This window comes from Nipponia nippon, unplaced genomic scaffold, assembly GCF_047370975.1.
Source record: "Nipponia nippon isolate SJK-2023a ecotype South Korea unplaced genomic scaffold, ASM4737097v1 scaffold_14, whole genome shotgun sequence".
In the NCBI taxonomy this organism is placed as follows: domain Eukaryota; kingdom Metazoa; phylum Chordata; class Aves; order Pelecaniformes; family Threskiornithidae; genus Nipponia; species Nipponia nippon.
Window position 1 is genome coordinate 11,612,914 of NW_028262330.1, and position 142,429 is coordinate 11,755,342.

The window sequence follows — 142,429 nt, forward strand, 5'->3', positions numbered from 1 at the left end:
GGAGCTGCGGCAGAGGAAGCGCTCCATAAATCACCGCACAAAGAGGCTGTGTTCAGGGAAGCATCCATAATCATGTTAAATAATTACGGGGGGAAAAAGTTGACCAAGTGAGAATAGGAGGGCTGCGGGGTCAGTGCTGGAGGGCAGAGACGGGAGGGAGAGCTTTGAGGGCAGGCTGGAGGATGAGGGCGGCGGAGGGATGGGAGGGCTCAGGGGATGGGTAATGGATGCAAAAGAAGAAGTGTTGCTAGACACTGGCAGCAGGCTGAGACCACTCCAGCCAAGTCCTGAATGGATCTAAATATACAGCCACTAACCATATCCCAGCTCCAACACATTTGGGGAAAATCCAGCCCTCAGCACCCCTGTGCTTCGGAGTTTGGCAGGGGAGATCTGTAGTGGATAGTTTTATTCAAAGCCCAGTCCTAGTGGTGGTGGTGTTATAACATGTGTTTTAATTAACCTGATTAAAAAGTAGCAATGAAACCTGCTCAAATCACATGTGATTTGAGGCTCTTCTTCTAGTCTTGAACAGGGTTGAAGTGGGCAGCTTTGGAGCCCTCCCATCCAGGACAGGTTATCTGACGTTATTTGTATCATCACATAAAAACATAAAAAGATGGAAAAAAAATTGCTACTCACCTCAGTTCTTGCTGAATGTCAGCAATAAAATGAATGTGGATGTGGTTCATCTTATTTAGTTAATAAAAAGAGACTAAGCAGCCAAGGTAGAAAAGAAAATGAAAGCAATGATTTGCATCAGGGCTGTTCGATGTACAGCGCCAGGGTCGCTTGCCCATACTGCTTCCTCCATGCAGATTATGCAGGATAATTAATTGCATGTTGCTAAGAAACTTTGCCACTTTGCTGATTGACTTGAGTTTGTCATGAGGATGCCTGATGCTCCCTGCAAGGTATTGGCCCTTGACATGGACTTGCAGTCACCAATGCTGGATTTGCTTCAGGTGCCTTCCTTGTTCATTAACAGATTCCAGCCAAGAGGATGAGAAGGGACTGGAGCATCTTTCGCTGACTTTGAGGTGACCCCAAGAGCCTGGGTCTCCGCAAAGAACTATGCTTGCTCCCACTCGTTTCATCTTCATGTGTCTACACCTGGGCACTCCCTGGTTGAGTCATTCTTGAATGAGCTGACTTGTTAATTTTGACAGACTAAAGCCTCTTGCTACTTGTCAGCCACTATGGTCTGAAGAAAACCTTCCCTGCATGAATTAATGCAACGCTGACCAAAGTCGTCAAGCCAGAATTAACTAATTAGCTGGCACTCAGTGATGGCTGTAGCAGCTGGCTTTCCCAAGTGTGGTCAGCATGCTAGCACCTGCCTTATCTATATGTGCAAAGGCCGTGTTGGTGCCAGAAGAAAGAGGGCTTCAGGACCGCAGCTGAAGAGCAGCAACACCAGCGTGCCCCGGAGCGGAGCACTGCTGCAGGCTTTGTAAGGAGACCTGGCTGGCACCCCGGCCAGGGAGATCTGCTTGACACCCTGGTCAAGGACAGCTGGTTGACACCCCGGCCATTCTTACCTGGATCTGCAGCGGGGCCAAGCCCAGTCCAAACCCCCCTGTGCGCCCAGGGGCCCGGGACGCACGGCTCGGAGCTGCCACCGCCCGGCTGCACCCAAGAGCCATGGCGGGGACAGGGGCTGCAAGCAACCCAGCCGCTCCCAGGCACCAATGGGTTTTATTCCTAACATAATTTTTCAATTTACAAGGCAGTAAATGAAAGAGGAAGATGAGATTTGCTCAGCGCATTTTTCAGAAGTATTTACTGCTGAGAGCACTAGAAAAGCCATTTAAACAATTGCTTTTATGATACAACACACATTAAAGAAACTTCCCTAATATTTTTTTCACCCCTCTGCCACTTTGTACCATACTGCTGCCGTTCTGTTCAGCTAGCTGGTTTATTGGCTGCCTTGATTTTAATTGGGCTGTAGCCCCAGGGTGCACTGAAAATTTTGACTTTCATTTAGCTCAAAGTGTACTTACAGCTGATCGGGCAGAATTGCTGGGTCCTGCCTTAATGTCTTCTGTCATCTTGTGAGCTGCAAGAGCCGCAGGTGGGGAATGGAGGACTCGATGTGGGTGATGTACCTCCAGCCCAAGTGCTGGTCCCCACATCCCTCGTGGAGCTGGGTTCCTGGGCTGGGATTTAGAGGACGGTCACCTTGGCCATTTGATGTAATTAGGGGCAGACTGAGGCCTGGAAAGTTCAGGCTGGTGTTTAGGAAAGGCTTTTTCACTAGGAGGGGAGTGTCAGGGATTATCCACACTTGGAGGCTTTCAAGGCTTGGCTAAACAAAGCCCAGCCCAAGTCTAGCATTGGTGATGGTCCCACCTTGAGCAGGAGACAAGTCTAGCATTGGTGATGGTCCCACCTTGAGCTCCAGAAACCTCTGGAGCTCCCAGCACTGTTATTATTAATTATTTGTACTTTAACCCAGCCGTTCCCAGTAGGCAGTAAGAGATGCCTGGGGCAGGGGGCAGCCCTCCATACTGTTCAGGCAAGGGCTGGGAGCTGTGTCCCATCACCCACCGGCCGCCCACGGGGATGGGCGATGGTCCCACCCCAGGGGACATCACTTCAGCCCTGTCCCTATTGTCACCCAGTGGGACACCCTGACCATGCGCCTTAAAAATCTCAGCCCCCCCAGGCAGAGAGCGGGCCGTCGGGGTGCAGAGGGGAGGGGGTCCCTGCAGAGGTCTGCTCCCCTCCCGCCGTGCCGCCTGCAGCCACCGGGCGGCGGCCGCCGACCGCGATCGGGGCCGGGGCTGGAGCCGGAGCCGGAGCCTGGGTCCCACCCCCCGCATCCCGCCTGCATCCCTGGCACCGGAGAGGCCCAGGTTGACTGAATTAAGGCAGAAAACGTCAAAGGAGCCCGTTCGAGGTCCTGCGAAAGGGACCTTGGTGGAGGGGCCAGGCGCAGCTGCCAGGTTTTGCCCAGCAGCTCCCGTCCCCACAGGCCACCGAGGTGCGGGGCATGTTTGACGGTGTGGGACACTGAGGTGCTGGAGCGTGTCCAAATGAGGACAACGAGGCTGGGGCAGGGTCTGGAGCACAAGGCTGGGGAGGAGCAGCTGGGGGTGCTCAGCCTGGAGAAGAGGAGGCTGAGGGGAGCCCTCATCACTCTCTGCAACTGCCTGAAAGGAGGCTGGAGCCGGGGGGGGTCGGTCTCTTCTCCCCAGGAACAAGCGATGGGACGAGAGGGAACGGCCTCAAGCTGCGCCAGGGCAGGGTTAGGTTGGGTATTAGGGAAAACTTCTTCCCTGAAAGGGCTGTCAGGCCCTGGCCCAGGCTGCCCAGGGCAGGGGCTGAGTCCCCATCCCTGGGGGTATTTAAAAGCCGGGGAGATGTGGTGTTCAGGGCCATGGTTTAGTGGTGGGCTTGGCAGTGCTGGGTTAACGGTTGGACTCGATGATCTTAAAGGTCTTTTCCAACCTAAACGATTCTATAATTCTATGTTTGCCACCATGGTTGAGAGCCAGGGTAACAGGATCTGGCATTTTCCAACCCAGTGGAGTCAACCTAAGTGAGACAGTTTGGGGCAGGGGGAACAGGGACATCAACTCTGATGCAAATCAGTGGCAGTTCCCCTTTGGACCCTTTCCAAAAGGGATTCAAACCTTTGCACTGTTTCCACTTCAAAAGTTACCTTGCTCTGCATGCTTTCAAAAATGCATTCCCCAAACAAAGCAGCTATGCAACACAGATGTTGATAGGAACTGATGCCGCTCACTTGTTTACACCTTGAACAGATGAAGAGCACCATGCTGGGAGGTAAAAATGAAGCAGTCAGCTTTTTTGTGCCTTCTGAGATACTGACCCAAAGTGAGAAAGAGCATCTTTAATTTTCTCACAGGAGGGGAAAAACCACCTGTGTTCCTACCTGCTCCTCAGAAGGGAAATATTTGTCCCCTTTGCCAGGTACGCGGTGCCAAGCCCGGCAGGATCCAGGATGGCCATGCAGCCGAGGAGGTGCGAGGCAGCTCCTGCTCCTTTCCTTTGGGATGTGGCTGGGTTGAGGGCTTTGGGATCTGGCCTGATGTTAATAACTGGCCTCAACACGTGGCATTGCAAAAGCCATTGTGTTTCTGCCAGCACCAGTTGCTACATCAGCTCGGATATGTAATAGCCAAATGAATGAGCGAACGGAAGTGTGAACGCTTCCGTGCCAGCCATTAAGGCTGCACATACTGCGCACAATGTGCTAATCCCCCCGGCCGTAATTGCACCCCCACCCCCAGGCCCTGGGTGTTTTGGCGCACAGGACTGAAAGGCTTCTGCTGTTTGTGCTGGGTGGCAGAGCCGGCCAGATCCCCCCGGGCAGCTGGTGCTGACCTAAACCGTCCCTGCTCAGGAGACTGGGAGGGGGTAAGCGTAGTCCTGCCAGCTGCTGTCTGGCTGCTGTCTTTGGGGAGCTGGTGGTCACATCATGGGAGCATCTTAGGACAGAGGCAGAAAGATCAGCACTCACCAGCACTACGGCACGGGGCCTTGAGCTCAGTTCCTGGCCCTGGCACTAAATCCGGTGCAGTCTTACCCCTCCAGCAGGTACATCTGCCAGACAGACAGCCCAGCGAACCCAGAGCCTCTCTCAGCGGCATGGATTAGCCCACAAATCTGCTACACGGCATCACAGAGACCTTGGGGATGGGCGTGCAAGCAGACTGGTGGAGCACAGCCCAGCTCTAACCCACAAAAATGCCAAAAAGCAGAAGCAACTGAGTTATTCTGACTTTTATTTCATTGCTTCTTAGTCCACACAGTCGGTATAAAATCAGAAAAGCAAAGCAAAAAAAAAAAAAAAAAGAACCAAAAAAACCCCAAAATGAAACAAAAACAACAACAGCAACACAGTGTCTGGAGTCCTCAGAAGGCAGCCTGGGGTCTGCGCAGGTGCCCGTTCAATTCATGGCCAGACACATCGCTGACGCACAGACAGAGGACAGACATCTCGCTCTGGCAGCAAAGACTGGCAGGGCTCCACCCAGAGCTGTTTCTGTTCCTCTTGACCACGGGGGGGGGGGGAAAAAGGAACCTTGGTTATAAATGCTTTATTAAAAATAATAGTAAGAGCATGTCTAAGTACAAAAGCAGTTATAGCTCATTTATATTACACAGAATTATTTCTCATTTCTAGCTTTGTTGTTTACCTCAAGATTGTTAACTGAATTTCCAGTGAATAAGGTTAAATGGCTAGCAATATAAGGAATGGTAAATAGATAGCACCATTTCATATATCTGGTATTTGATTTCATAGGTATACTGGGTTTGCTTCTTTCTCATCGGTAGTTTAGCTCCACGGCAAGGCTAAAGCACGTTTCACGGTTGGGAGCATCAGTGCCCCGGCGGCCCGGCCCGGCACGGCACACACCCCAGCCCTGCCAGTACGGGCACCGGGGGCACCCCCAGAGCCTGCACGGGCGAAGGAGGACAGCCCGCGCTGGACTGCAATTCAACCTAAGTGATTTAAAAGCCCAAATTCCCAGCGGGTGTGGTGGCAAGGCAATGGGACTTAGGCACATAAGTCATTTAGGCACTTGGGGCAATCAAAGCCTTTGCTCCGAAATCCTTCAAACCTTTCGGAAGCGTCTCCCGTCAGATCTGGACGTGCACTTCGGTTACCAGGATCACAGCATGTGGCAGGAGTGGGGACCAACCCTCCGGCTGGCATAAGCAGGCGTAACTCCGATTTACGCCAGCCTAAAACCAGTCAGTGCTGGGGTTTTCTGATGGTTCAATACGGGCTGGGATGGGGAAGGAGAGTTCAGGTCAAAGAGGATTTTGCATGAGAGAAAAATCACCGCGCTCTTGTTACACTGTTAGGAGTAATAGTTCCTTAGGCACTTGCTTTAGGCTTTAAAACATAGCGTATGGTCAACAAAAGCAAACAATACTATGTACATATATGTAAAAAGTGTTATAAATAGGTTTTTTAAACCATAGATACTATATACATCTTCAATTAACAAGTAACTCTTTGAGTGTTTCCTTTTGGGGTCGGTTGGGTTTGGTTTTGGTGGGAGGGTTTATTCCTTTTCTTTTTTTTTTTTCTTTTTTTTTTTTTTGTTAATTTTCTTTTCCGTTTTCTCGTCTATTTTCCCCCGCCTCCGTCTCCTCCGTGGACGTCATGAGTGCCCTTGTCACGCCACGCTGCCTCCTGCGGCATCACTCGCGCTTCCGTAGGATGACGTAGACGATGCCGCTGGCGAGGGCCAGGGGGAAGGCCAGCCACGCCAGGATATAGGCGAAGCCGTAGGAGGTGTTTTCCGAGGCTTGGTGCCAGTCCGTGTGCCTCACTGTGAAGATGGCCGCGCCGCTCATCACGCAGAGCCCTGCCGGGGAAGCGCACATAGGAAGGGGTTAGCCACGCCACGCACGGAGCAGTTCCCTGCTGGAAACCCAGAGCCAGAGAGGATAATACCCAACGCCAGCATGAGAAACTGTTTTTATTATTGCCCCCTTGTATCCTGTCTCCTGAAAAACTATGGTATGATTTGGGGGGGGTGATGCTGTGGGCTCTGCCCCGGCTGCAGGTGAATGGGGATATCTCTGCCAGGCTCTGAGCAAGCAAAGCCGGGGCCCCTGGAGCAAGCAAAGCCAGAGCATGGCCTGGGCTAACCCATCCCTCCAGCAAGCATCAGGCATCCCCCAGCCCCAGGCTGCTGCTCCGGACCAGGCCCAGTCCCTTAGGCAGCTTATTAAAAACCGAGACTGTAGCCTGAACCACCCTACCAGAGGTGCTGTGAGAGGTCAGACACAAACCCTGTTGTTTTTAAAGCACAAAAGTTTCTTTATCACCTGCCCAGGCAAGTGCAGCTGGGGGCCAAGGACACTCTGGCCAGGCAGGGTCTGTGCCCTGCGATCAACTGCAAACCCTGCTCTCTGCAAACCCCGCTGTGCCTGCGGCTCATCCCTCTTCCCCAGCTCCTGGCATCCATCCTCGCCAGCCACGGGCCAGCGCAGGTCCCCGAGGGCTGTCCAGCTGGGCGCAGCTCCGGTAGGCAGCATTTTAGCTTTGTTGCAAAACCAACCCATCAGCGTTGGGGACTGCCCAGAGCTAACACAAAGCCACCTCTATTTCTGCCCGAAAACAAGCTCTTTCAGTCAGTCCCAGCAGCTCTATTATACAGTTGCGGGGCTGTTGTCGGAGCCGAGTTCCAAATCCCCTGCACGGACCTCGGGACCACCTACATTTAACCACGGTGATATTTGAGCTGTAATTCCACTTGACACTGCTCCTTTGTTCTAGGAAAGTGCAGAAGTGGGAATACGTTTCATTAACGCGCCGCTGGAGCAGTTTCCATTCTCTAAGCAGGAGAGCCAACTCCCACTGCCCCGGCCCATGCAAAGAGAGCACAACAATTGTATGCGGATGCTGGTGGGACAAAGAACAGGCGTGCGGCCACGCCAGTCACCTACAGACAGCAGAAAATACAGCAGCAATTGTCCGCATGAGGAATTTGGCAAAATGGAGGCGACAATTTCTGCAGCATCTGCACTGATTTTGGCCCGGAGATGCTCAGGAAGCAAAGGACAGCTGCATTCAGCTGCTTGCACCGATGCAAGCAATAATGTATCACCACTTTAGAGCCTGATTTTAAGAACACGCTCTAGTCTTGCTTTGACAAGCCAGGAGGGCAAATGCTACCTAAAATCTGTTCCTGCAGGTCTGTGCATTCTGCCCCAGCCCTGCAGAGAAGCTGGGCTGGGTGCTGGTGCATGCTTATGCTCAGCTCTTCAACGCAGGCCTTTGGAAAAAGCTGCAGGACATGTGGAAGGCACAGCCCTCAAGGCTGAGCCTACCCTCTCCACCCCATGGGGACAGCAGCTGTAGGGGGGCAGAGATGAGAAAAAAGGGGTAAAAGTGATGCTGAGGCTAGAGAGAGTGATGGAAAAGTTGGGTCAAACCCTGAGAGGCCCAAACCAACATCTCTCCCATGCTGGGCTTACACAGCTATGAGAAGTTACCCATGGATGTGATGGACCCACCAAGGATGGCAGGGAACTGTCGAGGGCCTTTTCATGCCTTTGTGACAGCTGAAATCCCACCAGGGCAAATTCAGCTGGACTTTGGGGCACGTTTCCAAGCAGGGTGGAGAACGTGCTGGGGATGCATCCTGCCCTGCCGCTGCACAATGGACCTGATTGACCTTGTGCATCTTTTCTTACCTCCACTCCCCAGTTCCCCTGAGCCACAGCCGAAGTTGTAGTGGAGACCAGCCCCTGTCCTCCTCCCTGGCTCTCAGGGCACCGCTGCCGGCTCTGCCACCCAACAGCACCCAGTGGTCCTGCTCCTGGCACCTGCTGGTTCAGGTCCAGCATTGCTGTTGGTCAGGCTCCAAACCTGGAGACCCTCAGCTTTGCCAAGCTGCAGGAGGTGCAGGGTGATGGAGGGCTTCAGGAAGAGCCTTCTCATTCCCTCCCAGAAGGAGGGAGGTCCTCTCTGGCTCTGCTGGAGCTGAGAACAAAGCACCCAAGCAGGTAAAACCCTGTCCCTGGCAGACCTGTAGCAGGGCTTTGTGGTGCCAGGGCTTTGCAAGGCATGGATGAACACCTGCAAGGCCTGAAGGCCACAGGAATTTCCTCCGTTGGCTTTAGACAGAGGTGGTCTTCCACAGCAAGCTGCGAGGAGACTACATCAGGTTCAGCTCCTTTGACCAGAGCCATCTGTACCTCCAGGCAGGATCTCCTGGCAGCGCTGGCACAGTCATGTCCTGTTTCCTACCAACAACCCTGAAATTTAGGGTCACAAAGACCACAGCTGCCCTGAGCCCCCTCCTCCAGCCCTGGCTGGGGAGAACCTCAAGGATGGCCACCAGTGCCCACCTCTGCATGGTCCATCCAGACTCAGAGTTCTGCCTACGGGTCCCCCAGGCCATGGGAAAGCTTCATGGGGATCAGGTCACACTTTTCCTGTCCTTCATAGTGGCTGGAGATGGACTTGACCCATGCCTCAAGCCCAACAAAGGAAGAGACAGTAGGTCTATGGCCTGACCCTGCATCCCCTTAGGACACCCAGCACAGCATGGACAGGAGAGTTGCAATCCCATTTTCTCTTCCTCTGAGAATGAGGATTCACCAGCAATCACTCAGGAGAGAGAAGCCTTCTGCTCCCAGATCTATTAGACAAGCTCTCAGGCAGATAATTGCATTATTAATGCCCATTTCCCCTCCTTGTCTCCATGGCTGTAATGGGTTTCTACACATCTATCTTTCCAGAGACAGTGAACTGATCTGAACTCATCACCTGCATTATGGCCAAGCAGTTACACTTATAACAGATTTCATGCCAGACTTGCTAATAAAAGTTATCTCTAAACTTTTCCAGCGTTTGTGAAGGCCAGTTGCTTATAGGATGCTCAGAAACTTTGTCTAAATTCAGTGGATGAGTTTTTCCACTGATTCAGTGGCAGGACCTAGGGTGGCTTTTAGTTTAACATCTAAAGCTCTAGCAAACGATTTGTCTCCTTCCCAGACAGTCTGTCATAATTTAGCCAGAACCTCGTTGCACAATTTAATTTTTCTAGTCTGAACACTTGAAAATCCTCTCCAGTGGTTTCATACGTAGAAACGTAAATGGAGCCAGTGGCTTTACAGCATCTATATTTGGAGAACTGCAACGTAGAACATGAACCGTGGCTCATTGCCAGTGCTGAGTTCTTTAAGAGTTAAAAATAGTAGCTGACAGTTCAAAGTCAGCTGGCTCACCCTGCACGCTCCAGCAGCTCTTTGCTGATGTGGAAAGCACCAGGCCCCCTTATGGCAAGTTTATAAATAATCGTCGGATCCTCTTTTGCCAAAAGACGATCGTCACTACTTCCCCCACCCTGCCAGCAGTTGCAGAAACCTCGCCCAGCCCGGCGAAGGTGGGTCCCAGCGTCAGCACAGCCACCCTGGACCGTCAGCACCCACCCCGAGCCATGGGAAGAAGAAGCAGAGCTGCGGGGCGACTCGTCCTTGGTCTGGCAGCCTCCGCACCCCGCTTGCCCACCACCCGGCACCGCCAGCACAGCTCTGCCTCCGGCTCGGCAGGTCTGGCACCCTGCCCCTCCAAAACCTCCCCAGCCAGGGCAGCAACTCTCTTGCACCTTCCATGATGCAAGGGCAGAGAGCTTGGATGCATAACGCGCCCTGACAGCCGGACCCCACCCCAGGGTGTGCGAGACCTCAACAGACCCAAATTATTCATCCCCCTTTCCCTTCACTGAGCCATGCAAGAGCCAGTTCGATGGCCCTTCTGCTTTGGTACCCAAGAACATGCTCGTTTCCACCATTACCCTCTCCTCTGCTTGAAAGCCCTTTCCCCACCAGCGACAGCCCCATTGATCGGCCCCCACTTACCAGCAAGGATTTGGAAGATTCCAGTAATGTAAAACCGCCCGCCCTTGGTGAGCGTGAACAGCTGGCAAAAGAACAGGAACAGGGACAAGACGCTGAAGATGATGGAGAGGATCATCATCGCTTGGACAGACTGCAGCCATTCTGGGGACAGACAGACAGACGGAAATCTCAGTGCGGGCACCACAGATAGTGAGCCCCCACCACAGCCCATGGCCTCGGCATCATCCCCCATGCCAACATCCCACCCCTGGTTCCCATTAAGTTTTATAACAGCAGGGGGATGTGGCCACATCCAGTGCCGCTGGTGAGGTCCTCAGCACGGGCACAACGCTGCCTGGGATTTAGGATGACACGTACATGGACCAACATGCTGGGGTAAAATGAATTGCAGGGCCACGCACTTTCTCAGGGAGCATTTATAATAAAATATGAGCAGAGATATTAGCCCTGATCTGAAGCCTGAAGAAATTAAGACAAAGGCTCTCCCCCAGCTTCGTGTCAGGCCCTGGGAGTTCAGCTGTACTAGCACCAGAAAAACCATGTGCAACAAGCCGTGAGACACCAAGCTGGCCAAGCTCAGAGGTAAAATAAATATACAGCGAGTGAGACACCCTCTGCCCTCCCAGAGTCAAACCTTTTGGAAAGAGCCTTCCCCAGCTGCCAAACGCAGCTGCCTCCCAGAGCAGACCAGTTAAACCAGCCCCTGTGTGAGTCACTGCCCAGCTATTTCCAGGCTTCGTGGGTGTGTAACTCCCCGTGTAAAAAAAAAAATATAAATAAACAAGCAAAATGCCACTCCATCCCATGAGCTGCCACAGCTTGACAGAAAGAGGCAGTGCCTCGCAGCACCGGGACGGGGCTGTGCTCACAAATACCTCTGCCTTTCCCTTTCCTTATGAAGTTTGAGATCAAAATGAGTACTTGAAGCCTTCCTTGAGAGGTCTTTAAGGATGAAGCATCAATTAATTCGCCATGAAAGCCAAACAGGACTCAGTACAGGTAAACTGAGGCACAAACCACTCGGTGAAAGGCAGAAAAATCATGCTTTGGGCTGGATCCTCAGGCAGGGGAGAATTAGGCAGCACTGCAGTCTCAGTCCCAGTCCCATGTTTCTGCCACAGTTTTACTCCCACCAGCTTCGCTCCCCCAGCTGCATGCTGCAAGAAACAGCTTTCTGCAGCAAATAGCTGAAACATAGCAAAACTTCCAAATAAAGCTATGCTTCAGCTTAGCAACCTTCAATATTTGGTGCAGCAAATGAGGCCATTTGGGACTGCCCAGAGCAGCGTCTGCTCCAGAAGAGCGATCGCGCTTCCCCACCAAATCCTCGCAAGCTACACTCATGGAGGTGAGAGAGGAATTTGAACCGGAGAGCGAGGGTCCAGCCTTCAGCTGGGATGGCAATGACGATCCACGCCTGAGCCCTTCCAGCAAATCCATGCCTGCGGGGAGCATCCTGCGCAATTCAGTAACGTCTGGTGTGTTTGGCTTTGGACCATCAGTTCTACCCCTTGTCTTTGCATCTTGCCTCCTGACGTTCACGCAACGGAGCAAATTCAGGCCCTGCTCACCACAGCAGACTGAAACCACCCAGAGCGGCCTCTGCTCATCGCAGACAGCTTTTTCCTTCCCCTCCTTTTCACGCTTCCCATGCCCAACTATTCTGCAGCATTAACGGGCCCTGCTAAAGAGCTGCTGCGCTTCACTCATGCCAATGCCGCCAGCTATCACTGCTGTCACTTCCAGGAAATCCCAGTGCGGCACACAAAATGTCCCATATATTTCATGTATGTCAGCTGCCCAGGCAGGGAAACACCCCTGCCTCGACCACACCTGACCTTTGGCTCTGGCCACGCTAAACCAGTGGGCAACGGAGGGGATGAAGCGGCTCAAGCACTGCTAAAAATGAAGTCATAAATCATCGTTCAGATGGGGTCGGAGAAGTATAGTTAGAGGGTGTCCAGCTGCTGAACTGCAATCTGCTTCCACACTTCAGCACAGAAAGGGCTCCCACCCCAGGTCTGGGAAGCTGAGCTCTTGACTCAGCCTTTCCAGAGCCCTAAAGCCGGGTCCAGCTCCGTGCACCAGTGGAGCCAAAGCCTGCCTGGCCCCAAGCCCTGCAGTTTGGTCCGGGACCCAGGAAGCCAAGTCTTTTGTGATTTCAAAGGCCACGGGATCCGGCCCGGAGAGGAGCCCTTTCTGCTCGGAGGTGGATGCTCCAACTGCCGGTTATTTTAGGAGAAGGCTGTCTAGACGGAAAGCTGAGCCGAGCTGCCCTTTTAATTGCATCCGCCTCCCCATGCCTCTTTTTTGGTTCTGAATGTGTATGATTTATATGGGCTTTTCAAAATCCCATTGTAATAAAGAGCTGTGTCAGAGGAATATAAAGGCAGGCACTGAGTGAGGGGTTTCGGCGGCCAGAGAGCAGCAGCCGCACGAGCTTGTGAGCAGGGAAATCAAGAGATGATCCCGCAGACCTGAGCTCTGGGCCTGCTCACATCCAGCCCTTTGCTTGTGGCTCAGAGACCCACAAGTGCAAGCTGCTATACTCCCATTAAATCCAAGCCCAGCTGCCCATAGACTTCAGCTGTATTAGGCTAGCTAATTGCCTTCAATACACTTGAAAACACCACTATAACTGCAGATAGGTTTGCTACCTCCTCAACTCCATATGCTTTTAACTCCTTTGCTATTAGCTCTGTGTCCTACCTATAGGCTTTCAAAAATAAAGCAAGTTTCCTACAGGGAGGTCTGGGACCCGTGGGTTGTACTGCAGGGCTGTCAGCACTGTTTACTCCCAGGCTGTTATTTGTGGTTTCCCCTGGGCAACGAGTCGGTTATTCCATTTTTCTCCTGCATCTCTTCAGCTCCGTGTGTATATCTTCACTCTTCAGGAGGAGGAAGAAAAGGAAACGGAGTGGAAAGGACAGATAACACCCTGCACACCGCTTCCGGAGGGAGCCTTTCTAGAGCCCTTTCAGGCAGTCAGAAATGAGGTAAGAAGTTTTTACAAAACAAATTTGAAAATTTCCCTAAGCTTTGCAAGCCCTGATGTGCTCACACCACCACTTATAACAGCAGGGAAAAAAACTTCACCCCTGGGATGCTAAAAACCACATTTCACTGCCCTCAACTCTAACATGAAAGAAAGAAACCCAGAGCAGAAAGTGAAACCCAGAGCAGAAATTGAAACCTAGAGCAGAAATTGCAGCTGAAGTCCCTCAGAAAGACAGCAGCTAACCCAACCCCTTCCAGCAAAGCCCCAGCCCTGCTCACAGGGAGGTTTTATACCCAGACAAGGGGTGCAGCTGAGCAGGACTGATGGGGCAGGCAGAAGCATGCCCTTGGCCAGGAGCAGAGGGCCTTAAAGGACTGGCATTGGCTCCCCAGGGTGTAATTCCCTGCTCTGTCGTAGACACCCTATCTTCTTTTGACCCAGCCAAGGAGAAAGAATAAAGTGCAAACTGAAAAGGAACTTATTTGAGCAATCAGCTTATACACTCGCTTTAAGACATCACTAAATTAGTGCTATGTATTAAAAGCACCTGTGTGCCGTGACCTGCAGCTGATGCTATACATTTTGCATGTAGAGCTTTCCCTTTGCAAACTGCGTATGCACTGTACACTTAGAAAGCAACCACTTCTCAGGAAGAAAACATCCCCTAAGGAGGTAACTGTAGTATAGCATATATACAAAACGAGAGGGAGGAGAAATTCATGACCACATCTGAATAGTAAAACCTGCTTCTTCAATGCTGCGAACTAAATATCAGCAGGGTCAGGAACAGCACATGCATCTGCTGGCACAAAGGTACCAGCCCAGGTCTGCCAGGAAAAGATGTGTTTTCTGAGCAGAGTTTTTCCAAAACAGACTTTCAGGCTTCAAGGTCTGATCAAGAACCTGAACCCAATTTGCATCCTCACCTATGAAGCAGACGGGTCACATCACAAGTGCAGGGGCTTGCAATGGTTTTAAACCTTGATATTCAAACACCCCTTAAGAGGGTTGAAAAAGGGTTAACTGAAGATGCAGAAATACTAGCTCAATTGCATCGTTCTTCTGGGGCTGAAATTCAGACTGCTGCCCCTTGGCAACTCATTGCAGCAACCCAGAAAGGCAAAAAAGCTCAGCTACCTGCAGTGCTATTCCTGAGCAGCACAGATGCTCCCACCACCACCCACAGCCCCACCGCTCAAAGTGAACCTCTCTCCTGTTGGGGAGAACAGCATCACGGTTCCTCAGCCACATCCAGCAGAGCCGCTAAGCTCTCCTAGGGAGAAAACACCTCCGTGACATTGCAACTTTCTTCTGCTTCGGTCCCAGACTTCCCACCAGCACGAGGTCAAACCTTCCCCAGCTGCGCTCTGGGCTGCTGGATGCTCAAGCCGGGAAAAGTGGGTTTTTCACCCAACAGTTGCTCCTTTCCTATCTTCCCATGTCCACTCCGTGAAGAGGACTGCAGGGTGCTGGATCGAGGTATTCCTGGAAGTCCCACCAGAAAAGGGGGATTTTAAAGAGCTCCCAAGGTATTTGTAAGGGCCAGGGGATGAGCAGGTGGGAAACACCAGGGCTGCAGGGAGGCAGTGAATGAACACAGTGCTGCAATTCCTGCCCAAGACTTCCTGGTCCTCTTCTGTAGCTCCCTTCAGAAGGAGATGAAACCCTCGAAGCCCTCTTTTCTCCTCTTGTCCTCTTTTCCTCTTGGCTCTCCTCCCTTTTGCCTTCTCCTCGAAGCTCCATCCAAGAAGTCCCTGAGGCCAGGAGGTCCATAGCTCCCCAGAGCCACCACACTCAAACGTGAGCAGTTTTCAGAGCATGGCCTGTCCGCTGCATCTCTGTGGTTCAGCCATGAAGCTGCAGCAGCCATCCCATTGACCATTGAAGCTCACATCCCGCAGAGGCAACCTCCGATGCTGCCAAAGCAGCAGAAAGCTGCTGGCACCGTGAAAAACACCTTCCAACAGCTCCATGACGCCTGAGCCAGCTCCCCTCTGAGACGCTCAGTGTAGTGGCTCTGATCTCCTTTTTGCTCATGTGTGAGAGCGAGCTGAGGTGGTAGCTACATCATTTCAGATCCTCCACAGGGCTTAGGTACCAACTCCCACTGATTTCAAGTCCAGGCAGCAGGAGCAGGGATGGTGAGCGGTGGTGCTGACCCGCAGGCACGCTGCTGGGGTACACCCAGCCCGTGGCCACGGGGACACCCAAGAGTCTCATCGAGGCCAAAAAACTGTTGGATTAAAAGTTTTCCAGCACCGCACTCTACAGTGGACCCCCCCACCCATTCTTCTGGTTTTGCAGTCATAGTTTACCAACAGGTTTGCCTTCTTCCTCCTTTTTGCTCTTCTTCCATGGGCCAAAGCCCCCCCACCCAGCAAGGAAAGTTGACCAACCCCCCCTCTTACACAGAAATAGGGGAGCCAAGCAGCCAAGAGCAGGGAAAACAGCACTGGTTCCCTACCTCTCCTTATCAGATGCTCTTCGTAAGAAGAACAAGCAACAAAAAAACCTGGTTTTAAGCAGAAGAAATCCCTTTCATATCGCCAGCAACATGGTTATGGCAGAAACTGATCTGAAATACAAAATATTCTCCTGGAATACCCCACAGTTTATTTTAGACAACTTAGCGGCAAGCTACAGTCACCCACAAGCTGGCAGAGAGGGGTTCAACCCTGCCTGAGTTAGGCCAATGTTATCTATAGAATCATAGAATTGTTTAGGTTGGAAAAGACCTTTAAGATCATCGAGTCCAACCATTAACCCAGCACTGCCATGGCCACCACTAAACCATGTCCCTAAGCACCACATCTCCCTGTTCTTTAAATACCTCCAGGGATGGAGACTCAACCACTTCCCTGGGCAGCCTGGGCCAGGGCCTGACAGCTCTTTCAGGGAAGGAATTTTTGCCCCAGCTTCATTGCCCTTCTTTGGACAAAGGAATTTTTTTGGACAAAGGAAAATTTGCTATCATTAACAGCAAAGTGGGTGCCCCAGACCCACAAACTGCCGAGATTAAAAGCTGGCTCTTCGCTGCTCTGCTGCAAACTGTGAAGTCCCTGAAGGACCTCGGATGTCCCCAAATCAAGGCATCTGTACCTGTGGTCCATAAGCTGAATGGGGCCAGCTGAGGGCTAGAACTTCAAGAATAAAGGCTGTGCATTAACGCACACACAGGCTATCCAGTATTTACTGCAGGGCTTCATTTTAACAGACTCAGCATCCTTAAATACAGGTAATTTCTTGCTAGTTTGCAGCTGCCCAGCAGAAATAAAGCAAAAGGCTGCAACAGCGCTGTGCCCGCAGACTCAGCAAGGCAGCACAGCGTAGGGGTGGAAGGTTGCTTTAGCATTCAATAAATAGCTGAAACCATTTTTAAAATCTTTGAATCTTTAAATCTTTGAACTTCTACTTTGCAGGGGTGACTGGATTATTGCCTCCACCTCACCCTCCTGCTCTACGAAATACCTCCTCACCAGTGATCACTTCTCCAAGTCTTGATCCAGTTGGTACAGTCTCAGCTCTTCAGTGGGCTGGAGGGGAATTTTCCCCCATCTCTTTTTGTTGAGATATTTTATACCCGCTCTCAATAATGGAATTAGACATTGAGAAATAATTTACCTCAGTGCAAAGCTTCAACGAAGCCTTGCAACATCGTTTGCAGCCACAAAAAGGATTACAGCAAGTTATCCATCTCTCCGTACCTTTTCTATGTCATGTGAGTCCAGCATTGCTGGAACAAAGAATTTGAAAGAAAAGGGGCAGCAAAGCCACTCTGGGGGGCTGAAAGAGCAAAAGCAATGGGTTCAGATGTTTCTGTTATGCATTTTAAAGTGGAGAAGCAGCAGCACAATTCCTCCTGGGAACAGCTGATGGGTCAGGGCAGATGCCCCTGCCTCGTGCCAGGGATGAAGACCTTTCCTGCCTCCTCCAGCACAAAGAAAATGCATTTCAAGCACCAGCAGTGCTGCTTAGGGTCCCGTCTGCCAGAGCAAAGGGGGTCTGGAAAAGGGAAGGCCAGGGTGCAGAAGAGCAGGGCAATACCCCAGTGCATGGCTGTGCCTGCCCCATCGACGGGAGGTGCATCCCTGCCCGCTCGGGCGCTCCAGGGCAGATCTCCACTCTGGGCGACCCACCTGGGCTTTGCTTGTGGCCATCACATCAGCAAATTAGCAGGTGCATCCTACAGCCCACGGCACTCAGTAATCATGTGGATTGGCAGCTTGTGCATTTCCCAAGGTTTGGGGTTTTCTTTTCCCTTTAAAAAAGCCAAAAAACACCAGCCTGCCTGCGAACAAGCCAGCCATGCAAAAGCCACAGAGCGGCTACAGGAGAAAGTGTAAGAAGACAACAGGAAAAATGCCTCCTGATGTTACGGAAGGATGTAGGGATCTCCACGGAGGTTCCCACTGCTTTCCCACATTCAGCATTCCCACCAAAATCAGAGGAAGAGCAGTAGAAAGTAGCAGAGAAAACTCCTCTTGCCTGCATAAAAAATTCAGTTGTGGAAAGAAAAGGCCATTTTTGGAGGAAAAAATATCACTGTCTGGAAATTTGGGGTGGAATCTACTTAAGAGCACTTGAGCGGCTCAGGTCCGGCCGTGTGCCCCGTGTCTGCAGCGGGATCGCACAGCTGGGGGCTGGCGCGCAGCCGTGCCGACGCACAATTCTGGGATTCAGAGCTGAATTCTTCAGATAAGTCTTTTCCAGGAATGTCTGACAACGCAAATGAAGCAAAGATTGCAACATTTTTTCCATAGTTCTCGGCCTCTTGAAAAAAAAAGTCATTATCTAACAAGCAAACGCAGAAATGAAAGCAACAAGCAGGCAGCTGTAAAAGGCGAAGAAGTGGGCATCTGCCCCCGACCCGGCGTTTCCTCCTCCCTCCCTGAGCTCGCTCCCATCGGGACCGCTCAGCCCTCGCATACACGGGGGGTTCGAGCCCTGCCGAGAGGAATGCAGGAGGTGGGAGCTCAGCCTCCATCGAGGCCAACTCCATCCTGCGCCCAAGGTCTGCTGATGTCCTGGGGAGCCACGGTCTGACAGTCCTGTGGTCAACCCTTGGGTTGTTTTGCTGCTTATTCAATCCCCACAGGATAATCTGTAAGGTTAGGACCACGGTCCCAAACCTGCCCCAGTGTTAAACCAAGCAAATCTTGCTGGCACCTGGTTTTAGCAAGTTCATCTTCCCATTGGGCATCCAAATAACGGTCATCTAGACAAAAGGGTCCCTGTGCGGCAGTACGGTGGGCGAGAGGAGGCTTCATCCATCCTCACCGTGCTGAGGCCAAGGGGAGCATCACAGCACAACAAACCACCACCCCAGCGCTATGGCAAAGCCCCTCAAAGCCCCCATCCGTGCTGAAAACGCGAGACCCAGCCCTACCAAATTCCACATGTTCCGAGTACTGAGTACCACTCCTTTTCAAAAAGAGAGGAAGAAATAACAGCACTACAGCGGCCACTGTGATGGCCAGAGGAAAAACTGCCTCTACGTAAAGACCAAGTTCTGCCAAAATTCCTGAACGAGGATTTCTTGCTCTTAGCCCAGAGCAGACCTTGGCGCTCTGCGATTAACCGTTAAGCACTGTCCTTGGCAGAAGCACAGAGAAACAAATTCTTAAGGCTTTCTACAACCCAGTGTAGCATGCACAGCCTGTGTTTTGAAAGAAATTTAAATGAGAACGGTTTGCGGTATTTGGTATAGGATTTTTCATATTTTTTGAAAGTAAGCATATTCCTTATGAGTATGAGGAGCATAACAAGGACCAGGCAGGGGACGAGCACGAGCCTCAGAAGTGGCCCTGCCACAGCATCCCTGCCCCGTGTCCCTGCTGTCGCTCCGCTAAGTGGCCGACCGCAGCTCCCCTGGCACAGGGCCGGTGGGACCAAGGGGCTCAGAGACAGACAGCAGGGAGGGAGGGTGCAGGGACCCACTGGAAAGGATGCTGCATGGTATTTTTATCGTGTTTTTACAAGCAGATTTTAAAAGCCTTGCATAAACCTAGGAAATATCTTTTGCTTTGGTGTTCCTACAGCACCGGTGAACTCTGGATCCTGCATCCAGGGTCCCACTGGATGAAAACTGGTCCTCAGCAGCACTGCTCCCACACCCCTGCCGCGGGGTGGAGGGAGCAGAAGCTTTTGCCCAAGGAAAACCCCCTCTTCCTGATGCCAGAGCAGAGCCTTCACACAAATAAGAGCTGTCAGAGAGCTCCTTAAGCCCTGAGCACCATGCATCTCTACTCAAACAGCAGCCCACTGGGGCACCTTATCAACCAAACTGAGCTGCTGGACCGCATTTTTAGCAGGGCCGTCTTGAATATAGCCCCTTTAATGATAAAAATCCATCACTGAAAGGATCCAGAGGGAATCTCCTCTTCGAGCAGCTTCTGGGAACAGGGCAATATAGACTCACAACACCCAGCAGGACAGTCAGACGTGGAAGAAAGCATCCCAACTGCATTTTGGACAAGCCCCTCTCAACACTGACAACTCCCTGACACACAGCATCCTGAAAACACCCAGGAAAAATGGGTGCAGGTTTGAAAAGCAAAAGATTTGGGGAGGCTTTACAGCCCTCAGCTCTGGGACTCCAGGGGGGCAATCACTGCCTTTTGTTTCAAAGCGCAAGCTCAGCAGTTTTGGAACACGCATGAACGGCCGTGAAGCAGCCTGCCTACGCTGCAGATATAGCCAACACCAGCCAACTGCTGATGAAGGACATGGCTCCAGAAGGCTCCTCGGCTGGGACAGGGTCCAGCCGCTTCCCGGCCGGCCCGGACACCACCAGGCGTCAGCAGAGACCCGCGGCGGTGGCTTCGCTCCCATCGAAACCAGAGCCTAGGCCCAAGCAAGGAAACGCTCCACTGCTTTCAGTGCAGGGAAGATAAGAGGGAGAGTGAGCATCAGCATCCACCTCCCCACGTGGGGTACCCACGAGTGTTTTGCTGCCAGCAGGCTGAGGACTAGGGTGACCTGAATCTCCAAAAACCTCTGACAGTATCCCATCACCGCAAGACCCTTTGAAAGTATTTTGTGCTCTGCACTGTGCTCATTCCCTCCTTGCCAAGACCACGTGGCGTTGGTTTGCTCCTACGCCAGGACCATGTTTCCAGCATAGTGTGAATGTGCTCCCAGTGACATCACTATGATTCACAACTGGTTTCACTGGGGGTTACACTGGGAGAATCTGTTTCCATGGGAAAGCAAAAACCAGGCTAACTGAAAACAAATGCTGGACACAGCACCACTGGCATTAGCCCTGTCTTCTGGGGAAACTGAGGCACAGGCTCACCTGACTCCCTGAGCACAGTTTCATGTTACTGGTACCACTAGGTGCCCTGGAACCTCTGCGCCATGGTGTCTTAGCAAGCACTCCTCCCCCGGTGACCTCAGCAAACATCTCACTGGGTGATGTCACCCTGATGTCACCCAGCCTTCACCCAGCTTAGTCCAGAGGTGGCTCTTCAGCCGCCCCAGATGTGCAGGTGCCACAGGGGCCGTTTCAGCAGCAGGATGAGGCAGGGCCTGAGGGCTCAGCGTATCCCACGCTCGGTGCTCGGTAGCAAACCACAGGGTGAGGAGCACGTCCAAAAACTCAGCCTGTCACAGCAGCAAAAAACAGGGCAGCTTTCGAGAGAGGGGACAGGGTGTCCTCCGGAGACAGGCTGTCCTCAGGGCACCACGTGCATCTTTAAAACCCCCTCACAATCAGAGCAAGAGGGAGGCATGCCGAAAACGGCCCCTCTACTCCCAGGAGGGCGATGGGTACCCAGCAAGCCCTGCTCTAAGGACTGCCTAGTGTTTATACATCCAAGTGTAATGGAAATGGGCTAATAACAGGAGACCACCAAAAAGCACGCGAGCCGGTCACCTCTGCTGCAGCTGAGTGTGCCGAATGCCCTGCCGCGGTGCTGCCAGGAGCTGCCCCACAGCTCGAGGGCAGCGGGGCAGAGCAACAGGCATTGGGTCTGGTACCCATACTGAGCCCCATCACAACTTCAGGGACTGATAAGGCCAAGGGGAGCAATCCCCCGCTGCTGGGCCAGCCCCGTGCCCCCACCAGGACACCAGGAACGTGGAGGGGGCAAAGGGAAGGGGTGGGAGGGAACAACCTCAGGGGGGTGCAGGGAAAAGCAAGAGGGAATCACAAATAACCTGTACAGGCAAATCCCCCTTGATTTCATAAGTCCGGGGAGGTGAATAAAAGCAATGGGCAGCAACAGCCCTGGTTGCTGGGGAGCACTCACCGTTCGTGGACGACGTCAGGCAGTGGAAGACGCTACCGGAGGTGCAGTTCTGCCAGAGGTCCGCCGTGTGCCCGCCGTTCACCAGCCATTGCTGCAAGAGAGCGGCAGCGCGGTGAGCAGGGAGGCGGCAGGCAGCCACGTGCCCCCCGCCAAGGCTTCGGCACCGAGCAGCCCCAGCGCCTACCGGCACGCGTGTGCCCGGCCGGGCGCTCCCAGGCACGTGCTTTTCTTTAGAAAAGGGTTTGGAAAGTAAATACTGATATTTGCTTTTAGCTGCTTTCACCTCAACGGCAGAAAAACAGAAGCTCTTTATTCTCTTGAAACACGGACCAAGTCCCACGGGGGACGCGCGCTTCCCTCCCCTCTGCCGTCCGGCCTAGTGCCCGGCCGGGCTATTTGAATGCTTCCACGTGATTTCTAACGACTCGGAAGATTTTTGTAACGTATTTTACTACTATTACCACCCCCCAAATAAAAAAAAGAAAAGAAAAAAAGAAGGGAAAGAAGAACCTGGTGAAGCAAGCCTGGAACTCACCAGCTCCACAAAACTGCTGCCTTAAAACTAAGACAAACCTCTTCCTAAGTAAATGACATGTTAACTGGGCTCTGGACCGAGAACGGTGCTGGGAACCCTCTGTGCAGCATCCAACCCTCAGTCTTCCCACTGCTTGCAAAGCTTAAGCCTTGAAAATCGCCAGCAGGAGCCCATCTGGGTTAGGAGAGAGGCTGTGCCTAATTCACAGCCCCAAAGGAGCAGAGCTGGAGAGCAAAACTGCTGGTGCTGAGGAACCAGTGCCCAAACCAGTCCCATTTCAAGGGGTTTTGCTCAGACTGGCTGTACTGGTCCTGTGGGCTGAAGCCCGTTAGCAGGTGGAGCTCCTTTATGAGCAGGGAGTGTGGTTTCAGGCCCATGGAGGGTATTTTGGGTGCTCCAAGGCTGCGAACCACCATGGGGACGATGAGATGGGCTCCAACAGCGCATCGGTACTAACAACGGGGATGCCCTGAGCACCCGCTGCCGCACACAACCAAGCCACCCACCAGTTGCACCTGACAGCACGAACATGGAAAGAGCTTTCTGTGCACAACACTCCAAAATCCCACTGTTAGTAAGACCAGCAAGTAAAGGTTTCCTGCGAAAAGCCAGGCTGGAAGATAAACCACAAATAAAAATAACACCACCTGGTCTTGCCCTGCCATAACCACCCCGCCGGCCGCTCCCCGCCTTGCCGGTACCGAAGGAAAGTCCGTACTTACGCTAACGATGGTGGAGACGAAGAGGAGCACCAGGACGGTGACGTGGAGCACGATGATCCCCAGCAGCAACAGCAGCATCTTGGCGGTGGTGGAGGGCCGAACTGGAGGGGGAGACGGATGCTGCTGAGGCTGTGTCTGTGTCCGTGTGTCTGTCTGTGTCTGTGTGTGCGGGGCCCGGCCCGGGGCAGCAGGAGGCGCCCCGCCGGCGGCAGGAGCCCGCCCGGCTCCGGGGATGCTCGGGCAGCGCCCGGCTCCCGGGATGCTCGGGCAGCGCCCGGCTCCCGGGCTTCTCCCCCCGGGCCCCGCCGACGGAGGCGGGGGGGTCCGAGCTCTCCGCCCGGCCCCGCTCCCCGATACCCCCGGGGATCCCCCAAGACTTCTCACCGGGGCTGCCCCGGCCCCCCTCCCCTGGGAACCCCCGGGGGGGCTTTCCCGAGGGGGTCCCCAGCCCCTCTCCTTCGAGGGGGGGCTCCGGTCCCTCTCCCCGAGGGCAGTGTGCTCCTCGGCACCCCCGGGGGGGGCTATCTCGGCGCATCTCACCCAAGGGGCTACCCCGACCACTCTCTGCCAGGAGCGGGGGTTCTTCTGCCCGCCTACCCATGGGACCCCCGGGGTCACTCTGCCGGCCCCTCTCCCCAGGGGAGGCTTTCCCCGGCCCATCTCCCCTGGCGACCCCGGGGTGGGGGGCATCTACCTAGGCTCCTCTTCTCTGGGGGGGTCTCCCCGGCCCACCTCCCCTCGGCACCCCAGCAGGGGCTCTCTTGGCCCCTCTCCCCCCGGGGGGGGGGTATCTTTCCCCAGCCCATCTCCCCTCGGAGAAGAGGGGAGGGGGACTGCCCTGACCCCTCTCCCTAGAGGACCCGCGGAGCGGGGGCGGGGGGGCTCCCCAGTCCTTCTCCCCCCGTGGACCCCGCAGGGTCTCTCAGCCCCTCTCCCCCTCGGGGCGGCTCTTCCCCTCTCGGGCCGGCGGAGCGGAGCGGAGCGGAGCGGGCCGGGCCGTACTCACGTCGCGGCGGAGCCGAGCGGCGCTGGGCGGCGGGAGCGGAGCGGAGCGGGCGGCGGCGCTGTCAAGTTTCCCCTTTAACCGGGGCCACCGCCCCGCTTGCGTCCGCGGGACGGGGAGGGCCCTGCCGCGGGGCCCGGCCGCTCCTCCTATAAATTCGGCAGCGCCCCGGCCCCGGCCCGCCCCCCCCGAGCCGAGAGTTACTCACTGCCCCATCCCCATCCCCATCCCCATCCCCATCCCCATCCCCATCCCCATCCCCATCCCCATCCCCATCCCGCCTCTACCCTCCCTCTGGGCAGCGGGGGGATTTTTTTTTTTTTGGGGGGGTGGTGGCTTCCCCTCCCCTTGCTTCCCCCACGACGGACCCCCGGCGAGGACTCCCCGTCGTGGGGAGCCCCCGCTGCTCACCCACCCGCGGAGGAGGAAGCTGGGGGGGGGGGGGGCGCTGCCGGCAGGCGGCTCTGCCCCGCTCCGCTGCCGCAGCGGCCACGCGTGGGCGCCTGCGTGTCTGGGAGCGGCTGACAGCGGAGTGCGGGGCTGTGGGGAGCTGGGTGGTTCCCTAAGCAGATAAGTGAGTTTTGGGGAGGGCTGGCAGGGAGCTTTCCTCTTCCCGGGATGCGTGGGGAGGCGGGCACGGTCAGCAGTGAGGCTGCATGGAAGGGACAGAGAGCTCTGCTGCATCGGGGGCTCCCCTCGCCCCGGCGCAGGCAGTTTGTGCAGCCCCGGCCAGGGATCCGTGGGATGGGATTTGGGGAATGAGCAGCCGGCTGTGCTGAAATCGAGGGGAATGTTGCTTCCGATTTACACAGCGTGGCTGCGTCCAGGGAAGTGACACCTTCACAATTTGCTCCTGTGATGGTGATGTGATTCTGGCTCTCAGGCTGGAGTTTTTTAGCACTTGAAAGCCAAATCCTGTGGGACTGAGCAACTTTTCACTAAATGGAGGGTGAGATTTTCCAAAATGCTGGAGGACTTAGGTGCTGCACTCTGGTATGGCAGCCTTCACTCATTCCTCAAGCACTGCTAATCTGTTGAAATAAACCCCAGGCACACCACACCCCCCAAGAGTCCCCGCGGGAGACCTGCGCACCCCTGGGAGTCCTGAGCACTAGCACCTACTTCCCCATCCCCTCTCCATGCACCAGCTCCAAACTAGTCCTGCTTTGTTGCTGAGATGAGGGAATTCGGCATCCAGCCACCAAAACTGTAAATCTTGGGAGAAAGAGGGAGAGAAGCGTGCTTGGCTCCTTCCTCCTGGCAAGCACAGGCGTGTTCCCTGCAGCACGGGCTCTGGCTCCTCCGCACTCGTGTAAGTGGTCCCGTCGCACACACTAGCCAGCGAGTGGGAGTTCAGAGCGCTCTATGGGGGTGGGGGGGAGACGGGCCAGCGGCTGAAACGAGGCCCACGGCCTCACACCGTGCTCGAGCCCCTGTTTCGGTACATGCCTGCACGCCCCGCCACGATGCCACCGAGCCAAACTGTGCTCCAGCACCACCGGCTCTGCCTTGTGCAGGTTTGCCCAGCCTGGTTTCAAAGGATGCAATTTGCCCTTCCCTCGGAAAAATACCCACCCATTTCTCTGCCTCTGCCACCCCCTGCGCCCTGTGACGCTGCCGCCTGCCACAGCAGGCTGCCGCTCGCCGTCCCGAGCCAGTGCCATCCATGACTGCAAGCCCCAGAGGACTAAAACATCTGGACTGCCATCAGTACATTCCTCACTAATGAGGCTATTTCGGGCTCTCTTGCCTCTGCGGGTTGAGCGTCTGCTCTGCTTTCGGAGCAGAAGGAGCCACCGCGCTCAAGGCTGCGCAAACACAGAGCGAGAAGGGTCTCGTCCCCAAGGACTGCAATCTAACCTGCCGTTAGAGACGATCTTCTGATTCGGGTTTGTAGGTCTGGGATCTCGGCTGCTGTGTCTCTGGATAAATTATCTGACCCGTTCCCCAAAAGCAGAGCGGTGGAGGGCAGCCGGGAGGTGTGGGGGTCACATACTGCACCCGAGCTCCTCCGTGAACGTGGGAGAGCAAAACCACCTTGGCTCCAGTTCTGAAAACAGTGCCAAAAGCAGCTTTTTAAGCACGGGAGAAATATCTGAAACACAAATCAGGGAAAAGAGTAGCCTGCGGGTAATGAAGCCTGTTTTGGCTGGGAGTTGTGGATTAGAAACTGCGGAGGAAGCCCAGAGAGAAGAGCACATCACTCCCGTGCTCCTCAGACACTTCTCTTCTTGGAAAGGTGCATCATCCAAATGGAGTGGGGCTTTGGAAAAACATCTGCTGAGCACGTGCTATATCACGGCAGCTCTGGCGATGGGGGGCCACGCTGCTCCAGGGAGCGCGGGGAGTTCCCGTGAAAGCGCTGGAGGCAAAGCTCCTCTTTACGCCTTCCATCGACCGGAGATGCTGGATAGTGTCTGTCCGGGCCAGGAGGAGAGGAGGTGAGAAAGTGAGGATGTTCACAGCAGAGCCCTTCGGGTTTTGCTGGAGCGATGGCATCACCACCTGAGCCGGGGAATTGCACCGTGCTTCCCATCAAGGGGCTCAAAAGCTGCCCAGCTTCCCCAGCTCAGTCTCCGTACGAGCGTGGCTAGCAGTGGTCACTGCCTAAATATGAGCAGGCGCCACAATAAATTTGAAAAATGTTTTGTGTACCAACAAGATTCGCCACAGGCTGTGCTGGGAATACTGTAAGACTGACGGGTTCTATAAACACTGGGTAAAAAAATGTGGATTTCTCACTTTGAATCTATTCCATGGAATCATTTAAAATTTTTACAATGTTTTAGCTTGAATTTCTAGAATAAAATAATGAGAATTTAGGAGGGAAAGTGGTTTTTATATCACTTTAAGGGGCTCAGATGCTAAGGCACAAGGCAGTGACACACTGAGGACCCTGAAAAGGGTCTAAGCCTCATTTAGCTGTGCCTGCAGCATCACCCCAGCCAGCACATCATGGGCTCTGGTGCCATCGGTCCAGCGTACACGTACACCATCCCCTTCCCCAGGCCAGGTGAATGGAACCACTCTTAAAACAAGCGTTTTCAAACTACACAAAACAACAAGATTTCCTCTGTATGTCTTCTTGTGGATGCAGTTGTTTAACCCCAAGACTTTGCTCTGTCATCACAATTTTAGGGACTCGCTTCCCCTTCTCTACCCTGGTGATTAAGACCATTAGCAACAGAGGATTTGAAAGGGGAAGGGGCGGAAATCCGCGCTGCCATCAGCGAGCCCATGGCTCGCGTGGGGCTGGGAACAGAACAACGGGGAAAAAAAATCCTGTTTTCAAACAACTGTGTAACTAGGGAAAGCAGGAGAGCAATGCATGGTTTGACTCGCATTTTATGGAGAACCTATAGCGTTGCCCCAAACAACACACATGCATATATATATATATATATATATATATATATATATATATATAAATACACATACACACAGAGAAATAACTATGTAAATAAGTATTTCCAGCTGAAGGGCTGGGGGAAGGCTCTCCACCTTGAGAGCGTGTCCCCAGCTGGCGGCGAGAGTGGGGCTCAGAGCCCTGCCAGGATCTTGCCCTTTTCCCGGCACAGGGAGCTGTGGACCCAGCGCGGCGGGGCCGCAGCCGGCGGCGGGCGCCGTGCCCGGGAAGGGGGTGCCGCAGCGGGTTGCTGGGCCACACGGCTAATGCAGGGCTGCGGGGGGAACGGGCCTTTCCTCCAATCTAAAACGCTGTTTGGATCAAAATGCACTGAGAGAGCAGGTTTTGCCTTTTCTGATAAAACTGGTGGAATGGCTAAGCCATTTCAAGCAGAAAAAAATGGAAGGGGAGACATTTAAATTCAGCAGACTTCTAAAACAAGATGTCTAACACATCTTGGAGATATTTACTTACTTTTCCTGACATTTATTTTCCACCAAACCAAGAAGAATTTATAAAATATTTCAGTCCTGTCTGCATTCATGCCCCAAAACCAACTTCATCCAACTTTTTACTTTCAACTCCAAGCCAGATGTCATCACTGATAGAGTCAGGCTGAAATCACTGGAGAAAATCACACTGCCTTCAATGAAACCAAAATCTACCCACTGATGTCAAAAGCCAAAAAAAACCAACCCAGGCTCCCAGCTGGGACATGGCTGTGTCAGGACACAGATACTTTCAGAAATTGCAATCCGTGCTCGTCTCCCGCATGCTGACAGCATATAAAAGGAGCCACCCCTCTGCGCGCTCCTGTGTTGAAGCTACAGAGGATATAGATCTAAACCACCTTTGAGCTACCTTTTTGCCCAAGTTACTGAGTTTTAGACTCTTGGCTTCAGCAGTCCCAGGTCTGGCCCCTTTTTCAGCCTCTTCCAGGGTCCCAAGAGCGGCCGCCGATGCTCTGAGCATGATGATGCTCGGTCCCCTGCAGCTCCCTGCTGAGGGACACAGCAGATGCTGCAAGTCTGCATGGGCTCGAAGAACGACTGGAAGAAGATCATGTGAAACAAATCCATCGGGGGATATTAAATTCAAGGACAGCCCTGTCAGCTCAGGAAGTCCTTGAGATACTAATTGCTGGAAGCTGGGAAAGTGGACTGGGAAAGTATCACAGGGCGCTTGCCTTGCTCTGGTGCTTTTATCTAAGCATCTCCTGTTGGCTCTGTCAGAGGCTGAATTTGGGGCTTGCTGGACTTTGGTCTGAGCCAGCACAGCCATTCCTATGATCCTACACAGCCCAAATTTTCCTTAGTATTTTGCCAAAGTTTTCTCCTTTTTTTTTTTTTTTTCATAGTAGGAATGAGTTTGGTTTTTTTTCTGACTGCTGATGCTGTTTCGGGAATTCTCTCTCCCTCGAGCACAATAATCTGCATTAGTTATGCAATATACCGTTAACATGGTTTTTGGCAAGCTTTCATTTCACCCAAATTCATATCAGACTCCTCCAGGACATTCAATGATTTTTCTTTTCTTAGACAACAAAAACACCCAAGCCTCCTTTCTGAATAGCTTCTTGATAGACTGGCCTTGACTGTTCAACTGGATCCTGGGCACGAAGCTTAGCTTGCGTGAAGCAACGCTGTCCTGGGTTTATTAATTTATTTTCTTTCCTCCAGACAGTAAACAATTAGTTTACAAACCCAGCTCTGCAGGGTTTATTGGAATGAGGCAGGAGGGTGGGAATATGGATGTAGGATGCAAAGGAATTTCCACAAACTAACTTTCTCAGCAACTTGGCTGATATAGCCAGCAATAAACCAGCAATAAACAGCAATAAAAGCAGGCACGTTGTTCTTCAGACTGAAGGCATTTAGAGAAAGGAAACATCACATCAGTGCAGAAAGGCAGCCGAGGCAAACAGGGATACTATTTAGAAGTGATCTATGAAAGCAAATCATTTAATGGTACGAAAGCAAAGGCAACTCACGCATAGAATCACAGAATCGTTAAGGTTGGAAAAGACCTTTAAGACCATCAAGTCCAACCGTTAACCCAGCACTGCCAAGCCCACCACTAACCCATGGCCCTAAGCACCGCATCTCCCCGGCTTTTAAATACCCCCAGGGATGGGGACTCAGCCCCTGCCCTGGGCAGCCTGGGCCAGGGCCTGACAGCCCTTTCGGGGAAGAAGTTTTCCCTAATACCCAACCTAACCCTGCCCTGGCGCAGCTTGAGGCCGTTCCCTCTCGTCCCATCGCTTGTTACTGGGGAGACCAACCCCCCCCGGCTCCAGCCTCCTTTCAGGCCGTTGCAGAGAGCGATGAGGGCTCCCCTCAGCCTCCTCTTCTCCAAGCTGAGCCCCCCCAGCTCCCCCAGCCGCTCCTCCCCAGCCTTGGGCTCCAGCCCCTGCCCCAGCCTCGCTGCCCTGCTCTGGCCACGCTCCAGCCCCTCCATGGCCGCCTTGGGGTGAGGGGCCCAGCGCCGAGCACAGACCTCGAGGTGCGGCCTCACCAGTGCCGAGCATCAGAAGCAGGAGGGCAGGAGGGATGTTTAATGCACCTGGTATACATCAAAGATAGAGACTGCTCGGCTGCAACCCCAAAACCAACCCTGCAGCCACTGAACCGAGCAGCTTTACTCACCAGCAGCTCAGTCACGGGAGGCAAATCCATCCCTGTGCAGGAGATCCTGCCCCAAGCTGCGTGTCTCTTGGAATTTCACCCCAAACCCTCTCCCTAGAGACTCATTTTACGGGAGTTTTGTGGCAGGGCTGGCTCCCATCATGGGATGTGCATGGGACACACTGTGAGAGGGGAAAAAAAAATCTCAAACTGAAGCACACATGGCATTAGATGATCAAAGTGCTTGGGGTGGACTTTAGAGTATCAGCTACCAGCAGAAAAAACATCAATATTGTCAACTTGTGGAAAACTGGCGTGGAGAGAATGAAACCCCAAAGGGACCTGGGAATTCTCTAATGTCTGGGAAATCGGCTGCAGGAAAGCGGAAAGTATTTGTGAAAGAAATGAAAGCTGCAACTGAAATTCCTCTGGTCGTGGCTCAAGTGGAGGAAAGAAATGCATTGCCAATATTGTGTAAAGAAGCATTGAGAGGGTAGGAGGGCAAGATAAAATTTAGAGTCAGATAACTGCGACACTACATAAACACTGTCAACTAGGAGAAAGCCTTAAAGGAGTTGGGCTAGTGGGAACGATGAGTGCTTGGGGTGCTCTGACAGCAAAATTGGAGAAAATAGGAGACTTCGGGTGTTGACTGTTATCTGTGTGCCCTCATAGTAAAACGTAACTCAGATATTTTTTTACGTGACTCAAAAATGAAGGTGGAAGTGAAATGAATATGAAGCTGTCGCTGATGCCAGGACTTCGCTCAAGTTATTTAAAAGCATGAGCCTTTCAGAAGGGGACTCTGGGTGCTTCCACTTCCCAGTGCTCAGCTGGGGACAAATCCACTGGTCCCATTTCTCAAAAAAGAAAACAGGCAGCTCTCCCTGAAAACCAGCCATCTGGAGTGGGGCTTCAAAACAGCAGAGCAGCCAAAATCACCAGGGTTTGTGAAAGTCTTCAGTAAAGGAACACGGGGAGAGCAGCACCACAAAGCAGCGCAAAGGCTAGCGAGGACGCTAACAAAAACTGGAAGTGCCTATGCGATCAGCATGCCATCGGCTTATTTTGGGGAGGGAGATATGTGGAGAAAGGGGAAGGTGTGATAAGCTGGACAGTTTTTCCTGCTTATGGTTGTCTCTCTCTTTAGAAAGGGTGGCTGCTGTCTCCGACGGACTCTGGCTCCAAGATACACACAAAGTAGAGGAAACCTATTTTTAGCCTCCATGAGACAAAAGTGCTAGTAAAAAAAAAGTTTAAAAGACAATTGCTTCCTGTTTCGGGCTGCTGCTGTGAAGAGAGATCCTGCCAAGGTGCAGAGGCCGGGGCAGGACCTCGGCGCAGGTTACAGCTTGTGGGGGCTGCCCCTGGGAGAGCGGGGAGGGCAGGCAGGTCTGGCTGGACCTGTGCTGTGAGATGGAGTCATCTGGGGATGCGAGACAAGAAAAGATGCTCTCACCTCCCAAAAGCCCCCACGCTGGGCCAGGAGGTCCATGCCCTGGCCAGGAGGTCCATGCCCCGGGTTCCCAAGGGAGGAGAAGGGACTTCAGCTTCTGCTCTTTTGGGATCTTGGTGCCTACAGGCTTTAGGCTGAGCTCAACTCTGCTTAGGTTAAAAGATTCAAGAGTGTCTGACACGTGAGTCTAAGGAGACACTTTGCAAAGAGACTTTCACACTGAACCTCAGATTGATTAAAGTCTTATCCCTCTGAAAATTCAAATCCTTGGTAAAATAGGTCTGATTTACAGCAAGACAGCCGGTACCATGGCAGACAGGGTGGCTGACTTAAGGACCGATTCATTTCTTTATCTTCAAAGTGCCTTGGTGCTTCCACCAACAAACTACATACAAGAGGTTAAATTAGGAACCAACCCATACTCACCAAAATTAAAACCACAGCATTTTCTTCAATTAGCTAGTCGAAAGTACTTCCTCGTGTTAAGACCCCAGCACTGACATTTTAGATGACATTTCAAATTTTTCAAAAGCAAGAAAATTATCGTTAGAAATCAGCTTAAAATGCAAGTTTTCCTATTTAGGAACAGAACATACTGCAACACTTTATGCATAGTTTGTGTTTCTCCTGCTGCACCATTAAAAATACATTATGAATGTCAACCGCTAATTACTCTGACAACTAACTTTACTTCCCCTTGTGCTTTCCACACCAGACAGACTCAAAAAGAGGAAGACACAACAGTTTTTCTCCTAAAATCACAGATTAAAAGGGTAGGAATGAATCCCCGTGGGTGGATTTACTCTTAGTCGCATACAAGGTATTTTCAGCTGCTCTCTGGCACACTGTGAAAGAGCAGTGGAAAGAGAAAACAAGGAAAAAAAAATCTTGGTAGACCATGTAACACACAAAGCGATCATTTAATTTCTAGTCAGGGCTTTCATCAGAAAGCAAAAGTCTAGTCATGTATTTTCAAAGCATCTTAGCAAAACTGGGAATGAATCCTAGCAAAACTGGGAATACCTCCCACAACAGATACGGTGAGTTCAGCTGAGCCCAGCCTAAACGTAACCCACCAGCCGCGCAGTGCTAGGAAAGGTCTTGCGCATCCCCATGCACTTCTCCTGGTCGATGAAGAGCGAGTTGGCTTTGACGGCCAGGTCGTGCTCCAAGACCGACTTGGCATGAACCAGCATTTGCAGCGTGTCCTCAGCATCCCTCAGCCGCTGCTGAAGGCTCTGGATCGTCTCATCGATTTCGTGGACCTCATTGACAAGGCTGGAAAACAGCAAGAAATGCCCCTTAACAGTCCCATCATGAGGGTGGTTTCTAGCACGGCATTGCTGATGGGCTCCCTGGGCACAGGATTTCCCCCTTCGGCGTGCTCAGAGTAACTTGGACCCCCCATTTCTGGCAGATGCATGGGAAAGCTGAGGGCAGAGCTCCTCCAGACCTCGGTGGGGAGGCATGATTTAGTCTGCTCCAAGGCTTCGGCGATGTGCAGCCGCGTCTCCCAGAGCAGCTCGTGCCACCGAGATGAGAGATGAGCAGCTGTGGTTTCCTGTTCCCCTTTGGTTTTGCGGGTTTGTTGGTTCACCCTCCTGGATTTCCCTGTGCAGGGGTCCTCCCCACAACCACGGATGCACACACAGCCACACAGGACAGCTGGGAGAGGCTAAAAGTGAATGTGACACAAGTGGAGGACAGATAAAACAATGGCGTGCGTGATGCTAAACAGGCTCTGGGGCTGGGTTTAAATTGCTTTTAAAAGGCTTCGCATGGAATCATGCCCAGAGGGCTCCCAGGAGGAGGTGTGAGGTTCAGGGTGCCTCACAGGGGTCCTGCTGGGCTCTCAGGGCAGCCTGCTCCTCCACAGCCCCTTGGGGTGCAATCCCAAAGAGCTCACTATGTCCTTGAAAGGATTTCCAGTGTCCCCAGGGGAGGGGAGGACAGCCCTTACTGCTTCTCCATATGATGCACCCGTTCTTGCAGTTACCCAGAAGAAAGGAGCTAAGTGCTCTCAATGTGAGCCTGTCGGAGAGTAGAAGGGCTTATCCTTCAAAACTGAGCACTTCCAACCGCCGGGAAGCAGGCAGGAGAGAAGATGATGTTTACCCAAGTGGGGAAAATCCAGCCCCTCATGGGGTGGCATCAGGGGTGCCACGGTGTACACACAGCCATGGTGTACAGTCTCCTTCGTGGCTGCAGAGCCCTCCCAGCACCCAAAGGCTGGGATACCTGCTCATTGCTTTTGATTATATCAGTGCACTTATGGAAGGACTATTAAGAAAAAAAAAACATGATTAATTTTGTCATCCAGTGATGCTCCTGAGTGCTACCACCAGTGACTCCTCCACTGCCTTACCGGAGCTGGGCAGTGTCCCGGCACAGCTCCACGTTTGGTCTCCGCGTGCGCTCGTCCAGCCGGGTCTGAGCCACTTTTAACGGAGGCCCTTTGTCCCTAATGGCTTTTCGGATAGCTTCTATGTTCATCTCAATCTGGAAGATTTCCTGCAGTGTCTGGCATGAAAAAAACCACATGTGTAAATTAAAAAATATATTCTCAAGTGACCACATCATTTCCCTTTTCTCCTGTCCATCTGCAGAAAAAAACAAATTCAATAAGCAGACCCTGGGCTCAGACCACTGTCACTCTGACACATATCGAGGCACAGATCCAGCAGCGATTTCTCTTCAGGGAAAAGCCTCTCTTTGCTGTTGCTGTTGTATCAGAAGAGGTTTTGGAGCAGTGATGGATCTATTGAATTACCAGCTTCCCAAAATTACTGCTTGCAGGAACTGATCATCCATCAATAGCAACTAATAGAGGGAAGGTTTTTAATGGGTCCTCATTTAAGGACGTGGCATCAGCTCGCAGTGCTGCAAGCCCGGTCTCCACTCAGTTAATCAATACCATGTTGACCGCTTTTCAGGAAGCTTTCCATGAGACCCACCAGTCTGAGCCAGGTGCCCATCACTGACCTCCACTTACTCTGCTTGGCAGAGCAAACACACGGATACCTGTGCAGCAAACACAGAGCGCTGAGACTGAAAGCACATCCCTGGAGGAGAAACAAGCCTGCGAACCCCCTGGCAGGCACTCGAGCAGGGGCCCAGCAAAGACTTTCTGCAGGGCAGCCAGCACTTCTGAAGTAACTACCAGGAGATGCAACCAGCATTGGCATTTTCTGCTGGAGATCCCTGTGCTACCAGGCTGTTATCTAGGATGCACTAGCAAAGCCCAGTATCCCTGGAGATGCAATTACAGCGCCAACTCATCCTGCTCCAAGAAGAAAGCCCCCAATACTTTGAGTTTCAAACAGAAAATGATACTATAACCAACTTCTTTTGGTGACTGTTCCTCTGCTTGGGCCAGGTCTGCGTGGAGGGTCCTGCTTTGGAGGTGTCACTGGGAAGTGACAGGGTGACACCGAACGGGAGGGGTTCAGGCTACCTTGGCCAGGTGGGTCTGAATCTTGCTCTTGGCGTCAGCCATCTCGGCGATGCGGTTGGTGAAGGCGACGTTCACCCTGTTGAACTGGCGCCACATCTCGTTGGCCGTCATCACCAGCAGGTTTTCGATGTTGTCCCGCAGCTTGGCGGAGGCCGCCCGTTCGCTCTGGGAGCGGAGGATGTTGTCGTCCGTGAACTTGGCCCACGACTCCGGCACTGAGATCCTGGGGGAAGGAAAGGAGAGGCCCCCGGTGAGCCCGTGCTGCTGAAGCTGGACATGGGCAGGCATGGACCCTGCCAGGGAGCAGCGTGGATTAAGCACAGCCTTAATGGGAATCTATGGTCTTAATTTGACCACATGAAAGTGAAACATCTGGACACCATTTGTTCAACAACGCTTATCAAATGATGACATGTTCATGAAGACAACTGTGATACTTATGAAAGCTCAGACAAACAAAAGATTTCCCCAGAAAAACCAGAGATTTTAATCAGACCCCATATTTATACGTTCGAGGCATTTAAGTGCCAAGTGATTCACAGGTTCATGATGACGCGCAGATTACTGTCAATTTATTTTGCTTGTAACTTATCTCAGTTTCATACTAAACTGAACGAGCATTAGATAATATTCGATTCCCTGTGTGTGCATTCAGGATGAAGTTCTCGCCTGTGCAATAGTCCAGAACAAGGTCAACAAAAGACTTAAATACCACATAAGCTCCATTTAAAACATGCTGATCCTCGGCACATTTTACCCCCCTCTGAATTTTAACATCAAACCTTTGCAATTCATTTGTCTGTCTAAATATGTCTGAGCTCTACTGTGAATAATTATTCAAATACTAGAAAAATTGAATCAATGTACGTCCCTCCATAAACTGCACGCGTCTGTGTGAGCAGCAGATTTATTCCCTCAGCCCTTTGCCACTTAAGGCACATCTCTGCGAGGCTGGTTTAGGTCACCATTCATTTACTGCAGAGCCAAAGCCAAATTCCTGGCACCCAAAAGCAGCTGAACTCTATCCCAGGATCATGCTCTCTATTTCTTTATCTTCTGTGTCATTTCGGCTCCCTGCCAGGCCCCCTCCATGCTGGGCTGAACCCCCCAGACTTTACGTCAATGAAGAGCACTCAGGCAAGCACTGACACATCCTTGAAAATATGCATAAAATTAATGAGCTGTGCAGAGGTGCTGAACTGAATGCATTTTCAGGCTGATCTCTGAACTCTGACATAATGTTTAATTATATATTTAATTATATATTTAATTAATATTGGGACTCACTTTCACCCTCTGCGTGTTTGGGATCCAGCTGAAAGCAGAGGGTTGTGCTCCCTTTATGGTGAGCGGAGAGAAATAGCCCCTCCGAGGTGGGTGTCTCCAGGCGGGATGGATGTGCCATGCAGACGCACATGCCTTTAGGGTGGGCTGGGGACAATCAGCTCCCTGCCAGGGAGAGGCACCATGCATCCCGGGGACGGCTTGGTGCTCACGCGCCGCCCCACGTGCACTCACGTGGCATCGACCCGCTCCACCCCTTGGTAGTAGCTGATGCCATTGGAGGTGTTCCTCAGGTGGTGGCACTTGTCGTCAATGCGGTGGGCCGCCTGCTTGTTGACCAGGTCCCTCTCCAGCTCGTGCTGGGCCGCCCTGTTGGACCTTCAACACACAAGCAATAACCATCAGTGGGGATGTATGGGTGGAATGGCTTCCTCCCCATCCCGCTTCCCTGCAGCTCCTGCCCAGGCAGCTATGTCCTCCCATCAGCACCGCTGTCCACTTCCCATGGAGCCTGCGTGGGTTTTCCACCCACGGGGTGTGGGTAGAGCTGGGGGTCTGCTGGGGGTTCACATCACCACTGCAAATGCACAGCAGCCCTACAGCATGAGATGAGGAGCTCCTCCTTACGCGAGCTGGGCTTTCGCCTTATCCAGGTACCGCTGCATCCTTTCCTGGCACGACCTGATGACATCGACTTCCTGGGAAAAGGCAAAACATGACACCATCAGCATCCACACTCAATCATCCTGGTCACACCCATCCCCTCGGACCTCTCCAACCCTGCACACAGCAAGAACCTGCCTGCTTGTCTTTCTGCCCAAAGCGAACAGGCAGGGAGTGGAGAAAGTGCCCTCCAACCCCTGCGCTCCCGCTCGTGCAGCTGAGCCTGTGCACAGCGACTGGGAGGTGACAGAAGGATGCTGTGGCCGCAGCTACAGCCTTTGCATTCACTTTCAGGGTGGGTTAGTAAGTATTTTTTCATCTTGACATCAGTGCCAAGTGCTGGTTAGTCCCACTGCGTCGACAGGGACAGATCCTGACCCGGTATGAACAGTTATAGTGGTTCCCTGGGCCAGCAGCGCTACAAACCCCCATCCCCAAATCAGCATCTGCCCTTTTTGCTCCCAAAATGTTCTCCTCCCCAGGAGAAATCCCATCCATATGGGACAAGAAGAGATGAATTTTACTTTGGTGTAAATTCCCAGTCATTTCTAAGAAACATTCAGCTCCACTGGAGGAAGGCATGTGTTGCTCTCAGCACACTTGACTTTAGCACAAATCTATTATGTTTGTGAAACCCCAGCTACTGGAGGCAGGTGATTAGTGCTCCGAATCCAGTAATTTTTAACCCCTCCTGTCTGCAGGAGCCAACTGAAAAGCACGGCCTAAATGTGTCCTAAGCACTTAAAATCCAAAATGCCATAACAGAGATACTGATACCAGCTCTGATTATTTTCCTAAAATCTCATGACCTTTAAACTAATCTTCTTATTTTTTAGGGCCTGACTCATAAGAAAATATCTTCTAACGGAGCATTGGCTTCACAGTCCCAGGGGCTGCCATTTCCTTCCCAGTTTCACGATGCCTTTGCCGTGATTGTATGTCACTGTATCCTGCCTTAGGATCCCATCTTCTGTGCCAGCTCTTGTGGTGTTTGCTTTTTATTCGTAATTTAAAGCAGACTATACAAAGGCAGGCAGGAGCGCATGCTTTTATGATTTCTATAAAATATGTTGCCTAAGCACACATAGCAGCACTCCTACTGCGGCCACGCTGCTCTGAGCAAAGCAAAGCTGGGAGTAGATGTAATATCTTTTATTAGACCAACTGATATAGTTGGGAAAACCAGACAAGCTGTCAGGCACGCGCTGCCTTCTCCATATCTGCGTGTGATACATATATAGAGATATATGTATGTGATATAGATATATAGCTATATCATATGTATGTGATATATATACATATAGATCCTGTTCCGGCAGGGCTTTGAGAGGCAGGACGGTCTCACAAACTGCTTGAAGAGGGACAGAGGACCCTGATATGCTACACAAGCACACAGCTGATTTTCAGCTATTCCTTCCTCTGTAAGGGCAAGCCTTACCCACGCCACGTGGGCATGCTGCTGCGTGGGGGAACGCCATCCCCTGGCCCAGCAGGTTTTGGGGGTTTGAAGAGTTTAGCACCTCACCAGAACTAAGGAGCAAGTTAGGGAACAAGGCTGCAAAACCTGTTTAGCGCAGTTTAGGTAAAAATAGCTTTAACATGTGATCTGAGTTGCCAAGCTTACTGTGAAGAGCTGTTTCTCCACATCGTCGTGGACAAGGTCGATGCCCATCCTCTTCTCCCGGTGAAGCAAGCACTCCTGAGCGACCTGTTGGGGACATGCCATCACTGCGGGCTGCAGGGGCAGGGTTTCGTACAGGGACAGTCCCCATCTCAAGTAACGTAAGAAAAGAAATTATAGGTGGGCACAGAGACGACAGCAGGGGAAAAAAGTGCCCAGGGCAGCTGTTTAGCGGACAATGAGCAGCCCAGCTGCAACATCAGCATTAAATCAACATGAGGGAGCACACGTGTCCCTGGTGCAACCACAGCTGAATGCGGGGACCTGTGTCAGGCTTGATGCTGACCTTGCCAGAGCCTCGTAGTAAGACATGGGCTTTTCTCTCCCAAACCAGGATTTTGGATATACCGCTTATAAAAATATTTGGTTAAGCAAATACTGTTCTGATGTGCTCAGCATGTGCTGATAGGGGATGCAGCAGATGGCAAGGGATTTGTTTATTACTAACTTAACTAATGGTCTCTTAATAAAAACTTTGTAGACGTTACAGAGCTGCAATGAAACTTAATTAGATGTTTGAATGGCTGCAGATGTTTCAGCAGAAGGCTACAGCTTGCAGCCCACTGACATGGTGCTTACCTGGAGAGGGGCCTCCGTCTCGGCCAAGGCTCTCTCCAGTCGTTTCTTCATGTCTGTGAGGGCATTGGTCTCCCCAATCATCTCATCCAGCTCATGGCAGAGCTCTGATTTCCAAAATTCAATATCATTGACACGTTCTCCCAGGTTTTTGGTGCTTTCTACTTGTGTTTTCTTTGTCTGCTGATATTTATCCTGAATCATGAGGGAGGTATCAACTCTCAGACGCTCCGCATTTTGCCGGGAAATCTCCGACTCTTTGTAGTTCGTCAGGTTGGATCTGTACCAGTCGTCAGGGGTGTACCGGGTGAAAAGGGTTGTTCTGTTGGAAACAAAAGGAAGCATCTTGCTGGGGGTTAACCCCTGGGAGCTTTTGGAAAAGGGAGCCAAAGTTGGGTTGATGGCAGCTGTTTTATAGTAAGCTCTGGCCATCCAGGGGAGGCTGAAGCTCTGAGGCAAGGGGTGGTAAGGAAAACGGTTCTTATAGCTTGAAGCCATGGTGCTGATGGCAGGCAGAAACTTGGTAGGTGTTGATCTTGGATGGGCGCACGTTGCTGTTAAGGGACAGCCAACCAGCTCCATTCTTGAATGCTGCTATTCGTGTACGGGTCCTGCACAAAGGAGACAGAAGAAGGCAACCTCACTCAGTAAGCTCCTGCACTTGCATTACTTCTTACAGCAACACATGCAACTTATAATACAAACAGCGATGCACGCAGCACCCACACATCATCTGTACAGGCCTAAAACTCTTGAAAGCAAATCCCTTCTGACAGCATCCCAAGCATTCATATATATAAGGATTTGACTTTGTTGTTAGTGTCCAGCATCAGGTCTTGAAATGTGGAGGGAAACAAATCGTGGCTGCTAAGGGGAATGACAGATATTATGCCTTCATTTTCCTTAAATCTATCAATCCAGCGAAACTGTAGTTGCTGATTCTCTGCTATTCGTGTGTTTCTTTTGGCCGGCGTATCTGCGGATCTTATAGTACTCCAGATGTAATTTTCTCTTTAGAAGTTCCATTACCAGCCCCAATAGCTTTGGACACACAGCTGCTACCAACCCAGCACAATTTGCGGGCGAGGGACTCCATCCTCATCATCTCTATCTTCACTTGCATTAAATGCTTGAGTGAGGAGTCTGCAGGTGAGCTGAGCTTTGCAGGACTATATACAAATTTGAAAACCCCCCACCTATTTCAACCTAAAAAGAACAGCCATCTCTTTACTTGCAAAGGAAGAAAAATGTCTATGGCTCACCCGATGTAAAATAAATGTGTTTGGAAAGGAGATAGCCCACAGTGTCTTTTCAGAGCAACTCATAAACGCCAGCGTTGCAGTAACCCTAGGAGGAATAGCCACACAGGAAGATTTTGCCACCAATAACTGCATACGACACTGTGGATGCTACTGCTTTTTTCAGATTGAGGTTATGAGTCAATTGTTATCAGAAATATAATGCAGAGGGCCACCAAATGTACCTAACACACCTAATCTGAGGACAAACACTCAGGAGGGTATGCTGTGTTCTGTATGAAGCTCTTGTAAGGTTGCAAGTGTCACCCACTGGCAGGAATAAGTCCCTGTGGGTCTTGTAGCCAGCTGCCGTGTTGCAGGGACGTGTCCTTCCCCTAACACCGTCCCGTCCCCACTGCTCCCAGCCTGGCTCAGAGCCCTCGTGAAAGATCAGGACACCAGTGTGCTACCAGATCCCTGGATGTGAGTTGGGTTTGACATGAAGCAAGCGCTAAATCCCATTTATGACAGCATGGAATCAATTTTATTCCTTTAAATATTGGATGTTTGCATGAAATAAACTTGCTTTTATTCTAGAACAAAGCATCCATACAAGCAATCACATGACTTGAGGTTTAATTGCTCCTCCTGGGCTACCCTAATCAATTTGCATGTGTAGGCAAGCTAAGAGAGGCTGGCTTATTTTTAAAACCACAAAACCCTTGGGAAAGAGTTTCTTTCATTTTAGTCACCTCTGCAAAAAGGAAGGCCTCTCTCTATGCAAGGGCAGGACCAAGGAGTCATGGTTTCCTACTGGAAAGCTGAAGGCGATAGATGGGAGGCACACAGGGACAGGCAGGCTCTGCCCGTGAGCTGCTGTTACTGTATACCCGCGTAACCCTCTAATGCCAGACGCTCACAGCCCATTGACTCTCTTGGAGCCGTGCCCATTTACACCAGGTGATGAGCAGACAACACAACTCATTAAACTGTACATTTTCCAACACCTAGCTATGGGGACTGGTGATCTAAGAGACTTTTTGTGTCGTCCGTGCCTGTAATGGTTTGATGCATTCAGATGAACAGTGTCTCAAAATGCAGCTATTAAATAAATGAACAGCGAATGCAGGAGAATAACAGGTCCTTTAGCTAGGGCAAAGCAGAGAAAAATAGGGATGAGTCAGAGGGGAAAAGTGCACAGCCTGCAGCTGGGAAATCATTGAACTTTGAGGACTGTACTTTCAAGCCTTGCCCAATTTTGGCCATGCTGGCATGGGCTGCCCCAGTACCTGACTTGAGAGCAGCATAGCTGCGGGCACCGAGTCTCGCCCCCACATCCAGCCTGGCAGAAGAGGCTGTGGGACAGGCAGCGGGAAAATCACACCCTCAAATTTAGCAAAAAAGCTTTCGCAAACACGACGCTCCGAGCCAGTTTGGCAGAACCGAGGACGCAATGTCTGTGCTCAGGTCCAACAAAAACCACTGTGTGTGCCGGTTCCCACAAACCAGTCACTTCAGCCCTTTTGTCCCTGCTAGGGATAAACGACTGCGCTTTCCCTAGCTCTGTACCACTTATTTATACCTGAGAAACAGCATTCAGAGGGTGGGAGACGGCTTTCCTGGCTCCCACCCCTGCAAATAAATTATTCCCTTTCAGATACTGACAGACACACATTTAAGAAAGGGAGGAAAAAACCTTGGGAATGGACCGGGGTTACATTTCCCTGCATTTCCAGCTGAAATAAATACCCCTGCATCCCCCTCAGGATAAGCCATCCCCAGGTGACATTTTCTGCCACTCCTGAACACGGACACACGACGGGAGCCCCTGACCACCTAGTTTGGGTACCTTTGGATGATATTGGGGGGGGGATTAGGAGAAATACCTGCTTTTTTAGTCCTCCCCTCCCAGTTAAAGTACATGCTCGCCCTTAGCTACCTGAGCACGGGGTGGACTCCAGGGGTTTGGGGGTGCCCGGGGGGGCTGCTACTCACCGCTGTGCTGTCAGGCTCGGTGGCAGCACCGCTAGGTGCTGCAGCATCCCCGGTGCCGTCGGTGACACAGGGCCAGGGCAGCGTTGCCACGGGTACAGAGTGCTCAGGGTTCTGCCTGGGCAACTCCCTGGAGCTGCTATGGCAACCTGATGCAGCCTTTGGGCAACCTGGTGACACCCTTGGGCAAGAAGATACTCTCAGATGGCTTCCTAGTTTCCGCCCTGGACAACCTACTGCCCTTGCTGGGCAATGTTATGCAGCCCCAGGGCAACCAGGCACAGCCGTTAGGCAACTGTTGAGCAGCTAGACAACGCTCTTAATCATATGATTTTAGTTTTTGGTAGTCCTGCAAGGAGCAGGGAGTTGGACTCAATGATCCTTATGGGTCCCTTTCAACTTGAGTGCCCTCAGTGGTCAACCCAGTGCCCTTGGTGGGCAACCCAGTGTCACGCCTGAGCAACTCAATGCAGACTCTGTGTAACCTCGTGCCTTCACCGGGCAACTTGATCCTGTCCTTGGACAATGCCAGGTGCCCTTGATGGGCAACCCAGTACAGCCCTTGGGCATCCTACTGCCACCCCTGGACAACCAAGTGCTACCCATGGGCAAACCAGTGTCCTCACTGGGCAACCCAGTGCCAGCACTGGTGCTCCGGGGCCAGCCCGTGGCCAAGCGGAGGCCTCGCTGGGGCAGGCAGGTACCCCAGGGTGGGGGTGATGGCACCCCAGTGAGGAGATGCACGGTGTCCCCAGGAGCACAGCCTCATGCAGCACCACGGCATCACGCACCAGTCACCCAGTGACATCAGGAATGGTTCCTGGGAGAGGGCTCTTTCCCAGTTATTTCAGGCTTTAAACTGAGAAAAGGCACTGAAAGAGGGGGAGCCTGGTAGTGCCAGTGGTTAGCACAGCCACTCTGGCTAACACAAGGAGGTTTTTCTCCAACTTTTGAAAATGCCTATCAGGTCCGCTGTGAGGACCTCTGTGTCCCACTTTATCCAGAGGAAACATTTTCATTTACTTCATTTTACCGCTTTAGATTAACCATCAGCAATGTGGATGGTTCATCAAATATTCAGGCTGATACATCTGCATCACCGTAGCCTTTTTCAGTTTCTTCTTGTTTTCCCAGCTATTCCAGCTGCAGACTGAGACTGTACCAAAACGTTTTACAGCTTCGCGTGAGTGCAGTGACGCCCTGCCCCACCACTCCTGCCATCTGTGCACACACACACGGAGCTGGCCTCCATGAGAAAGCCATGCCTCTGCTGCCAAAGATCTGACATAAAAGATAACTCAAACTGTTTCATGTATACAAAGTTTAGCACACTTTGATTTCACTTTAAACACAAGTCTTGCTTTAGCCAGCTAAAGAATCAACTTAATCCCACTAGAAATAAAAAGTTCAGCACACAAGTTGCTTTTCTATAGCTAAATCAAATCAAATCATTTCAACTAAAGCAAGCCAGCCTCTGCCCTCGGCAGGACATGCGCACGCCCTCGGACCAGCCCTGCTCTGGTCCTCGCACGCTCCCAGCCTCCATCTATGCCCGCTCTCACTCCCTGCCCGGAGCTAATTTTGTTCAGATGAATCACTGCACGACAAGGAACACCACTAACTGTTGTAGGCAACCACACCATTTTTGAAGTATTTGCTAAATTAAGCAATAATAATTAGATAATATTGTAAATGGCCCAGGGGTGCTCTGCAGAGCACACGGACCAGGGACTTTCTGGGGAAGCACCCATGAGCACCGCGATGCAGAGGGACAGCAGGGGACATCAAAATCGATGAAGCTTTGGTCCCACAATAGAATCTGGAGTGGCTTTTCAAGTGAAGGGCTAACGATGTACCTAAAAAGCTGCAAAGATACGGAAAACTGGCACAGGTAAAACAAGCTATGTGACTCTTGAGCAAGAAGTTATCAACTGCATGCAGTAAATGGTCCCCAAATCCCTCGTGCTCTGGGTACCACACCAAATTAAGTGAACTATTCACATCGCCTTCACTTACTCCAGTAATTAAACCATGTCCCTTAATTGTGACTGCAACTCCAACAGCAGTAAATTCACTAAAATTACAAAACTACCACTCCTGACTCTCCTGGGGCATATCCAGTTTTGATGGATACGTGAGAACACAGTTTGTCCCAAAGCCTGGGCCATTTTAGCTCAGAATCAAACAAGAAAAACAAGGATGAAAATGTGAGGCTGATGTTAAGCTGTAATTTTCAGCACATCAGCCCAGGTTTGCCTATTTGACTAAACTGGAATTTCAAGGGATACATTTAGATACCTAAGTACAAAATCTACTGCCAAAAGCTGTCAGTCTTTCTGTCGCAGCTCTATATTCTCTCTGTCTATTAATATAGCATTACTCTGGATCATAAGCTACCCTTCTGAAAATACCCAGATCCAGATCTTTTATAGCATCCGTCATGAGTCTACATGTACCCATAACATTGCCCAGTCACAAAGTTTCACACCGCTTTTGAATATCCCTCTGTCTCCTATAAACACCGTACCTGCCTGAAAGGGATCAATTGTCCATTCAATAACAGAATAATTTTCAAAAGTCACCTTAATTAATGGAGAATTAAAAAAAAAAAACAAAAAACTGTGTGTGGTGCATCCCATGCTGTCACACCAAAGGACAAGGATGCTCATAGGCACTGCATGCTCCCGCCTGGCCCAGGGCTACTTTAGGGATTCAAACAGGCTTCAAGATTTTATCTGTTTATGAAACCAAGGCTGGCTCTTAGGGATGAGCTGCACGCACAGCTGCAGCTGCTGGCACAGTCCTACGGCAGGCTTCATCTGGCCGGGAAATGCGTGAGATTTTCCAGGGTTTTACTGGGTTTCCTGCGTTTGGGTGAAAATTATGAGTTGACCATAAAACACGGACGGCCAAGGACTCTCGAGGTAAGGCCTGGGCTGCTTTGATCTCTGTACGTGGCCAGTGGAAAAAGATGGTTATGGCCATCACTGAGCCCCCCACTGCCACAGCGGAGGCTGGGACTGGCAGGAGGAGGGCTGGGGGGTTGGACACCGAACCTGGAGGAGAGGGAGAGGAGTCTGAGCTGGTTGGCAAGGAGAAGGAGCCAGCTTTGGACACGGGCAGCCACTGGAGGTCATCTGGGTCTCTCCCTTCCTCTGCCAACAGCCCCTCAAAGAGCTTGTGTCCTTTTTCCATGGTTGAAGAAGCTCAAGTGCTTGTGCTGGCTCCTCCACAGCCCCGTGCAGTACCTGGAAGTGCCACCATCCTGCTGGCTGGACAACTTGGAAAACCCAGCTCCCCAGCCTGCTGGCAGGCACCTCTCTGTGCTCTGCAGGCAGACAGCTGAGCCCCAGCACGGCAAATATAAATAAATAAGGGGCAATGCCAAATTCAAATTTGTGGTTAATTCAAACTCATTTGAGTCACTTCCTTGGTATCCTTAAATAGCTACAAAAATGCAGTCCATCAACAGGTTACCCCAGCAGGACCTGACCCCCCTCCCTTGCTCTGGTTTGAGGTGGGATGACCTCTGCGATGTCCGTCAGCCTGTACTGGAGTAAATATAGTGTAAGGTAGGGAAGAATCAGCCCACAGTTAATGCTGCAATGCAGCCGGGACTGTCTGCACGTGCTGGCGAAGGCCTGAGAAACCACCTCACGTTGTCAGCACATCAGTATGTGCAGTCCTGCCCTGCACTCAGTTCTGACACAGGAGCTATTCATAGAAAAACTGTTAAAAATGCCTGTTGTGAAACCTTTCCTTTCTCTGAGCTGGAAGTGTGCCGTATGTATCCTGTTGCCCTGAAAGAGGCATGAGCAACAGCCCAAATATTTTGCACAAATCAGTGACAGTTACCTAAGCGAATCATTCCTTATGCATGCGTTTCATGTGCGTTTTTTTTAACTTTCTTGAGAGAATTAGTTATTTTTTTTCCAGAACCTCTGTTTCTGACGAAATTCACATCTTTTCCACCCTGACTTTTCTATCAATAAAGTGAGGGAATACATTTGAGCAAGTGGACGAGGGCAGGCTGCAGCGAGGGGAGGCAAAGCAAAACCCCTGCCCTGTCCTGCTCACCACCCCCTCATTCCCCTGGTGCAAAGGCAGGGGTGGCCATTCCCATCCCTCTCGTACCCTCGTCCCAATGGAGCGAGCCCATCCCACCTCCCGCCCTGCCTCAGAGCTGAGGGATCAGCTCTCATCTACAGCAACATTTCACCAAATTTCTCAAAGACACTGGGGAAATGACGGAGTTAAACCAGCGAGACCCGCTGTGTGGAGACACAAATGCCGTTTTACGCTGACGTCCCTCTGTCCTCACACAAAATTCCCCTGGAGCTCAGGATGCTCAGGAGCTACATGTGACATGTAATAGCAGGCCACTTGCCCCAGTTTGGCCCATGGGGGACATGCTGAACGGGAGTCACTTCACCTAAGTTTAGACATTGCAACCTAAATGATTTTCCTTTACAGTCGGTAGGAAGAAATAAGCCTCTCCAGAGGCCGTTATCCGAACTATCTTAGATGCTTTTTTTAGGATGAGGCAAATGGTGCAAGGGAAGGTACATTTCTTCCGTGTCCCATAAGAGATGCACAGAGCGATACCCAGACTTGGACGTCTAACTGACCCAGCGCAGATGAACCCGGACTCTCTTGAAAACACCCTTAGTCCTTCAGCAAGGCTAGACCTGATGAAAATCTACCCCTTGAAGTTTTGGGTTCCAAAGATATCAAGCACAGAAAATTGCCTCTAGACTAAGGTGAACTTCACCTCCGAACACGAGGCTCTTAACGAAGAGAGAAACCAATAAAGAGACCAAAAAGTAGACTGGCAGATGAATTATTCAGTCTAACCATAGTAGTGTTTGACTGAGCTTTCTAAACAATAAATGTGGCATGAATAAATCATTACAAATCCCTCCTTGAGCTCTCGTGATGAGTCACAACCACCAAACCACAGATGCTCAGGGCAGGCTGCTCTGCGCATCCACAAGGTTAAGACACAGATAACTCATCTAATCACAGCGATCGTGATCTCAGAAAATGTAATAATTTACTGGTGATGTTCTCAGCGGTGCCCAAGGAACTATCAGAAAGAAAAACCATGGATTTTGGGGAAAGCCTCCCTGTAGCCACTTCATTACACCATGGGCTCGTGGGGCAGGGTCTGGATTTTGCTCTCTATATTGGCCTCACCGCAAAGTCCAAGCTATGGGGAAAGTGTGCTTCAAATTGCATCCAACAAGCAAAGGGTTGCTCACACCATAAAATTCAATCGACGACACAAACAAATAGGCGTACAAGCAAGTAGGAGACAGTCCTACACACACCCACTGACTCACAGTCATATAAAAGGTCTGGACATCGGCAGGAAAAAAGATGAACGCACACCCAGAGCAGAGGATGCAGAGCATCACAGCGCAACTCTGGCTCCCTGGGACCTGCCAGGAGCCTGACGGGAGTTTTGTTCTTCCAAACAAGTTCATACAAGGTCACATTTTGGGGTCACCTCCATGGCACGCAGAAAAGGCCTTAGGAAACCATCCCCAGCTAGCTTTCCTTTGTATGTCCTGTCTTGCTGTAGCCCTTGATTTATCAAAGGTGCAACCTTCCAGCCACCCCGGGGGCTGACTTCTTTCCAGGGAGGAGGCCAGGCAAAAACTGTTCAGAGCTAACAGCATTGTGGTCCAATAACTGATGGAGGGGGGAAAAGGGAAATGAAACCAGTTTCTCTATATTTGCCTTGAAATATCCCACCCGTGAAAGCATTTAACCATGTGCTGTTTATTAACATCATGACCAGCCCCATTATTTGAGGGCAATTTAAATACAAACTTAAAATTGAGCCCCAGCCTCTGAGATCCGCTGAGTAGAAATAGATGGCTCGCGTGATTGATGCTACGCACATGCTTTTGTGCTTAGCTGAAGTGAGTTATTGGTGGCCTCTCCATGCTCGTATACAGTCCTCATTTCTGAGCCAGATGTGAAAGCAATTAGCACAATGGGAAGACTATCTTTAAGTCTGTGGGGCTTTTTATAGGTTAGTGTTTATTTTTGGACCTACTTTCTTGAGGTGAATTTTGGCAGGCCACTCAAGGACTGGTTTATGTCATGACTGGCTATTGTTTAAAGTTTTTTATTGCTCTGGCAAGGGCTTGGGCTGGAAAGGGGAGGGAAGAGCTATTGTATTTTTTTTTCTCTGTCATCGTATTCAGGCTACTATTTCTCAGACAGCAAAAGGATCACAAAGTCTGCAGAGCCGATAGGAAAGACCTCAGCTTCTGCTTCCTCAGGAAACAGCGAGGGCTGAATGCAGCCCCGTTGTGGAAGTGCCCAGAAAGCTCATCTGGAGAAAAAAAACAGCCTTCGTGGAAATTGCTTTTAAAAAGAAAGAAAAAAATATATGTCTCCCCTCACTTTTCAGCTCCCTTTGCAGCACTGCCAGGGTGCTCTTTCCATGGTCATATAAACGCTCTTCCCCATGGCAGTAAACTTTCACGAAGGAGAGACGCGCCTCTGCACTGTCCCATGGCACAAGCCCTTGCTCGTCTTTTGCTGCCGCTCAGAAGGACACGACTGGAGAGGAGCCTTTGCTGCAGAAAAGCCCCTAATTCCTGGGATGGATACATGGGGAAATAACACCAAATAATTCCAGTGGACCAGCTACTCCTGAGACTGATGGAGCTCCAGAAGAGAAAGGTCCCTGTAGCACTTCCATCAGTGCAGCGGGGTGCCAGCGAGGCACTGGACGGGTCTGCGGAACCCTGCCCCACTGCTACCGCACTTGTCCAGCTCAGGGGGAAGAAAGATATCTCCCAGTGCGCAGTTACCTCAGTAAACACTCAGCAAATGTTCCTTGCAGGAATGGTTGCAGCAAACGTGCTGGGCACAGCATTGGGAGCTCCTTGATATTGCATTTAAGCTCCCGAAGTGCATCTGTTCTGTTTCTGCAGCAGCAATACGCTGCGGCTGAGCTGTGAGCAAGGCTCCGCTGTGATACACGTGGTACAGCCAGGTCGGGAAAAACACAGCCAGCTCAGGGAAAAAATACTCTCGATAAGGTGAGACGTGGGTGTGCGGTGACCTGACTCCCCCCAGGCCAGGGGGAGAAGTTGGCCAGTGCTCGCCCCATCCTTGCTCCCATGCCTGCTCCCTCATCGGGCTTAGGATACAACCAGCTATTCAGGCTTGAGTAGGCAGATGAGAGAAAGCAGAGGGAACACCTTGCTCCGCTCCATCCCCATGCACCTGCCCAGGGGACCTCAGAGGGCTGCAGCCAAAACACAACAATTTAGATACCAGTTGCTTTTATTGGAACTTTCCAAAACACAGGCAACCTTGACTGGTCTGTCCCTAACATGCTCACAAAACACACTAAGCGCTTGTGACTACAATTTATTTTAAAACACTACCCAGACTGCTTGACTGATTTTGACGCTTCTGCAAAGAGATCACCGACAGAGTTACTTCTGCTAAAAATAAAGCAGTAATTCCACATTTCAGTATCACTTATTATTCAGGATCTAACTCCAGACAAAATTTCCTTTTATCAGATTTGGCCACTGAGACCTCTGATAAGCATAAAGTCTGTGTATTTAAGAGCCATTTCGATATGCGACGTGAAGAACTCCAACTACATTTAGTTGCTGGATAAGGACAACAAAGCAGCCTACCTTGCTTGGCCAAATATTAGGCTGGAATTGGAGCCTGAATCTGAACCGTCTTTTCCTTTCAGAAAATTTGGCTTTCTTACCACATTTGTGACTGGCCCTTATAGCTGTCCCAGCCCAAGCCAGGATGCCTGAGATGGATCCGCCAGCAAAGTATGGGATGAATTTGGATCCACTCCCAGCGGCAGCCTGTGACACTCAGGGCCCTCGGTGGTTTAGGTCAGCATCGCTCTCTGGTTTCCATACATCAGCAGCCGCTGGGGTTGGAGGATTACGGAGGATGTTTACTACTTCAAAACAAAGGGAAACCATTTCCATGTAAAGCTAACAAATAATTAAGACAGCTGCGATCAGATTAGATCCCGTGAATAACTTGATATCATTTGGTAGATTTTTTTTTTTTGCTAGAAAAGGCAGATCAAATTTCCTAATAAAACCCCCTATTTGCCTACCCCTGCAAGTGTCTTTCGCTGTGCATCTGTCCCCGCTGTGACAAGCCAGCAAGAGGAGCGTTTCTGCTCTGCCATGCCCTGCCGCAGACCTTTAGAACTATCATTAAGATTTCATTACGTCAATATTTTGCCTGATACTTTATCTCATATTACATGTAATTTTTATCCTTGGAACACTGTGGTCCACTTAGCCAGATGGAGTACGCGGTGCCTGCTAAAGAAAATGGAAAAGCAGGGTTGAATCCATGGGTTTCTTCTCCTGCAAGTGGCAAATATTTTCAAGCAGTTTAAGCAAAAGGTGTTTTCTGATTGTGTCCTGAGCAGCCTTCAAAAAAAGGTTAATTCTGGCATGTCTTGGAGAGATGAATATTGCTCGGACTAATAGGTAAGAGGATGAAAGTTGTTGATGTCTCTGCACACTGAATGCTCACAAAGGTTTGCTCCAAAAGGCACCTACGGGCCAGTTTGGTTTGGGGTGTGAGTCAACAGCTGAGGTTTTCACCTGCATCCCCAAAAGTGATATGCCAGTCTCTCAGTTTTCCTCTAAATCCCATAGCTTCTTCCTGAGTCTTGCCTTACACAATTCTAATACAAGGCACAAATGCTTTGCATCAGTCCTGGGACACGGATCGGGGTGCAGAGCAGTCAGGGAATGAGCAGCCTGCCCAGAGACAGAGCCCACATTGCTTTACACACTGGTACCACGGACCCAGGGACAGGACTCCTTATTGCCACGAATTCCCCAAAGCCACCGCTCTGTTGGTCTGTGAGTGCGCAGTAGGATTTGTTCAGCTGCAGGGAGCTCTGCAAAACCCATCCCCAGGAGTGTGCCCAGGGGTAAATTCCTTCCGACAACTGGGTGGTGCATGGAAAGATCTACAATGACCCCAAAGCCCCTTCCTCCAGGTAGGGAGCCCCCCAGGGCAGACGGGGGAAGCTGTGCCAGATATCTGCACACTACGGGAGAATCATGAAGGTATCCTCATGGTTACAGGTGCCAATTCTGGTGCTGGAGCCTCATCAGTTTACCTGCTGCACAGCTCCCTCAGTCCTCGCTGCTCAACTGAGTAGAGATTTACTAAACCAAATAGAGATTTGCAAGCCGGGACTCATTCCCTACCCAACACAGACTGGCTGGCTCTATGGTAGACATCACCCATTCTGTTCCTCAATGGTTTTTTTTTCCTTAACCTGTATTAAAAAAACCTGCAAATAGTTTTCTGCCTGATACCATGCAGCACTAACAGAGATACAAGTCTCTCTGAGTAGCAAGACACAGATAACTGATGTTAACCAGAGCATCCTGCAGCCTCTTGCTCGCTGTTTTGCACCTACTCCACAGCAGCTTTTCCCGTGACCTGGGAGCCAGGCTGGGCTTTCCCAGTGTCACCAACAGTCCTTGGAAAGAAAGAGCTGGACAGAGATGTCCTGCACCCAGAAACTCATCACACAAATGAACCTGAGGGTGGGCAGGAGGGAGCCTGGTGCTGGTGAGCCCACGCCAGGACACGATCTGCCTTCGCCCGTCAGCTATATGAAGCAAAACAAACCACCCTGATTTCACCTTAGAACAATGAAAATAGATAAAACCAGATAAAGAAAACAAAGTAAATAATAATGAGAAGAGATTTGCAATAAATCATGAAAGCTGGAAAAGGACACTAGGAAATTAACATTTTCCCATCCTTTGTTGAAAAATGGTCTTGCGATGTGCTTGCCCTGACCATCTGCAGTCACTAACAACTGTAGAAGCCAGAGCACCTGAAGAGACCAGTAGCACTTGAGAAACCAGTGGGGCCACTGCTCATCTGAGTGGAGCAAGACGATGCCAGTTTAGCAGCAATATCTGCCGGGGCTGAAGCTACGGGCAGTGACTCCTTAAAAGATTTCCAGGCTAGAGTGAAAAAAGTGTTTATCCCAAGCCAAGTAGCTATAAAAACCCAGCACAGGAGTGTGGGGCCACGTGCTTTGTTGTGAAGAAGCCCTTTGCACCCGCTTTCAGAGACAAAATGTAAGGAAGAGAGGTGCAAATACTGTGAAATAATGAATTTATCTATTGCTTTTCAGTCTGCAGCTCTGCCTGTAGATGGGCTTGTGCAAGGCTGGATACCATGAGCACCACATTATTCCACCTGAGGGGTGAGGAGGGATGTTTTTCAGGAGCTCAGGAGAGCAGGGAGATTCCTGAGTACAACAGAGGCATCGGTGAATGAAACCTGGGCTCAGAGCAAGGGGAAAATAAATGGTGGGTGGCTTGGTGACAGCGAGAGCCGGGCGTACGTGCCGTGGCTGCCCCGCTGCCGTACGGCTCTGCTCCCTCTGACCGCATGCGCTGGCCCTGGGTTTTTTATTTTATTTCCTAGGTGGTCTGCAAAGGAGACGTATGGACATAAAACTGACTGATTTCCTGGAGATGATTAAAAAAAAACCCAGAAAATAAGCGGGGGAGGGAATCAAAGGAGATAACCTGGCACTTTCATGTCCTTGTTTTCCCAAACACGCTTTGGCAGCTGGGTCTGAAAACAAGGGCAGGAGCATCACGTGGATCAAAAACCTTTGGCTGCTTCAAAGATAGTCCATATTCCTTTGGCACGGCAGACTCCGGCTGGCGTCACCCTCACCACCAGCACGCTGAGCAAAGACAACCCAAAGAGTCGTTTGTGGCACTAAGACAAGACCTTTGCATCCACGTGGAGGGGAGAGCTGCAGCCCCAGGACCCACCGGTGAGGGTGGACCTCCTCCACTGACGGGCACGCAGCGTGGACTCGCGGAGGCGCGTTTGAAGCCGTATCTCAGCGGAAATGTTTTTTCCTCTTATCTCTGCGGAGGGTTTATTCCTCCGTGTGTGCGAGCAGCAGGAAGGAGGCAGCTCGGGCTGGACCAGCCCTTCCTGCAGCAGAAATTTTGGCAGGAGCTCAGCTCCTTGGCTTGATTTTTCACAAACAAGCACCAAAGGGTTTCAGGTTTGCAGCCTGGTGGAACTCACATTTTTACATCTTATTATTTTTCCCTCTTTCCAGAGCGTGAGAGTCAGCTCCTGGGGGGGTTTCAGGGTTTTGTGCAAGCTATCTTTCAGATTTGGGTTTTTGTGGTTTTGTTACACCCACCTTGAGTTTTATTTGAGAAGGGCCCAAAATACAAAGTCAGTAACTGGCCAAACCCAGCAGGTTTTGACTGGTTTTAGGCCAACGGTTTTCAACCCACCTGAATACATAAATCATCTCAGTTGTAAAGCTCGGCTATAAAAGCAGAGACAGTCCATTCACTTTCTTATGCACTTAACACCAAGCCAATATCATGATATTTAAGGTTTGACACATGCTCCTGAAAACCTTGGGATTATGCTATTTAGCGTTGCGTATCACCGGAGTCTGGTTAATGACTTCAGGGGAAAAGCTCAATCCAAATGCGACACCAAAGTGGCACAGAGGAAAGCTTCAAACGCAGCGCCAGGAAGGATGTACCAGGAACAGGTACAATATATAGGAACTGGGAAGATGCAGCTTGCACCTCCAGGAGATGTTAAGCTTCAGTATCTGAGGGTGTTTATAACTTGTGAGATTTAAATTCCGCTGCCAGCATTGAAAGAAAGGAAATAAGGGCGGAAGGACCTGCCTGTGCTGTCAGGTTTTATTGTTTCATTGTGACTTCCATGAAAATCAGTATTTTTCTTAAAGCCACAATTCCTAGGGTCATAAGGCTATATGAGAAACTCATCTCTCGCTCCGAGATCGCTCTCTAAACCTTGTATTTGCATAGAAAATGTGGCCCCAAAAGGGGAATATTAAAGTCAAAACTGTTCAAATGATGCAAACCTATATTTTCTAGGGAAAAGGGAGTGGGACTACAGACTCCACCCATGCAATTCTCTTCTTGAACTTCATAGGACCTGGGGTACTCCAGCACTGCACTTTTTAAACCAAAAGAGATTGGAACAAGAGTCCTCCCTACCCCAGACATGCACAGCCGCGCACAAAAGCCTTCCAGCTTGGTAGCACCTGATCAGAGGATAACTCACAGTGGAAGACACTTCAGCAGGTCATGCCGCTCAACCTCGTCTTTTCCACGGGACGCCTTTGCTTCTCTCTGCCAGGACACACCGAGCACGGCTGGGGCATCCTCTCCTTGCTCCGGGATGCAGCACTGCAGGTGTGCACCCTGCCCGGCCGCGCCATGGGCTCCAATGGCAGCGGGGTGGAGGATGCCAATGCACGTCCACGCAGGGCGGCCGGCAGGTCTCTAAGGAACAGCTCCATCAACCCAAGGAGCCGGTGAGCCGCTCTAATCCCTGGTCCAAGGGGCCGTTGGCAGCTCCGAGCCACCTCAACAGGCTTGGATACTCTGGGGGCGATGACCAGTGGTCAGAGTTGAAACCCATCACTTCGCAATTACAGCCTGGCTACTTAGGGAAAGCACTTCTCGTTTCCCCCGACTCTTTTTCCTCCTGACAGCATCCTGCCCCGCAATGGGGAAGGGCTATTCTTAGAGACCTCTATTTTGGGTTGGAATGCTGGAATTAAGATCCTTCCTTCCTTTAAAGAAAACATGCCAAAAGATATTGAGAAAGCTTCACCCCAGTTTGAAGGCTAGATTCTGGCTGCTGAGTGAAGCAGATTTGTTTGTTAGCTTAACATTTACCAGGGGCCGTGATGTACCAGGAGCCGCTGGCACCACCCCACCACCCTCCTGAGGCTCTGGGAAGTCAGGCGGTATTTCCTTTAATGTGCTGAGTAGCTACCATGGGCTTTATTCATTTCCTCTTTCTTGGCAATGCTTTGTATCGGCTTCAAATAGATTTAGTAAAATATTTTCCATCAAAACTTTTTTTGACAGAAAAGGGCTTTTGGACACAATGGAAACTTTTGTGGAGAAGAAAAATTAAAATAAAACCTGATCAGCTGGTGTTGGAGACCTTTGTTAGAAACTCAAAGTTGTTCTCCTCCTTGGAAACATTTTTGGGAAGGTCCTGCTGATGCAAAAGATGCTATTTTTTCAAGGTGAATACAAGTTTGTTGTGGAATTACCAGAAAAGTTCTCATGCAATTATCACTCCCAGACCAGAAATCGCTTGCAAGGGGGTGAATCTGATAGCAGCAGCTCCCAGGCAGAGCCGGGAGCAGACCCTGGGGACATCTCTTGGCTTTACAGCAGTGTTTGCTGCTTCAGCACGGGTCCCCTGCCCCTGCAGAGACCAGGCAGGAGTCTGCAGAAAAGAGTCCCACTGACTGTTTTTGCCTCCAGGTTAGACCACGCTGTCCCAGGCTCAGGCATCGCAGCCTCCGGGCTCTCCTACCCCACCCTGGGGCAATAAGGCAGCTCTGTTCCTTCTACATAACAGCACTCAAAGTTTAAACTGAGGATGAAATGCACTTTTCCTCCCTAATGCAGGTTTCCTCCAGTGCTACAGGTTGCCACAGGGCTGCATGGTAGATGTTCAAAGGTGTCTCGAATGCCAGAATAAATATGGCTTTTCACAGGTAACAATACAGTAAGATTTCTGGAAAACTGCATAAAATAATATGTATTCACCTTGCCTTTCAAGTCTATTATCCCAAGGACGTGGAAAGGTTGCTGGTTTCATACAGCAGCTGAGATGCTGACGTAGCCACAGGACTCCAAGATCTGGGGGCTTGAAAGGAACAAACCTAAACATCTCGGTGCTCACCATAAAATCAAATTAGCTGGTAGCGAAACCTTCCTTCAAAATGACTGGATGGAATTACATGGCAGAAACCTAGAGGCAGTAAGGTTTGGACCAAGGAAGCGGCTCTGTTTGCACGGGGGCTGTATCAAACCACGGCGTTTCCCCCACAGACGCGTCCCGCGATCCTGGCGCAGCTGGCTCGGCACCGACCCCGAAACGTGGCAGCTGGGGCTTGCCTGGCCCCAGCAAAGCCCTGGCACTGCACAGGACCAGGGGGGCCCCGGGCTCTCACTCCTACCCTCCTCCACGTTTTCCCTTTCCAACAGCAATGCCAATGCAGCAATTTTTCTGGAAACCTTGAAAATAAATTCTCACCGCTGCCTCTTCCTCATCGGGTGCTGGAGAGACCCGATACAGGACAAGCACCCTGAGGCTGTGGGTGCCTCCTACGTGCTCCCCATCACTGGACAACGTTCAGCCGAGGTGAGTAACCACCACCCACATCTTCCCTGGGGGTCCCCCGTGCAAACCAGCACAGACTGCTGCTACTCACTCGTACGCATGCACGCTCCATAAGGATTTTAGTATTTTGCTAAAGGAAGCAAACGAAAGCTGATTCTGGCTTCTGGCAGCAGCAGCCCCGTTATTGCTTTAGCAGCCGCAGGCTGAACCTTTGCAAGGCAAAGCCAAGAGCCACGATGAGCTGTTGGGCTCTTCAGCCCGTGTCAGGGTTTTGTAGCATTCAAATTGGGTCTCTGCAGACAGCCACAGGGCTACGGTGTCCTCCAGCCCCGCGGGGTCCGGGACACCCACCGCCCCCTCCACCACGACTGTCCGTTGGAGGAGCCTGTCCGTCCCCAGGCACTGCCAGCCGGGCATCCTCCTCTGATCCGTGTCCCCGGCCAGCCGGGGGATGTGACGTGACTTGAAAACAGTGGTGTTATCCCAGGTTTCCTCTAAGTTATCTCCTGTTATATCTGACTCCGATGAATAATTAATGTAGACTACATCCTGAGCAGAACTGGCTGGGAGCTGCAATTTCCATTACTTGGGAAGCCCTGACATTAAGGGAGAGATTAATTCTGATTCTGTGTAAAAAGCTAGAATTCTTGTGTTTGCCAAGAAACATTTCCTCCCAACAATCAATTTAGGGTCATTACAGTGTTTCACTTCAGTGACTCTTTTCATTATTCCTTTCATTCCTATGCATTTCTTAAATTATGCACTACATGCACGTGGAATTATATAATCTATAAAGACAATATAATATTAAAATTTATGGCCTATATTACATGAAATTAATTTAAGTGACAGAACAGATACATTCTGCTTCTGCTGGAGTTTTGATACTCTCCAAAAAAAATATTTCAACTTCTTCTTTGCTGCTGGAAAATGTTGTTGGAATCAGCACATTTCTATTACATGGCTCAAGTTCAATTAACCTGCTTTTTCATATGGAAAGATATAATAAGAATAATTTTTCAGTGGCTTTAATAACTGAGATACTCCCATCCTACTCATCCCCAAAACACTCTCACCCATCTTTTATTTGCTGATGTGAAAATGTTGTGCCAACAGATAAGCAATGAAGACAGAAACTGAGACCATGTTTTTCCAACCTCATACTCCAATCCTGAAAGTTGGCGCAAAAAGGCTACTGAGAGGCTCAGAGCAATTTCATCCCCATTCACTTCTCCATAGGCTACTCTGGATTAAATATCCAACTTCTGCTAGGTTTGACAGGCAAAATCTCTGCTTCTCTGTACCAACAAAACATGCAATAGACCTTTTACGTGACTTGACTGTGCTGGATGCAATATGATGAGAAACATGGATAAATAGATATATATCGATACCCACAAAGTCTTTCAAATACTTTGATTTCACAAGGAGACGTGGAAAAAAAAGGGAGTTCAGAAAGAGCACAGTCAGTGAGGGGGATTTGCTGCATGTTGGGATCCTGAGGATGTGAAAGATGATGAAAGCCACCTCTGAACGGAGCAGGACTGCAGACTAATTAGTTGCAGTGACTGAAAATGCCACTTTTGTTTGTTCTACAGCACCCGGTGCTCGGTGCTCTCTCTGTCTTCAAAGGGTTTTCAGTAGCAAATGCTGCTTTGTTGGAAACACCCCATGGACAAGAGGGAAGGGCAAATCTTTTGAGGACACTGGGAGGTATCTCGGTGTCTCCAGGGCTCAGGTGGGCCCTTGGGGCTCATTTCTGCAGGGCAGCACAGGTCTTCCCGCCCTGCCCTCTCCCATGAGGGCCCTAACGTCCTGCACTGACCTACGCATGGCAGGCCATTTTGCAACAACAAAAATGCTCTTTTCTTCCAGCAACTATTGATATTTAGCACTCAGAGAGCTACCTTCTTTCACCGCCTACAAAACAAGCTGCCTTTCAAGTGTATTTACCCCCAGCAGCCCATTGCTCGTGACCACAACATGGGTATCATATGCAACAAGACGACCAACTTTCCATAAAAAACAAGGATGACATTTCCAAAAGCACCTGTACAACAGCTGGTGTGTGGGATAGGGAAAGCCGCAAGGCAGCTTGGCACCCTCCCCTGGGCTACGCTGGGGGCAGACGGGATTTTGCCGGAGGATGCCAGACCCCAGAGCCCTGCGCCAAGCATCACTGAACCAGCCAGGCACCAACGATGCAGAGCTCAGCAGAGACATCGCGTCGGGACCCTCTCACCAGCTAACGTGCTACGTGCTCTTCCCTGGGCTTGACAGCTCAGTAGTGCCCTGCGTGTCCGTCTGTCAGCCTCGGCCGTTTGTAAAGCTTCCTAATAGCAAGATCCAGACATTGCACTTAAAAAAAAAAAAAAATTACATCAGGCTGCATTTGTCAGGGTCAGGCTGAGTGAAGCCAGGCCAGGCTGGTGCCTTCCAGGAACAGCTCTGCTGTACAGCCCATCCATCCTTCCCGCCGACATGTCCGCTCTGCCCCTTCCCCAGCCATGGGAGATCTTTCTTCTCAGCCTGTAGTTAAATCTTTATCTTTTGCAGGAGCTAAGCATGGGTTTGGTTTTCTGCAGCTTATTCCAGCTGCTGACAGACATTCCTGCGTTAATCCTAGGGAAAGGAGAACCGGGAGCCACTCTCCAAAGTTGGGTTGATTTGGGTGCAGCTCAAATGTGTCAGTGCTATGCCAGCTTAAAGGGACACATTGCCCGCGTAGGTTAGCTTGGTGACCAGCCAGCCCGAAAATGGAGACAAGGATGGAGGACAAGGCAGGGCCCGATCCTGCGCTGCCTCTAGGAAAATCATATTTTGCAACAAAGGCAGGATAAAAGCAGCCTCTGCCTTTCTGCATGCAGAAAGATGCCTGCATCCCCCAAAGCAACACCGAGAGGGGTGGCACGGCAAACTCAAGCATGGCTCTTAACCAGGTGAGGAACGCAATGTCCAAGGGGTTTTATAAGCAACCTATGAAAACAGAAATATTGGCACAGAGCTTCACTCAGACACAGTCAGGGCCACACACTCTGGTGCCAGGGAGCTTGCTGAAATGCGACGTGGTTGGATGTACGAGGGGCAGTGCCCCAGCCCTGCTCTTCCTTACAGCTAAACCCTTCCCTGGAAAGCTTCCAGAAAGAGAAAAGGGAGCTGACACACAGCATGAAAAATGTAAAAGCTAATGGCCACACTTCGGCAAGATTATAATCAAATAAAAACACGATGGACATTGTTAGGCAAACACAGCCAGAGACGTTGCTATGAGCCCCACCTGCAATAAAGCCTAATCTCGGGGCTGGAGACAGCTTATTCTGAAGGCTCATAAAGTGCCAGCCTACGTACAAAACACGCCGTAAGGACTTGGGAGCAATGCCAGAGCCAATGTCGCTTTTGCCTCTTGTGCAGAGAGGAGTTTCGCCCCGGCTGAGCTCCTCTCTGCCTGCTCTTCAGGAACGACACACAAACATTTCCAGCAGAGCACTCCCCATGCCGCGGCTGCCTGGCCCCTGCCTTGGCTCGACAGATTCTTAAACATAGAAACAAAAGAGTGCGTCACGCCATCCCTCCCTCCTCCCTGCCGCGAGGACACACGTCCTGGCAAAGGGGACGACGGTGAGAGATTTATGCAGGACTCCCGCATTCAAAACTTAGCAGCCCATCTCTGCGCAGAGGCGGTTTTTAACAACTGAAGTAGCATCTGGGGGACTCTGAGAGCCCCAGGATGGTGGGTCTGGCTCAGAGAGGGCTCACCCATATCAAGAAGTTTTCTCCTGTCATCTAAGCCCAGCCACCTCCCCAGAGACCCCTCTGCCTGCATAACACGGCCGCCCCTTTCCCGTCCCCTCGCAGCAGCCCTGTGTGGGTGCACCGACCGAGCCATCAGCCCACGTACCCGAGGGCTAGCTCTCTGGTTCCTGCATGCACTCACTTTATTTCCATATATGTGGCTTTCTGCAACCATTGCCTTCTACTTTTTGAACCACAATGCAAAAATCTGAGTGTTTGGGAAGGGAGCCACATCCAACGTGCTTGGCACAAACTTCCCCGGGTGACTTAAACTGTGTTCTTGCCACAATGCACACATGATTTTGCTCCTTTTCCCTGGGAAAAGCCGCTGCATTTCCTTAACTTCTCTTTGCATCCTTTAATTTCCAGAAAGCTGCCACTAAGTTGTTCCCTGCTGCCCCGAGCAGTGGTGTTGCGGGATTAAAACAGGCCACTGAAGTGCTCCACGGGGCTGGGGAAATCACAGCACATGGCTGTGGGATGCTTGTGCCATTACTCAGGGCACCCACAGCCATACCCGCTGCGTCTGATTTCCACCGGGCCACGGAGCAGGGAGGAGAGGCACAGCGACCCGCCCAAACACACTGGCGCAGAGATAAGGGAGATAACGCTGCCTCAGCAAAATCCACAGGTAAAAAAAAAAAAATATCAAAGAACAAGGAGTGCTGCTGAATCATCAGACACCAGGGAGCCTGGCAAACATGACAGCAGTAAATAGCTAGGGAGCATGGGGTAATTTTTCTTAAGAAAACCTCTTGAAACTTCAGCTGGCATTATTCATGGTAGATTTGAGTGAACAGCTCTCTGTATTTGAAAAGAAAAGGAGGAGGAAATGTTTTTTCCAGGCGAGCTCTTGGCATGCCCCAAATATGCCTTTTAAGTAGAACAGCATGAGAAAAGATAAATCTAAGTCCTTTGCAAATATGCTAGGAGTATGTGCGGGGCACACGGCAGAAACCGCGGGGAGCGTTCACGCGGGCCTGGGAAGGCTCAGCACAGCCCTGCACAGCACCGCACAGAAGCAGCTTTTGTTCCAGCAGCAATTAGCGCATTCCTGCAGAGCACCGGGGCCCGAGAGAAGAGATATCCCTTGTCCCAGCCTCCAGCCCCATGCTCCCGGGGAGACACCCAGGCCAGTGGGGGGGATGATGGATGACATCCCGACAGCAGGCTTGGGACGCTGCCTCTGCCAGCGAGACAACTCTGGGAATGCAAGGAGGACACGGCGGCAGAGCGGAGGGGAGCATCCACAGCCGTGCTGTGGAGGGAGGGATGGCACAGGGCTCCATAGGGATGGGGCTCTGCCCCTGGGATGGGGACGGGGCCCTGCCTAGTCAGCCCTTGGTGGGAGAGCAGGGCTCTTCTCTCCTACCTTGGGCCACCTGCAGTGAAGCCTCAGGAGTCAGTTGGTGGCCCAGCCCCATCCCAGTAGTGTCCACCAGGAGACACCTAGTAGGTGTCTAAGAAATGGATAGAGGTACCGGTCTCCTTCCAGTGACTATAAAGTGAGTCCAGAAGGGTAGCGTGGATGAGACATCCAGCTCTGAGGTGGCTAAATCAAAAAGAATTCTTCCCTCTGTGCATTTAATATCATATAAGGCAGCATCTTCCCACAAGCACAGTGCACTGCTTTACCTGGGCACTCAACACGTCTGTTTGATGACAAACACAGCAGGACTCCCACTGTGCCCAGCAGAACCAGTCTCTGGTGTAAGTGGAGCTGCTTGCAGAGATGAGATCAGGGGCAGGGCCAGGGGGGCTCTGAGCTGCTACTGCAGTGCCCTGCCTCAAGAGGCTGGAGAGAGATCATCTGCAGAGCATTTAGGAATCCCCAATGGAAAGCACGTAGAAACACGCTTCAGAGTGGAAAATATTATAAAGCCCAAACTCCTAATATAACTGAAAAGGCTCTGGTTAAAAAGACACATATTTGGCTTCTACTTATCTGAAGTATTACTGAAAAAAGGGGGGTTTCTTCCACTGTAAGGTGCAAGCCCTGTGCTGCTCTCCCCTCTGATGCACACACAGCCAAGAGCCAAGCACGCGTCCACCCCCTCGACCCACCCAGAAATGCAGACACTGGTAAGCTCAGTGCTGCTCTTTGCCCGCGCTTCTCAGCACAGCCCTCCAGCACGATTCCTGCTTTGTACAGGGAGAGATCTCCGTCTCTAGAGCAAAAGCAGACACATTTTGCATTAAAACAGCTTCTTCAAGGTACTCAGACGTACAACATGAGCAAGGTCAGGGCACAGGGAGCAGGGCTCACAGCTCCACCCCAGCAGTCCCGCATGATACCCAATGTCACCATCACCCTGGCTTCCAGCCACGACCTCTTCCAGGGATGATTGTGGTGTGTCACAGGCAAAATAAGAGAAAGCCGGAGGGTGTCAGCAAGGGCAGGGCCCTCAGTAATGCTCACGGAGATGCACCCTGGCTGTCCCTTCATGATTCACACGTCCCTCCATAGCACAGAGATAGGCTGGAAGGTCTCTGCCAACCCAAGGTGGCACTGAGGTCAACCTGGATATGTGAGGGCATCACCTGGGCTGTGCCAAGTGGTCCCCAACACTGGTCTTTCATAGGAAGAATGAAAGCAGCCCCTGCACGCTGCCCAGCACACATCTACCGCAGGGAAAGCCTTCTCCTGCTGGCACAGCTGCAGCCCTGAAACGTCACCGGCATTTCAAGCAGCTACGTGGGAGCATCGCTTTAACACCATTGTCTCTAACCTGCCTTTAAAGCCTTCGCTGCACCAAAGCTTAACAACCACCATCATCACCAGGAAGCTGAAGGTTATTTCAAAGGGGTTTGGACCTTCCCAGGCTTTGGGACCTTTACAGGTCCTTGTGCAGCCACTGCTGCCTGACGTTGTGGCCATTACTCACAACTGAATCCCATGTGCGGCATAAGAAACACATTGACCTTAAAATGGTTGTCAAGGAGGGAAGTTTGTCTAATACTGACATACGGGAAGCAGAAGGATGATGCTGTCCCCATAGGCATGTCTCAGGTGTTGGCACAGTGAGTCACACCTAAAGGGAAGGTTGGGGATCCACACATGGAGCTATTCAGCCATGTAACAACAGGATTGCCCTGTTAAGGGAAAAAAACTAAACTACCCTCATGGGAAAGTGGTCTGTGGCACACACATGCCCCTTTTTGCACCCTTGTTTTTCAGGCAGGTTCTTGTGTGCTCACAAAAAGGGGCTCAGCACCCAAAGCACAGCCTGGGGATGCAGGCTGGCATCCAGAACTCCGTTCACGCAGACTAGATCTAATTGTGCCATCGCTTTTATTTAATTATGTTCTTGCTCTCCCTAATTCACTTACACCCTACTTTGCCATCCATCACAGGGCTGCAATTGCAGCAGGCAGTGCCCTGGCAGGCAGCAGGCTGCCTGCAATTAGTATCTGAATTGATGTTATTCAAAGCTGCCCATGGGCGTTGTACTGCCAGCAAGCAGATTTTTGTGCAAGCCCTTTCCAGCTGACCAAAATGCAAACGGAGGCAGAGACAAGTCCAGATGTAAGAGGAACCCGGTTCCAAAAGCTGCTGCAGATTCGGAAGCAGCTTGCTGAGCTCTGCGTATTTTGCACCAATAGTTTCTGTCAAAAAAGTGTTTAGCTCAAAGGTTGTCAGTGAGTACCAGTCTGGGTCTCAGGGAGAGGAAAAGGCTCTAATAAGAACTGGCAGAGTTGCCTTGAGCTCAACCTTGCACCATCAGAGTCAATACTAGGGTTTTGCAGCTAACTGCACCAGGGCTTTCTGGAGCAACCATTATTCAACACAGAGAAAACATCTTTTAAAAACCTCCACAGATAAATAAGCAAGGAAAAAACACAGAGAAAGAAGAAAGAAATTGTGAGCTTTCTTCTGACTTAAACCTTACATCTCTTCAGCCCTCCCCCCCAAATAATTTTTGATGAAAACATTTTCTAATGGAATAACATTCATATGTAACTAGCTCTGATTTTTCTGTAGTTAATAACGTTATTTGCAACGGCTGAAACAAATTATTTTCATCTGCGTGCAAAAGCAGCACAAAAATAGCACACATGCCATCTGTGGGATCGGTACCCCAAACCCAACAGAAACCTCCCAGCTAGAATGGCTTGTGGGAGGAATAATTGCAATCTTATCTATTGGTATCAGCCTTGCAAAGTGATTTATTGGGATAATCGGAAACGGATCCCAAGCGTAAACCCCAGCCCCTCCTGCGTGTCCCCAGGGTAGCGCAGCCGGCGCGGTGATGCTCCCGGTGCGCGCCGAGGGAAGGGCGTGGGCTGCACCGAAGTCGCTGGAGCTCCCCGGGGAGCTCTCCTGCGTTACGATCGGTGGCACGAACCCGCCGCTCCCAGAGAGGATCAGCCCATGCACAGCCACCCCTTCACCAGGGCAGTGCCCGGCCTTGGGTCGGAGGGAAGTATCTAAATATTTTACCTTTAGTTCATTAGCCCTAAAACATTGTCTTGAGGTGTGGGCAGCATTATAAAAGTCTTACTCATGCAGCATCTCGGGGAGACTCCCAGCTCGTACTGACAGACCTCTGCTTCTTGAAAAAAGTGTGAGTTGTCCCTGTTACCCCCATCCCTGGTGCTGCAGGGTGGGAGCACGGGAGATGCCGCATCCACCCCGCAAAGGGCTGCAAAAATTCTGAATGTCTTTAATAAAATTTAGGTGTCTTATTTTTGCAGCGTGCGGGGCAGAGAAAGCTAGGACAGGGGGGATTTCTCTGGAGGAGATTTCTGTTCTCGCAGGGTTGGATAGATGAAACACTTTCCTCTTACAGCTCGTTGTGCTCTGGCGTCCCAAAGTCACAGGGCAGCCTCGCACGAGGACAGGGTTTGGGGAAAGGACCCTGGTACGGGCTTCTGCTGTCTGATCCTGTGATAACAGGGCTTAGAGTAATAATGACAACAACTGTTTACAAAATATTTTGATCCTATCCACACAGACAGGACCCAGATTTGTTATGAACTGGAGGTCATGAGAAATTATGGCATTTTCTGCATTTGCTACCAAGAAATGCTCAGTGTGGCTTTGTAGCTATTGCAAAGCGGCGCAGGCAGTCCGTGGGCAAAGGCTCCCTCCTGAGCAGAGGCCAAACACCCCATCCTGGCTGCGGGGTTAGGCAGTGGTAGACCTTGAGGTGTGAGGAACCCCAACTTCGGAGACAAGGTCTCCCTTGGATGAGGCGGCTCGGTGCTGGCCTCTGTCTGCATTTCAGAGCTGGCAGAGCACAGTGAACACCCGCGAGCTGGTTCCTTTGCTTATTGTTATTTCGACCAGCTTTTTATTAAGGTTAAAGATCAAGGCCCTGCCGACCCTTTGGGCTGAGCAGTTCACATCAGAGTACAAATTCAGGAAGGCTGGAGGACCGGCACCCGCAGGCAACGGCCAAAACAAATGGTTGAATTATCCAACAGTTTCCTCCCCCGAGACCTGATTCATGAAAGAGAAAAATCAAAGCCAAGAAGCCTTAGGTGTTGAGCAGCAGCCCTACAAAAAAAAAAAAAAAAAAAAAGGGCCCATGAATTAGGCTGTAACACATAACACCTCCGGTTGTTTTCTTCATCATGTGCATGTGATTAAAAACACATGCATGGTGAAATGCAGGTTTCTGGAGGAAAACGCGTTTTACCAGGGGAAAGAAGAAACAGCAACAACAAAAATATACCAGAGTGGAGGAGTCCCAAGGCGGCTGCAGACTGAATCCTGTTCTTCAGGGCTGCCCCTCCCGCTCAGCCAAGCCTGCTGTGGCCACCTCTCCCATCGTGCCCGCTTACAGCAGCTCCCCCCCAGCATCGATGCTCCAGCCCGGTGCATCCCATACCCACGCAGGCCTCACAGGACCTCATGGTCCATTTCCCACTGCCTGCACACTCGAGTGACCTCCTCACATCTCCGTGCTTGCAAAGAAACGCCCACACATCAAAACTAGCTGTCTGCAAGAGCGAGGTGGTGAGATTGGCTGGGGTTCAAACGTTACAACAGCAGTACACCACCAGTTGGGAGATGCTTTCATTTCAACAGAGGGATGATGGGACTAACGTATTAAGTGTTGGTTCTTCTATAGTTCATGGCAACATCTTCTAAATGCTTTGTGTTAACGGTTTTAATCACTTGTTCTCCTGCAGAGATGAAAATGAAACTGCACTGAGGCAAAAGCAAAAGATTTTGCATTTCTAGAGGGAATCCCAGACTCGCAGCATGTTTTGGGACAAGAAAATCATCTTACTTCTGCATCTGCTTGCCCTTACCTGCTTGGAGGGCCACAACAGGATCAGGAGGAGTTGTCTACAGGCAGCTCTGGCCACCACAACGTGCCTTCCCTGCCAGCCAGCCAGGCCGGGCATGGAGCACAGTGCCAGGTACGGCATCTCCATCCTGCACTAGTGTGGGAATTCTCCCCAAGATGGATTTTTTTCAAACCTCTTCGCTGTCAGACCAACCCTTTCACTTGACAGAAGGAAGCCAGAGCAGGGGCTAGAGCAGCACATGTGGGCGATACAGAAGGCAACTCCTCAATGAATCACTTGCTCCTGTCCGTGAAAATCCCCCACCACTGTCATTTCCATAATTAATGCCTCTCATCCCAAAGGTTCCTGAATTGCTTGACAGGTACTGAATATAGTATCTCTCCTGTAACAATCACAAAATGCTGAAGAAAGCACAGACATCTCTGTGGAAGAAGTAGCAGATGTTATAATGCTACAGGACACCAACAGCTTGGGACCAAAATTACTAGGATAGGTGTACAAACATTTGGCCATTAAAATGTTCTTAACATCTCTATTCTTGCAAAAAGCATCTTGGAATTTTTAAAGGTCACAAGGACTTTGATTTTATCTCATCTGAAAGACGGTACCTCCCCCTAGCTCCATGCCGAGGAACTGGTTCAGTAATGGCTCTCAAACATCTGCCACTTGGAGCTCCCCTGAAGGATCTGGGGACTTCTCCAGACCCCCCATACCATGCTGGGATATTTCCAGCTGACCCCCTCAAAACTTTTTCTAGGAAAAATGAAGGAGAAACCAGATGAAAAGGTTTAGTGAAACATAACAGGACAACAAGCCCTTGGATGCCACAAGTGAAAAGACACAAATAAGAAGGTGGGTCTTAAATTCTGAGGCTCTGGCCCTGTCCTTCAGCTCCTCTCTGCCTATCTACACACCCCTTCCCCAGATCACCCAGGTCCTAAGCAAAAACAGAGCCTGAAAGTGATAGGATGGAAAGAAAAAGCACAGTTCAGAGAAGGCTGGATTTCTCCAGCACCAAGAATGGCCCCAGAGGCACAACTTGCCCACTGGAAATCCCACAGCACTGGAGATAGCAACGTCCTTACCTCCAGACTACTGAAAAGAGAGACCCTTTCCAAAATTTAAATTGCAATTGAAAAGCACTGATATTTAATTTAAAAAGGTATCTTTTACTTCCACCCTAGACTTTACCAAGGGCTGTCTCCACACAGATTTGCCCTTACAATCAAGAACCACACATTTGCATTCACGTTACATCTTCCAGTCTCTCCACCTCACCAAGCAACAAGAGCTTTCGCAGTGCTTGTTATTCACTTCTCTTCCCCGTCTTTAGAAGCAGAAAAATCAGATACGTAAACATGAGTGCAGGTATACTGTCCTTTATAACAGCTGTAACACTGCCATTTTGGCAAAGCAGGGGCTCAGCTTGTGTGGAGCCAGCTTTTGAAGCCTTTGGCTTCAAAATGCTTCAGATGCTTCAGATGCAGCACTGAGGGTTTACCTGCAAGCTGATGAGGACACAGCCTATACTGATTCAGGGTCTCAAAGAGAAAAGGAGTAAAAGGGTGGAGAGCATCCACCCTGTTCCCTGTGTACATCTTGAAGAACCAGTATTTATCGTCTAAATAAATTACTGAATCCCACGTATTACCCAGGTTTTCCATCCAGTCGGTCCCATGGAGCACGTTGCTGTATGACCCAGCTATACCAACTGATGCCAATATTTCTTGAACATTTAGTTGGTATCTTTTCCATTTGATTGTCAACTGAATTTTCCACATGCCCTCTAAGCTTAGGGACTGATTTTAGACCAATGGCCTCCAGCATGAAGGCAGGTTCACACGGGAGCAAGCAATGGCACTACATGGCTAGGCTACCGCTGGTGGTGCCCAGAGGATGTAACCAAGGCCAAAGCTGGAGGCAAATTACTCTCACAAGATCTCTGCTGCAGACTTCCAGCTTTCTGTGGGAAGGAGACGTGTGGCTTAGCAAGGCTAGGAATTATTTTTGAGTGAAAAGCCTGTGCAGAAACGCAAAAGATGCAGAGTGTTCTGCATTTCCCAGCAGACAACTTGCACCATAATCTCTCACCCCAGCTGGCCCTGGCCAGGATGCACAGATAAAAAATGTGCTGCCAGACACGAGGTTTCCCTCTGCTGCACTTGCAGCAACGGGAACGGAGAGGCCAGGAGCAGCAAGAGCTCCCGAAGGTGTCCGGGGGTTTGAAGCCAGAAGGCACAGTGCGCACCAGAGCGTCAGCAGGGCATGCCATTCCCTGCAGGGCATCGCTGCCCACCCACAAAGCTTCCTCAAAGGTCATGTCTCCCTGCGACGGATGGCGACAGTTAAATTCATTCCGCACAACGGGCCGGGTGGCGATTCATGAAGCTGTGCCTTGGGTTGTGCTGGCAGGACACAGCTGGAACAACAGGTGCAAGCAAAGTACAGCGTGCTCCGGGGAGCAGGCGAGCAGAGGGATACATCCCACCGCCGAGAGGTCACAGCTGGGCAATGGAGGCAGCAAAGAGGGTCTGCAAAGGAGAAGCGAGAAAAATCTGCCACCATAGCACCTCTATGTCCTGCCAGCCCAGGAAGAAACAAGAGCTGAGAGATGAGAAGATGAGAGGATGCTGCGGCATCCCTTGGGGCAGGGCATTACCCATGAAGCAGCCAGGCTGCTCCAGGAGACTCCTCTACCTGGGCAATCCCCATCTTTCCCCAGCACTGTGGACCAGGGGGATGTACAGTCCTTCCCTCCTGAGCTTGGTCATCTCATGGTGTTGCAGCTCCGACAGCTTGAGAAACAGTAATTTGTGGGAACAAAATAAGGTTCCCAGGCTTGTTTTTGTTCCAGGGCTTTTTTTGTTGAAATCTGGAACATCTTTCACCCTTTTCAGGCCTTCTCGCCATCCCTCTCAGGAACAGCTAAGGGCAATGTGGACATCTCACAAAGGTGGACGTGGCAGACCTCAGCTCAAAGAACACAGAGCTGGGTCCACCCGGGCGCAGCTCCTGTCCCAAAGCCAGTCTGACCAGTGGGTGCCCATCTCTCCCTCTCTGACAGCCTACTCTGAAACTCAGAAACCTTCTGGACAAAAATGTTTCCAGGTCAGAGAGATTTCAAGAAACTGACATTTTCCAAGGAGGTAAAAAGAAATCATAGTAAACTTTTTCAACAATTCAGCTTCAGGTTTTTTTGGTTTATTTCCAAGAGACACCACTAACTTAAATACATAGGAATTCATGGGACTCAGCAAGGCATCTCACCACTCTTTGGAAGACATGACGCATATTCCTATATTCTCAATTGCTATTTCCACCAACGGACCTCACTCCACATCCTCCCTCTTCCTTACATGCTCTGCCTTATTAATAGTGTGCCTGCTGTCCCCACTCCAGCTCACCAAGGCCATCCCGAGATGGCAGGGGGCTCTCAGCCGGTGGGCTGGGGAGTCCTGAGGGCTCTGCATTGTCTTCCCAGAGCTGGTCCGCAACATGTGAACACGTGCACCTGCACATACCTCTGCAAACACCAGCAGAGGGGATGGGAAAGAAGGAGGCATCAGAACCTACGCAGAGGTTGTGACAAACCACCCCACACAGGCAGGGGCCCCTTCTGCCCATAAATATCCTGCAGATGCAGTCAAATCTGGACCAGCAATGCCTCAATGCCCAGGGAAGCATGGCTGGAGAATATCCACCCAGGAGGACCTCTGAGGGTCTCTGCTTATGTGACACTTGAAGTTTGGTCTTAAATGACTCGGTGGTCCAGATTTGTCTTACCTAACTTTAGGCACTTTGCTAAAAAGGAGACATGGTTCCCTGGGGAGCTGGTGGTGAGAGAGCAGGAGTCAAACGTGGACAGATGAAGCCCCAACAGCCTTCGTTCCCTCTGATGTGCACACACAGACTCCTTGCGCTGCCACACACATCCCTTCTCCTCATCCTCCGCTCCGTTTATAAAGGAAAAGAAACATCCCTCCAGCACAGTCAGGAGCTCTGTTGTGGTTTTAATTTCACTACTGGCTTTTTATAGCTTCCAGTGAAAAAAAGCCCTGTAACGTGAGAAGGTCGGGATAATGTGACCAGCGTGCTCAGCGCTGCCGGGGCCAGAGGCAAACGCTGCAGAGAGCAGCCAAGTACAGAAACACAAACCTGCCATCAACAAACCAGGCTGGCACGGCCCCAGCAGCCCCCGGTGTGATGCAGAGACCACCGCCTCGAGGGAAAGGAGCTTCTTTTCTCAAGCTCCATTCCAGTTGACGTGTCGGCCTCACTCTGCTGATGAGCGCAATTACACAAGGAGCCCTGATGACCTGTTCTGACACTGGGCTGGTGTTCGGTAGCTTTGGGATCATGCACTTGAGTAGCTGCTCACAAGTATCGGGGCAGGACGCAGGGTCTAGTCCTTCATTTTAACACTGCAAAGCACTTTGAAGGAGCTGTTGGCTCCGCGAGTCTTTACATTGGATTGCAGAGAGCATATTTGCGCTTAAGTCAATATGAAACTGATTGTTTGGGAAAGTAAAGAATTCAGACCCCAGATTCGGTTCCCCTTAACATGGGGAAACTTTGAGGAAAAAAAGCCTGGAAAAAAAAATTATCCAAGTTGGTTGGAATCTGAAAGCAAAACTGTAGAGGCACGAGCTCAAAGCCCAACAAACTGGACGGACCCCCCCTGCACATCGGAAGAGCTGCTCGGGAGCAGCCTAGGATGGGGACAGCGGGGAGGCTGCCGTCGGAGGCCGCGGGGCTGCGGAAGCGGCTGCACGACACCTGCCCGGGCTCTCCCGCCCTCCCCTTCCTTACCAAAGTGCTCATTCACAAACTCTGCAGCCCAAACTGCCCGGCTGCCACAGCAGCGAGCGCTGCAGGAAGTCTAAAAGGGTCACAGGAAAAACAGCAAAGGCTGCGCAGAGCCGCGCAGAGCACCACTCACCAGCTTGCTCGCTCACCCTCTTGGATGTTTATGTAGCGTCATGAAATCCTATATAACCCAACGGGGCTTTTCTGGTTTCTGAAACGTTTGTGTCATAACAGAGCCACATTCATCAAACATGTCGCTAATGAATTTTCCACTGAGCAAAACCAGGGATGCTCTTGGGGACAGCTACTGAAACAGAGCCTGTGTTTGGATCCAGCTGCTGGCCAAAATTGGGTTCCTTCTTTCAGATCAGATTAAAAAAAAACAACATCCAAGTGGGGCATTCATCCCCAGCTTCAACCCCTTCCAAAAACACGTCATTTTTACCTGTCTCAGAGCAGAGGCGCCCGCTCTCGCTCTCTGTGGAGCCACCCACGACTTGCAGACAGCCAAAGGGAAGGAAGTCACCCCACCAGTGACAGAAGAACCCCAGACCCACTTTCAGAAGGGATTTAGGCACTAAGAATCCTGTTTTTGAGATTTAGACACACATTTTTCTTTCAAATTAATACAAAGTGAGAGTCCAGAGCATTTGGTGCAGAAACCTCTTCACCAAAGCAGGACCTCAGCCAGGGCAAGGACAGAGAAGACACTTGGTAAGTCCCCACCATTTGCACCTTTTCCTCCTCTGCTCATAGCCTGCTTCCCAGCCCACCGCATAGATCAAACCCTGCCATTTAGTAGGTCATGGCAGGAAAACCAATCCCCCATCGCACAAACCACATTTCATAAGGAGATTACATTTCAAAGAGAAAACCTCCGGCATTTGGCTCCGTGACCCTACGGTGAATGAACCACGTGGGCTGGGTGCTCGTAGAGCCCCGTCCAGCCCAGGAGAGAGGGATGTATCCATGCAGGCAGCCCGGCATCCTCACCGCCACTCCCCGCGGGAAGGCAGCTCAGCAGGACTTGCAAATATTTTGTGTTCAAGGAGAACAAGCGCTTGCCAGGAGTTCTCATGAAGGCTGCAGCACACTGGGATCAGTTCCCAGTTCTCAGTCCAAAATATCCCTTAACATTAATGCTCAAGGCATGCCACAAAAAACCAATTATCTGCTGGGACTTGCTGGGACTGACTCCCTGGGAGTGTTTTCCTGCCCATTTTTAGCCTCTGTATCATTAGAGCTATATTGCTCTATGAATATTCTGCTTTACCTCGCCTCTTAGCGCAATGTCTGTTACATCTTTTAGGGGAAGCTGCACGTAGATGTTTAATGACTGCTATTTCTAAAGGCCTGGATTATGTCCTTGCAAGCTTTCCTCAGCTGGGAGTCACCCTTTTAGACCTCAGATGCAAAACAATCTAAAGACAAAGAGGCAAAAGTGAAGGAGACGGGAGGAAAGGCAGGCAGCTGGAGCCTGAAAGGCCCAGAAAACACCAACAACCTTACAAACCAACCACCCCTAGCAAAGTTTCTGCAAGTACATTGGTGTCATGCCTGGGGAACAGCAGAGTGGGATGCTGCAAACGGGAGGCAGAGACCCTCCTTTGAAATGCCTCCTTAATGGCCAGAGGTTGCACACGGGGGAGATACTCAGTCATCCTGGAGGGTCAGGGAAAAGCCCTGGGCAGGAGATATTGGTCTTGATGCTGTTGGGATACCCACGCCCTCACCAACACCCACGGGAAACCCCTGGTTTGCCACAAAGGAAAGGAGCAGACAAAACAACGCCCATCTAAGATGACCTCAGTCAAATTATAAAAGAAGCTGCACTCAGCGTGAGCCCAGCTGGTCACCAGCCACAAGCCCAGAGGTGCAACCCCACCAAGAGAAATGGTAGAAAACATGCAGTGGCTTTTGGCTGGGAGCTTGCAGAGCATCCTTCGGCCCGGGACGAGGTACCCATAGCCCCCGGGAAACTTCTGTCCCCAAGAAAAGCTGCGTCAGCCCCGGGCAATGGTGCACCGAAGGGATGGGGAGGGAAGGCGAGGTGGCTCGCCTGGAATTCGGGCAATGCGGCCAGTAGTCTTGGAGGACTACGCAGCTACAGGGAGGGGGAGGAAGAGTTTTCCAGGGCAAAAGTGCTTATTCATCACCAGAACTCATTTGAAAATTTTCCAAAACCCGGCTGTTTGAAGAAGTGAAACTTCTCCTCAGCACGTCCCTCTTCTGACGTGACTTTGATGAAAGGTTCCCTCCCTGCAGTGGGATCGGGGGCAGAAGTTCACTGTGGGACTGCCCCTCCCAGGCAGGGCTCCTGCTCTACTTCTTGGCTCTGCTTCTTCATCAGAAAACTTGTACCAGTTTCAGCTTGTCCTGCTGCAGTAAAAGAAACCGAGTTGTGGGGAAATACAGTAGTGGGGAAAAATCTCTTCCTATGCAGCCCTAGCGCCTGTCCTGGGGTGCAGTGCCCAGGGAGCGCAGCTCACAGGGCATCTTCGCACTCAAAACCGCCACTGGGTTGCTCCCAGGAGGGCCACCAGCACCTGCAGAGCTGTGGGAGCACGAGCACAGGCTTGGGCAAGCCTCAGGGCGGTGGGATGGAGGGATCTGTATGCAAACAAAAGAGAAAGTGAAAGACGGGCTGGGAGAGCAGCAGGCAACCGCAGGAGAGCAAAGACCTCAGGGACATGCCCAGGCAGGAGAGGGAGTGTAGTACAGTGTGAGGGGCTGTCCTGGAGAGCCCGTTGCTCTGCTCCTGCCTGTAGCGATAGGGGTGCATGGGGGAGAAACTGAGGCTTACAGAAGTAGCTGAGCTGTTGCAATGAATTTGATACCAGCTTTATGTATCACAAACCTTTACAGGTATGGCTCTGAAGTGATAGAAGGTCTGATCCCCAGGTGCTCCTCACATCCCAACACTCACGCTGGCATTGCACTCTTGAGCAGTGTTGGCCAAAGGAAAGAGCAGGCAGAGAGAGGGGTGGCAGCTGCACCCTGCGGGACGTGGGCTTCTTTCCACACCTTGGAAAAAAATCCTCACGGCTACAAAGGCAGTGGAAATGCTGGCAGATAAACAGATAGGAGAGGCACCGAGAGCTGCTGTGACTGTCAGAAATGAGCATTTCCCGTATGCATTAACTTGGTGCGTCTTAGGGCACCAAAAAGGAAGCTTTGCGTAGCTCCTGCCAGGCGTCTGTTCAATAGCACAGCTTGCACAGCCTACACATCTTGACCTTTAAGACAGATCAAATAAAATGAGTTTCTTGGGAGGGAGGGTAATAAAAGATAATTAAAAATTAAATATAGACATCTTAAATTCCACCTATTGCGTGGCCCCCTGTTGATCCCAGGTGCACAGGCAGAGGCTGACCACGGAGCTGACCTGGGGCTTAGCCCCACACCAGCCTCCACCACGTGAGTCACTACCCAGATCGCTCCTGTACATGAGGCCATGAAAGACCAACGCTGCAAGTGCCTCCTCCAGCCCCCGTGTTTGCAAGCCTCAGGCTCTGAAAAGCTGATCTCCAAGTGCAGGAGCTCGCCCTCCTGCCCAGCACTCAGCTGCTGCTGCCCTGAGCCCTCAGAGACACTGCAGCCTCAAGAAATTGAGGGATTTCCCTTGCAGAGACATAGTTTGTCTCTGCTCTTTCATCTTTTATTAGATACCCCTCAGCCCTCGCTGTCTCTTTGCTTTCTTTAACAAGGTTAATTGATGCCAGCCTAAGACCAGGGAGCAACCGAGCTGCCTTCACAAGCCAAATGCAGTCAAGGAGGGGTTAAACACAGTTTTTCCTATTCCATCCTATCCTTAATCACAGGCTCTGCTTCTTCCTCCACCCACCTCTGGTCTTTTCTCAGTTTCACAAGGCTATGGCTGGGGTTTACTGACTGTATAGCCAGCATCTCAAGAGCATTAATGTGCAGCATCCTTGATATCCCCAGCCTGAGACACCTCTAGTTCTCCCCAAGAACCAACCAAGCAGACCAAAGCCCAACCCGCGGGGCTGGGGGAGCTCAGCCTTAACGTGAGCCAGGTCAGGCCCATGGGGTTTGGCACCAAAACAAACACGTCAGCCACAACCCCCTTGCTCTGGGTTCTACAGCAGGATGCTTTTAATCCCGGAGGGAGTGCACAGCATGGAGTACATCAGCTGCAGTGTAAACTGAGAGGCTGGAACAAAGCCAGGGGAGCTATCTTCAAAGGATCAAACCCGTAATTTTTACCTTCCCTTTCAGAATAAATGATCTGCCTCATTTGCAGTGCTGGAAGCAAAGGGTCTGGCCAAATTTTGGAGTGAAGTTCACTTCTGCGTGAAGTAAACCTCCACCTACTTCAAATCCCACCTCTCGATCCCTGGCTGGAGAAACTGCTGCCATGCCTGCCTGCCAGCTCTGCCCGCTCAGCCCCGGGCCAGCCCGCCTGCAGACAGCAAAGCTGGAGGCTGGATGGGAAGCTGATGAGTCCTCAGCAGCTTGGTAAATGGAGCTGTTTAAAGTTAAAGTCAGCACAAAGGTAAGTGAGACCTAGAGCTGTTCTGCATGGCCAAGCTGAGCGTGACCTCACCAGGAATGCCACTGGAGGAGTGATTGCCATCTGCGGTGAAGAGTACTCACTGAGCCTTGGCTTTAAATAAAACCGTTTCGGTTTTCCTTCATAAAACAGATATTTAGGTCAAAAATTGGATTTTTGTTGGATGTTATGTTCTTGTACCAATACCACTCCAAATGCCCTGGAAACGAGAAGTGGGAAATGACACCCATGGTGTGTCTCAGGCTTTGGAGTACCTCACAGTTTCACACCAAGCCCCAGACCAATGGCCCTTCCCTCAGTTTAGGCCTGACCATTTTCCCAGGATGCACCAAACTGCTGCGTCTGCTCACGTCCCAGCAAAGACTCTTGCACCAGGCCAAATGCCACCAACCTCCATGAAGCCTGGCTTCATCTCAGCCTGGCTATGCTCACACTAGATGACAGAATTGTAGAATCGTTAAGGTTGGAAAAGATCTTTAAGATCATCGAGTCCAACTGTTAATCCAACACTGCCACGACCACCACTAAACCATGTCCCTAAGCACCACATCTACCTGTCTTTTAAATCCCTCCAGGGATGGGGACTCAACCACTTCCCTGGGCAGCCTGTTCCAATGATGAAGGATGAAGGAACTGACTGCAGGGGCAGGAACAGACTCATGTTCCTCAACCGACTGCCTTCCCCACAAAACCCCTTTCACGGGTGGAAATCGGTTTTAAAAGACAGGGGAAAGCATGAATCTTCACCCGCCCTGCTGCATCATTATGGGGAAAGCAGAGTTTGCATGGCTGCAAGCATCAAACGCACTATGAAATCTCCCTGCCCCACTGACTAGAGGCTCTTCAGGGGTCTGCTCGGACCAGCCTGTCTGAGCAGGATGCATTTTTCCATGCCAAGCTACAGCCAAAGCCCTATGCAAAGCGGAGCATCACACACTGGATTCTGCAAGCCTTTCCCATAACAATCAAAGCAAGCAAGAATGTCCACTCCATGGGGAGCAACACGACCTCTGCTCGCTCCCACTTGCCAAGTGAATGGCACTTTCCAATCACCCCATTGTGCAGGCAGGCAAAACACCACAACTGCTGTTACCTGGTCTCAAGGCCACCATTACAAGTCTCCTCTAACTCCTGCATCACCCAGGTTTTATAGAGGCTCACCCTATCATTTCTGCATCGTTACGCTATCAGATCCTCCAGGGAGGAAAGCTTCAAGTGGAAGTGCTGACACACGTCCACGTGGTCCCACCGCAAACTGCCTGGCTTCTCACAGCAGCATCTTTCCCTGCGCACCCCGCTTCGTCTAGACACCGAAATGTGTGCAAAGCATCCCTGTTTAGCCATTAGAGAGTGAATCAGCAAGTCTAGAGCCCTGCTCGCTGTGGATTAGCTCTCCATTGGAAAGGATAGCTCTTGTTATCGTCATTGTACTTTGCCATTAATCCGTCCGAAGGAGTCTGGCCAGCAGCCCAGAACGGCTGGGGCGGCCACAGAGAGTTTCTGTTCCCCGAGCATATTTTTCAGCTCCAACATGCTAAGCTCCCCACGGTCCTGCTAACAGCCTCAGCTAATAGCAGATCCTGTTTCCAGCTCAGAGAGATCAATAGCAATTTAATTGCTAGAGCATCTTCCAGGAAACGTGCTGATGGATCCACTCATGGCTAGAAGGAAAAACAGAGAGAAGCAACGTGGTGAGCATGAGAGCAGGGCTTGCCTTGGCTGTCATCCTGCTATGAAGCACCCCAAATTCAGGTACGACCCCTTTGAGAGAAGAAATCATCAGTCCAGGTCATTGCTAGCAGTGGTTGCTGCTGCCCATGGCTGCCAGCAGCAGTGCAGATCCACACTGTTCACCGCCTTGGTGCAGAGATGCAGAGAGATCCTGCAGCCACATACATGGGGCTGGCAGCTCCCCAGCAGAGTTTATATCAGGTTTTTATGAATTTACTGAGCTTGTAGGGCAGGCCACTGTAGAGTGGCAGGATCCATTCCCCTTAAACCCCTCACCATGCCTTCAGAAAGCAATTTCTAAGAAGGGCCTGGATGTCTTGCTACCTCTGCTGAATTTTGCAGGCAAGATCACCATTTGCTCTTTTTAAAGCATTTCATAAATTCTTGGAGATCCAACATAGTCAAACAAACAAGAAAGAGCAGCCTTAGGGGAAGACCATGAAGGGACAAAGCACCTTGCGCAGAAGTAACATATGACAAACTCTTTTCTGAAGCACCAAGTGTAGGATGCAATGGCAGACAGGCACATGACTTGTAAACTCCCCAGGCTTCTGGCTGCCTTTAGCTGACATAATTTCTGTGGGTGGATGGAATGCCACCTATCTACTGAGGCTGCTAAAAGGGAGCCCAGGATGCCAGCGCCAAGGGGGGAAATCTTTTGACCACAGAAGAGCTTCAGCGGAGTGGCCGTCCATGCACCCTACCAAGCGGCTGGCAGGGCCTCGTGTGAGGTCTGGCACAACCACTCCCCCCTGCCCAGAGTAGGAGTCCTGCAAGAACTGTCAACCCTGACTGCAAATCAAAAGACTTTTCCCAGCTGCTGCCTTTTCTGCCATCCTCCATCATGGCTTTGGCACCTCACTGGCATTTAGGGAGTTGTGTTTGGAGAGCAACAGGTCTGATTCCAGCTCCTGATGACTGTAAAGAATAATCCTATTATGTATGGAGAGGACCACAGGCTAAAATCTACCTGTCACTGCTCTTCTTCCTGCATGTGCAGCCCCCACGAGCCCCTGGCTCGCAGTCAGTGCGGTCAAGCAGAGAGCATAGAGGTGGATGGGGAGAGCTGAGACTGCAATTCCCCACAAGGGCAGCTGGTCCCACCTCTGTAGACAAGGACCAAGTGATCTGATGGCCTCCCCCCTCTCCCCACTGGTGTTTTTAAGCTCCAAACCCCATCAGCAGTTGAAGCTCCAGCCCCCCTGCAGCAGCTCCCCACTTCTGCACACTGCAGGGAGCAAGGGACTGGTACCTCCTCAGCTCACGGCGGTCCCACCAGCACAGCCCGTCTCAGAGGATGCTACTGCATCATACCAAATCAGTCTCTTCATCCCTAGCTTTGCCACTCCGGCAGAATCCATCCTACCTGCTCCCAGCAGAGCAAACGTTACATCTGCTGTGAAAGGAAAGGACTGTGGACTGGGCAACCCTTCTGCAGCTCTGCCCTGGACAGCCATATGTGCACTCCTCCAAATAAGGCTTGCCACGAATCTTCAGCTGAACCTGCTCACACATTACCCTAATCATCACTATTTGGGGAAAAAAAAAAAAAAGAAAAAAAAAAAGCAATAGTACTGGAATGGGAGCTTTCCCCTAGGCAAGGACTGCAGTTCTGGAACAGGCTCACAGCCTGTGCTCCTTCAGCTGATCTGCATTTTCTAGAGGAGACATTACTTATTTTCAATACTATTCTTCTTAAACAGATAATGCAGAGTCTCACACCAGCTCAAGATCTAGGAGAAAGTCTAGCTCTCTTTCCCTGGGCTCATTGGCAAGAGGTCTTTTATTTATCTATTTAAAAACTGAAAATCTGTGGTCAAAACCAAACCAAAATCAGTTTGTGGTTTTCAGATTTCTAACAAGAAACTGTAACACCTTTAAGAAAGCATCTACTGTGCATTAAGAAAACATTAAAAAACCATCTAACAGTTTCATTTAGCAAGTAAGAAATTTCCATTATGAGAAAAGCGGAAAAATCCCTTGTTCAGCCCAAACTGCACACCCAAAATTCCCACTGTAGGAGTAAGGTTGGACTCGAAGAAGCAAATGCCACCCACTGCAAACAGGGTCTAAAGGTGGCTATCCTTGGACTTTTGTGAGGATGAGGTGCAGGGATTCACCCTTACATTGAAGCCAGGGAAATCTCATCCAGCCTTTAAGCTTTACTCCTCTCCTCACTGTGCTAACAAGCAGCTCAGCCAAAAGGTAGAGATGGGGGGGACAGGGAGACAGAAGAAACAGAAGAATGATCAGCCTGGAAAGACTGGAATTACAGCATTTGGGCTCTCCTTCCCATGATCCCCATCCATGTTACAATATCCAGATGAGCCTTGAACCCGAATACAAGCAGGAACACAGCAAAATCCCTGTAGAAGTGTTGGTTTCACTGGAACGGATGGGTTTTGGGGGTGGAACTGCATTTCCAAGCTACCCCTCGGTACCCACAGACTGCAAACAGCATCTGTGACCCACCCAGAGAGTTTTCCTGCACCCAGAGCTTACAGCTCGATGCAGAGCTCAGGCCTGAACAGTTCAGGAAAACCAAAACAGGGCTGGTGTACTAAACCTTTCCAGACTTTGCATCTGCAGGGGAGGAATCAAAATGCCATTGCTGATGCAGCAGATGCACTCGCTGCTAGGGCAGGGATGCACGAGCGAGGAAGGCAGCGCCGACCTCGGAGCTCGCAACAAGCCTGCAGGCACCGCGTGGGGAACCTGATGAGCTGGCACATAACTAGGCAGTGTGAGACAAGCCATAGGAAAGGAGTTTATTGTTCCACTCAAGCAGCTTGGAGAGCAGACCAGAGCTCAGACGAAGGGTTGATGAAAAATAGTTTGAGGCGAGATCGAGATCTCTGGCAACATTTTGGAGGCACACCCTCGGAGCCGCGTGTCACGGCGAGCCCAGAGCATGCCAGGCTTTCAGCCCGTTGCTCATCAGAGGGGTTTTTCCTGCCTTTAAGGCTCTAAGGTGCAAAAGTTAAATCCCCCTGGATCTAGGAGCCTGATCCTGCAAGGCATTGAATATCATCAACCTGGAGAGGCTCCCATGGCATCTAGACATTATCAGCCCCACCTTTCTGCCCACACATCTTTTTCATATTACAAAGACCTGGGGGTTTTTCTCCCACAGAAGTCACTGTTAACCCTCCAGCAAACTGCTATTCAAAGTATCACAACAGATCCATAAATGCAAACATGTAAACCCCAGCCACTCTCATGAGCATCACACGATGAAGCCCTTCAGGGCACCATCTCTCTGCCGTTCAGATTGCCCAGTGCAATGAAGAGCACCGCCAAAAATAGCCAGTTCTTCTTGCAAAGTGGCAGCAGGACAGTTTTCTTGAAAAATACAGTTTTTGAAAAGCCAGCACTAGCCTCTCAAACCTGTTCAGCTGCCACGTACATCTGACCTTCCATTCCTGCTGAAACAGTGGAGAAAAGAGCAGCTAGAAAGTTTTAACAACACATGATCTGAACTGAGACCCAAAACTCCTTACAAGCAAGGTCAGACCTTGGAGGTGGTTCTGGTAGCATTGCTGTGAAAAAGTCTCAAAGCACTTTAAACAGTGGGTTAAAGGCCATTATTCAAATTCCATAGATGGGGAAATGAAGGTAAAGTGAAATGCAGTGATTTGGACCTTCAGCACCCAGCAACGAGTGACCTGATAAAATGCTCCTGATCAGACTCCTCATTATGCTTCAGAGTTAATCACAAAATTGTGGCTCAGAATGCAGCGTGCTGCATCCCCACCCTGGAGATGAGCCAGGACAGCTCGCTGCAAGGGATCCAGCCCCTGAGCACCCCGAGATCTTTGCGGGTGCTTCACACCTAGCCTAGAAAACGCTTCCAGTGCTGTGTTGTGGAATGGGGAGACGGAGGCTCCCCGCTGCGAGGAGGTCAAAGCCGCCTAGATCGGTCCCGATCTGAGAGCGGGAGGGTCTGAGGGGTAATGTGCTGGCTGAGCACTGCGTTGCAATTGGTAGGGGATTCACAAAGAGAGCTTGTGTTTATGCACAGAGCTATAAATATTCCTTTTCAAAAAGGCATAACTGGAAAAATGTCTAAATGTCTATTTTTGCCTCCTCTGCTTCACCCACTCGAAACATTGACATCATACCAAGCTCCTACTGAGACGGAGTCATTCCCGAGATCTGGAGGGGCACAACTGCACCCAGCATAAATGCTGGGGGGAAAAAAAAAAAAAAAGCATCTTTGTAGCCTGGGAGAACAGGCACAGCAGCACTTGGGGAGGGGGAATTCTTGCATGAAAATGGCAGGTTTTCCACTGCTCTTTGATTCCAATAAGAATGACTGAGCAAAGCCCGAGTCCAGGCTGTCACGGCTTTGCCCTAGGTTCACCTGAGGTCTGATACTACTCCAAGAGGCTTCCAGGTACCCAGGTTCAACCTTCCCAGCCAAATAGCAAGCAGTTCTCTTCAATCCCCCCCCTGCATTTCATATAACCCCACAGAACCCCCCCAAACTGTCTCTAAGGAAAGAAATCCTTATCTCAGTGAGAATAAGGGAGTTTGCAGCAGGCTGTGACACCCGTGGCACTCGCCATGGGCTTCGTGAAGAGCTGCGGAAGATCGGAGAGCAGCAGGCACCAGCAGCTCCATCACCTTGGCTTCTGCAGCATCTGCCCTCGACCTGTGCAGGCTGGGGAGGACAGGTTGAGCACCGCTGGCAGTGTTTGGCACGAGCCAGGAACTACTGACTGTAATTGCTGGCAGCAGCTCCGTTCCTCCAGGGCTCAAACATGAGCACTTGCAGAGGGTAACGGCAGCGAGCGCTTCCCCGTCTGGAGCTGCTGCTGGCACAGGCAGCTGCGTGATGACAGACAAGTGGTGAATGCAGATGCAAAATTGTTGAGAAACGCTATTTCGGAAACACCTTGGTGTTAGCTGGGCAACTCTTAGCTCTGCTCATGACCAGCTCTACCTGCTGTGGTTATGATCGTGGTAAAGCACTCTGAGATTAAAGGTTCTTGCTGACAAATCCTCCAACAAAAACCTCCATTTGTGAGGTTAAAATACAGGGCTAGAGGCACAGAGACAGCCCACAGACCTGATCTAGGGACTAGACCGCCGTATCCCCCCAGAACCAGCACCACATGCTGCTGAGGGTTTGTCACCTTTGTGCCACACCGTCAGATCCACGCGCCTTCCAGCGGGGCAGGCGTCTCATCCAGAGACGCTTTTCTTAACCTATAGCAACGCATTGGTGGCATGCTCAGGGCAGCACAGTAACGACCCCCAAACCCTCAGCAGCTCTGCATCCAGTCAGTCCATCAGGCAAGTCCCAAAGCAATACTAAAAACCTCACCAGGGGTCCCCAAGCCACAATGGCCACCATTCTTCCCCAGCCTTCTCGTCCTGCTCTTGGGTGCTGGCATATATATGACCACACTCGCTCCTGCAGGAAATCAATTCGTATTTTGCTTAAATAAGGCAGTCAGCACCTGGCTTATATCTATTTAATGACCTGAGCATCTGGTTTCAATACAGCAGGCAAGGAGCAACCACAGCATAATAAAAGTCATTTAGAGCTGCAATTAGTTCTAGGCCCCCAGTTGTATATTATAATAACAAAGTAGGTGCTGCTACATCTGTTGACAGATGCAGGGGGGTCAATTCCTCCCCACCCCCAAGAGACACCCTACATCTCCTCCCATCCTCAGATCCCTGATTTTCTGCTGTGCCGCATCCAACCTTATGCTGCTGCCCTTCTCTAGCACCTTGCATGTGGGCAGGGATCCCTGCAGCTGCGCCTGCACCACGCAGCAAGTCTTTTCCTACCCTACGCCAGGCTACGGACCCAGGGCAGGGCCCAGGACACCGTTACTTTACGGAGTACAGAGCTGACTGACGTGATGAGCCCTCTTGGTATCCCCGATGCCACCTCAACCCTCTCCGTTGCAGCCCTGGGCTGACCAACGCCATGCATTGCTGTGCCTTGGGGCTCCAAAATAACGGTGACTGATTTCAAGTGGAGCTGAACAGAGCCCTTGAAGTATTTTATTCATATTGGTGGGCAGTACAAGATGAAACATAGAATTACCATTCTGTGAATTTGCAGCTCTGGAAACGTTCCTTTTATCCTCAGTGACAGCAACAGAAAAGTCAAAATTTCCCATAGAATGAAGTTGCTGAAAAACTCATTTTAAGAATCACCAAAGCCAGCATGTTTGAGTTTGTTTGTTTGTTTTTTTTTTCTTTTGCATCCCCCCCTGCACTTTCTTTCCCTACAAGCGCTTTTTACAACACTTGATTATGCCTATTTCCGTTTTACGCTAATTCATTACGGAGAAGCAGCACTTCAACCAAGACATGATGTGTTTTCAACTCTTTTTAATGATAAAATCATTCAATTCCTTGAAACTTTTACACCTCTGGCCATTTTGCCACAGCAACCTGTACTGCCAGAACTTTGTCAAGGCAGCTTTAACATGCCTGAACTCCAATGCATAGGCAGAATCCAATCCAACCACCTATTACTGCCCCTGCTGCAGAGACAGAGAAACTGAGGGGAAAAAAAAAACCAACCAAACAGCTAATGTATCCAGTGAGGAAAACAGGAGAGCAAAGAGCAGCCCACAGCGCTTCCCCCAGTCCTCAACCTGACCATGGGACAGGGTTCCTCACCTGCAAAGACGCTGTTGCAGGGATGCCCTGGGACACCTTCCCACAATGAACCCTTAACATGCTCAAGCACATGTGCGAACACTTGCACATGCAAAAGAAAAACAAAAGTGTTTTCTCAGTCACCTCAGCTACCATTTGTGGCTCTCTAGGGATGACTTCAACCTTTTTCTGTACCATTTCTCACCGCAGAACTGCCTATAAATAACTCTGGTCTTTCACCTGCAGAGCGAGAAGGCCATTCCCCGAGGGAGGAGGTGTAATAGCGAAAATGGTTTAACACAGAGGTATGAACAAGATCCCAGCCCTGGTAAAGCCCCTGTGCAGCCAGGAGAAGGAAGGTGGCTGTTTTCCTTCTCACCATCCCCGAGCCGTGCAAGCACATACAATTCATACCTGCTTTAGCATCCTCTCCTACAGCAAACCTAGAGAGAAATCAGTGCCTCACCCTTGCTTCGCTGGGAATATGTGATTGCAGAGCAAACCAGTAACCCCGAGAGGCTTGGACAGTGGTTCACAGCACATCTTACACCTCTTCCACTTGCTTCAGTGCTCCCATGCAACACCATCCTAGCGTCAAGCCATCGACCTCCCTTACAGAGGGTGCCCCTCGCACAGGAGGCTGGATGCCGGGGGGTGCAGAGGGACAGTGCCCACAGCCCCCCCAGCCACAATCGGGAAAGACACAGCCCCAGCTGGGGCTCCCAATTATTTCTGCAGTCATCGCGTCAGCACATACGTAAGCACATGACATCACCGCAGCCCTTTTCCAGGATCTCTCGCAACAAAGAGAAAAGTCAGAGGGAAGAGCTGGAAATGAAGGTTTATTTATTTCTTCCCAATTTTGTGGCGTGTGACGAAAGCCGTGGGTTGGCAGGGGACACATACTGCTAAACACAGGGCTCGCAACGTGCTGCGTCTGTGCGTGCACAGGCACGAGGGGTGCGAGTAACCCAGGGCTCGAAATAGGGCAGGGAACAGATTTATTTATACATCCATAGAAAGTGGTAATTTTTCTTTTTTGTTGCGTTTTCTAATTCTTTACATTTTATTTTTTCCTGCAGAGGCCCAACACTGTTTCCCAAAGCATTCAGCTGACAAGTGGCACAGGCCTCATCTCGGCCAAAATCACGTGAGCTGACAGCAGCAGTTGGGAACAGTGCACTAAACACAGCAGCAAATACTCCTGATTATTAGATAAGTTGTTTATAACTTTAACAAAGTTTTCCAGGGCCAATGGTTTCCTCAAGCAAATTTAATTTTGATGGAAAAAAGTGACTTTTTTTTTCCACCATCACAAGGAAAACACTGTTTCAAACGCATTAAATGTTGAAGTGATCTGACACCAGTTCAGTCCCTGCAGAAGTGGAATCTAAAATTAGAAGGGTTCGCCCCTGCAGGAAGGGGTGTCTTTTGCCGTCTTCATGGCAAAAATTCCCAACCATATTCACCAAAGTTAGAAACTCCAGAGAAACGTGAGGGCACACATCCCCAGCAGAGCCCTACCAGCAGACAAGGACACCGGGGGTACCAGCACAACTGGCTAAACTGGGCACCCTCCATCCCACCTCTCCACAGCCTCCTGCTCCCTTCTAGGTGCTGTCCATGCCAGTGCTCACGATGGAGAATCCACCTCTCGGGTGTGCAGGCTGGTAGAGTCTTTAATTGAGTAGTCGCTCAGCATTTTACCCAATTTGAACCTTGCCTTGCTCGATGCACGGGATGGACCTTCTGTAACAGAGATGGACAGACTGTCAGAGGTGCCTGCAGGCTCCGCTGCACAGGTTGGAAGGTCTGAATGAAGGTGGCCATAGACAGGCCTAGAAAACTGGATGCTACCTCTGTAGCCAAAGAATAATGAGGTGATGCCTTTGCAAATGGTTTTAAAAAATCTGGCAATATTCCTCAGCACACAGGGGCTAGAGACTCTAAGTATGTGCTTTCCAGTAACACATAAGGCTAAGGACTTGCAAAAAAAAAAAAAAAATCACATCTCCCCCACCAATTTTGACCTTAGTGTCTCTGCTGTCTATGAAAGTGAGAAAGGAGTAGCAGCTCATCTACCAGCTGACTGCTCAGCTTTGCTTGTAGTTGACTTGTGTGCATCAGTGTCACACGCATGGCTATATACATATGCAGATAAATGCAACTTGAACAGGCTTGGAGAAGAGGAGGCTGAGGGGAGCCCTCATCGCTCTCTGCAACTGCCTGAAAGGAGGCTGGAGCCAGGGGGGGGTCGGTCTCTTCTCCCCAGTGACAAGCGATGGGACGAGAGGAAAGGGCCTCAAGTTGCACCAGGGGAGGTTTAGGTTGGATATTAGGAAATATTTCTTCACCAAAACATTTGTCAGGCCCTGGCACAGGCTGTCCAGGGAAGGGGTTGAGTCCCCATCCCTGAAGCTATTTAAAAGATGAGATGTGGTGCTTAGGGACATGGTTTAGTGGTGGGCTTGGCAGCGCTGGGTTAACGGTTGGACTCAATGATCTTAAAGGTCTTTTCCAACCTAAACAGTTCTATGATTCTATGACCTTACACCGTAAAGACAGACAGGCCAAGGGAAGAGGGGTAAAAGTACAAGCAAGTGTTCATTGTAAGCTCCTCTCCCTTCCAGTCCATGCTTCTTCAGCAACATACAGCTCAAGGAGAGGGGACACTGATCCTCAGTGCACTTTTCCTTCAGCCACCCAACATCTCGAGCGGATGCAGAGCACAGATTATCCCCAGAGGCCATTACCCTCAGCCAAATCCCCGCGACGGCTGCGGGCACTCGGCACCGATGCCAGCGGGGTCACAAGATGCAGCAGAGCAGAGAACTGGGCCCTGTGTGTGCCGGGCTGCGTGGGCGTGCAGGCATCCACATCCCCATACCGTGCCTCTGCACTGCACCCTTTGTGGGGCACTTCCAAGAAGCAAAGCAGCAAACAGCTAGTGATGCATGTGAAGCAAGTTCACTAGGAAGAGGTCATGGTTTTCTCCAGACCTGAGAACAGACAAGCACAAAATGCAATACCACCACCTTTTGTGCTTGTCTGCTTTCATTCAAACAGGGCTTTTATGAAAAGAGTCAAAAAGTTAAATGCTATTGCATCTGAAGTTTAATGCACTCCGGAAAACACTTGAGAGCATCTTTTTCTTTCCTTTGTTTCTAGCTGTGGACAGATCGCTGCTTCTCACCAGAACATGCCAGGGAACTACATGGTAGAACATGCAAGGGAGGTTTTCTTGCAAAAATAACCCTATGGCAAACAATTGGTGATGGCAAACTGCTCTCAGCCGTGGACATTCCTACAGAGTCCTTCCCAGTCCTGGGGGTGGTGCTACCTCTGCTCAGCTGTGACAGCACTTGGGTTTCCTCCTCAAAACCATCTTCTTCAGGATCTCTGTTCAGCTCTGTCTCTGCTGGGCGGCTGGATGCAGCCTTTCTCCGCTGATCCTGCTCAACAAGCATCTTGACCACGGGGGCCGTGTGAGTGGTGTAGGCAGGCCGTGGGCGGTGGCACTGGATGAGGTGGCCGGGCAGACCCATGGTGGCCGAGGGCAGGGCATACTCTGGAACCCAAGAAACAGACACCATGAGAGAGCAGCCAGTTACCTCCTGGCTTCTTCCCTCTCTGGGAAGGGTTAGAAAGAAGGATGCCTTTGGTGACACCAAGGATGCTCTTTGGAGCCAAAGATCATGGCTGGGATCAGTGATGGCTTTGCTATGACTGTGGAGGGCCAGGCAGCACTAAGGGACAGCAGTGTCATACCAGGTAGCTACTCTGCATCGAGATTCAAACAACCTATGCAAGAAATACAGATGATGTCCATCATTTCTAGCCTTTGTGCCTTTATTTCTATACTTGAGCACAGGATGTGACTGCACTGACCACGGAGGGGCTGCAGGAGGTCAGTATTACATCGTGAAGCACAGTGGGAAAGAAAAAAAAGGAGGGAGCAGGAATCAGCAGTTCTCATTTCTGCAGCACTGACGAATGGCCAAGATAACACGCAGCAGGATAAGACCGCACCGAAGATCTTTCCAGTCTCAGCTTTCTGCCCAAAACCCATTAATCGCTCAAGTCTTGCACCTCAAACAAAGCCACGAGTTTGGTAGAAATAGTTGGAGGGATTAGACTGAACCTATGTGGGAAGGTGTCTGTCCAAGGAACACTTCAAAGCAGAAAATCCAAGAAAAAAAAAAATCATGCAGAAAAGGAAGATGCATTCAAATAGATCTTGGAAAAATCAGATCAGTATTAGTATTTTTAGATACAAGGCTTTTCATAAAACCAGCTTGCTTTCACTTGGATGCCATTACTCCTTTAAGAGTTATATAGCACAAAAGCAGAGTTTTCTGCCTTAAATATTTTACTTTTCACTAACTTTACCTAATACAACAGTTAGCATAATTATGACTAGATAGTCAAAGTAGTTAAATGCAATCTTGCTTAGCACAAATGGCTAGGATAAGATGGTAGGAAAGTCCTGCTGATAAAGGCTCCCTTGAAGGTCCATCACTGTTAGAGGGACAAACTTCCATGCTACAGCATATTTAAAACTGGTCTGTAGCAAGCTCTGAACAGCAGCCTGCAGGCAAGAAGGGAAGGAAGAACAGAGAGATGGAGCAGCCATCCTGCAACGAGGTTTTGGCTTAGGATATCCATGCTTAGAGTTTGAGAGTCCCCCATGCGTGGTGGACACAGAAGTCCCAAGGAGAGGAGGCTGGGTGACTCAGTTGCCCTCAAAACAGGCAAGGACAAGAAACGGCTGCTTTGGAGGGCAGCAGAGGCAGAACACAGTCCTGTTAAAGAGCAAGGCTATTTGGTTTACAGATGTGGAAAGCCCAATACACAAAATGATGCTAAATCTTATTCCTTAGGTGCTTTATGAACCATTTCACACATGAAGAAGTAGAGGCCAATAAATACTTGTCCCCTCCATAGCCCTGTTCCCCAGATGTCCCTGGAGGGCACAGCAGCCCTTGGTTACCCCTCCCCAAGCTCAGCCAAGCCAGGAACACAGCAGAGGTAGGAGGCAAGCTGCTTCAGGTGGGATTTACAAACCTGCCCACATCAAACACCTCCCTGTCCCCAAGTCTGTCAGGCGTAGGTGGAAAGCCTGGTCCTTACCTCTCATTATGCACTATTTTCTTTTCTTGTTCAAATTGGGACTAATTCTGCCTCTTTTCTCCTCCTCTCTCCTCTCCTACAGAGGGTCAGATCTTTGTGACCAAGCTATGATATCATCAGGGAAACACCCAGAACAAAAACACACTGGGGTTTGTTAGGGCTCCGACATTCAGCTGTGGTACCCAGGGTCCTCATCAGACAAGCGTGCCAACTTTGGGTGCTCAGAGATGGGGATGTGCGGGGACGTGCAGGGACAGAGCCACATGTATTTCCCCCAAGGTCCCACCACAAGCTCCTGATGGAAATTAAAAACAAAAAGCTTGGAGCTCTGAGTTTTAGAGAAATGAGAGCATTTAAAGAAATACGCTGCTTCAGATTATCTTCTGCTACAGTTGTAGGGACAGGAGGAGGGAGGAAAAGTGTATTTTCAGTAGCTTCTGCACCAAACTGCATCCTGCAGGCTCTCGAGCCCAGGAACCTGCACCACAGCCACCACTCCTGCAGCCTCTTGTCGGTGCCATGGCTGGTGCCAGCTGGGCTCCGGGTGGGCAAAGCATCAGGAATTTGCTTTTACATAAGCCGTGCTCCCGCTCGTGCCGCAGGAACGCGGCCGGCGCTGAGCTCTGCCTTCCCCACATCCCCCCTTCCCGGCCCCTCTGCGCTCCCAGCTATAACCTGGCACTCCTGCTAACGCCCACTGACAATAACTGGTTTTCATTGCATCCCAAGGGTGGGTGTTGGGGCTTTGCTCGATTCCCCTGCGTGAACCATGCTCTCTAGAAAGAGCCAGCTGCCCTTCCTGCGAGGGAGACGTCAGCAGATCCAGCCAGGACAACCCCATGAAGCTGATAGCCTGGCAGCAGGGGAGCGGCGTACGGGGACGATTGGCCAACAGGCAGCCCAGGCTCTTCCTGAAGCTTATAAATAGAAACAGCCTGACATGTTTTCAGGAAAAAAAAAAAAAGTTTCCATACCAAAAACGTTTCACTGCAATCATTGCTCTAAGTTATGCCGTTCCATACCTATGCTACACACACTCAGCTTTACGATTGGGGAAAAGTCAAACTAAAAAAAGTCTTGTTTTAAATTACGAGCTTTCAGACAGTGGCACACTCTGTGCTTAAACAAAATGTTTGTTTTGACAAGCTGAGATAGGCCATGTCTCTTCAAATGCCTGTTCTGACTTACAATTTGGAGTTTTTAACCCCTGTTAAAAACTGTTTTACAATTTAGCTCATCAGGCTAATGTGCAGCAAAAACCACTACAAGAGGGTTAAAAAAAAAAAAAAAAGTGTTAAAAGACAATTCAACTATTTTCCAAGTGTTTCTGATGACTAGGGAATGCTGGCCCAGCCTGCCCTCCGGAGAGCCGGGGTGGGCAGCAGGGCACCCCGGCCTCGGCAGAAGGAAGCAGCACGCCGAGCAGCGACCGCGCAGGACACATCGGCCAGCAAGCGTGCGTATGTGCAAGCTAAAGGACTGCAGCCCAGTGGATAACACAGCAGCATCAGGCACCAAACAACACTAACGAGGCACAAAAAGAGCTGATCTGGAGCCCTTTTCCCCACTTTTATAGGCTGTATCTCAGGTCTCTGTAAAATGAATAAACACACCGAGTGAAACCCGGGCACCCAGCCATGACATGGGGCTGAGCTGTAAATTTAATTCAGCAGTAACAAAGCCCATGGAAAGAACGCTGTGCACCCCAGAGGCACAGCAAAACCTCGCCGCCTGTTCCCGGGCTGGACCCAAACAACTGCGAGATGGGTGCCAGGGGGTCGGGGAGGGTGACAGCGAGGGCCACAGCCAAACCAGCAGCACCAGCTCCTAACAAAGCAAACACAAGCTTAACATGGGTGAGGACCATGCCGCAAGGAGATGGTGAGCTGTTTCTGCATATAGCCATGAAACAAAGTGTGCTGCATGTTTTGCGGAGCAAACAAAAAGATCCAGCTGAGTCCCTTGCCCAAACAATCAACTGTGCAATAAAAAGGCAAGAAATGAGCACAACGAGGTGGTGGAATAAGGAAGGACAAGGGTTACGGTGCTGAGCTGTGGCTCCAGCCTGCACCTCTCGCTTGCAGGCCTGGTGTTTTCACTGGAACATTTACCTTTGCTGCACCAAGCCAGATGTTCCCAGCTCAAAGAGTTTCTGATGTGAAGAGACTAGCTAAGCTCACGAGTTCAGGGCAGGAGGACGTGTGCATGCACTAGGCGTCTCCTAATATTTCAGTGTTTGTACAGTATTATTTTGATCCTGGATAAATACCGCTGCTTATGTGATATTTGTGTAGGCTGGGGTTTCAAAAGGGCCTTGGGCCCAGCTGTGTTGCTTAACTGCTACAGCATCATCTCGCAGGGCAATAAAATAAAAGGGTTTTAGAATTTCCTAAATGGTGAGGGAAAAAAAGCAGTGTGATGGACAGCAGCCCCAGTTTGGAGATTTGATGAGGTGGGAATGTTTGGTGATGGGATAAAGTCTGGACACCCACCAGGTGAATTCTCCTGTGTAGTTGTGGGTGCTTGGGTGCCAAGAACCTCGGATAAGGCCACAAGATCTGCCTTCCAAGTTGTGCATGCTGGAGTGCTGAGACAGAGGTTGATGCAAATCGCAGACATTTCTTCTCTGACCTTATCTCCAGCCCTTCCCAAAGCAGCAATGACTAAAGCAGCCCCAGGCAGAGAAGACACAGACGTCACCCTGACCACAGAGCCTGGATCCTTCAGCTCTTCCTGCGTTACATCCCTGTGGCGGCCACCACAGAAGTGGCTCCTTCACACCAAGTTCACACCAACAACCTGACAGGAGACGGCCAGATGACACGACAGCACTGGGAGATGAAGACAGGAATGCAAAGCACTGGAGAGAAGACGCCAAAGGAAAACCCGGAGATGACAACATCTCAGAGAAAAACGAGATGGGATCATCAGCCACCATTTGTTATTTACAGCTTGTGCTTGGCTACTGGCCTGGAAGTGATTTCAGAGCCCAGGGAGAAAAGGCTCTGCAACATCCCTGGGAATCCTCTAAGCATATCAGCAGCTTTGCTTCATGAGCACCTGCTATGAGACCTGTCTCCAGGATTGTCCTGGTAAAGGCTTTCCAGAGCAGAACTGGGTCGACTTCCCTCCCACTGCAGGGACAGGGTTATTGCCTGCCATTGCCTCTGCAAATCCCACCTGGGGTTTCTCTGAAGCCGTCTGCACTGAGATATCTGCTCACGAACCGCTCCAATGGGAAGTGCACCAACACACTCCTCGCCCACCGCGACGCCAGCTCAGGATCTCGCCAGCATGTATCAGGGAGCACCACGGTGGGATTTTCACATTCCCTCCCGACTGTGGTTTCCAGTGACAAATCTGACCCTAACACAGCATACCCTGATAATAGAGACCAGCTCAGTGTCAGGTCTGGCCTGCCACACACCACCCAATGCAGCTAGACAGGCTCACATCTTCTCCGTCCACAGTCACAAGCCATCATCCCAGCTGCATCGCCACCTGCAGACTCACCACTGGAAAACGTGGTTCCTCATGGAAAGTACAACCACCAGCCCGGCTGTTCCCTGCAGCCATGAGTGCCAGGACTTTCCCCCACCAGAACCACACGTTACCCTCCCATCTCTGCTTCCACATCACGTTCTTCACCATCTGCTCTTGCTGTCTGTCCTTGGCAGAAGGTGCACTGTGAGAAGCAGCAATCAGGTTGTGTGAGGCTCTCCATCCACATCCCATCCTGTGCTTTTGTTGGGTCTCAAACTCAGTACGTGCCTGAATTCCCGAATTCCTTTCCCTAGGATAAGCAGCCAACGCCAAATATAAAGACAGAACCTAACTGAAGTAGCAAGATCAGAAAACGGCTAAAAACAACAGTTACAAGACTAAAGGCATCAGGGCGCCTCACCTGCTCACGTGCAGCTATAAAGCCAGCTTAGTATTGCCTTTCATTTGGGACAGCTGAGAGCACCTGAAACGAGAGCCAGGCCCCTACAGCACACAGACATTTCTGAAAAATTCAGTTTTGCAGTGTTGAACTTCATGTGCCTTTGCTGAAAGGGCCAGCCCTGGAATATAAGACCAAAAAAACTCTCCCACCTGGCAGCTTTCCAAAGAGGGCCTTGAAGGATTTAATATCTAGAATGGGACTGTAAAAACACCCTGTGTTAGCTTAACTTTTTCCTCCTGAAATAAAACTCATCCAACCCAAAAATTCCCCATCGACTTCAGTGGGAATGAGTGTTTTTGAAAACCCCATCCACAAAAGCAGCATTGATCAAATTTGATTTTTTTTTTTTTTTTTTTACTGTCATCAATGGAACAGAATCTAAACAGAATAATTCAGGAGACTGACTTAACTCTCCCGAGCAATGGGCAATCCTCCAGCAGTGCCCACCCAGCCTGGCAAGCGGCAGCAGCCTGCGACCAGCTGTGCGGCACACAGGGCTCCGTCTTGCTCGCAGGGCGGACTGCGCTGAGCAGCCAGCTCCCTTTAGGACAGAGGCCAAGCAGCACACCTACTATTCGAGGCAAGTAAAGACCTGCCATCCTCTGTAACTGGTCAGGTTAGCCTGTTTGGTCTTGCAAGGCAAAAGCGGCTTCAGATCAGCTTGCAGCTTCCCAACTTGACTAGACTTTTATCTTAATGTCAAGTGGAGTTTATTTGAGGACAGCCTTAGGTTGAAGGCAGATGTATATACAGTGTGTGTTTTACAAGGATGCTGATTTTACACCTGTGACCGTTCTTCCTGGAAATTTATTGTCTGGCAGACCTTTGCAAACCCCTCAATGTTAAAGCATCTCCAACCTGCTCCAGAGAGTCAGCCAGGCCACTTCACAGGGGTACTCCAGTCCTAATCTTTGGAAATCCTCTTAAGCTTTACCAGCACCTGGGAGTTTAAGATCCAGAGATCTGTTTCCATTCTTCTCCCTAACACAAAGACCCAGCCCCTGAGTGTCCACGTGCCACGTACGTAGGGCCACGGCTGCAGCTGGTTTTCATATCCTTCAAGTTACTGCAGAGAGAATTCACTGCGCAGCATCCTCCAGACCCTCTGGGTCAACTTGTGACCAAGTATCAAAGCCAAGAGCCCTCTCTGGGCTCGGGTCTGGGTGGGAGCTGCCATAGTTCAACACCAGCACAGAGGATGGCAGAGGAGGACAGTTACTCATACCTTTCCCACAGCCATGCAAGGGCTCACCACCTTCACCCACAAGCACTGCAGAGAAGCGGCATTTTACATGCATTCTAGCATTTGCAAATACATTCAGTCCAAAAATCAAATCAAAAAGCCTCCTTTGTACACAAGAAGTTGCCACGTCTATCTAGCTTTGCTGGATTGGCAGCAGCCAGACCAGAGCCAGGGACCCACTCAAGTCGCTTCCCACTGGTCTGGCAGCGCAAACCACCAGCCTGCTCAGTCTGACCAGGCTGTTAAATCACGTTCAGGTGGTTTGGCTACCAGAGCAGCACACTTCAGAGAGTGGAGTTTCAAAGACCCCTCCCTCAAACAGGGACCCTTTTGAGACACCGAATGGAAACGGGCAATGCCAGAACTTTAGCGCAGAAGGCGCCAACAAGAAGTGTGATTCCGATGAGAATGGGGACACATGTGGCCAACTTTAAATCCAAATCAAATGCTTCTGAGCTTCAAGACTTTGACAGTCAAAGGTCCAAATTTCTCTCTTAACTGCATCCAAAAAAGCAGCCCCACCAAAGCCAGGTGCTTCCACAGGCAAAAAGGGAGACTGTGTTCACAAACAGAGACAGACACAGAAGTAACATCACCCAGTGAACACAGCTTTCCTTGATTAACCAGAGTATTAAAGCATATGCTAAGTTTTGTTCAGGCTGTCAAGTAAGGCTTTCCCCAATTTTCAGACATTATTATCAAATTACTTAAAATTAGCAGGCTATGCTGTACACCTGCCATTGTGTTATGCTGCTTTTCGCCCATTTTTCTTTACCTCTTCAGGATGGGAAGAAAACCTTAGACAAAGCTCTGTTGCTAAAACACTTGGTCAATAAACATTTCCCTTGTGATCTACAAGTCTCTACTGATAGCACACAAGGGAGCCAGTAGCAGGGAAACAGTAAGGTAAGAGCCACTGCTTGTTTTATTTTATTTTCTCCAACTACAGGTTGAGATATTCTGTGCAATAAAAGGAAAAATTATCCCAGGAGAAAGGAGGGAGCTTTTTGTGAAAGACATTTAAGTCATAAAGCACCCCAGCATTTTGCTTCATGCTACAACTCATACAAGTTTTAATTCTAAGAGAGCTGCTGGCAGCGGGACAGTTTTCACACTCTTATATTTAGAGAAACTCGCCTGAAAAATAGCCAAAGCTGTCGCTTATAAATCAGGGTGTTCTGACAGTGCCCAGAGCAAGTAGTAAAAGCAAATGGGGGGAAATGAAATTACATGCTACAAAGGGAACTCTGTGAAATAATAAGCTGTTATTTTGTGTTTTAAAAAGTTCACAATAATTAGAACTATTTTTTTTCCTCTGTTCTTTTCATTTGTTTTTAAGCCAGCCCCTGCTGACAGGCTCTGGGCCCCCAAGCTCTGGTTCCCATTCATTTGGCTTTGGACATGTGGTTCCCATATTCCTGGCTAGGGTACGCTGGCCTGCAGGAGCCGACATCTCCAAAGGCTGGGGTGGAGAAGGGAGAAGATGCAACACTTGGTTCACCCTGGACACGGGAACCTGAGCAGCACATCCCTTTCGAGCAGCTTGCAGGCACGTGCGTTCCCGCAGCACAGCGCCAGCCTGCAGCCCTCCCAAGTTGGTGGAAAGAGTCTTGCAGTGGACTTAGGATCTCATCTTCCACTGACACGGGATTTTTCAGTCAAACTGGAGCATCTATTTTTCTACAGCCAAATAGAAGTATAGCACTGAAAACTGCTGATGTAAGTTGGGAAGACAGCAGTAGCTGATGTCCCTTCCTCTTCCCCATGTCCTGGGGGACACCACATCCATCCCTTCAGGAAAGCTGACAAACACCATTGGATATATCTTAATGCTGTATTTTGCAATCTTAGCTTCGCCTGCATTGCTGGGGGATGCTCAGGACAGGAGTTTCCTGCCTCCAAGGTTCCTGTCCAAAGGTTTTTCAACCTCTCAGTTTAAGCAACATGAAGAGAAATGAGTGCTACTCTGCCAAAAATCAACTTCAGACCTTACCAGTCCTATACGACTCAACAGCAGTTTGCTCTCATCTTCAGCAAGATTTTAATTTGACCCTCAGCAAGAAGCCAGATGGAACAGCAATTGCAAAATGAACTGCTGGGAACCAAATAAAGCTGCTGAAAGGATAAGAGCAACAAAACTACCCTTTATTCATTCATTCATCCAGTTTTACTGTTTGAAATTCTCCATGAACTGCTTCCAACCCAAACTCCTCCCCATATATGTGAATTGGGAAGCTGTGCGATAAAGATGGAAAGAGACAATTACAGGCTCTGAGAGGGCTGGCGGAGGAAGATATCAACAGAAGAGGCACCAAGGCAGATGTGGGAACTCGGGATCCCCACAACAGATTGCAGTGAAGGGGAGAAACCCTGCCTAGGTGCTAGGACCACAGTGAAAAAACAATGGAAGAAACAAATAGCTTGAGACATGGGGGTTTTTTTCCTGTTTACTCCAGGATGGGCTTGATCTGACCTCAGGTGGAGTTGACAGGTGCCCATCCATTGCCTCCAAGGGGCTTTGGATCCACTGGAAGTTGAACTATGGGTTAAACTATGATGGCCTAAGAGCAGTTAGCCAAGATCCTGGCCCAGGCCAGCAGGTCCCATCACATCACCCCAAATACTTCCAAAGGTGCTGAGACAAAGAGCCGAGGCATGAACCCCTGTGGATCACACCACCTCGCCTCTCTCCAGAGCTGCCTTAGCAAGCACTGCCCCAACCCCAGGATCCATACTCAGTTACCAGGACCAGCTTCTACCCCAAAAGCCCCACGTTTTGAAAACTGACAGTGGAACGTAAGAGAAAAAAAAATTAGGGTTTCCACAGCAGCAGCAGTTTGCAGGCACTGGATCTCCCAGCTTTTCACGGGACACGTTTTACAGTGTGCCCAGTCATATATCAGGTTACCCAGCCGAGAACAGGAACACCGAGCAGCACACGTGTGCGGCACAGCTGAATGAACAATAACCACAGGAATGCTGCTGCCACTCGCGTTTTAGAGACTAATTCGTTTTTACTTTGCAGACGCAACATTATAGTCTTTTTTTTTTTTTTTTGCTTCTAGTTTTTCTTCTCATAAAGGGGAAGGGAATATATAGAAAAAAGGTGGACTCCAGGATAGAAGTCTTCAGCGTTATGCCCGAGACGCTCCAGTGTGTGTATATGCAAACAGCAACTAAAATAGAAGGGGCGGTTTCTCAGCTGCTGCGATCTGTGTTGTGCTATTAATTTGATAGTCACTTAAACCAGGGGAACATCTGACCCCAAAGCAGGATGGGTGATGCCCTGGCAAGAGCAGAACGAGATACTGGGCCAGGCTGGTGTGAACAGGGGTAGTTCACCAGCCTCCCCGTGGTTGTGCTCAGATCTGTAAGCAAGAGCCTGTCCCCTGCTATCGAATTCAAGCAGTGGCTTGAATGGAAAGCAGTTCAAACTATTCATTTCTTCCAAACTCAAGTTCAGTTGCCTTTCTTGCTACTCTCTGGCCCACGTCCCCACCCAGCCAGTCCTGCATCTCTCCACCCGCATGAGCCTGGCCAGGAGGTGGACGGGGGGCCGGGTTGTCCGTCCCGTGGGCACCACTGAGCAGGGGGAATACCAAGCCAAGGGAACAGCCAGAGCACAGATATTCAGGAGAAAGTGCTTGTTTATGTGAAAACACAAGGAGGCAAATAGTTGACATTAAGATTTCGGGGAGGCTGTGGGACTAGGCTATTTCTTTCAGACCGCACACAAAGGGACCTTTTTTGTCTCGCTGTAAAACAGAAACGATATTGAAGGGTCTGTGGAATTTCTGGGCATTTTTTTCCCCTCAGAGACGCAAGGGCCTGCGCTCCAAAGCGACAGATGAAGTAGGATGCAAAGGACACGATGTTCATACGTGGTTCTGCATCTGCCTCCTGCCCCCCTGCTGCCACGCACCCACCCCCTGCAAACCCTTTGCCCCCAAGAAGCTCTCACTGCTTGCAGCAGCCAGAGGGGCAGAGCCCAGGGGTGCCCCCCCAGGGGAGCCCCCCAGGGACCAGGGCTCACGCAGCTGCGCCCATGGCTGGAGGTGCTGCAAATGCTGCAGGAAGCCATTTGCTGAATGCATCCCCTTTTGAAAAGGGGACCGCAGCTCCCACTTTGCTGAGGGTCTCCAGGCTGTCATCTTGCATCCAGCTGATACACCACAGCCTGGGAGCCAGGACAGGTTGCCTTGACTCATCGTCCCACACAAGTCTCCAGCTTCAACCATCCCCAAGAGGGGCATCGAGCCCACACCAGCCTCCAGGCCAGCTCAGCTCCCCCTCCATGCAAATGCCCCTGCCCCAGCAAGGACACACGCTGCAGCTTCATGGTCGCTGTTCCCAACAGGGCCGAGGACACCTCTCAAAGCTTTCTTTGTGGAAGTGTTACACAAGGGTGGTGAGGCACTGGAACAGGCTGCTCAGAGAAGTTTTGGGTGCCCCGTCCCTGGAAGTGTTCAAGGCCAGGCTGGCTGGGGCTTTGAGCAACCTGGTCTAGTGGAAGGTGTCCCTGCCTATGGCAGGGGGATTGGAAGCAGATGATCTTTAAGGTCCCTTCCAACCCAAACCATTCTGTGATTCTATGAACACAGTTTTGCCCTAAAATGTTTCCTGCACCAGTGCCCACAGGGCTTGAAACAGCCAGCCAAACACGCAAGCAACTGTGGACAGGGCACCTATACAACACAGCAGAGCTCTTCTCCATCTCATCTTGGCAAAAGCACAGCTATTTCTTCAAGTTCATAAAGGTACATGGATGTACCTGCTACCTGACCCTCTGTGAACCCCTGCCACCCCAAAGACTGTAAGAGTTTGGCACAGACCCCACCACACTGCTCATCCTGAAGCTCCTCACACCCCCAAGGCGCTTTCTGCCCACAGATGATAGGAAGAGCTTGTCCTCTGCAGGCAGCCAAACTGCCATAGGTGCTGCTGGAAAGCACCTGGGACAGGGAAGAAAGCTGACAACCAGCAAGAGAGCAACGCCTCCGTGGAAGCAAAATGCCCGGTAAGCCCAACCCTGACCCAGCAGCCACCGTAGGATGAAAGTCCCATTAACACCAGCGCATGGTGCAACTCCTGCTGTTTACAGGCATTTCCCCACCTCACCCACTCATCAGCAAGGGGAGAAACAGAGACCTTCCAAGTTCATTTGGAGATCTGCCACGTTTTCCCCTTCCTGAACATATATAGCACCCAGGCAGGGCAGTAAGGTCATTTCAGGACAGCCCTGGTACAAAAGGCTGAAGACACATGGAAAATAAAACCACCATTCTCCTGCAGCCAGCGCCAAGCGTGACCCCCGTGCCAGCAGAGCGTGCGTAATCCCACCGAGCACAGGGAGGGCAGGTCGCAGGAACAGCACGGCGTTGGGCCGGTGGTGGAGCAGCCCGGCTGGCGCTGGCGGGAGGGCACGAGGACCTCCCGCTGGGAGGAGCGGCAGAGGAGCTGGTGGAATAATATATTCCCAGTTAACTGTGAGACTCCAGGGAAAGAAAGCAAAAATACAGAGTGCATCCGCAGCCACATCTGATAAAGGCATTTTAAAGAGGCAACCAGTCCCAGCCACGCTGGGACTAAGCACCTGCTCCCTTCTTGCCGGTGTGCTGGGCAGAGCCCACCCCAGCACCATCCAGCCCTCCCCAGCTACCTGCTCCAGTTTCATGTGCTTTATTTTTCCCAGCTCACAGGCTTCCCCCCCCCCCCAGACACCCATTCACTTTTAACTCTTGATCACCTCTAAAATAAGCTCAGATGTAGAGAAAAACCACCTCCTCTGGGAAGCAGAGGAGCCCTTTTGGTCCCCAACATCTGGCCATAAGCCACCTCTCCAGCCAGGTTCATGCCTCCGATCCCTTTGGGGCACTGTGCACCCTCAGGGAGGACTTAACCACCTCCTTGTCCACCAGGAACAAGCTCAGGATCAGTCAGCGGCTGCCGTCTCCACAGGGTGCGGAGGAGGAAGCGGTGCCGGGGCGAACAATGGGCGCTTTGTCAGCCCGGGCAAGGGAGACACAACAGAGCAATAAAAGCTACATGCTAAGCTGGTGGGACGGCTCAAACAGCTCAGCCTGTCCGTCCTTTGCTTCCCGGAGGCCCCTGCAAGAAATTCTGGCATTGGCACTTCAAATCAGTGCTTAGCTTGAAGAAAACTTGCTTCAAACCTCCAAGAAAGCTTTCCTACTGGTTGGAGCTCTCTTAATTCCCAGTTTGAGTTTCCTTAATAAATCCCAGATTGCTCAACTTCCATAACACTGGGCTGAGCTCAGACAGCAGTTAACCCTTTGCAGCCCCAAACAAGGAGGGAATAACGTCCTTCTCCTGTTTTATTTGCCTTCAGTGCCTTTTTCAGGACGAGTTGCACACTAGGGAAGGGGGCCAGATCCTCAAAGCCTGCAGGACTGCAGCATCTATCCCCATCCAAAATCCAATACCCCTGCAATACAGCACACATTAATTCCTTGCTTGTGCAAACTGTACAAAGCACAGGGCTGTGAGGAATGGGTGCAAGGAATCCAGATTCATCTTCTGCATGCTGTAAGACCAAACTACCACGCAGCAGCATCTGCAGCTGATTAGACCAATGCACAACCTACCTAATTATCATAATGCAGATGGATGGAATAGCAAGCTCTACAAAGTCTCATGAATACGCATAGCACCCATTTGGGAATTTTGCTATTGCAGAGCAAACCTCAGTGACCAAACAGGAAAGCCAGGCAACGTTTTTCATCCACAAAAGCCTTTATCAGAATTGGACTTTCAGAACAATTGGCAGTGTTATCAGCCCTTTCCATGTCTATGTATATAAATATTCGTGAGCACATTTACAAATATGTTTATGTCACACAAGCATGTTTGTGCAATCAAGTCTGATTTTTTGCTTCCCAAAAGCATCTTTTAAAGGAAAACCATGAAATCTGTTTCCAAAGACAATAACGTGATACAGACTTGCATTACGAAGTAGAACAGAAGTCAGAAGCGAACCAGCAACCCACCCAGTGCCCAAAAATTAAGGCACACCTGTCTGTGGCAGGGAAGGGACACAGCCAGCATCACTTCCCCACATCTCTGCCTCCTACCACACCTCCCAGAGGAGCTGCCTGGAACAGCCATTGGCTCAAGAAAGTTAACTCTGACCACTGCAAAGCAGAAATGGCTGCTGTGAGATAGCAGTGAGCGCTGCTCCAGAGCTCTCAAAGCACTGATAGCCATAAGCATCTTCAAAACCTCTACAGAAACAGAGGCTCCTCAGTGTTTTCCTCTCCATCCAGGTTTCCCTCCAGTCTCTTTCAGCTGCTGGTTGGACCAATGCAGTGGCCTTGGCCTGGGAGGAGACTCCAGCTGGCAACTCAGCACTGAGGTGGGCTGCCTCAACCACCTCCATCGTCTCCATCTAGGCTCCTCACCCTCCCACACCACCCACCTCTACCAGGGAAGAGCCACCACCATCACCACCCCACAGCAAGCTCAGGCACCTGGACCAGGGCCATTTCCCAAGGCCACAGTGACAAACCTGTCCCAGCAGAAGCATCCTGCCAAGCTTCATTTTCCCCATGTGCCACCCTTCATCTCTCACCTGCTTGACCCCAAGCCCAGCAGGCTGGGGGCTTGCTATCCATGTTTCCACTTAACCCAAGTTGTGCAAAAAGCACCCTTATACATTGCAGTCTCTCATACCCCCCACTAATTCTGATGTTTGTAAACACCCTGGTAGTAAAAATAAACCCACTGCAGTAGAGCTGTACACCTTCAGTCATTGCTAGAGCAACCCCCTTGGAAGTCCTACAGGATGCCCTACCCTAGAGACTGAATAAAAGCCAAGATACCTCACGTGTTTATGAATAAATACATTTGTAAAGACCATACAGTTTGAGCTACACGTTGTGACTCAGCGTGATTTTGCCTGGAAATGAGCTGGCCTGGGGAGTTATTTTAGTGCAGCTTCTGTTTTAATGACTTGCAAGCCTCCCACAGCTCACACTGACTAAGCAATGCAGCAAACCTTGTTGTGAGTCGGATCTTCCAAAAAGCTTAATCATGCATGTAATTTCACCCATATAAACCTTCCCAGAGAAGTCAGAGATGCTATTCCCTATGTACAGAACAACATATATCAGAGTTGGAGCTTTCATGGTTTTCCTGCATTACTTTCTTCCAACATGTCCCATGACACAGGCATGGGACACTCCTGTGGTAGGTTTGCTGGAAACCCCACCATAAATCCTGGGGGGTGTGTGGCTTTCAAGTCACATAGGGTTATGCTTTCTCATGTTGTCTCCAAATTAATCCCCCAGGAATGCCATGGCACCTTCCCAAGTGCTCTGGCTGGTAACCCAGAGGTGCCAGATCAGGGAGAGCACCAGGACACCTGGTGGCAAGGCACACACTGAAGAGTAAGACCACCCTGTGACCACTCTCTAGGGGTGCCTTATTTCTGACATACAAAGCCCATGTTTTTGAAAGCTTTCCAGAGAAAATTTCTCACCTCCCAGCTCCCCAGCCCCAAATTTCACTCTTTTGCTTAATCAGCAACAAGCTGATAGAAGTCCTTACAAGCTTTCTTGGTCCAGCATCACCCTGTTGTTTCTACTTCAGGTGTCTGACAGTGGGGAATATCAGGGCTAAGTGGTCTTAGTGCTACCAAAGTACAAGTAATGACCACATTTTTCCTAGTGATCATTTTCCTAAGACATTAGCCAGCACGTCCCTGAAAGGATGGTCATTTTTCACTGCAAGATGAGAGTTCAATGCAACATTTTCCATCCAGATTTCTCCAGCAGATACACCCAGTCTCTCCTGCAGGGCTTACACCTCAATGGTGATGCTCCAAGTCTTGTAACCACAGTAGAGCACAGACATGGGTCCTGTCCCACTAAGGGTGCCTGCCCTGAGCACAGCTTGTGTACAAGGCCCCAGCAGCTCTGACCTAGCAGCACAGACTCCTTCAAACCTTCCCCAAGTAATCAGGTCAGTATTTAGGCAGCAAACTCTGAGCTTCCCGCTGTCACAGCCACATTGCAGGGCTCTCTTGCACTGGGAGCACAAGTACACGCAGTTAGTTTGCTTCAGGGAGGTTGCAACATGGAGTCAACTGCAACGTCCTCCCAGGCATCCTGCCACAGCTCCAACACCTCCAGTAGTCATACAAGCAGTAAAAAACCCAATGCTGGTGGTTAAAACACACCATGGTTACTCGTCACACAGCAAGGACTGGATTTGGGATCAGATGAAATCACAAAATGAAGGGAGAGAAACCAGGCTGGCAGCGCAGGCAGGGAGGGATAGCAGCTTTAAGTATTAGTCAGAAAGAGTCAAAAGTTCACGTTATTCCCACAGAAAAGTGCTGCAAAGGCATTGCACTCAGGTTAAGGACTTAAACATGAGGGAAAGAGGATTTTCTCAGTGAGGGCTTCCCCCTCACAACATACCACTTGCCCTTTTTCCATGGCTATGAAGCCCCAGGCAAAACTTGACAGGAGGCAAGCGAAAAACCAAAATCCAGGTAGAGATCAGCACCTCCCAGGTAGCTCTCCAGGCTGGGATCTCAGTCACCATGGACAAAATACTCTGCAGCAGCCCACTTAGTTTCATCATCCAACAGCGTGTGAATGGGGTCATGCACCAAATTCACGTTGCACCAAGCCATTCACTGCCTCCAGAAAAGCTACACCATGTCTACTACGTGTAGCTGAGTTGAAGTCTAGGATGTGCCACAGGGATGAGACAACCTCAACTAGGACGTTCCCCTGAACATCCATCCGGAGATGAAACGCTGTTCATCCGGAGAAACAGCGCAGACCCAAGCTCAGAAGGATGTTGGCAAACCTCAGGCTTGCTCATGATCTTGCGAAGCCTGGCTCTGCCAAGGCTGAAGAGGTCGTCATGCAAGCAGGCAGGCTGCGTAAGGAGATTCTCAGGCATAACTAGAGCTGACATCAGTCCGTTTCTCAAGTAGCAAATAGGAGTGACGAAGTCGCTGCTGTGGAGGAGAGCATGCACTGCTACTCCCAGAGGTCCTTTCTGCCTCCTTCCCCAGGAGCTGCCCACCCAGAGCATCTCTGCATCTGTGTCCTATGTGACTACCCAGTACATTTTGGCTACAGCGAAGGCAGACATTTTCTCTGCCCCAAGCATTTTCTCCCACATTTAAACAGAGATTCAGGTACAGGGCAATGCTGAAGCACAACAAAAACTCAAATCTGGGCACAGATCTGGCCTCATTTATAGACAGGCCTGTCTATAACAGAAAAAAAATAAACACACTGACCCACAAGAAGAAAAAAAAAAAAGTGTTTTCTCCCTCCTCACAGCCTCCTTACTACTTGGTTGTCCTCAATCAACACCCCAGCAAATGCTTGAACAATACAGGTTTTAGCAACACAGCAAGGAGACTTGGCCCAGATCCTCACCCAGCATAAATCAGCACTGCATTAGCGGAGCCAGAGCTTTACGACAGCAGAAGATCTGGCTCACACTCAGCCCACAAAACCAGCTGCCATCAGGCTAATGCAACACAAATTAAGCATAAAGTTTTCCAATCAAACCTCACATCAAAAGTAGAGCTATGTGATTCCAGTTACAGGCACAGCTTAAAGCTAATATTTGTTTTACCTTAATTACTGTGCTGTTAGCCTCTGCAGTAAACTTAACTCAATAGGCAAGATCCTGCTGGCAGCCAACATTAGAAGTGACGCTTCAGCAGTTACTGATGCTCACTCGGTTATCTAATGCCACAGCCACAGTTAGCTCTACCTGGCCAGTGACATTCAGACCACCTTTCCTGTGAAGAAACTCCGGGATGGGATCACACATATTCCACACCTGTGAAGCACACCACAGAAGTACCTAGCAATGCCAAGGGGTCCACCCAGCTGTTTACTGGTGCCTTTTTGTCACGCAAAACAGCCATAATGTTAACTGAAGCGTTGCTGGGCTTGCGACTGTTCTGGCACCCCACAGGAACAAGGATGCTCTGGGCCCCACTCTCTCCCCCTCCCTGCACCTTCCTCCCTATTTTGCTGTCTGTAGTCCCAACAGGGTTTCACAGAGAGGAAGCAGATTACTCAGCAAAGCCACACATTTCCCCTTTACCAAGATATACTGTAACATGACTCAGAAAATCACAAGAGTAAAAAACAGCACATATGTGCAAGCAATCTAGAAAGGATGGTGCAAGACTCCCAGGGTGGCTTGGACCCAGACTTCAGCTTGATAATCCCAGTGGAGCTCCCTGTGCTGCCTGGAGCACTCAGAGCTTGATGAGGAGAGCTCAGATCATAGAATCGTTAAGGTTGGAAAGAACCTCTGAGATCATCAAGTCCAACCTGTTAACCTAACTGCCTGGTCCACCTCTACACCATGTCCCTAAGCACCACATCCACATGTTTTTTTGAATACTTCCAGGGACTGTGATTATACCACTTCCCTGAGCAGTCTGTTCCAATGCTTGACAACCCTTTTGGTGAAGAAATTTTTCCTAATATCCAGCCTAAACCTGCCCTGGCGCAACTTGAGCCCATTTCCTCATCCTATCGCTTGTTCCTGGGGAGAAGAGACCGACCCCCCCCCCGGCTCCAGCCTCCTTTCAGGCAGTTGCAGAGAGCGATGAGGGCTCCCCTCAGCCTCCTCTTCTCCAGGCTGAGAACCAGCTCCCTCATTCATTCACACTGAACGGTTCAGCAGCAACTCAAATATTGCCCTGGCAAGTTCCCACTAACAGCTTGTGGGTGGCTGCTGGAGAAACCCTCTCCAATACCCATTTGAATGGACATCCCCATTTCCAACTGTGAATGGTTTCCCATTTGCATGCTGAACACAGAATATCAGATGAAAAGTGAATACAGAAAACATCTCCTTTCTCACCCAGCAGCCTGATCCGAGAGCCAGGGTGATACCTGCTCACTCCCAGAGGGGCTGTGGGAGAGGCCACCTTTCCCTTAAGGGACCACTTCCATCCGCATCAGTCAGCCACAGCCCTTTGGTGGCGTTGGCTGCTGCTGTCCCACAATCAGGACACGCACTGAAGGTGGCAGCATGGAATGCTCCATGGTCCTACACCAACAGGGCCAGGCTGGCACCCAGAGAGTGGGCTGAGCTGCAGCATGCAGCTGCAAGCAAGCTTCCTGCTGGCCAAGGCTTTGGGATATAAATTTATCTCAAAGAGGAAGGAACCTCATATAGCTGTGGAGTTTCCAGCAGGTGAGGACCAAGGGATGGAGCTACTCTTCCATGGATTTCCTGGAAGGCTGAGACAGCCATGAAAATCAGCTTCTCCACACCTCCACGGTTAGAAGCAGGAGGCAAAGCTTTCATCCATCCCTTCTCTCTTCCCTGCCTAGCCAGCCTCAAAGCTCTTTGGAGCAAGGTCTACATTTAGCTAACAGATCCCAACCTCTGCAGCACATCTGACCTTGCCGTATGCCAGTCCACTTTCTCCCAACTGTTTTGGAAATACCAGAAAGGAGCTGTGCTTGCAAGCCACTATCTCTAGCGGTGGCCAGAAGGAATTTCACTGAGCAAGAGGTCAAGCCTCTGTGGTTTCCAATACTTCCCTTTCACAGGGCAGCCCCTAAGTCTTAAACCACATTGTTTTATTTGCAGTTGTTCATGGAACTGTTGAGGCTGGAGGCACCTCTGGAGATCATCTGCTCCAACCTGCCTCCTCACAGCAGTCAGCTGCAGCAGGTTGTTCAGGGTTGTCTGGTCAGGTTTTGACTAACTCTGAGGATGGAGACTCTTCTGCTTCATTTTTTTTCTGCTTTAACAAACATCTCACTCTTTAATCACAGAAAAAAAGATTTTTGTACAAAGGTGTTCAGATCAGGCAACATCCAATCTCAACAGCAGTAATGAGTTGAGCTGGCTGAAAGTGAGTTGGGAGGAAAAGAGTTTCAGCTAGAAACTATTTTGTTGGAATAAATCTGCTTTTCAGAGTTGTTGACTTTTTGACAATATGAAGAACTCCAACTGGAAAATATCCACTTTGCATCAAAAACCTGACCAGGCAAGAGAACAGAAGACTTTGCCTTTCAGTTAAAATGATCTCTCAAAATGGAAAATTTGCACTGTTTGTTTTCATTTTGTTACGAAATTCTCCTTAGCACAGGAAAATGTTTCCCAGCCAGCTCCACTGATTAGCAGTCGGGCTGCCCTGCCAACCTGAGAAGTGACACCGTGCCCCAAGCACGGCGTTCCTGCCACGGGGTGCTGCGTTAGCCCATGGTCGCCCAGACGTGCTTTTGCTCCTGGCTGGGGTTTGATGTGGCCCCAGACTGCCTCCCACTGAGCAGCACTTCACTCCAGCTGGAGACCCACAGGACACGTCATCGCCCAAATATCTCCACAACCCCAAGCCAGTAGCAAAAAATCCTTGCTCCATTGATGCCCAAGCCCCTGCTTTTGGCTTCGCTGGAGCCAGGGTTGCAAACCCCCACCCTTCATGAGCAATCTGTCCCTTTGAAATAGAGCAGGAGTGGATGGACAAGCTCACTCACCACGCAACTACCTTAAACGTGCATGCTATGAAAGCCCAGCACACATCCACGACACACCCCGCATTCCCCGGAGATGCCTTCAGGAGGAGCAGGGTGTGTGAGCACGCCTTTCTGTCCACGAGCCCTTTCTGGATGCGGCGTGCAACGTGAGCCAGGGGCTGAAATAGCATCTGTTTTTAGCAGGAAGATGCTGCAAGGCTGTGACACCCGCCTGCTACGCTAAAAATGCAAGGCGGGAATGTTCAGTATCCAGCCAAATGAGCCTTGGGAACAGAAATACCGGGTTCGTACAATTAATCTTCCAGGGGAAGAGAACATCCCCCTGACCCACCCTTAGGAAACCCAGGGTGACCCGAGACAGGGCTCCCTGGTCCCTCACTCCTAAACAACAAACAAGAGCAGAACAAAGGCGAGGGCATAAAAGGAAACCCCGCGCGTACGTCCCACCAAATATAACTCAGGAAGGGGCCAATGCATACAAGCAGCAAGACCTCTCTTGCACATGGATTGCTTAGTTTATCCACACGGATTGTCACATTTATTTACTCAAAAGACTTTCTGAAGGGGTTTAGCTGCAGCAGATTCTTGCTTCTGTTTTTATTTCCCCCATATACCCCACCACAGTCCGCAACGCTTCTATCAGAGCAGCAGTTTGCACACAAGGATAAATGTTTTACAAGACCAGGAAACAAAGTCCCTCAAGTAGCTGTGGTTGCCGAGGTATGGTGGGGGTTGCATCTTTTGGGGAGCTTCCTGGAACGACCTGAGTATCCCTTAAAGCAGTTTCTTGATGACTTCACTTTTGTACTTGTTTGCAAGCCCCTGGCAGAACTGATGGATGCTGCACACCATAGAACAAATTATCTGTCTTAAAAGGCAAAATACAAGCACATCTATCCATCACGAATGTCACAGGAGCATAGCAGAAGGATCCCTTCCTCCCCCCAAGCAAACTGGCTTTTGTGTTTGAGCAGCCCTTCTCTAACCAAGCCTTTTTTTTTTTTGCAATCCAGAGCTGGGAAATCAGTTTTAATAAATGAAGCTGTAAACAGCTTCAATCAACAAGGAAAGAGTCAGAGCGCTAATGTCATCACTTGTGCGACCCTTTCCATATCTGCCATCTGAGATTGAGATCATTCTGTCAACCAACAGTGTCACTCAGCACAGGCAATTCTCCCCATTTTTAGACCACATCTCATCAAAAGGGAAAGCAGCCCTCACTGAGTCCTACAAACAAGCCATGAAAAAAACAAACCAAATGTTTTCTCAGGACACAAGATCTGCTGGAGCTTCTTACCTTTTGCCTTTGGCTTGGTAGCTGTGCACATAAAGCTACAGAAATGTGATGATTTTCCACAAATATAGACTTTCCTGTTATCAGTGGATCTCCTGCTCCCCTACAGAGACCAGTTCTGGCTTTGACCAAGACTCACTTGAAGCCCAGCTCTGAGGGCCATCCCTCACAGCTCTGATCCCCATGAGCAAACCCAAAGCACACTTGGTCTTGATGTTCAGCAAAGCCAACAACTAAACCCCCATCACTTTAGTAACGTGGTCAAGCTTTTAGGCAGTTGCTTACTAATTCAATGCCACTCAGCATTGTTTTTAACCACAAGCTGGAGATTTCTCAGAGGAACATGAAGATCATATCTAATCCCAAAGAAACCCTCACAGCCTTCTATGAACCAGGACACGCCGGCTCAGTGCACATGACCTCCAGTTTTGTAGCTGGAGAGCAACATTTTTGTGCCCTTTAGATGGCAGCAACTTTCTGAAAGCTGTGGAAATACATGGATAAGGGAAAAAAGATTAAGTCTGAAGGTCATGAGATTAATCTAGGTGAGGAGGAGGTCAAGGATAGAGCTAAGTGTGCTCACACACTCCCCGGGCATACACAGACTTGGAGGATGCACTGCTAGAGCTGGCCAGCAGTGCAGAATAAATATAAGGAGCACATCCGAAATGATCTGAAGAGCTTTGTGGTGATTTCCAGAGCAACTGCCAGGGAAACTGTTAATCCTTTTCTGCAGATGAGCTGCTGCAGACAGCCTGCTCCATCAGCAGGGTTCAGCCCTGAACCCATCTGGTGCGACAGGGGCCACCAGGCAGCCGCTCAGTGGGGACGGAGGTCCCAGCAGGACACACGTGCTCTCAGATTGAAGCCTCCACATCAGTCATCCACAGTTAAAATTGTGCACTGCTTTTCTACAAGTACCCCCAAGGTATTTGCTTGCAAGTTTCCTGCATTCCTCACACATTCCTGCAAGGAAGCATTTGGTACCATTTCCAAGTAAAACCAACACCAAAGCAGCCTAGACACCAGTAACACAAATTTCTTCAGAAATGCGAGTGCTCATCACTGAATTAATCACTTAGAGCCTTTTTTTTTCCTAAGTTGTGATCAAAAAAAAAATAAATTACTTTGAATTTCTGCATAGCTGTCCCTGGAGAACAGCCCTCCTCAGCCTTACAACATCCTAGGCTTGCTGGGGAGCACTTCTGCCATTATCTCCATCTCATAGAAAATGAAAGCAAGAATTGGAAGGCAGTCTTCCCAGAGGTGCAAAGTAAGAGTGTAAAAGGCAAAAACAAAACCAAGGAGTTGCTATAGCTACTGCCCCACAAGGCTGCCCTTTCCCTGAGCTGGTAGGAAAGGGATGTTTTGCACAAACACTTTGTAAAGCAGGTTGATTGCAAAAAAAGAAAAAAAAAAGAGGCACCCTTAAATGAAAGTACAGACCACTATTTCCAAAAGCATCCAGAGGTTTGTGTTGCCAACCGTGACACACCCTGGGCTGGAGTTTCCTTAGCAAAAGCTTAAGCCCCCTCCAACATGGTGGGCTTCCAGAGTCAAGTCCCTTCTGAGCCCTCAGCCACATCCACTCCATCACCTGTGGGACTCAACCTTACACAAGAGGCATTTAGCTCCCCAAATCACCCATTGGGCTTCAGATACTCCATATTCAGAGGGGCCAAATCAGGGCATTTGGATCCAATTAGTTTTTCTAATCTGCCCTGAAAGCCAGCCAGGGCTGAAGCTGTTCCAGCTGCACATATGGCTTAGAGCAGGAAAGGCAGAAGTCACTCGAAACATCCTCTCCAGCATGTATTTCACAATAGTGCTGCTCCTCACTCCAAAAGGAAAATCACTCCAGTACTATGAAGTTTTCCTTCTCAGCACAACTGATCATGCCTCCCCTATAGCAATTTTTTTGTCTCCTCTCTCCAGCCATGCATTATCAAACCCCTTTGTAAATTTAACAGTAAGCAGAGCCTAGGGACAAGACAGAGTAAAATTAATTCCTTCAGTTTTTTTAGTAGCAAAGAAACGTCAGGCTGCAGAAAACCAGCAGGCTCACACAGACACCTCCCTATTCCACAGCAAACCATTCCTTCGCCACATCTGAGCTGCAGCCAGGAGCCGGAGCTGGGAGGAATGTCACACCCTGCCGAGGCGGACACAAGCAGCAGTGTTCGGAGCCTGCGCGGGGACCCTCTCCACCCCACACCAACCCAGCTGGGCTGCAAACATGCCCAAGGTCCCGGCACACTTGGAATTGCTAAATTTCATGTTTTGGGGATGGAAAGGTTTCTTTGCCCAGTTTTACCAGCTCCTCCTCCTGTTATATTCATGCCCTGAGGTCAGCAAATGAAGGCAGCCCAGACCCAAAAGCCCAATGCTACTCCTGCCAGACACAGGCTGCACTCCTGTCTCGGCACAGCCTGGGGCCAGCACTGCTTGTTCGTCTTGGCACAAGCACACCTGGGATGCTCAGGGCAGCAGCAAAAGCAGGTGCTGCTGTCCTGTGTGCAAAGCAGCCGCTACACGCCACGCACAGCCGCTACACGCCACGCACAGCCGCAGAAGCGCTGCCAGCACACGCAGGTGACACGGCAGCCCAGACTGCTGCATGGCCCTGTAGAGAGTTTAATTAGGACCCTCTTTCATAGTCCTGAGCAAGATACTGCCCTTCCTGCTCAGTTATCATGGTCTAGTGGGCAAGCGTTAGGTGACATAGCAGAGGACAATACAAAGGAAGAAAGTCAGATGTCTCCTGCTCCATTGCTAGTGGAAGTCAGGAAAGTTTGTGGAGCCCAGCCAAGGATCTCACCCATTTGGGTCTTTCTTTGGGTCTGAAGTTCAATCGAATCTGAAGATTTGGTCCAAACCCTCAGCTTTTATCCAGCTCTGTGGATAAGAAGGACCAGAGCCTAGCTCCTAAATCCAGATAACCAATGTTGGCCCCAAGTGGTGTCTAGTAAGTGAGTGGGGATGGGTCTGGATGGACAGAACAGACTCTCAGAGGAGCACCCAACACCCCAGCTACCTCCAGCTGGTCCACAGTCACCCCAAGATAACTTAGAGTAGCCTCCAGGCTACCTTAAGAATGGGGAAAAGAAATCAGAGTACCTCAATTTCTTGATCATGCTTCAATTCCCATTTAACATGACTTTTGTGTCTGTTTTTCTCCCATACAACCTTTTAAATGAACAGACACTCCTTTCAGCTGAACCAGTCAGAGCTGTGCTGAACCCGCCCGAGCCTCCGCAGTTACTAACTCCGGCTCTGTCAAAGCCAGACCACAGAGGCACAGGAGGAAGCGAGGGCCCATGGCTTCTCCAGCAGGTCACTGATCCAACAGCTGCTTTCATGTTCCCCTGGGCAGGCCTCCAAGTACATAACGTATACATCTGCCTGTCTGTCTCCATACAGCACATGCCATTTGTCTCCTCCAACACTGCTGACCAGTGACCCCAGCAAAACTTGGTGGAGCAGGGTAAAAAGCAGCTCCCCGAGAAACACACCTCATCCCTTGGGAAGAAGCAAGTCTACAAAATAAACGTTACAAGCGAAGCAGCAGCGATCCCCACCCTTAAAGCAGGGCTGCAAAGCAGCTCAACCTCACCAAGTAAAAACTAGCAGAGCCATAAAGAGCATCCTTTCCCCGCAGCAGCATTTCTGTAGTGCACAGCCTGAGCATGGCAGACAGCGTGGTTATAACCCTTCCACCTGGGTGGCAACAGAAACATCTGCAGGCTGATGGATGGACAGGGCTGGAGGAACCAGGGGAAACATGTGGTCAGCAGAGAGCCAGTCCCACCCGCCTCAAGATGCCTGGAGCAGGACTGCACCTTGGCAAGTTGTTTTTTGGCTTCAGGACAGCCTGGACCCTCCCGAGCCCCATGGGGCTGTGCAGTCACACAGTAGTGCTGATAAAGAACGACTGAGCCCCATCAGGATGGCTGTTTTCCCACAGCCCAGGGCCCAGTGGAGCAAGGTAGGGACCCTCAAACCACTGGGCAGGGATCACGTAATCAGCCAGTTGTAGTGGCTTTGGCTTGATAGCAGCCACACAGGCTCAGCATCCCTGGGGCTTCCCACACCATTGCTGGTGGCCTGGACTGCTGCAAGGTGACACGGGGAGCAGGGCAGTGTCCCAGAGGTGACAAGCCTTGCCAGCTGGCAGGGGGATCTTAGCACAGCTCACCACCTGGGTGCATATCACCTGCAGCCCACGCAGGCCACCAACAGGTACCCAAGAGCTGACTACACCTCCTTGAGCAATTTGTCATCCTCAGTCTGTCCCCACAGCGCACACGTGCAGCAATGCCATGGCTCTCGCTTCACAGAGGTGGCACAGAGAAGCTTGCTGTCCTGACCAAGACACGCAGGCATCAAGCCAGCTCCCAGTCCCATGCCAAGATGACAGTCATGGGCCATCTAAGCACCATTTATCCTGCTATTTCATAGGGGTTTTTTTGCTTGTGTGATTTTGAAACTTTAGTTGAAAGACCCATACAAAAAAAAATACCCTGGCTTTTTGTGAATTAAGAAGAGAGTACAGCTATATAGAGCAATTACATACCCATTAGCCTGCAGGCAGAGAAAATAGCACCTAGCTTTTTAATCCAAAATATCAACCTCTCCAGCTGGAAATGCCCTTGTGCTGCAAACTCTTGCTTGGAAAACAAGCAGGACAGCCCAGGACAGTGGTCTTGCTTTTGCACTTGGCATGCGAGGGCTGCACACACACAGCGGGAGATCATGTGCAAGGGATTCACTACCTAGAGAGATGGCAGAAAACGTCTTAGGAAGGTCCTGAGAGCCACCAGTCTGAGAGATGACACAAGGCTGTGGCACAGCAAGGGTCTCCTGCAGCACCAGGCACCCTCTTAGCTATCAGAGCACCCCTCCTCTACCCGCACACTAAAACCTATGGCCAGACATGTAGTCCCAGAGGCACATTCTCACCCCCAGGTAAAAGTCGCAGGTGTAGGTAGTGATGTACCAGGCACATGTAAATCCAGAACTGCCAGAAGGTAGAAAAGATCCAGGGAAATGCAAAACACCAAGAATTATTCTATACATTCAAGCATCACTTGTTGCTTGCTTCCTACATGGAAGAAGTCTGCACATTACCCATCCACAGGGATGCTCTCATGCCTCTGCAGAGGCTGGTTAAAACACAAAGTCAAGTTTAACGATCACCACGTTCACTCTAGGTGTACCACACCAAGCTACACAAAATCATTTTTCTGTTACCCGCTGTAAATACATACTCCCTGCTCCCCCCACCAGCTTGACATTGCACAGGCAGCGAAGCCTTAAACAGCCAGCCTGACACAAGCCACTAGTGGCTGTAATTAGCCACTAATCACATGCCATTGCTGGGAGGAGGGAATTTACACCTGGGGAAGCAACATGCCACAAGCAGCTTAAATGAGTCTCACTGGTTTCTGCTAAGCTCCCATAACAATATCCTAGTATTTTCAGATATTTCAGAGATACATCACACATTTCCTAAGGAGGTAACTCCTGACTTCACTGTGAGCTGCAAAGACCCAGGGTGAATGGAAAGTCTCCCCCAGTCCTGGAGGACAGGCACAGCGAGCCCTGACCCCAGAGCACCCAGCAGAACTAACCCAGTTCAAACACAACATTAAACATCCAAATTCAGCACAACCCAGCCACAGGTTCCCAGCACGTGGCCATCTCAGCTTGGTTCAATTTCAACCCAGGAGATATTTAACCTTATAAATAAGAAACCCCAAAGGTTTTGCAGGGCACTAGCACAGGGGAAATGCCCACACCAGAGGCGCACGCAGCGGGCATCCTCCGGCCTTCTCCACATTAACCCTGCCTCGGCAGGATCCTGCCCATCACCCTGGCCCAGGGCAGCCCTTACCTGCTCACAGGCTCCCGGAGGTGCTGACAGAAGGGATTTCCATCCGTGTCAAGTGGTCAAAGGTGTCCTGCTCTGAAGGCTCCAGGATGTCCTTTAAAAAAGTGTCCATTTTTCTCACTGAATATATGGTGTGGGTACAAAACAGACAAAAAAAAAAAATAGCATCACATGATGCTAAGTGATCAAAACATTTTTTTTTTTTTTCTTCCTATTTTTTTTCCTCAGGGACACCCAGGCCAGCAGCAGATTGCGGGAAGCTGCTCCGCTGCCAACAAACACTGTGTTACTATAGAGCTGTTACGGCGCAGCCGGTCTCCGCCACCTCGGATCGCTCCGAGAGCCCCTGAAGTCAGTGCCAGCCTGGCTAAAAGGATTTGAGTCTGGCTTTGGTATTAGACACTTCACACAGAGCTCACTGCTTTGGAATAGCACTGAGCAGGTTGCAGAGTCATGCACTTTAAAGAAAACACCAGAATTAGAGCTGATGAGATGAATTTAAGCCCCCATCCTCCCAGTGCTGTGCGTACACAGGCCAGCTGAGCTCCAGCTACACTGGTGCACACGCTTTTTTCCACAAGCCTCTCCCTTACCCAGCGTACTTGGGTTTGTTTCACCAAAAAAAACAAGCGTATCCAGCATGGGGCTCCTTTGCCAAAGCTGGGATCTGCACAGCAGATACAGGCAGGGTTTGCAGACAGTCCTTGGTTTTCCCTTTCAATGCCCACCCTCTCCCTGTGCTGCCAATTCCCCCAGCCTCAGCTCATCATTCCCCTCCTTAGAGCTCCTTCCCTGTTCCCTGCTTTCCCCTTCCAGTCGCAACCTCACCCATCCCCATTTTCACACCTACCAGTCCCCAGCCCTGCCACCACTTTCCCAGCTCCCAGTACCTGGATGCAGCAGCCAAGGAGGAGCAGGGCAACTACCCAGGACACACTCAGGAGTGGATCTGGCCATTGCTGGGTGACTGTTACAGCATAAAGCACCTCAAGCACCCATTAAAACGAGAGGTGGGAATTCAGGCCAGGTGCTGGAGGTGCTTTTAGCCCCCTAAAGCCACCTCCTCAATCAGTGCCACCACCTGAGCCCTGCCTCAGCCACCACATTGCACACCCTGGGAGGGGGCTTTTCAATGTCATGGGGAATTTCTCCTCCTTTGACGAGCTTCAGCTGGATCAGCCAGCTGGTTTAAAAACTATCAGGGGAGAGGGAGGCACTCAGTGCACTTACAGAGCTAATTTCCTTAGAAAACAAGCCCAAAATCAGCCTAGATATCTCCGGTTGTTCCTGTTGTCCTGTGCACGGCCCTTGTACAGGCTCATCTGTCTCTCTCCAGCTGTTTCTTTGTCCCCTGGCATGCATTTTTCTGGGCAGCTGACACAAGTCCTACGTGTACTCCTGGGACAGTGGTGGTACCATATCACCATCCTCCTCCCACACCAACGCTCCAGAAACTACATATCTTGGTTAGAAAAAGTCCTCCTGGTCACTTTGGTGCTGCTCCATCCATCACTCTGTCCCTGCAGCCTACGTTGCACATGCAGTTCAATTGATATCATTCTTCCTACAGCGTGAACAAAATACCCACATCCAGCCCTCTAAAGGAAACACCAATTAAATGCCTAAGACAACAGCCGGCCCCGTGCACACGCTGGAGCCGGTCACCAACCTATGGTACCTATTGCCCCACGGATAACGCAGATGGGTCTATGCAGTGGTTCTTGCACCCACCTCAGTGTCCAAAGAGCTGGAATTAATCCCTCGCTCCATCCAGCAAACCTGCTATTTTGCTGACAGATTGGGAAGTTTAATTAATAGCAGGAACATATGTTAAGACACTCAGACCAAACAGGCTTGGTTCATCAGCTATGGTACAGCCAGAAATAGCTCTGAGATTTGAAACAAAAAAAGAAACCCTAAAAACCCAAAGCGTTCTCATTTTCTTAGCCCGTGCCCAGGGACTGGTGCTGCTCCATGCGGTGCTGACCCAGCTCATTCCTTTGGCTCACAGAAACATGGGATTGCCATTAAACCCAGCGTTAACCAGAACCTGCTCATTAGGCACCAGAATAAAAAGCAAATTTTGGCTCTGATATTTCATGAATCCTAGGCGCTTTGGCTGGCAGTTGATTTCATGACCTTTAATAAAAAAATAAAAAAAAAAAAAAAAAAAAAGAGAGAGAAAGGGGAGAAATTTATTTTACAGGAAGAAAACCACTTTAAATACCTTCTTGTCCTCCCAGTGGCTCTTGGTTACCGGCAGCATCAAAGCCTGCCTTTAACTGGGGAAGGATTGCTGCTGGGAAATGCTACTACAGTTGCTAAGATCTCCTGGTTTGTCTTGGGTCGTGTCTGTGCCAGGAAGAGAGGCTGGGGCTCCCAGCATAAAACCCCTCCATGAGCAGCCGATGAAGCTGCTGGTGTCTGCTCGGTTTGGCTGGCGTGCTGGCGCTTGCTGCGATCCTGCTGGGCGTCCCCGGGATGAGTTTGCTGCTGAGCATCCCTCGCTGCAGGTGAAAGCCAGGGCCTGCACTGAGCCCAACCCCAAGGAAGGGAGGAGGGGGGTCTTGCTATTTTTTTTTATTTGGATGATTCAGCCTCATTTGGGGAAGCCGCATCCCATGCAGAGATGTGTTAGGAAGCAGTGCCCGGCGCCTAGCTGGGCATCGCTGCCACTTTCCCAGGCAGGAGCGCCGGTGAGAGCTCACCTGGCTCCGGCTGAGCCTCCCCCCCATCCCCTGTCCCACCAGAGAAAGCATCTTTCATTCCCCCTTGCAACACCTCACCGGCAGGCTACGCCGCGGCGTGAAGGCCACGGAGGTGGCAGGGGGCTGCAGGGGCAGCCCCTTCCCTCGCCCGCTCCCCGGGCAGCTGCCGGCGGTGGCGGGCAGAGCAATGCCGCTCGGTGCCCGCTCGGTGCCCGCTCGGTGTCCTGCAACGGCCGAGGGGTCGGGAACGGGCGTTGCAGGGACCTGGGTGGGTGCTGCCTGCGGCTTTTGTATTCACACGTGATTTTTATCAAATTAACCACCTGGAGCTAGGCAGTTCCCATGCAGGGAATTTATAATCCGGGTACACGTATCAAGCAGCAAGTGAGAGAAGGGGATGTTATTCTTATTTTACTGACAGGCAAATGTAGGGGAAGAAGCTGAAAGGGTTGGGTACACCACGGAATTTGCTGACACTGATGTAGTAAAACCACTACAACCAGGAGAACATCCACAGAGAAGCAAAGCTGATACACGTCCCTGCTACATTTCGACGTTGGGATAAGACTTCAAGTCTATAAGCACAGGGAGCTGATCCTAGGTCCTATAAAAGCTGACTACTGGCCTTAACCATTAAATAACAGCTCAGCTGGTGCATTTAATTTATCTTTGCAACCCCAGCAAACTGGGCACTGAGGGTACAAAGCAGCACCACGTGCTGGCACAGCCACAGAGCATCACCTGCATACATGGCTTGGTGCTCTCCGTGTATCGACTGACAGACCCATAGCGCTTCTAAATATTCTGCTTTTACCTCCATATATTTTAAAAATATCCAGCCAGGCACCGGGAGCTCCAGCCTGCCGAAACAGGAGGTGGATTTCATGACAAATTCTGCATCTGCACATTATACTGAAGAGCCACAGAGGAAAAAGTTTTGTAATAGCAGGAGGAAGAACGGGCTGATATCAGGCTGATATCATAGATACTTTCTACACAAAGCTTTGGGGAGCTTGTGATTCCTCGCAGAGCTTCTGGTTTGCTTCTTGTGATAAACTTGAGGAGAAGAAGAAGAGACAGTCTGTGGGAGGAAGCTGGGCAAGAGCCCGATCACCAGTGAGTTACGCATGTCTCAGCCCGTCCCTGATCCTCCTTCCCCACTGCAGTGCCATGGATTTGTGTGCTCTGAGCCCAGAGCTGCTGTGCCTCCCCTCTCCTGGTCCCTGCCTGGTGGATGGGGAGGGGACGGGAAGGGGACCGCTTCCCGCTGCAGCCCCAGACACCGCCTGCGATGTCCCGCCAGGTCAGTCCCCACTGCAAATGCCTTTAGGCACAAAATCAATGTTTTCTTACTGAAAGGTAGAGCTCACATGGAAAGCAGTTGATTTTCACCTGCAGCAGGTGGGTGAGGACTCCCTGCGGGAAGCCGGCTGTAATTCCTTATCCAATTGCACATGGGAAAGGGATTTGGATGCTCATGGTATGTCTGGGTTGAGTAATACCTCTGGCAAGAAGCATATGAGTTTGGGAAGTGTATAATGGTGCAGCCCATGCCAGGAGAGCCCCAGAGGGCTGCCTGTCCGCGAAGGGGAGGGGTGGGTTGACCACCCGTGCAGGCAGAGCTCTGCAGGCATTGCCAGCTCCCCCTGCCCGTCCCAGGGCTCTCCCGTGGGGCAGGAGCTGGTGCTGCCGGGGTGCATCCTGCACCCAACACACAGATCCTGCCTCCTCCCCGCCAGCCTCCCCTCCCTGGGGGTCACCCCTGGGCTCCCGGGGAAAGTGGCGTGGCCCCTCTGTGTCCTCAAGCGAAGGGTGAAGGCTTGGCCGGCGCGGGAGGAGGCACAGAACATCTTCATCTTATTTAGCAGCAGATTTTAATAATCGTCATCTTGAGGACTGCAGTCAGCTAGCAGGAGGGGAACGCCCGCGGCGGAGGCAGAGGGTGGGAGCTGGAAGGCACCGAGACAGGAGGTGGGACAGGACGGGGAGGATGCACCAAAATACAGCAGGCAAAAACCAGCAAATTCAACTGACCCCAGCAATTCCAGCCGAAACAACCCCGGGAGCAGGGAGCTGGGCCGGTTGCTGCCCCAGCGCGGCCCCTCTCGTGGGACGGGCAGTGTTTTGGGGCTAAGTGAGCCATCCCCATCCCTCATGGCTGCGCCTGGGCATGTTCTGGCACCTCCATCCCTCTCCCCAGCCAGCAGCAGGGAACCCGGGCACCCCTGAACCCAGCCTCTCTGGTACTGACAATAACTGTTGTCATGGAGCATCGTCAATAAAGAGGCGTTTGGAGAACACACAAGAGGCAGAGCCCTGCCAGGAGTTTCAGCACTGAGGTCACTTTTTCTGCCGTCCCAGCCCCACCATGTCCCTGCCCTGTGCTGGGAGGAGTGGGGACAGAGGGAAGGAGGGCTGGTGAGTGCACCCAGCTCCCCCCAAACCAGGGGAGAGAGGGAGAGGGGAGGAAAGGGAGCAGAGGTGAGGACGATGTTATTCCACCTGCAAAAGCCACGAGTCACCTGCACTGTGGATACCGGTCCCCCATCCTAGAGAGGCGATAGCAGAGGTGTGGCTGAAGGAAGGAGCTCTCGTTAGGAGCAACCAAGGGAGCCCATGGAGGGGAGATGTGATGGCAGGCAAAACCAGATCTCAGTCCTGCAAGGCTGTATTAATGAAAGGAGGAGGATGCAGGTCCAGAATAAGCAAAAAGAGGGTTTTTTTCAGCGTGTGGTTAAACTGTGACACACCTTGGCAGAGGTACTGCAGCTGCTGACAGTCTGTGCTGGTGTAAGGCAGACGAAGAGGTGTCCATCCAGGTTATTTATCTACGCATCTTGAAACCATCTCCACAGCTCCACACCATCTGGGAGAGCCCGTCCTTGTGGAGGTGGTGTCACGCAGCTCTGCAGCCACCTGCCTCTGGCCACCTCTGGAGAGTGACGTTAGCCCTGTTCTTCCAGGGATCAGCCCAGGCTGGAGCTGCCCAGGCAGCCCCAGTGGCACCAGGCAGTGATGCAGAAGGGCTCGCCGGCCCCTTCGGATGCAGGAGTCACGGTACTGAGGAAACACATTGACATCAAGCACTAAGGAGGCTTCCAGGAGCTTTCTCTGGTTCAAATGTTCCTGGAAATGAATAATCACTTCTCCTGGCAGCCCCCCTGCCCTGGGAAGAGGGGCTCCAGCCTTGGTCTGAAAAAATCAGCGAGAAGACAATCTGACCCGTTACAGCTCCGGGCTGGCCTCCGGCAGGGCAGGAAGCCAAAGCCACTGCTGGTGTGACACAGATCCGGCCCGGCCCGGCCAAACTCTGCTGCATCATTTACGCTAACCCCTGTCCCCCCAAAGCCGGATCCATCACGCAGCCTGACCCCTTCTCACCTGGGCTGTGGCCCTTTCCAGATGCCTTTGTGATGCGCAAGGGAGACGTAAGAATTTCCAGGATTTATTGTTTATAGTCAGAGGTGCTAATTCTGTGCACAGTGAGAGGGATCCGGCACGGAAATCCCTGTAGAGGAACATCCGAGTCATTTATCGCACAGGCTGGGTCCCTGCTCCCTTCTCGGGCTCAGCATCGTGTCTGAGCGGTCTCACCAGGCGAGGAAAATGGGTGTGCTGGGATGTCTGGTCCAGGCTTACTGAACAGAGGGAAAGCACGGTGGCGATGTGTACAGAACGACACTGTCCTTGTGAAAATACTCGTGCGAGGTAGATACACTGGCAGCCCTGTCTGGGGAAACTGAGGCAGGGAGGTGAGGCAGCCTAGTTCCTTAGAAAGGGTCGATACTGAAGCCGTGGTTAAAGCCTGGAGATTTTGTCTCATGATCAGAGAAAGCTGCAAGTCAAAGGAGTCCAGCTGATAATATCCATAGTCCTAAAAAATCCCTTTCCATCCAGCCATCACCCACCTTCCTCCTCCTCTGGGCTGGGTTGAGAAAAAGAAGGTGGTCTCGGGCCCCAGGGAAGGGCTGGAGTCGACATCTGAAGGTGTCCCCAGCACAGACACACAGGAACGTACACACATGGCATCAAAGTCACCGAAGCTGCCCCCGAGCAGCAACACTGCCAGGTCAAGATGAAATTTTGTCTGTGTTTGGGGTTTCTTTTCCTAAATTTGTGCATTTTACTCCTTTCTCACATGCCTTGCCCTGCCTGGATGGTGTTTGTCTCCAATGCACTGGGAGTATTTGGAGCAACACAACGGATGTTTTCCTGATATCCTTGTGACCGGCAAGAAACCGTCACCCCTTCCCGGGCAGAAGCGCAGCGGCCGGAGAACGGGGAGACCATGGCAGGGCTCCAGGTGTCAGGGAAAGCCAACAAGCGATGGGATGGAGAGCCCAAATGTCACGCTGGTCACATTACAGGGGAGGGGAGAAAAGAACCGGCCACGGATTAAAAAAAAGCCATGAAGCAGAATGCAAAATTCTGGCAAGTGCCACAGATCCTGACGTACAGTGAGGCCACCGACAACCTGAGCTCTCCTATCAGCCCAGGTCCTGCCATCCTCCCTGCATCCATTTGCTAAAACAGCAAGAGCAAACCCACCCTCCAAGGAAATAAGAAAATAATGAGGGTAATAATATAATTATAATGGTCTTGGGTATCTACGTTGCTGAATTGGGAGCAAGGAGGCTGCAGGAAGGAGTGTGGCTTTCACTGTGTGGTTGCACCTCCGTCTCGGACTTCCAGCATCATCTCCTGTGCCCAAGAGGAGGCACTGCAGACAGGCACGTAGGGAAGCGCTCGGTTTAAGCGTGGTTTAAGTGAAGGCAGACGTGCAGGCAGGCGAAGGGCTTCTCCACTCAGCGTGGCCAAAGCATGAGCCCGCAGGGAGGTGCAGATCCCCCCAGCCTTTGCCCATCCAGGAGCACTGGTGACACGGGAGCAGCTGGGGAGCAGCAGGCGGGCGGTCGTGTCCCCTGGGGAAGGAAGCAGCGGTGGGGATATCCCATTTCTGATCCTGGCTTTCCCACAGCTCCAGCAAACCCCTCGGCTTTCATTTCCACAGTGTGATGGAAACTTTTTTTCCCAGGCAGGAGGAGGCATCAGAAGTCATTTCTGCACTACAGACTGCAAATGGAAAACTTGGAAGGAAAATCCACCTTTTACAGGCAATCCACCTTGCCCTACTGGAATTTCTGTTGGGATTGGGATCTTCATGAATGTATCAAACATTACATTCGGAAGTGCTCTGTGTGTGTGTGCATATCGAGCAGCTAAGTCACACTTTCAGTAACTTATGCATTATTAAAAAACTTCTTTTTTTGCATATACGGGGGAAAAAAAAAACTAAAATTATGGAAAGAACGCTCTTATAAGGGTGTAATGAGCATGTCTGTTCTTCTACCTGCTGTCTCTCTTCTGTGTGGCAAAATCACTGCAGACAGGGGACTTTGAGAGGACGAAATCCCAGCAGTTATGTACACACAACAGCTGGACAAGTCCATTTGGAGATGCTCTAAGCCCAGACTTTCTGTTAAAAGCATGCAAATGCCACTTGGCTCAGCCCAAGGCTTGATTTCCACATTTTAGTGTAGATGAGCTTTGCAGAGCAGCACGTAGACGTGGGTGGGAGGGCGATACTGAAGTGAGAATACGAAGACAGGAGAAAACACGTCGTTTTGAGGCTGGAAGAGAACGATGAGGGATTTGCATATATTGCAGAGGTCAAGAAGCCCATCAGCTGTGTGATGCAGAGAGCTGAGACTGCATCGAGATCCCCAGTGCATTTCAGATAAGAAACCAGATAAGACTTTCAAATGTTGCCAAGTAGTACTGGAGACCTGAATTTGTTCTTGCACATCCAGTTGCCTCTCATTAATCACCCAAACTATCTAATTCCTCTCCTGTGTCTCTTCAAACACCACCGAGATTCAGAAGAACAAACAAAACTGCTGGGAAAAATAAATACACCACATTTTAGATGTTTGGGATGAAAAGCTAAACTTTTTTCTCTCTTCCTTCAGCTTTTTTTTCCCCAAAGGAAAAGACAGCCTTCGAAGGCAGCAAACACGGTGTCCGGGCGAGAGTGGTGCCGGGTGGCCATGGCCACCATGTGCCATGGCAAGAAGTGACCCTGGATGAGGCTGGTGGCTGTGGGCTCCAAGGCGGGTATTTTGCTAATTGGGCCATTAAAAAGCAAAGGGTGGAAACCTGGAATCAGGAACTAAGAACAGGTTAATGTCACCAATGCAAAGGTGAACCACAAAATGGTACAGCCCTGCCAGAGCCACGGCAGCTGCCCAGTGCCTGCCCTGCACACCCAGCTCTGCCTTCATTTAATTTTGGTTAAAAGTGATGCCGGAGCGGTCTGTGTCATGACGCACGAACATAAGTGTCCCGTAGCTTTCGGAGGGGTTTGCCAAGGACTGTGTAGGATTATTTAGCCATGCCCAACTCAACATGACCTTTCCTTGCTCAGTGAAGCTGAGCTGGGGACACAGACCTGCACGGAGCCTCCGAGCACCCACCGGGCAGTGCAGCCCTGGGTGCGCCGCAGCAGCCCCCAGCCCTCCCAGGGAGCTGGGGCTCCGACCACGGCTGCCGAGGTTTTCCAGCTCTCGGCGGGTGTGGGAGCCCCAGAGCCAGGAAACCTCCAGCACCCTGTGAAAGGGCAGAGGGCAGCCTTTCCAGGGGCTGCTGTTTCACCCTCGCTGTCAAGCAAGCGCTGGGCAGGACGAGATAAGAGCATCTCCAGGAAATCTGAGTCACCCCCGGCTGTTCGGTGGAATGGGAGTGATGGAAACGCGCTTCTCTCAATGAGCGCTTCAGACAGCCCCCAGCACCTCTCCCGACACATCAAAACAACCTCCTGGTTTGCCAGGGGATGGGGGAAGTCAAGGGCCATTTTTCCTGTCTGGGACCAGCATGAGCTGTGGTAAACAAGCCACCTTTCCAGGGTGGTTTCCTCCTCTCCTCCTTGCACTGCCTCATTTATTCCCCATAGGAAACATCCCAGCACAAGCTGGCCCAGACCCACCTCCTCTCTCCCAATTCATGGCTTGAACTTTTTTATTTGGGGGAGGAAAGTGCCAGTCTGGGACTCGTCGTCCCATCTTGGCAGTGCCATCTCCAAAGGATGGGTTGGGAGAAGGTTTGGGAGGCTTAAACAAGGACCCCAGCACCCATCAGCACGGGCGAGGAGCTTTGTCACCCAAGATGGCTGGCACGGCTTTACTGCTTCCACCCATGGTCATGTCAACTTCTTGTCTTCTGTCTTGTGCATCAAGGCAATGTCTGTCCTTTCGCCCCACATTTGGGCAGCGCCCAGGATAAAAGGCTCCAGTTTGGTGTCTTTGGCACTGGTCCAACACAACAAGCCTACAATGGCCTTCAACACAAGCCCATGGTGACCTCCCTCATTGTGGAACTACACAACCAGCCAGGTCTTCCCCCAAAGAGCCCACCGCAGGGAGCAGGGGCAGGACCTTTCTTGGAAAGTCGGGACGTGCCCTGATATATCGTCACGTCCCCAGGGTGCGCATGTGTTGGTGGGAAAAAGTGCAGCGAGGAGATGCACAGCTCCATCCTGAGTAATTAAATATTAAAAGTAATATTCTATTCTATTCTATTCTATTCTATTCTATTCTATTCTATTCTATTCTATTCTAACTGGGGAGAAACAGGCTCTTTGGGAGGTGGTTTGTCTTGCCCTGAGTTGGACATCTCAAGCTCCTGGGGTGCTGTGACTCCTTGGGTCTCCCCTATGGGTGGGTGTCCCGAGAGATGCTCATGGGCGGTCCATAGGGTCAAAATTAGGTGGGCTTGACTTCACCTGCAATGGGTTGTTTCAAATTAAATGATTAAATTTTAAATCAGTTAATTTAAACTGACCACCCCAGTTGCTAATGACTGATACTGTTCAACTACGAGCGAGGATATATATGTTATGAATTGCAATAAATGCACATCTTACAGCAGTTAAGTGTCTAGCCAGCACTTCGATGGTTTTGTATCCATGTCCTGCATTTTAAATTCGCTCCAGACACTGAGATCGTTACTATTTCCCCTTGCAGCTGCTGTGTCCTGGAGACTTGCAAGGTTTCAGCCCTTCGGTTGTGCTCATTTTCTTTTGTCCTTTCCTTGACGGACCGTGACACGTCCCCCAGCCATGTGTTCGCAGGACTCGGCGGCTGCTTGCTGGACACGCTTTCGCATTGCTAAATCATGTTTAAAGAAAATAGCTCGCAGCGTCCTGACACACGTACTTAGCGTCTCGCAGGGCTGCGAGCACCAGCCAATATTTTGCTTTTTATTCCGAATGACACAGGAAAAACGGAATGTCTCACCTCTGACCCCGGGAAGGGTCACACAGATGGCTTCCAGGCCCGGCAAAGTTTTAGGACATGGGATAATTCCCATGCACATTAGCTACGCTGCTTCCTCTTGTATAACTACAAGATATTTGCAGCTGTAAGTCAGAGGTCCTGTGTGCTCAAACCACAAAAGCAGAGCCAGAGAGCTTTGCCAGGAGGGGTCTGAGCTGGAATTTCCTTCGAATACATATTTCGACTAGGAGAGACCCGAGCTGTGGAGCTCACATCTGGGTCTGAGGGTGCTCCCAGGCTGGGAGGAGGATGCTCAGGAGGCAGGGGTTGGCTGTGCCAGCTCACTGCAATTATTCACCCCACTGGGGCTTGTAAGATCCCGGTGCCTCCGCACCTTTGGGTATCACTGAGCCAAAGTTAAGCAGTCGCCGAAGTTCAAAAATCCATGAAATCCATAGCAAATCCATGAGAGCTGCACAGGGCATGGCCATGAAACCCCCCTCACTTGGCAGCACCCAGGACCCGAGTGGGCGAGGAACAGAGTGAAGCTTATTTGAAGTTGAAAAACTGCCTGATGAGAACGGCAGCAACCTCCATCCCAGCTTCCAGGGCTCGTGAAAGGTGGAGGCTCACTCGGCCCGGCTGGTGCTGAGCTCATCCTCTGCAGCTGGAGGCTGTTAGACCTCCCCGAGGATCTGCTGACAGCCCAGAGCACAGATCTTGCCTTTGGTTCAAAAATTCACAGCAGCCACGGCCGTGCAAAAAAATAACTGGCTGCTGTGGAGAACACACGTGTGTGTGTGCACAGGCGTGTGAGCACACCCCAAAGCAGGGAGGATGCGTTGGGTGTGGGGTGCACGCCCCGTAGCCCAGCGGGGATCCCCGCTGTAATGCTTTTTAGTGCCCGGTTGTGCCTCTGTGCATCTGTGCGTGTCCAACACCAGGCATCTGGGCGGTGGTTGCTGTGCGGACACCAGTGCCATCTGCTCGGGCTTCCCCGTCCTGGCGTGTTCGGGGCTGTTGCTGAGTCCTTGCATGCCTGAGGGTGTCTATCCGTGGCCGTCAGGTATTACAGTTGCCACAAAAGCCAGGAGGAGATGAATAAAGTGGCTTTTATCAAGTGCTGCAAGGGTCTGCATGCCACCGGGAAGCTCCTGCTGTGGGGGGACAGTAGCACCAGAGTCCCGTTCTGCGGGGTGCCCTCTGCCTGGCTCCAAGTCCCAACTGGGCACGGATCCCCTGGACAATGTGTACGCCACCTTCCAAGCTTCAGCATCCAAGACAGAGATGCGACCTGTTCCCAAACCAGCTTTCCCTGGGAGCAATTATGTTCGGAGCGAGCTCCAGGCAGGTGGGTGCGTGCGCAGGGAGGGGAGCGAGCGCGGAGCCAAGCCGCTGCCAGAGCGGGGCAGCTGGTCACCATGGCCGGTGTTTGGCACGTCCTGCTTTGGCACAGTGCATGCATGAGACATGAGCAAATTGCTGGGCAGCCCTGCCCTCTGCCACCAGCGGGTTTACCCAAGCACTGCCTGCAAAGAGGAGTTTCTGAGCCAGCAAATCTCCATCTGGACTGGATGCATGTCCCTCCCGTGCATCGGGACACCAAGGGCTTTGCAACCCGCCAGGTGAGCCGCAGGCGTGTGGTGCTGCTCTGACACGAAGTCTCTCTCTCCTGCTCTCATGGAGGAATACGGTCGGACGCGCTCTGCTCGTGCCTGCCCTACGGGACTGCCCCGGGGTGCCAGCTCCCCTGTCCCCCAGCCCCACGGCGATCCCAGCCCCTGAACACCTTGCTGCAGAGAAAGTGCAGAAAGTTGAATTCCTCCTGCTTACTGCTGCCGGAGTGTCCTGAGCACGGCCAATATTTTATAAGGACTTTCTCAGCAGGAAAAAAAAGGCAGACTTGGTGTTTGAGAAGCAGAGGACACCCTCCGTTTGCAATCCCACCGACTGTCGCGGTCCCCAGCACAGCACAAGCCCTTTGAACCAAAGCACTGCCACGGCGCTGGGCTGCTGCACACTTTCCTCTCTGAGTTCTTTGCTTGGCAAAGGGCCACCAGAAAGCAGGGAAAATTTTATTTCCTAAGAAATCTGCCTTCACCCAACCAGATTTGCATAGGTCAAGGTGGAGGCAGGCGGCTCCAGCCCCACTCCTGGCGGGCTCCTCGCCCGGCGCTTGCGCGGATCAGCCCATTCCTGCCCGCTCCCATTAGTCATTCCCCGCCTGGGCTTTTTTTTTTTTTGCAGAAATATTTGGAGGATGACTGCTCTTCCTACAAATGCCCATATTTGCTTGCAAACTTGGATGCAGATGTAAAATCCTCCCTTAGTCATTCGGACTCTCATTTGTAATGGACTTTTCGACTTGAGTACATTCATTTTAAGATGTCCTTAATACAAAATGATTAAGCAAGGAAGGGGTGATTCATAAGTATGCAAGCTTGCTTTGCCTGAAAGCAGAGGCTTGATTTCTAGTTCAGCTAGGTGAGTTTTATGCTTGAGACACTTTTAATTTGAAGGGCTCAATAACCTGGTGTGTTTGGCTCTGGTACGGGGCTTTGATTTTCCTGCATGAAAGAGACTCACTCAGTTGAGGGTGAAATGCAGGATAACCAGTGACTGCACGGTCCCCTCCCCAGGGGGAAGCAGGCTGCAAGCAGAGAATCACAGAATCATTAAGGTTGGAAGAGACCTTTAAGATCATCAAGTCCAACTGTTAACCCAGTGCTGCCAAGGCCACCACTAACCCATGTCCCTAAGCACCACATCTACCTGGCTTTTAAATACCCCCAGGGATGGGGACTCAGCCCCTGCCCTGGGCAGCCTGGGCCAGGGCCTGCTGCTGCTGCGTGTTTTGGGGGAGGCAGTCAAGTGGGACATGCCTGGGCTTTCTAGTCATCATCTCTTTTAGAGAAAAAGCCCCTCTGATCCTTCTCAAGCCCTGAAGTCACGTATTTCCAAGAAGAACAACAACCCTGAGGAAAGAGAGTCTGAATTTTTAACGTGGATACAAACCAATATTGCAAAAAGAAAGTCCTGTCAACTGCAGCCCTTGCAGGGCTCCTTCCTCCTGCCCAAGGAATCCAGAATCACTTTCTGCTCTGGCCAGGAGCCATCTTTACTTCTAGTGTCTGTGGGGTGCCCACGTGCGTTGCACAGGGCTGGGTCTGGTGGGCATTACCACAGTGCCAATAAGCACTGAAAATCTGGGCACAGGGCAGCCTTCCTTTAGCTTTGAGAAGGGAATTAATTTTCTTTCTTTTGCCAGTGTTGTCCTGTGGCCCTGCAGGCTGTCCTGTAGGACATGTCCATTCAGCTCCAGGTCCCAGCTTCTGCTGCAGTTTCAGCAGCTAAAGCAGCTGTAAGCTGGGGGCTGTCCCTGACGGCCATCACCCGGTGGTCAAGGTGCTGGTGAAGACGTGACAGCGGGGATCCCAGCACACGGGGATTTCGGTCGGAGAAGGTCCCAGACTCCTCGCCAGCCACCTTAGATCTGTGCCAGCAAGGGCCTCAGCCCAGCCCAGAGGTGGCAACTCCTTCCCTGCTCACCTGCCACAGCTCCTGGGCGGCTCCAGTCCCTTACCCAAGCCTCCACCTAACTACGGTTGGACTTGATGAGCTTAAAGGTCTTTTCCAGCCTAAACAATTCCATGATTCTATGGTCAGTGCAAATACCCGATATTGCTCGTGCTCAGCAAGGCCAGCGAGCTGCGGGACGGGCAGCAAGCTGCCTGTGGCGCTGACATAAATTGGATGGGAAGCTTGCAAAGTCCTCTGCGGCTAATGTAGTGTCATGCCTGCTAAAAAAAGAGACCTCAAACTTGGGGCTGAAGACCAAGAATTCAGGGTTCAGCCCAGTTGCTGTAGTGGTGGGAGGAGGGCAGGGTGCCGCTGTTTTCATCAGTGTTGGTATCCACAGCCATCCGTGTGTGGTGATGGCACCAGGTCACAGGGGAGAGGAAATAATTTCTTGCGTCTTTTAAGAAAAATATAAACCCCCAAACCCTACCGAGCCCAACCCCTGCATTACACACACACATCTACGTGTGGCCCCGTGCCTGGAGAGAGACCTGAGCGAGCAGCAGTCATGAGACACGCATGGGTCCCGGTGTTTGCCACGCTGGTGCGGGATGAGGGTGAGGATGAGGATGAGGGTGCTGCGGGGCTCTGGGGGGATGGGGATGTCAGCCGGGCGAGGCTGCAGTGTGCAAACTGCGGTCGCGCCTTGTAAAACTGAAATCCAAGGCCTAGATAACAGGTTGGTTGTTTTGTGGATATCCTAAAATCATGTAAGAGCACTTCAGGGTCTTGTGGGAGCAAGGGCAGGGGAAAGCAGCTAAATGTAATGACAAGTCCTGTTGATATATCTGAAGCCAGAAACTTCGACGTTGCCAAAAATTACACTGGGGATGTTTGTACTTGACGTCTCTCGGTGAGACCACCCGAGTAGAGGGGCCGAACCGTTTGCCTGGAGCACGAGGGATGAGGAGCAACTGCAAAACCAGGTCATGATGGGTTTGGGTTTGCGGGTAGGAACGGGCCGCGGCAGGGGGATATGCAGACCTGATGAGGGGTGGGGGATTTGAAAGCGTGGCTCTGCACTGAAACGTTGCTGAGCAGGTGACAGCTGTTCCTCACCCACCAGCAAAACCAGCCAGACCCAGTGCTGCAAGTGGGAAGCTTGGGAAGGACCTAAGGGAGCCGGGCCCTTCCCAAGGACCTTTCCAAGGGCTCCAGGGACCTGGGCTCAGGGCTGTGCTGCAAAAAGGCATCACAGCCCCACGGTTGTCAGCTGAGGAAAGCCACTGAGCTGGGACAGACGTGCCGGGGAGCAGCGTTGCACACCGCAGCATCACCGCAGCGGGGGGCCAGCACACGGCGTGGGCTGCGCAGGGTGCGAGCTGCTGCCCTGGCTCTGCACTACCCCTCATCACCACCCGGTCACGGATCACGGGATCACCTTCCCCATCCCTGCCCATGAAAAGTAAAGCTGAATCCAGCACAAAAAAGATGGGGTTGATCTGTTTTGCTTTGCACTGGGCCAGGTTAAGCGCACCCGCATGATGCTGCTGCACTTTCCTGCTCTGGGGGCTGTGACCCGGCAGCCACTGGTGCCAGGCTATCCTGTCCCCCATGTCCTATCATCCCAAAATGTCATCGTTTGAATGGCAGAGAAAGCATTTAGCTGCTGCTTCAAAGCATTGATGATAGATGGTTGAGCCTGGAAGCAGTAGACATGATTTTTTATTGTGGTGTCCAACAATTAAACCTGGCAGCTCCCACTAAAACCAATGGTAAAATTCCCTTCTGGTTTCTGGGAGCAAAACTAAGCCAAGATGGTTTAGTTTTGTTAACCTCGGCAGGTGCCAGAGCGCTAAACGCTGGTGGATGTGGCGCAGCTCGGCTCAGCTTTAGGGGCCCCAAGTCAAATCCTCGCCAAGGTGCTCGCCAAGAGGACGATTCCCAGGACCCGGAGCAAGAGGCTGTGCTCCGAGCCAAGGAACCCGGAGCGGGAGCTGGCAGGGCTGTCCATCCCTACGCCCCAAACCCCGTGCACACCACAGCGCTGCTCCGGGGACCCCCAGCCCACGCCCTGGGGAGGGGTGCTGGACCCAGCCGGGCACAGGGCTGGATCACTTCCTAGGAAGCATTTATTTAAATCAGAGTTTTTTCCCCAGAATTGGGACAGTCCCAAGGTCTGTTTGAGGAGACAACCCAGCCGGCTGGTCCCACACACACACCCAGCTGGGAATAAACTTGCTTTTTACTTACTTTTTCCAACTCCAGTGGTTGCTCACACCACCCCATAACACCAGGGCGGTGAAATCATGTTCCCGTTATATCCCCGCTCGGCCCCAGAAAGCTCAGAGGGAGCGCTAACGGAAGGAGAGGTGGTTTCGGTTATTGTTTTCCTCTTTGTCACCCCTCCGCGAGGCGCGGGAGGACGGGCGGCCGCAGCCAGGGGTGACGCCCGGGGAGGTGACATCCTTCCCACCGCGGTCCCATGCTCGCACGGGATGCGCCGGGCTGGCTGGGTGCTCCTGGCGCTTCTCACATCGCAGGGTTGATCCTGGGAGGCTTTTCCAGCGAGCCCTTCCAGAAAACTTTCTTTGCTCCATTTTTTTTTTTTTTTAATTTATTTAATTAATTAAAAGAAAAAGCATAAGAGCTCCCTCTGCCGCCATACGGGTTTAGACCAGAGAGGGATGGACCGACATCTGCGTCACACAGAGGCTGTCGGCGCTGGAGGGACCCGACAGCAGGGTCAGCCCAGCGGTGCTGCTCCAGATGTGTGCTGATGCTGCCCTTAAACACAAGGGCCATGGGGGATTAAGAGCCTTTGTCCAGGGGATCAGTGGCCAGGTGCTAACGAAAAGGCTGGTTTAATGTCCCCTAAAGGCTGCCCAGCCTGGTAGCACCCCAGGGGATGCTGCACTCCCCACCCCACTGCAAGCGGAGAGGAAAAACCCACAGGGATGTTACAGATCCCACGTTTTCCTCCCGTTCTGCTGAGGCTGCTCTTGCAGCAGCTGGGAGCAGCGGGATTTGGGGGGCCCCGCTCACAGCAGCGGCAGAGCTCTGGGGGTTGAAGCCGAAGTCACGGCTCCTGACGCCTGAGGAAAGCACCACACCCCAGGGGTCACTGCCAGATCCCCCAACCTGCAACCAGACCCGTGCCGCTCTCCTGCCCCAGCTACCGGCCGGACCCCAGCGATGACGATCTGCTCCCTGAGCTGGGGACGGAGCAGGATCCATGCAAAGTCCCCATCCCCTCCTCTCTCCAGTCCAGATCCTAATTAAACCAAACTTATAGAATCACAGAATGACAGAACGCTTTGGGATGGCAGGGACCTTTCCAGCCCACCCAGTCCATCCCCCTGCCACGGGCAGGGACATCTTCACCCAGATCAGGTTGCTCAGAGCCCCGTCCCGCCTGGCCTTGAATGTTTCCAGGGATGGGCCATCTCCCACCGCTCTGGGCAACCCCTGCCACTGTCTCACCACCCTCAGCGTAAAAAATGTCTTCCTTATATCCAGTCTGAATCTCCCCTCTTTCAGTTTAAAACCATTCCCCCTTGTCCTATCGCTACTGGCCCTGCTAAAAAGTCTGCCCCCATCTTTCTTCTGAGCCCCCTTTAAGCACTGCAAGGCCGCAATGAGGTCTCCCCGCAGCCTCCTCCTCTCCAGGCTGAGCACCCCCAGCTCTCAGCCTGTCCCCACAGCAGAGGTGCTCCAGCCCTCGGGTCATCGTTGTGGCCCTTCTGGGCATGACCCTGCAATTTAAAACATGAGAAATCAAGGGCTCACGTACCCAAGAGCTGTGCAAAGGGTGTTTAGTTTCTTCCTCATCCAAAGATTTCAGGTGAGCTTTTGGGTCGGGACTTCTGCCCGCAGTGGGTTTGGGCAGCTCCAGTCTGGTGGGCTCTCGGATGCTGGGAAGCGGGTATGGAAGTTCCCGAGACCTGAGGCAGTTTTGGTACACGATTCAAATTCCTTCTGAAACAGGGTCTGGATGCAAGGGAAGGCTCCAACAAAAGCAAAATATAAACCAGCTACTAGTTAAAACAAACTTACGGAGTTTTAAACCTTACAAGCAGAGGGGACAGATGACAAGCGGGGAAGGTCCCACTGGGTGGAGGAGCTATCTAACGGGGGAGAAGTCATACAAACAGTGAAAAAAGGGCCAGACTCAACATCGGTACACTCAGTAGGAAACTGTGAGTAGCCATCTCAGCAACTAAAACCTCCTTTAATCTGGAAACATAACAGTAGGCAAGAGCAAGTGAGTATGTCCTGTGGCAGCAGAGCTAAATGACTCATGTACTCCAGTGGTTACTGTGGAGTTGTTTACACATTGCTTTGTGACTGAAATAAAAAAAAAGAGGAAAAAAAAAATCTAAAGAACTCGCCCAAAATGAACTAAATAGAAGGAGGTTTGCGCAAGCTGGCAGCACGAAGAGGAATAACTCAGCAGGCCGGGGAGGTTTCCAGGAGCAGTCCAAAGGGCTCAGGGATGAACCCACCGAGCTGCTAATCCCCAGACAAACCGGCTGCTTCTCCTGCTGCCGGATGGTGGAAGGTGGCAAAGTGGGGGTTTTTTAGGGATTTTGGAAGGAGTATGAGGAACAACAAACCAGAAAATCCAACTCCTACGTTGAGCAAACTGTTTGGACTTCTACAGACTGGGATTCGCAGAGATAAGAAACAGCTGAAGAGCATCAATGTGCCTTTTGCTGAGGGGAGTCCCCCCGGCAAATGTTCGAGCTCTTTGAAATATGTAGCAAGCAGCTGGGGGATGAGACGATCTGGCATTAAGAGCCATTAATTGGGTAATTTACAAATTAATAGTTTGTGAAAAAATCCATAACAAAGGATGGGAATAAAATAGGAGTTTTCGTACCAGGGGAAGGTCACCAAAGGGGAACACGTCCTTTCTGGATGAAACCCATTGCCATGGGAGGGTTTGGATGCCACTAAGTCCCAAGACAAGTTCATAGCTGTTAGAAACGATGCTGCAGATACAGGCTTTGAGATCCTGCTCCCCAGACTGCCAGACTTTAAGCAGGCGCAAGAAGGGCACCATTGTTTTATATCACCGTTTCCTTAGCATCAGCATCATCAAGCAGGGTCAGAAGCTGGATTTTGAGCTACAGCGACCTTTGGCATGACCCAGAGTGGCCATTTTAATACAAACAATCCCAGCTATTTGAAGTAGATCTCGTTCGTCTGCGCAAGAGATAATTCAGTAGCGTGACATAGAATCACAGAATCGTTAAGGTTGGAAAAGACCCTTAAGATCATCGAGTCCAACTGTTAACCCAGCGCTGCCAAGTCCACCACTAAACCATGTCCTCGAAGGAGGACACGACCTTAGAGGGCTATAGCTCCATAGCCTCTACCCTATGGCCCTAAGCTTCCCTGCCTAAAATCACCTCTGCTGCCCATTTCTCCCTTGTACTACACTGTAGTTTGCTTTCTGTGCTTTAAATACTGTCTCCTCCTTCTCCTCTTCAAATATCCCTTAGGAAAGTGAGACGCTTCCCTTCCCAGGCTCTGTCACAGGGAAACGCAACCATCCTCCTGCTCATCTCTGGGGCTCCAGAAACCCCTGGGATTTGAGCCGTACCCACCGGCTGGGTATCGCAGGCTTGCTCTGGCATGCCGACTGCTGCCCTTAGAGCGTGCAGAGTTCCTCTGCAAGGAAACAGAAGGAAGCAGGACAACACAGAAAAACGCTTCTGCTTTTACCTGAGGATATAAAAACTGCTCACTCGATGCGTCACTATGCTCTGAAAGCCCAGGAGACAGCCATAACGCTAACAGAATCTGCTGCGGGATTGTGTCTTTAGGAGAGTCAAAATGAACCCCCTTTTCCATGAGTTTGAACTTGGCCAACTCTGTGCACAGGCCCCACCGACCTGCTGCAGCAGATGCTGCTTGTCAGCAGCATAAAAGATGCCTAGCAGAGACCCTGCTCTTTCATCTCACTAGTGCATCGCTAAAAACTGAAACCCCAGGCGTGCAGGACTTTGCAACAGAGACACACAAAGCCCCGGGCTTGCAGGAACCCGCCCCTCTTGGGAAACCCTCCTGCTATAAAGAATGAGTGGAAGCTGTGCCTGGGCTCAAACAGGCGGCTAATTCTGAGTGCAAAGGGGGCAGCTGGGCGAGGAGGGTGCTGCAGGGACTGGGTGCCCGCGGTCACCCCGGGGTTCACTTCATGCTGCGAATGCTGGGCAGCGCTGGGGGAGGCTGGCAGCAGTGTCCCTGGGTGCTCCGCACCCTGGGGTCACTCCTGTCCTTCGCCATCACCCCGGGGAAGCCACAGCCTGCCCGCTGTAAGGAACACCCTGTCTCGTCTCGTCCTGCCCCACTGCCTCCCCAGGGCCGGCTCCTGCCCTGCGAGGGACCTGCTCAGCCCCAGCCCAGCCCGGCGGCTCTGCAAGGCTTGGGGCATTTGCTCCTTGTTACCCATCTGGAGAAACGGGGACAACCCCTGCCAGCCGTTCTGAGTATCATCGGAAAACCATATATCGTCTTGCTGCTTGCCCCAGTAAAGTATCAGGCACAGAGCTGGGATTAGCCCAAAACATGTAAATGAATTAAAAATAGCGTCTCAGCCCCAGGCTTGCTTGCTCCTTCTCGCGCTGGCTCGCTTTCCTTGCCGGGCATCAAAGCACCCTCCAGTCCTTGCAGAGCATTTGAGTCATCCTCAGCCCTGCCAGGATAAGAAAAGAAACAAAGATACTTGGAAGAGCTAGGGAATCCCACATCTCCCCACATCCCAGATCTTCTCTTGAGGTCCAATTGCTCAACCGTCTCCTTACAAAGGTCCTCTTGGACATGAGGCCACAATGTCCTCCTGCACATCTTTACCCCAGTAAAACCTGTGACCTTGCTGGGACACAGCCCGGCAAACAGTAATCCCTATCCTGGAGGATGCGAACTGCTCCCCGGCACTGTCGCGTGAGCTGGTGGCTTTTGAGAGAGGACAGCCTGGATCTTCAGCAAGCTGATCCAGGAGGATCCCAACAGCAGTTTCAGTCCGGCTGGGGATTTCAAACCCCACACTTAATGCAAAACCCAGTGTCTCTCTGCCACGTTCGGTGCGAACACAGAACACCCCTGGCCTTCCCTTCCCTCACCAGACGGGCACCAAATTAAGTTGGAGGCAGGTTCCACACGAACGAGATGTGAAGCATCTTTCCCCGGCCAGTGTTAACCTGTGGAGCTCTCTGCCGCAGGACGCTGCCAATATTAGAAGTCTGCGTGGGCTCAGAAAGGAATCGGTCAAATTAATGGCAGCAAAATCCGTCAGGTGACACAGAGGGAGCCGCAAACCTGCGGAGGTACAAAAGGTGTTCCTGGGAGCGTGGCTGCGAGTTTGCCATTTCCATACAGTCTTTGCAAGGCACACGGAATTAGCTCAAGACAAACCTTGGGTTTGATGGGTTCAGTCTGACCCAGAGAGCCGTTCTCACAGCTTCAAGGCAGGCCTGGGGGCACACGTACCTGCTGCGAGCCGAGGAGGAGGCTGTCCCCACAGCGGTACCCAAAGGCGATGCCTCCCGAGAAACAGGAGGGAAATTCAAGCAGCCAAGCGCTGCAGCCTGTGGCTGAGCGGCAGAAGCCAGCGCAGCGCGTCCCCGACATCAGCTGCCCCGAGCCACGCGCTGGCACTGGAGAGGATAGGAAGGAACTGGAATCGCATTCAACACGCCCGGTTTGCTTTCGGCACACGCAGGCAGATAACGACGGGCCCGCGTGTCCTCTGTGGTATAAAAATGGTGCTATCAGTAAAACAGAAATAGCGTTTCCTTTCTCTCTACCCTTCGTCTGTCTTACCAGGGCGGTGGGGAGGCTCTCGGTTTGCCGTGGGTTTGCAGGGTGGGAAGGGACGCCCACTGCCAAATTGGGGCTGTTTGCAGGGAAAGGCAGGAGGGAAGCGAGAAATTCCTTCCTGCCAGGAGCCCTGGAAGCAGCGCTGGGTCCTGGCCAACATCCACCCTCCTCACCCACATCCCCGCTCCCTTTGGTCTCCCCAAAGGTCACTCTCCATTAGTCACCGCAGCTTTTTGTTCAGGAAATACCAGCTGGGATGTCCTGTCCCATATAAGCAGGGCTGACCGTCGCCTCTGCCAAGCAACCACAATAGACCTTTCCCTGCAGCCCTCCGGGCCCAGCAAGTCTCCAAGAAATCTCTGGAGGAAAAGACAGACTGGCTCCAAGTGCCGGGGCCAGGTCGCCCGCAGGCACTCGGCATCCCTCCTTCGTCCCTCCCTGTGGTTCTCCCCCGGGCCGGGGCATAGTGCAGAGGGGAGATGCACCAACAGGGCAAAACTACCTCTAAAGCTTCTGTGTTTTGAGAACATCTGGATGCGTCACAGGAATGCGTTAAAGCGCGGGGCCAGAAAAAGCATTGCTTCTGCCGCTGAAATCGGGTGCCTTCCCTGAGGACACCCCGCCGGCTGCACAGGTGACCCTGTGGCAGCAGCAGGGACGGGTCCCCGCTGAGGCCAAAAGCGACGGAGCAGCTCGTGCCTAGGACAGGAGCGGCTCATCCCTAGGACTGTGGGAGGGATGAGGCCTCACGCAACCCAAAGCAGACAGCAAATGCCCCCCACGACCTGTTCTGTCCCCAGCTCCGCGAGCGAGCTCCCCGCTGGCCCAAGACACTATGCTCCGAGGACTCAAAATGGCTCTGCCTGTACAGTGAGGATGGCTTCAAGCCCACCTTTCAGCTGTGCTTGCAACAGCCGAGGGGTACTTTGCTATTTCAGAGCAAATAGTATTTTATTATTATTGCTCTTGGAGTACTTCTGCAAACCCTGAAAGTTCAGCCACCACCCAGGCCTGGAGGTCTTAGGTGGGGCCACCATTACCCAGCTAATGCTCCAGAAACTGGCTTAGTGTGGATTCCCAAGGCTGGCCAAAAAAAAAAAAAAAAAACAAAACACCCAACACATTCAGAGAATTTCCCTGTTCTGCGGCAACTCCCACCTCCCGCTTCACAGGAAACCCCAGCAGACGGCGAGTAAAAATCAAACGAGACTCACACACAACTGGAGCAGCGATAAGAAATTTGGTTCTGATCCATACCATGGAGAAACGCAATAAAATGCCGGATTAAAGAAGCAGAAGATTGGATGTTTGCCAAGAGGCTAAAAATAAGCCGAAGAGGGCTATATTTAAAGGCACATACCAATAAATGCCTCTGTCCTTGATTAAATAAACTGCAACTTCCAGAAAAGCACTCTCTATTTTCCAGCAGTTTGGGGGGAGCTTTGGCAGCAGCAGAATAAATATTAAGTCCAAAACTTTCAACACATTTTAAAACAACTACCTCGTGGCTGGAGCTGTGCCAGGGTCAGCGCCATCCCTCCGACGGCGGCGGCGAACCGGGGGCTGGTCGGACTGGAGCCGAAAGGATTTCCGTTCCCTCGCGCCGCACGGGCCAGACGCTGCAGTTGCGCGTCCCCACGTGGCTGCAGCAGCACTTTTCCTTCAGTGACTGACTTCGTTTTGCCTGTTTACACTCATTCCTTAGAAATAAATCATCCCTTCCACGTAAATGGGGACTGGAAGTTCCCGCTACGTGGTGGCACGAGCATTTACGGGAGCACGCTGCCACCTGCCAGGAGCCAGCCAGGACCTGGGCGGAGGGGCCCTCGAGTCCCCTCGGAAGGAGCATCTCAGCCACTCCAGCCGAGCCTTACGGAGGGACAGTCACTTCAGCTCTGCGTGATAACGACTCCAGCACGTTTACGAAGGAAGTGTTTGCACAGGGAAAACTGTCCAAGACCCCTGGGTGAAAGAAGTGTGGCAGAGCTCGCTAAACACCACCGTGTAACTTGACAAGTAACCCCTGCTAAAACTACAGTTTATAAATATAAAACACAGTGTATAAATATAAATACAAATATAAAGCGTATAAATAGAGCTCAGTCATGAGTGGGTTATCTGGGCTGGTTAAACAAAGCATTATTTAATTTCAAGATTTTATAAATACATATTTACAAAAGGAAGGTATCAGTCCAAAGAGTTAAACAAATGTACAGCTCCCAAGTATTGCTACAGTACAGGGAGAGGAATCATGTTGATGCAATCCCACAATTTACAATACCCATTATTCAAAAAGAAACCACATTTTTAATTCAAAGTACCTCATCCAAAGTTTACAATATCCACCGCTGCAAAAGCACAACCTGTCGTGAACAGAATTACATGACAAGAAGGAACTGACCCCTTTTGTACAGCTTTTCACACAAAACACACCACTTTCTGCCATCTAAGCGAACTCTGCCGGCCAACATTTCACGATCCTACAAAGGGCTTCTTTTCCAGCCCACAGACTCCTGGGGGAGGACGGCTTCAGGACCACACACTGCATGGATTCAAGAAACGTAAGCCCCCGTCGGCCCCGTTCCCCTGTGCCGAGGGGCTGGGGAGGAGACTGCAGACCACATCACCCTACACCCTCCCAGCCAGGGAAAAAGACCCGCGGCACCGACCGCATGCTACTGCGCAGCGCCGACGCGACGGCAGATGGCATCGCTTTAACAGCGTTAGTCAGACAACGACTGCTCTCAGATTCACTCTGTCTCTGAAATTGTGCCTGCAGCCTCATAAACCGGGTTTACCCTTGCTACGCTCTCCATACAGACGCAGGCCTACCGGTAGAAAGGGACTTCCCATAAATCCAGGGGTTTAAGATGTTACTGAGACCTCCAAGAATGCTACAGATAAATAAAAGACCGGAGCTGCTCAGAAGTCGCTTTCTGCAGTTCCCATGAGACTGCAATAATCTTCCCACCGAGCCAACAGCAACGCTTCCTTCAGATGTCCTTCACTGCAACCACCTCAGCGCCGTTCAAATCACAGAATGAGCGAGATGCGGAGCCAAACGAGCGCTACCTAAACTTCATAACAGAAGCAGCAACGACCTCCAAGAACAAAACGCAGCAACGTTCACAACTGGAACTATTTGAGGCACCAACTGCCTGAGGAGTTGGGGGAGATGTTGGATAACAGAAGGCTCGGCTTGTGCATGGTTTTTCTGAAGAAGGAGGTCCAGCAATTTTCTCTTAATTCATCCAGTAGTTCTAAACCTGTATGACAGCCACCTAGGATATTTTTTAATTCAAAGTTTAGGCAAATTAATTCTAATTAATCAAACTAAAGAAAGGACTTAAACACAAACTGCTAGTGGAAAATCGAATATAAGTTGCTAGGAGTGTTAACCTGAAGTCTTGCACAATTTATTTACTTCTTTTAATTCACACCCCATGTCTGCAGCTCCCAAATCTCATGGTCAGAGCAACATTCTCTGTTGTTCACTACTGTGAATCCGGTCTAGCTTGAGGAGTCCACCATACTCAGGATGCTGTTTGGTCCTCTTTAGCCACATTCTGCAGATGGCAAAACAGAAAAAAAGAAGAAAAGGAGTACAGGAGAACTATGCGACTCGCTGCCATGATTCTGGGGCAAGACACTCATTTCTGCCAGAGACTGAGACTGGTCTGGGCCTTTGGTTAACCACGGCAGTGGTAAAAGCATTCAGAAGCAAATCGAGCTACAGAAGAGGACACTCCAGCATGGATTGCCAAGAAAGGTTTATCAGTGTTTGAGCTTCTGATCACACTCATGACAATAATTCCAGCAAACATTTGCAAGCCTGTGGCAGCCAAACCACCTGTCCCCAGAGCTGTCTGCGTAGCACAGCCAGCCCCAGTCAGGAAAGCCGGTAAAAGCAGAAGTTAAACGACAGCCTAGAAGCGGAACAGGGGACAGTTGTGCCTACTGCTGCGGGGACTCAGCGCTGGGGCAGAAAAGGACCTGTTGAGAAGAGCTGGTTGGTTGTGAGAGAGAATATAAAAGGCAGTGGCGGCCCTTTCAGCTATGCATGCTGTCACGATGCACTGAAGCACAAGGACCAATGCAACTTCCCTCCAGATGCGTGGTTTTGTGGCTAGCACAACTTGAAGAGGAAGCAGGGCAATGAAAGGAGTAATTTAGCAACGCGTTATCCAAAAGCGGCAGAGTTTATCAAAAGCTATTTCACTCTGTGACCACTTTCACTTTGTTCCTTATTTCCAATATACCAGCCATATTCCAGTAACTTCTATGGCACGTGTCCCTGGCACCAGCAAATAATACGAGCTCACGAGATTCTGCAAATGGAACTTGATACCAATAATTAGCAAGTTACTCTGCGACTTAACTAAGGGGGCTCAAATTCACAGGGAAATAAGGTGTGAAGGGCCCCACTGCAGAACTCTAAATAACAACTTTTTCAGTCTTTCCTTTGATGCCAAGGCAGGAGGGAAGTTTATGGTCAGCAAGAAATATAACCGGAGGGTTTCCAAAACCCTGGAAATCTTACCTGCCGCAAGAACTGCTTTCCAAGATAGTTGGTCGCCATGCTTGTCAAGTTCTTTCTACTGCCAACTTTACACCTGATATAACCATAAAGGTTGGCTCCCTGAAGCACCACTCCCATCACAACCACTGCCTAAGACACAGGAAAATAAAGTCACTAATTTACATCGCCTTACTTGTAACGTGCAAGATCTGTTACTGGGCTGAGGGAGCCAACTCACCAGCCATTTCACTTTGAAAGAAAAGAGAGCGCTGAAAGCAAATATCACCCAGATCATAGGACAGGTAATTAGACCTAACCAGAAAATTCGGGACTCTGCTTCTGATGAGGTTTTACT

General features: G+C 51.0%; 3 protein-coding genes across 6 annotated transcripts in view; all 3 read right to left on the reverse strand.

The window, feature by feature from the left end:
* Positions 1 to 4,740: 4,740 nt before the first annotated feature.
* On the reverse strand, positions 4,741 to 23,992 carry PMP22 (peripheral myelin protein 22). Its single transcript, XM_087751163.1, has 5 exons — positions 23,876 to 23,992; positions 22,870 to 22,970; positions 21,613 to 21,703; positions 10,363 to 10,503; positions 4,741 to 6,353 (listed from the first exon to the last, which is right to left on the reverse strand). Exons 2-5 carry the CDS (start codon positions 22,945 to 22,947, stop codon positions 6,187 to 6,189), a joined length of 477 nt encoding a protein of 158 aa, XP_087607289.1. The 5' UTR covers positions 22,948 to 22,970; positions 23,876 to 23,992; the 3' UTR covers positions 4,741 to 6,186.
* Positions 23,993 to 32,419: 8,427 nt separating this feature from the next.
* TEKT3 (tektin 3) lies at positions 32,420 to 116,314 on the reverse strand. Its single transcript, XM_009474819.2, has 9 exons — positions 116,125 to 116,314; positions 115,238 to 115,354; positions 39,020 to 39,627; positions 38,384 to 38,467; positions 36,724 to 36,794; positions 36,331 to 36,474; positions 34,813 to 35,035; positions 33,724 to 33,878; positions 32,420 to 32,636 (listed from the first exon to the last, which is right to left on the reverse strand). Exons 3-9 carry the CDS (start codon positions 39,596 to 39,598, stop codon positions 32,420 to 32,422), a joined length of 1,473 nt encoding a protein of 490 aa, XP_009473094.2. The 5' UTR covers positions 39,599 to 39,627; positions 115,238 to 115,354; positions 116,125 to 116,314.
* A 23,364-nt stretch (positions 116,315 to 139,678) lies between these two features.
* Positions 139,679 to 142,429, reverse strand: part of TVP23C (trans-golgi network vesicle protein 23 homolog C) — a 7,164-nt gene continuing 4,413 nt past the window's right edge. For all 4 annotated transcript variants that reach the window (XM_087750788.1, XM_087750790.1, XM_087750791.1 and 1 more), the window contains 3 exons: positions 142,313 to 142,429; positions 142,096 to 142,224; positions 139,679 to 141,121 (listed from right to left, as the gene is read on the reverse strand). The exon at positions 142,313 to 142,429 is cut by the window's right edge and continues 15 nt beyond it. In XM_087750788.1, coding sequence (XP_087606914.1) covers positions 141,089 to 141,121; positions 142,096 to 142,224; positions 142,313 to 142,429 — 279 coding nt within the window. In that variant the 3' untranslated portion in view covers positions 139,679 to 141,088. The remainder of the gene's footprint in view (positions 141,122 to 142,095; positions 142,225 to 142,312) is intronic.

Excerpts from the sequence above, each read along its gene's own strand:
- TEKT3 (XM_009474819.2), bottom strand. The coding sequence starts at position 39,598 with ATGGAGCTGGTTGGCTGTCCCTTAACAGCAACGTGCGCCCATCCAAGA. Across the intron at positions 36,795-38,383 it reads TGGAGAAACAGCTCTTCACA|GAAGTCGATGTCATCAGGTC; the intron begins GTAAGCTTGGCA and ends GCCTTTTCCCAG. Across the intron at positions 32,637-33,723 it reads CGGGACACTGCCCAGCTCCG|CCTTGTCAATGAGGTCCACG; the intron begins GTAAGGCAGTGG and ends GCTGTTTTCCAG.
- PMP22 (XM_087751163.1), bottom strand. The coding sequence starts at position 22,947 with ATGCTGCTGTTGCTGCTGGGGATCATCGTGCTCCACGTCACCGTCCTG. Across the intron at positions 10,504-21,612 it reads CCTGACGTCGTCCACGAACG|AATGGCTGCAGTCTGTCCAA; the intron begins GTGAGTGCTCCC and ends GTCTGTCCCCAG. Across the intron at positions 6,354-10,362 it reads AATCTTCCAAATCCTTGCTG|GGCTCTGCGTGATGAGCGGC; the intron begins GTAAGTGGGGGC and ends CTTCCCCGGCAG.